The 144,179-nt window shown below is 38.8% G+C and overlaps 3 protein-coding genes and 1 long non-coding RNA gene across 11 annotated transcripts in view; 3 read left to right on the top strand and 1 right to left on the bottom strand.

Annotated features, from left to right (window-relative positions):
- The window catches only part of LOC118173371, a 76,424-nt gene extending 58,593 nt beyond the window's left edge, over positions 1–17,831 (bottom strand). For all 3 annotated transcript variants that reach the window (XR_004754160.1, XR_004754161.1, XR_004754162.1), the window contains exon 1: positions 17,693–17,831. This is a non-coding gene — a long non-coding RNA (uncharacterized LOC118173371). The remainder of the gene's footprint in view (positions 1–17,692) is intronic.
- Positions 17,832–47,214: 29,383 nt separating this feature from the next.
- Positions 47,215–115,397, top strand: CFAP20DC (CFAP20 domain containing). 6 transcript variants are annotated; one of them, XM_035337827.1, is made up of 18 exons: positions 47,215–47,425; positions 47,902–47,991; positions 53,667–53,756; positions 53,881–53,974; positions 56,007–56,079; positions 64,949–65,063; positions 67,158–67,314; positions 69,992–70,156; positions 72,546–72,682; positions 73,983–74,054; positions 74,088–74,196; positions 74,765–74,911; positions 78,564–78,904; positions 80,596–81,009; positions 87,726–87,929; positions 92,823–92,884; positions 108,813–108,904; positions 114,921–115,397. In XM_035337827.1, the coding sequence occupies exons 2-18, from the start codon at positions 47,989–47,991 to the stop codon at positions 115,031–115,033; spliced, it is 2,388 nt and encodes a 795-aa protein (XP_035193718.1). In that variant the 5' UTR covers positions 47,215–47,425; positions 47,902–47,988; the 3' UTR covers positions 115,034–115,397. The 6 variants fall into 6 exon arrangements, with proteins under 6 accessions (XP_035193718.1, XP_035193716.1, XP_035193714.1 ...); XM_035337825.1 differs by adding an exon at positions 51,535–51,562 and having other exon boundaries at positions 73,983–74,196; XM_035337823.1 differs by adding an exon at positions 51,476–51,562 and having other exon boundaries at positions 73,983–74,196.
- Positions 115,398–132,121: 16,724 nt separating this feature from the next.
- Positions 132,122–137,684, top strand: FAM3D (FAM3 metabolism regulating signaling molecule D). Its single transcript, XM_035337247.1, has 10 exons — positions 132,122–132,288; positions 133,161–133,218; positions 133,956–134,063; positions 134,258–134,281; positions 134,860–134,983; positions 135,200–135,258; positions 135,469–135,519; positions 136,788–136,872; positions 137,045–137,171; positions 137,345–137,684. The coding sequence occupies exons 2-10, from the start codon at positions 133,206–133,208 to the stop codon at positions 137,432–137,434; spliced, it is 681 nt and encodes a 226-aa protein (XP_035193138.1). The 5' UTR covers positions 132,122–132,288; positions 133,161–133,205; the 3' UTR covers positions 137,435–137,684.
- Positions 137,685–139,646: 1,962 nt separating this feature from the next.
- Positions 139,647–144,179, top strand: part of FAM107A (family with sequence similarity 107 member A) — a 24,071-nt gene continuing 19,538 nt past the window's right edge. The window contains exon 1 of the mRNA XM_035337978.1: positions 139,647–140,010. Coding sequence (XP_035193869.1) covers positions 139,867–140,010 — 144 coding nt within the window. The 5' untranslated portion in view covers positions 139,647–139,866. The remainder of the gene's footprint in view (positions 140,011–144,179) is intronic.

Below are 144,179 nucleotides of genomic sequence, written 5' to 3'. Positions count from 1 at the left end.
TACATCTAAGGCCAGTGATTAGTAATAGATAGGTTCCGTTTGGAAAGGAAAGGAGGAAGTGACTTGCATTGCAATTTGGCTTTGTGCAGAACCCAATTAACAAAGAGCGCACAGCTATGTACCTGCGTAGCTGGATCTTTCATATCAAACTGCCACCTCTTCCTGCAGGACCAGACATCCATCAAGTTACCCACAGAACCTTTAAGCTTGCAGCTGGATTCACCACACAAGGCACAGGGATAATGGCAGAAACTTGTTTTATGTCCCTTGCCCCATGTTCACCTCAAACTACAATAGAAACAGAAGTGCCATGAATACAAAGGACTCTCTTGTGAAAAGATATGTGCTGCCATAAACATGTTTTGGTGTGACTGTTGCTATTCTGATATTAGGTGAAGGCTCACATTCCCAAATACACACCTGGTTATAATCCCATTGAAATTGCGGAACCTGGGACAAACCTGCTACCATCACATTAATGCCAGAAGAGATCACATTTGATAATTTAGAGACACTTTCTGCAACATTTAAGTCATTCAAATTACCTCCAGTCTACTCCCAGTACACTTCAATTTTCTCTTGCATGATAAAAAAAAAAAAAATTGCATAGGTCTTGGGACTGTATTTTGAAAGGTAGCTGCATTTACACAAACATCTGTGGCCTGAACTTTCTGTTGCCTAGATGGGGAGAAACATTTCACAAAGGGATGCAGAGCTGCCAGTATGCTCAGCAGGAAACTGTATGCACCAGCCCATAAAGCAGCACTGACAGAACTTAATGAAGAGGCATGACTTAATCCTCCACCTCCTGAGGGATTAGGCACACCATTCTGGATTGCCAGAAGCACTTACGATACCTTGGATTTCACTACCATGAACCCACACCACAGTTTTGACATCTAAATTGCCCCTCTCAGAAGGAAACTGGTATCAGCCTCAAATCACTGTGGAGGTGGTGGTTATAGACAGTCTCCACTAAATACACCAGCTGAGATGATCAGAGCAATAGGAGACTTTTGTCCCAAAAATTTCCACTGCTGCAGCAAATCCATGGATCAGAATATGCCGCACCTTAATGACCATCTGGAATTTCTTTAAACTAATATTCTAATTCAGCTTTACAGTGTTGTGATCTAGAAGAGCAAGACTAGAGAAAGAACCGGACTTTCAGCACAGAATTTTGGCTTTGACTGTTGCTTTTTAGAGGGAATTTATCTGTATTAAATTCCCTTAGGGCCTTTATGTCTGGGGGACTGTCACAGGAAAGTTTTGGTGCTAGATTGACCTGCTCTATTTTCCAGTGTTGAAAGCTAAAGATTTATGCACATTAGTAAAAAGTCAAAATCTCTTTCACAAGAAGGCAGCAGTGCAATGTGTTGCCAAAAGAGCAGAGCTACTTTCTGCCATGGCTGGAATGTGTTTCTGTGAAGGACCGAGCACCACTTTGATTTAATGGAAGAGCAGTACTACATTTCTGTATATCAGCCAGGGTAAGATTAATGCCTTCTGATGTGAGACTACTGCACACCAGAGAGAACTGACTGACAGAAGCATTAACTAATGTTCATAACATGATGGTTTTACAATCAGTATCCTCATATCTTTTTAACCAAGTGCTCCTATAAAGCAGTAGGCAAGAATACATGTCACTTCAATAAGCCTCTAAAACCTAACCTCAAAATCTAGCTGTTTGTGCACAAATATACATGTGTTTGTGTACATAAACATACATTCTCTGCATGTACAGACATACATTCTCTGCATGTACTGTCTTCTAAGAGGACTACTTTTAATTACTGGTACAGAATTGCACAAAGTGAGAAGAATTATCACTTTTTTTATTTGAACGGAAAATACATTATGGATTTAGGTGTTTTCCAAAATTTAGAGAGATTATTTGTGACACTAAAGGTACTCCTCCAAGGACCCAATGGAGTATTTATGTCATTTTATACCAGGGCACATATTTAAGTTGGTACAAAAGCCTATGTCACTGCCAACCAGTAGTCATGTTGATTTACAACATACTCCAATTTGTAAGCCATATTTGAAGCCTAAATTCCAGCTTTGATTTGTCTTTTACTACAAAACTGAAATTGAGCCATTTTCAAGTTAAAGATGGAAGAAAACAATATGCTTGTAAACTCAGGCTCAGTTCTGGGCAAAAGGAGAGTGAAGAACAGCCAAATCAGCATTCTGAAGCATGTGTTGAACTCTGCTGAGCTTGAGCCTTCTCATTTATCCGTTGATGGTCTGCAAAATTCAAGCATGTGCCCAGCTTCACCAAGACTAAAATCAAAACTATTTCTACTTTCCCTCATCAACAATGTAGATTAATTCATTAAGAACTAAGCAAAGACCATCAATCTAGTTTCTAAGTAATCAATAACCAAGTCCTACAGGTTAAGATTGACCCAATCTCTATTCTCAGTGGAAAACAATTAGTGGGTCGACTGCTATTAGAGTATATTGGACCAGTTCTAATAGAGATGTAATGAATAGAATTAAAATGGTTTAATTAACGCCTGCATATTGAAAGACATACAGAATGGGCCTGTCCAGAAATCCACAAGAATTTTGATCCCAGTTTGAACCTGCTCTTCAAGCTGCTTTTCGGAGAGAGGGAAAAAAAAAAAAAAAAAAAAATCCAGTCTCTTGACTCTAGTCTCTGTCACACTATTTTGCTCTGCAGATCCCCCCTGCTCAGGGCAGCCTTGGAGGTTTTGCAGAGGCATTACCACAAGGAAGTACCCCTCTGCTGTGCCCTCTCATTTCCAAGAGGGCAGTTAAATGAAGCAGAGGTGAAGTTATACTGAAACAGCCAGTCAGATCAATCTTGCATGAAAACATGCAACCTTGATACAGTCTGGTCTACTATACAGGCTTTGTAGGGTGTAGTCAGTGTTTGAAGAAGCATTTTTCTTTTTTTTTAATCCTTTCCTCTCTCAATTTATTCATTTAAATAAAGAGCAACGGTAGATAATCACTAAATTCAGTTGTAGTTCTATTTTGTACCCAACATTATAGCAACCTAAACCCTGGAGGAGCTGCAAGCCCCAATACAAGCCATACAAAGTTTTTCTCTGCCCTTTTTTCTAATAGAAAGAAGTAAGAATAAAAGATCTCAAGCCATCAAGCCCACATATTCTCTCAGCTGATACTGGTCTTAATTTTTTTTAAAGTGTCATCTCCCCATCTCTGTTCATGTTTTTGTAGGTATGTTCTTTGCATTTTAGGCAGGTGATTCTGCTTTGGAGTTCATTTCTCATTTACATCCAGTTGTCGTCTTTGTTTGAACATTAATAATAAAAAGAGGTTTAAAAGAAGATTCATTAGACAGCAATGCATTCATTCTTTTTAAACTGAAAACACTGACACAGCTCAAGGAGCTACCTCATATCTCCAGGTTCCAGCAGACTACATGGCAGGTCTGATAACCAGCCTGCAAATCATTTCTGTGCCTGTGAACATGTTAAATATGGGGTGTTTTTCTCTTCAGTGCAAAAGAATCCTGTTTTTCCTTAAGACTTTGCTGCTGCTGCTTTTATGCTTCACTAAGGGTGGGGAGACAAAATTAACAGATTTCTGTTCATCTTTTTCTCCATAGCCACAGTTCAGAAGTGGCACTGGAGCAGATAATGTGTTTGACCTTGTGGGAGTGGTGGGGGCCTGAGGGCACCATGCTCTCGTGCTCTCTCCCTTTCTTTGGGACCCTGCAAGTGATGGACAGAGGATTACGAAAAGATGAAAAGATTCCTTTTAAGCTGCTGTTGAAATTAACTGATCAGACTCTGTCATCTGTAGGGTCCTGCTCTTCCTTTTCTTGCATTCTCCCTGCTGTGGGAATGAAACTCTGCAAAGAGAACAAAAGTGCCACTCAATTCAACTAAAAGAAGTTCTCTGAAATGGCAAGCTGTTAATGTACATACTAAAGATCATCTCCCATTGTGCTTGTCAACGAGTTTGCCAATCATTTAAGCTAACATTATCTTTTTGCTTTACCTTAAGTCTGTGAGTTGCCATGACAAAACTGAAAAAAAAATCTTCAACACTTCTTCATCTGGAGGAAGATAATTGATGACACATTAAACCTGGGTCTTTAAAGGCTAAGTACCAATCCCTGTCCAACTCAAGTCAGCAAGGTACGGCTACTTGGGGGAAAAAGAGCTCTGCAGAATTCAGACGAAATCCAGCTGCAAAAGAACAGTTAAGGAAGTCTTCAGAAGTATGTATCAGGGATACTCCAATCAGAAAGCAATACTTACAGTACTATTGCAGTACATGAATCAAAGGACATAATTCCTAAATAACTCATATGGATGGGTAGGGAAGGAAAAGAAAAAGGACAGAACTTATGTTGCAACCAGTGCAGAAAGAGGTCATGCAAGAGGGATGGAGTAGTTCTGTGGTATGAGAAGGAAAAGGACAAACACTTCAAAACAAGATTGTCAATATTCTTTGTGGGGGCTCTCATCTTTAGGCAAAACTCCTGAAATAATGGATTCCTGTACTTGTATTAGGCATGCACGCAAGACTCAACACATCACCACTCATACTAGTTAGATGTTGGCATTGAAAGTCTTTTGGTTGAGTCAGTATTGACTCAATGAGATGATTATGATAGAAAAGATTCATGGTTGAAAATAAGTGTGGTTTTCCGCAGGAACGGATGCATGGCTGGGGGTAAACAAGAAAAAAATAGCTGATGAGTGAGGTATCTCTGTGGAAAAGAGATTCATTGCTACAATTGTTTTTTTCATCTCAAGATAGCCATTAGAAATTCAAGCTTCCCATGCAAAGGTGCAACCCAGCATAAATTTGTTGAGGACTATGCTCAAATCAATATTCATTTAGATTGTACAAAGATGTCATGGCTTAGAAGGCTCTAAAATTATAACTGCTGTCAATAAGGGAATGCTCATTTGCAGACTCTCATAGATTACATTACCTGATAGCAAATATGTATGTAAGAGCAATCTAGAATATCTGGGAACTTCTGCTATCTTTATATTAAATTTGGCTTATGAGCAGCAACACTTGAGTTGTGAACTCATGTGCACACATTGGATATGCAAGGGGCTTATCCAATGATAATATGCAAGGAAGTTTAGGACGCTGAAAATTTCTTCTCTTTCCTTCTTCATATGTACATACACTAAACTACCAGGATATACACATACACTGTAGCTTCGAAAATGTTGGGACAGACTTGTAAGGAACACAGAAGTTTTCTAGTCAGAGTTACTGGCTCTTTAGAGGAAGCTCTTTACTTTTAATTATCTCTTCTTCCTTTCATCAAGATCATTAATTGGATGTGTATTTGCAGTGCTATCTGGGACAGGTGTCGTCACATATCTTTGCCCAACTCATTTGATTAATTGCCTCTAAAGCGTGCCTCTGGCTAGGGGGCACGTCACCTTTTAGTACAATCCCTGCCAGTCAGCAGTAATTTATTTGTCATGTGTACATACACAGCCCTAGCTAAGAAAGGCATGGTAACATGCATCCTTGCTGAGCTCATTCAATTAATTGCTTCAGTGGCAAGCCCCTGGCCAGGACAATTTTGGGTAACTGTGGAGTTAAATGACCCAAGCAAACATTTTTCATATACATACCAAATCCATTTACTGGATTTACCACTCACCCATTTTCTGTCACCATATACCCCAGTCCTTGCCACTCAAGCTTGGCTCCAGCTGCTGATCTCTGAGACACTGCCTGCCCTTTTGCCCCACATTCTGAGGCGAGAATATGCTAGGTGAAACACTGCTCTGTTTATATTAAAGTGTAAACTCAAATCTGATTATATTTCATTAAGTGGAGAGTGCCAGCGTTAAGAAGCTAAATGTAAACTTTACAGCATCATGTTGAATTTGTGGAATTTACCTGAATCCAATGTTGTTTCATAATGCTCAGCAAGCTGCACATTACACCAAGTATACAATTACAAAGATATTATACTTGCACACCTGAAAGATTATGTGAAAGTCAGGATGGACAGCAAGAGAGTTGCAGAAGTCCCCAGCTCAATAAGCTACAGATGTCATTCAGGCCAAGAGAAGCGTTAGGTCAGAATTGCAAGCGTACATCTCTACTGATTGTCATAAAAAGCTTAAAACCATAACCGCAGATGTGACTGATGCCTATGGAATAACAACCAGGCACACGTATGAGGGCAAGTGTAGAACATGCTGCTTGCAAGCTCACAGACAGAATATTGGATGGGATCCCTTCAGCAGAGCCCATTCCTCACAAACTCAGTGGGAGATCTGCAGTTGTCCTTAACTGCAACAGGACTCCGCCTTAATCTAGCGCTCTTAACTGATTTTACAAAGTCAGAATTGCAACTAGTACACATCACTTTAATTTCCTCCATAATAATGATTAATCACTAAGCTCACCCTCCTTCAGAAGTTACCCAGTAATGAAAAAAAGTCATGTGAGCAGGATTATAAATGTGTCTGATAAACAATTCAGCCTGACTGCCAGTGATTATAAGTTCATGACACATTATTTCACTTCAGTCTCTACATTACAGTCAGTCAAAATCATCCAAAGTAATAGTGCAAGTCATTTATGTGGCAGGAAATAAAAACATCTCAGAAAAGAAACAATATTGGGAAAGTCCTGCTGGTCAAGCTGCGGCGCCTTGGTGATGTAACACACAGAAGGAGCTGCTGTGTAAGAGCCCTTCATGTGACAGTCTCTGGCATTCCACATCTCATCAGTCACAGGAGCACGCCTGTCATCCTCAGTCTGACTACGACAGAAGCTACACGGTGACCAGGTATCCTCCAGGTTCACAAAACTGCACAAAAACTCAACTATATCCTGATTATTCTTTGGTTAAGTCACCCACACAGTCACGCATGCACAGCAGATTTATACACCAGTTTAGCAAGTGCTGTTCATTCTGGATGCAGGACCACGCTCAGACTAACTACTGCAGTGTAGCTGTATGCATTGGGAATGATACTATGATTTCTCTGGATATCAGCCACATTTATGGAGCCTTATTTATTGATCTACCAAAGGTTTCTGATACAGTTGACCGCACATTTTTGTTACAGCAATTTAAGCGTGACACAGATTTTACTGTAGCTTGGTTTAGCAGCAATATAATTGGTCACTGGGTATTATGGGGAAGCTGGCATTGCAACAGCACTGCTGTATCTGTGCTGCAAAGAAGGATGGCCTAACACCCCCAGACACACACACACTGTTGGACTAGCATCTTTTTCAGGTATAGTATATTCACTGGCAACAATTCGTGTGATTCCCCTGAGAAGTCTGTGATAAATACTGCCACTTGTGTTCTGCAATGGAAGACGTCCACAGATGGTAGCCTGGACAAGCAATGGACAACAGCAGTTTTAAATACCCTCTCTGCTCCTCTGATTCTGAACAATCTCAGTACTCAGGTCTCCAGCATAATCTTTCAGACTTTCTCTGAATGTGGCAACATTGCCCAGAAGTTAGAGTTGCTGTGTCTCTAACCCTCAGGGCTAGCGCAGCAATGAACAAAAACCCCCTAGAACTTCAATAAGTTATCTTACTCTAAAGGACACCAGTCTATATCAACATGCATGTTTTAAAAGTACACATACAAGCAAAAGAGATAGTCTTTTAGATTAAGATAAAGTGCCCTCATCACACCTTTAAACCTATGATGCCACTATCTTAATTAGTACGCATAGCAGATTAAATTTGAAGCTCAGCAATATCATGGGATCTCTAAACTGAGTAGTTGACTCAGTTTTTCCAGCAGAATATAAAATTGGATTTTGAAAGCTGTATAGCAATTGGCTATAGCTGAAACAATGGCTCAGATCACCTCCCTCAAAATTACTTCACAGAAATCATGAATGGTCCAAAAAGCCCCTTGCTGGAGGGAAGAAGATAGAAAGCATTCCTCCATAAAGCCAAGACGAAAAAGAGGTGACTTCTTTCATCCCAAAAGATCCTGGAATCTGTAGTATAGTTCCTTGATGTAATTTCAGACATGGATATTTGTAGGAGTTACAATGTTAGTACACATGACCAGACAATTTTAGTATTTTTCCCCCATTAAAACTGTTGCTTAAATGATTCTGTACCCTCAAAGAAAATCACTGTGTTTTCCATTCTTTTGTGTCTATTCCATTTCATTTGGGATGATATGTCCATATGTTATGTAAACAGTGAAGCTGATCTCCCTTTTACACATTTTGGTTAAAGATACTGGAACACGTTCCCTACACATTTACACACACACACAAAAGTGGCTTATGCCCTATTCCAAATTATATGTACTTACTAAAACAGGATCTGAAAATGGATAGAACTTGAGATCACACATTTATATTAAAATTAATGTTCTCAAGATTAGTCGGATTTTTTTTAAGTAAATCATTCATTTACTTGGATCCTTGCTTCACATTAGAGAAGATGATTGTACAGAGATTTTAAATCAATTTTTGAGTCTTTTTCTACTGAGGATTAAGCTTGATGATTAAAGGGACTTTATGTTAATTTCAATAAAATTTTGCTTCCCTTTTCACTTTCTATTTTATCAATTTAGTATGAGAATTTTGCACAGTCTGAGAGCTCAGCTCTTGAGGACTAAGATGACAATTTCTTGGTAAACTGCTTTCTCTCTTCTACACTGACTATGATAGAGGACTTTAGCACTGGTCTCTCTCCCCTTTGACACTAACCTGCTGGAAGATTCCTAATGTCCTCCTCCCACCCCACTGTTCTCACTAAATATATTTTGACAAAAGATCAGAAAGGTGAATGACCAGCACATCCCTATGGCTACTGTGGGTTACCCTCATTGCTGCTAAAGAGAACAAATACAAATCACAGTCTGAGAGCAAAAGCCAAGAATAACTCACAGGCAGCACCGCTGGTGCCTTTAGAAAGCTTTTCACACAATAATGAAAATCCTAGATACTGCTAGACAACATAAGAGAACAACAAACCAACTGTAAATCTCAGTCTCAAGCTACAGTGACTGTTATCAGAGTCTGCATTATGATAGGCCTGGAAGACCCAACCTTAAAAACCACAGAAGAAAGGGCAGGAAAAGACTCCAGGGTCATCAAGCCTATTTCCTACCCCAAGGCAACAACAACAGGCCTAGCACTACTAAGTGGTTGTCTTAGCTGGTCAATAACTCTGCGCTTTGTACAGGCATAAAGAACAAGTCCCTGCACCAGAACAGTTCATAACTGAGAACAAGACCAGAAGGCAGGCAGAATTCATTCTTCCTGCATTACTAATAGGCAACACAGGGCCCTATCCAAAGTCTGTCTCCAAATTCTTGAGCAAAACAGAAAAAGAAAGCTATCTTTCTTCCAGTCAGATGATAACCCAAAACACAGCCCTGCACACCACACCTATACACTCTGTGTATATTCAACAGCCTCCAGCTTCAGTGATGTTCTTGCAAGAGGCTGGCTGGGATCTGGGCTCAGTTCGTAAGGCACTGCATCTCCAAGTGCTTTACTGAGTTTAGTGCACAGCTAGTGCACTGAGTTTAGTGCACAGTTTTAAATGCACAGCAGAGACTGATGAAGCAACATGTAAGCAGACCTCGGAAGTCCCAGGGCAAGACTAGGTAATAAAACTGGTCCAGAGTACAAAAGCAACAAAGGAGGCTCTTCATCCAGCCAGGAGAGAAGAACTGAGAGTAGAGAGATTGGCATCAACACAGAAGAGTAAAGCAGTTTGGTATTTTACACAGAAGGATGAGCTAACAGCCTTTAAAAACCAAGAGCCTCCATTTCTTCCTAACTGTAACACTGATCATCTCTGTGATAAACAGCCAGCCACCTTTCTAGCCAGTGCCCTTGCTTTCCCCACTCCCTGCTGGCTTCATCAGGAATTCTTCCGTGCAGGAACAGTCTCTTACTACATAATTCCCCAATACTCTGTCCCGGGGGGGTCATGAGCTCAGCTGGATCCTCTGTTCCCTATTCTCATGCAATCAGTCAAAACAAAAATCAAGAGGAGCAGCAATTGTTTTTAACAGAATGGAGGGTTTTTGCATTTATTTTCTTGGCAATTTGCTTAAAGATTAGATTTTACTAATTATAAGTATCCACAAACACACAAAATTTCACTTTCCTTTCCTAAAAAAAAAAATCTTTTAAATGAAAACGGATTTGCCAGCCTTTGTCACTGGAATTTCCATTTTCACCAAGTACACCTTGGAAGTGCTTAAAATTTTGTCCAGTTCTAAGCACAATACCAACTTTAAAGACAAAATAACAAAGGCCAAGCCAGAGGCCACATAGCTCAGCAAATGGTGAGGGCTGAAAATACTCTCCAAGCCTCATGATCCCCACTACAGGAACTTGCTCCTTAGGCACCTCAACCCACTTTGCTCCGTACCTGCATTGAGAAAAGGTACATAAAAATATCAATGAACAGAATGTAGGAGATGTCAGTTAACACCTCTGAGATGTTGCAAGTCTCTCCCTTATCCTTTTTAAGGTGAATTTATTTTTATTATGAATTTATTTTTAAGGTGAATTTATAAAACAGGCCCTCCTCACCATAGACTGTGGAATTTTTGCCCTTAGGAAAATGAGTAGATTTAAAACCCAACACCTAATGATTTAGCAGAGCCAGAAGCAGGAGCTATTCAGTGACAAAAATGGAAGAATTTCAACATTTAATTCTGAGAAACTTAACATTTTCATCTTCCATAAGCATCCCCAAGAAAAGTATGCCTAAAAAAAAAAAAAAAAAAAAAAGATATTTTAAGTCATTTTTTAAAGGGCTTTACAATCCTGCTGAGGCCTGTGCCTTTGGACTCACGCCAGCACAACTGAAGGATTACTCTGGATTCCAGCCATTCATTCTTCACCATGCAGATTTCAAATTCAGAAAATATACATATTCAGAACAGAACAAGAGGGCCATCCCTTCTCTCTTGCAGAATACCCTGGTCTCTCTCTCTGTCTGAGGGAACTACCAACCACACAGCAGTACAATGCCATATGCATCAACGTACCCTAATACAATTTGTCTCCTCACAATAAAAAATAGAGGATCATATGCTAATCTACTGCTCAGTACTATTCTTCAGTTCTCACATAGGTTATTCTGTAATGGTAAAAAATGGCATAGAGGCTGCATTGTCCTATTCTTTAGGTAAGCAAGGATCCTTGTATTTCTTTCAGCAGTTTGATTATCACTGTTACTGTTCACTGTGTACTCCTACGCTTTTTTTGGGAGATGTGTAGGTGAAAAGGCTTGTCTGAGGAACCCTCCAAAATCAGTCTGGATCAAAAAATATATATATATTCTCATGTACTAACATGACTGTTAAATGCACAGAAGCTTGTAGCTTCATAGCAGTTTTGAATGCAGAGATGCTACAAAGTCTTTTTTTTCTAATAAAGATCGAAAATCCTTTGTGTTCATCTAGGGTTTTGAGCTGAGCCTAGAGTTGAAGCCAATGGTATCTTTTTCATAGTATAGGGTTCTTAAGATGCCTCTGAAGCTTTTATCAGATATTTCAGCACACAGTTATTGAGCACAGGTGCCAAAATACAAGAGTACTTCCATCTCTGTCTGCACTCTTCGATGGAAGAAAACAGGTTCTCTGTTCTGTGCCACTGCTGCCATCCAGAGCCGGTATGAATGGATGTTTTTTGAAAGTCTGACTCCAGCAGTAGGATATCTGCTAGAATTTCATGCTGTAGCATTGCTAGATTTTATTTGCTGCATTTGAAATGCCATCCTTTTTCCCTTCAAACAAATTGACCATTAGAGAACATCCTCTGTGAAAACAGCTCAGAGAATGCTGGCACTTTGAATGTTATGCTGGAGGATGGGGAATTTGTATCTTTTGATGGAACAAAGTCACTGGCTTTACTTTGCTGTCACTTTTTGTTAAGCATGTGTCCAGCTTCATTTACATGCCTGTCAACATCCCTTTTCCCTTGCTCGGGAACACTGAGGCCAATACCACAGAGCTCACACTGTAAATGGAAACAAGAATGCATCTCTGTATATTTATACACTCACAGCCCTGATGTCATTGCCAGGGGGCAACCAGAAGGAAAACACCCATGCATTTTAACTATGACAGGCACTTAAAACCAGCTTTTCTAAATGTGGTCCCAGGAATATGCAGATTTAGCTTCCTAAATAACCAAATCAGTCTTTGCATGCACCAAGAGCTTCTTGTTGTTGTTTAGAAGGATAAAAAGAGGAAAAGAGGCACACATCCAGCAGCAAAATGCAGGATCTGTTACATGAGTACTATTGACATTGTTTTGTTCTCTTCTATTTTCCTAATAAAGACAGCTTCACAGCAAGCCGCCTTTTTTATAAAACTTCCTTCCAACTAGTTTCAGAATTGCAAAGTCAGTCAGAGTTTTACAGGTTGGATTTAGTTCCCAAAGAAATCAGAGCTGTACTTGTTGAGAGCCTAGGCCTGGGTCCACTCTGGTCACATCTGTAAAACGGCACACGTACCAGAGGATGGTTACCTGAAGAGGGGGGGGGGGGGGGGCCAAAAAATCATCCTTTCAGAGTAACGCTGCACCAGGTAGAAAATGGGTAAGGCAAGAACATGGGTAGGATTTAAAAACAACTAAAAATATCTTTTCATATATAGTATGATGCAAAAAAAAACATTTCTAGAATGTGCAAGGGATGCAGGACTGCATATACCAGCCTTACCCCTGTGGTGTTACTGAGGTTACCCAATCCACCAGTACCTGCCATACACAGGATGGTCCTTGGGAGTCAGAGCCTGATTCAACTGCAAATACTCTCAGTAGCACTGTCCTGCAATGCTGTTGTGTTAAAATAAACAGAACCAGTTAAAGCTAGAAATAAGTATAAATAAGAGAGGCTGAATTCAGCCCATAATGGCTTCAAAAATATGGTTAGTATTTTTAGGCAGCATGGGGGCTGTTGTATCAAACTGCTGAACGCAGTAAAGGCATTCATTCACTTCCACAAAATGCCTGCCTCATGACAGCCTGTCTCAGTCACTTTAGACTTATTTGACAGTATTCTTGATAGAATCAAATTTTTCTAAATTCACAAATTCAGCAGGGAATCTCGCTTTGTTTGCGACTTTAGAACATTACCACTTTCTAGACAAGTTACTTACTACTAGAACTACAATTCCAATTTATTTTTGTACACCTCACTGTTAATAATAGTGGAAAATGCATCAAGCTTATTTAACAGCATATAAAATAATTTTTCATGTGATTTCTAAGGACTGTATTTTACATTTGAGTGATGACAAATTTAATCAAATCAATCTTATGCTCTGAAGACAAGTATTTAGTTTAGTATTTTAAACTACATTGTAGCATTCTGTATACAGGAATAGCCAGGGCCTATCTCTGCACCTGAATCAAGACCAACTCCACTTCATTCATATGCGTATCACCTTTGAGAAGAAAGGTGTTAGGATGGGATTCAGCAGGTGGCACTGTTACACATAACTTATCAGTGTTTTTTTGTTTGTTTTTAAACAAATAGGTGCACTTTTTGATTTGCATGTGGATTATGCCTTTGTCAGTTTTTTCCAGTGAAGTTCCTTTCTGGAGGACAGGAAAAAGAGAAGTACAGCTCTTCCAAACTGAATGGAGGTCCTCTCTCTGCTTTAATCCGTCTCACAAGTCTGCAGTTGAAGCAGATGTTGAGGTTTGCATTGGAAACACTGGCAAACATAACGCATTCAACTTTAAGACCATTTCTGCTTCAAGAACAAGGTGTATGTTTAAATAAAGCTCACACCTCTGTTAATACAGCAATTATCTGTATTACTCAGCTTCCAGCAGGGTGTCAGCTTCCAAAACTTTCTGAGAGGGAATGCCTTCAAATTAACATGTTCACAATATTCAGTAGCAGTTAAAAAAAAAAAAAAAAAAAAAAAAAAAAAAAAACGTTGAGGACCTACCTAACCCTATTTCTTATGTTGACATGACTTTATTGTACTGAAATTAGCATGTTTCTCTACATGAGCACGAGCAGGTCTGTTGGGGTTAACAACGTAAGAAATCTGGGGCTACTACTTGGACTCTAGACTTTTCTCTTGCCTTTGTGTTTTTTCTGGGTCAACTGCACTCCAGCCTGAACAGATATGAGAAAGGACTTCCTTTCAGTATTGATGCTTCTTGGCTCGGCACCCTCTGTCATCCCCCAAGAGGAGATGCACTGATCTGCATGCAGTTCCAACCAACGAAGAGTAAGAAATTAGGAGAAGCCTTCTAACCACAAGGAAAAAGAGATATCTACAGCTTTGGCATATCCATCGGTCTCTAGTCTACTTTTTAAAGCTGCCAAGCACCTCCCAGCAACGTGCACAGCAGCATATGAATTAGTGTTGAGGATGGAAAGCTGGTCTCTGTGTTCCAGCTTTGTTTTCCTAGATTTCTCTCATTCATCAGCTCCCACTATCAGTCGTGGCAGAATTATTTACTGAGCTGCTTCCACTCCACTTTCCACCAGTATGCTCTATTTCCAGAGTATCTGGATCCACTACTGACTGCCCATCAAATCTTCCCAGTAATTTTTAAAACATCACCTCAATTATAAGGAATTGTTTCTTTATCACTGCTACAAGTACTGCCAGGAATAAGATTTTGAATCCATGCACAACCAATAACAGTAGATAATGCTTCTGAATGAGATCCAGGATTTATTTTTTCTATCTACTTGCATAAAACTCACCAAACATGACACACAGTAGTTCCCCCACCCCAGCCCCACAAGGTGTTCAGACTGAATTGTTCCAGCATCAAAAGCTCTGAACTCCTGTCTAGGAGGTTGAGCTGAGCAAATAACAGGCAATGCTGCCTAAGCTTTTGAGGGAAAGGCAAGGATGTGGAAGCATCAGGAAAGATTTATGAGGGAGAAGAGTCTTGTCTATTTTGAGACAAACCTATGCTGAGATTAAAATAGATGATTAGTGAGATTTAAAACAGATGTTTGAACCAGGGAACCACAGACGGGAAGAGTCAGGTGACATCTTTCTACAAAGGCTAAGGAAAATAGGAGGTATAAAAGGAAGATTGCTATCTGTTGCAGACACTGAAGTAAGGGGTCTCCACAGCAGGTATCCTGTGAGAAGAATTTGAGAAAGTTTTTAAAAAAGGAATCAGACTGTTCCATTTTGTTTGGTGTGTTTATTAATTTTCATGAAAAAAAAATAAATAGAACTGAGAGGAACTCAGGCCTCTGCGTACGAGCTTGAGAGAGAGCTTTGCAACCTATAGTGGGAACAATTTAGATATAATTTGTTCCTGGATACTAGACAAGGAGATTGCTCTTCCAAAGATATGCCTATTGCTGTGAGTTAGCACTTGCTTTTTGAGCTCATGTTCATTCGTAAAGTGAAGCCTTAGACACCAAGATTAGCATCAATGTTATACATAAGCTGCTTATTTGGGAATGAATTCTCCATCACCAAGATTCCAGTGACCTTCATGGGACACGGCTGATTTCCATGCCTGTGAGTTACTCTGATAGGGAACTAATATATGCAATTTGAAGGCTGTACGTAAGCAAAGGATGCCAGCAGAGACAACTCAGAGACCAGTATCAGATGGGCTCAAAGAGACTTTTAGTATTGCAGGACATGCTGGGCTATTCTCTCTGTAAAACAATACCATCTGCCTTCCCCCTTTAAAAATTAAAATTCAAATGAAAGCATAATTCTGACTGTTTCAGCCTTTATCAAACAACTGTTCAGCACAGCATTAAATAGTATGAAATAAGGACTCTTGGAGGACTGTGCATACTGCATGAAAGCATTCATTAAGTCTAAGTTATGGTTACTTCTGCTGTCAAGTCAACAATGCACAATCAGTGGTGGCTAAAATTTTAGCCTGGTGTGTTAGACTAACAAATAGCTTTCGAGCCTGTATAAATCCTGTTTCCTGCTAATGAGGACAAATTATATGTCACCATGGGATTAATTTCTTTCTTTCCACTAAACAAAACAAAAAAAAAAAAAAAGGAAGAAAAAAAATAAGGAAGAAACTTCTTGCAGATACAACTTAAAAACTTATCATGATTTTTGCTAGAAAGAGCACTTCTGTTTACAGTTCAGTGCTCTGGTTTAGCATAAGATCACAGAGATGGGAAAAAGGGAACGACTAGCAGTTTGGGACTGAAACACATCCAGATTCTGAGATTTTGAAAACGAAGAATAAAATAATTTGATATTCATGCTTATGCATGATCCTGTAAGTGCTCCATGTTGCCATAAATGTATGGACTCACATGAAAATGAGGCATCTCTGAAGCTCGGGTGCATTGAATCTAGATACAGGTTTAACAACCAGGATCATCACTAGTTTGGATAGTCATCTTACAGTAGCCCAGACTATCAGCTTGAGCTATTAGGTTTTACTGAATACTCTTCCTGAAGTCCATAGGCTGCTCTTTGCTGGCTTGACAAATGCCAACTCAGTCATTCAAAGCAACACTGCAAAACAATGTCCCTGTTTTATTTCTCTTACTGTACCATCACCCCCTGTGATCTGCTTTCTATAAGGTGCAAAACCTTGTCTCTCCCACTGGACACCCATGGTGTCTGTAATAATGCTACTGATGCCTGTTCATGCAGCAACACTTGTTCACGTCACCTCAGAACATTTTTTTTTAATTATTATTTCCTACCTCACAGTCCCATACAGCTCAGACATTCCCAGCAATGAGCCCCCCTTCCCTTTGCTGTGACACATACAAAGTATTTAACAATGAGCAGCCTACTAGCACTATCTGATGGCTGCCTGACACACTAACCAGGGCTGTCTTATTAATCTCAGGTGCTCCCCATCTGCCTGCACCCAGTTGTGTTCCTACTACTTTCCACACTATTTCCTTCACATTTCAATTCCTACCACTGTAGGACTCTGGCCCACTATGGACATACTTAGGTGTTACTATAGCGTAACAACACGTCATTACATATATTACTTTGCCATTAATGTTAATATAAGAAAAGGAAATTCTCTGTGCTCCAGTGAAAGAGCAGACTACAGAATTAGCCATAGATCCACAAAAGAATCAACTGAAACAGAACTACATGGCAAAGCTGTATTAACAGATCCTAGATGCAAATTAAAACTTAACACATATCCCAAGGCTACAGTGATGCAACTTTTGATTTCTCTAATATAAATTATACAATCACTTTAATACCACCTATGTTATTAACATATCATATTTATATTGCACTCTGTGCCTTGCAGGCAGAATTCCTAGCAGTAAGAGCTAAATTTCCACACATTTTAGAAGTTTATCTAGAAAGCGTTAGGCATACGGTGTTTAGAGTAGGAATTGGGCATGACACCACTGGTCACATCACCACAGATTACACAAACAGCATACAACTCTTCACAGAAGAGGAGGTTCATGTATCAGGAACAAAATGGGAATCACACCAGGATTCTACAACTAGCATGCTTCCTCAAGATCACTAAAACAAACAAACAAAAATACATAGTTTGCAGTCCAGACCATAGAGTTGGATCAAGACAAAGCAGCCCATGCTTCTGCAAAGCTGTACTTTTCTGGTGGGTCAAGAACCCCAAAGTCCAAGCTCTACATGTGAATTGCAAGGTGCATGAGTTGACTTACGTAGGGAAAAAAGGATTGCTTTTCTGTGCGCAAGAAGGTAAAGCTTGTCAAGAAGAAAATTAAAATGAAATGATAGTCCTACCTTAACCTTATGGTGCAGCAGAATCAAGGTGAAAGCTTCCCTAAAACAACCCAACAATAACTTCAAACTTTGCCCTCTCATGTAAACACCTCTTTCTAAATTGAAGAACAGCTGAAGGCTTTAGGTTGATAAATGGAGTTTACCCTCTGATCCTAAGCCCACATGCTCCTGGGAGGTGTCTTTTTAAGTACTTAAGTGGAAACGTCTGTCAATCAGAGTGAATTACAGAATGTGATTGCAAAGGATTACATATTTCTAGGCAAGAGAAGTCACGAATTACTTGATAGGTTGTGTTATAGGAGATTAAATCATTTTTTTCAGGTGAAAAGACTTAAATCTTTGGGTTACTACAAGACGTTACATTTCTCCCTCAAAGTGGAATTAACCAGTTTGAGTCAGCTCTAGTAAGGAAGTTGATATAGAGTTATCTAGCAAAGGGCTCTATAAACTTCGACATGGTTATTGTTATATTTGATAGTAAGTTCTACAGACTAAGCTATGTAGGCTTAAATATTTTATATTAAGTCTTCTAATATTTTTAACTAGAACAGATATTTTTACCCATCTTTCTCATTTCTCTGTGAGAGAGCCTGCCAGTCAAAGTTGATTCCTGATTTCCCAGTCTCACAAGGATATCATCCCTTTCTCACAAGGATATCATCCCCTTCATTCCAAGCCAAATCCCTTCTAACATTTCAGAAGGCAGAAATAAAATAATTGATTCACAATTTTAGCTATAATACTTCTGAATAATTTATAGGTAGGAAGAAATAAAGAAAGATGTATAGCATATGACCGATCATATTAGCATAGGACAGACAGATAAAATGTTTCCCAGAAGAAACGCAGTTTAGTTGCATCTTTGTAGATTACACTCTGAAAACTAAACAAGCAATCACTTTCAGAAAGTAAATATTTCTAATGAAAGAACTGTGTATCAGAGTAGCTTCTCCTATCTTGTTGAATGAAACAGATAATGATTATTTTCCTTGGAAAAGTGGAAGCTCCTGTTAGCTTAGGGGAAGATGCACTGAGATAGAGCCTGAGAAGCAGGAATTCAGGCCTCATCTATCCAGCTTGCTGCTCTTTCAGAGGCAGTGATGGATGGAGCATCATGGTGGAAGCCAGAAGACAAGCTCAGTTCCCAGCTCTGCTAAGTGATCCCCTTCAAGACAGTTGGCCTGTCAAAATATTATGGTCTTCACCAGGTCACAGTAGAATTCCGTCATTTTAAAATCTACAAGACATGATAATTCTGCTTAGTATAGTGAGATCACAAAATAAAAGGAACCTGGTACTTATTCTAGATTAAAATAACATACAACTGCCCAAAGAATTACATATAATTACCCACTCTGGTTTAAATAAATAAATAAATAAATATGCACGACTCACTCCATATTTGTCTATTCTCTATGTGCCTTTGTAGCCTAGCATTCCTACTAGTAGAAATTTCCCAATATATGCTTACCATAGACCTTACTGAGAGGTGAGTAGCTAACTGGGGGTGGAAACAGTCCTTTTGTCTTCCAGCACAGCCATGCAGATTTAATGAGTGGGGCCTTTAAAGCTTAACAGGCTCAGCAGATGAGGCACATTTCACCTATTGTCTCTAGAGTATTCCCTGACTGTATCATCAGTGGAACATCCATTGTGGCAGAAGGAAAAGTGGGTTTGAGTATGAAAGACTGCACATACTACATACACACGGTAAACTTCAAGGAAAAAAAGACTATGTGAAAAATATGAGTGAAATGATTGAAACAAGACAAGGAGTGCACTATCATTCATATGTTACTGTGTGCTCCTCTGCTCCCTAATAGCATCAATCATGATGGTCACTGGAATGCACACAGTGGAAACAATACCATTGGATATTACAAAATGGTTTCTACCATTGGGTCAGACACCCGAGAGAGAAAATAGCATCAAGAGCCACTTGGCTGATTCCCTAGGAAGGGTAAAAGCATTGCCTTTAAAATTTAGTCCAAAGTGACTGCTCTTCCTTTTCTGCCTTTCCTTTCTGAAGTTGCTTGCAGGGAAGTGACAGATTCCCCATGCTGAGCCCCACTTGCAAAGCGGATTCAGGCAGGAAATAAAGGTGCTCAGTTCCTATTTGGACAAGGCTGCTATGTATTAGTCACCCCACAGAGCAGCCAAAGCAGGCTCTATCAAAGTGTCACATCTTACCCAGTCCCTGCTTAGCACACTGGCTCACCGGGAAACAGTCGGTGAAACGCTCTGCTTTCTCTTGTGTCTCTGTAAAAGCAAAAAACAAAAGTCAAACTTAGTAAGTCCTCAGGAAAAGTGAATCCAAACTTGAGATTCAACTTTTCTAAGGCTTTTTGCATGTAAGGAGGTCTCTTCTAATCACCTCTGATACTTCTTATTTTCCAGACATCCTAGATACCGCCATGAGGAAGTAGGTGATTGACTGGGGCCTCAAGATTTAATGTATTCACTGAACCTTGGTCTACTAACAGCTCATATTCATCTCAATAAGAACTGAATCAGCAGGTCACACCATGCCACCAGGATAATTACAGACAGAATGTATGAGATTTTTAAAATCCACTATTTTTTGTGTACTTTTAGTTTATATCAAGCATGAATGACAAGGAAGGTCCAAAAGGTTATAGCAGATGCTTAGCACAATAAATAGGCAGCAGAAAAATATGATAATCAGACCCACCCCTGCCATCTTTAGGGAGTCAAAACACAATTATTTTCAGTTGGAAGATTGATTTTTTTAAGTGTTTTCTGTTTGTCCAAATAACAACTCCAAGATTTGGCCCCGTTCACATCTGAACTTAGAGGTACTTCATTACAATTTATAGTGAAACTCAAAGAACAAATACACATTTAAAGCTATTTTTAAAAGTAATCACTTCTATGGTCCACAATTTCCACACTTCCATTTGGATCTTATTTCTCTGCATTTTGTTATTTACTCTGTAATTTCTGTTTATCCAAGAGTGCAGCTGTTCAGATGTAATATGTCACTTGCAGCAAGGCCCTACTTCTTACCCAGTTTTTCACAGCTAAATTCACAGGAGCAGAAGAAAGTAAGTTACTCTCTCAGTAGTCTAAATACATAATTCAATTATTATTTGTATTTTGTTACTTGAGGTTGTGAGTGGTTGATAATACCAGAGCCAGAGACACACCCTGCAAACAGACATTGGAGGCAAACTCTTCTGACTCCCAGGTCTCCAGGCCATTTGACCACTAGCCAAATTATAGGACTTTTTTTCATCAACGTGAAGAGCAAGTACTTTAGAAAACATTTACACCCACTAAGATACAGGTCTAACCTAATGACAGATCTGTTCATGTCAGAGCTAGGTGTCTACATGACTTCGCTGAATCCTGACCAGGAACAACTTTGCAGTACCTCTTTTTGAGTTGCTGGTAAGTGCTGACATTTCAGTTGTGCATATTGTTAGCATACTGCCAGAGTACTAGGAGCCAGGCACAGGTTCCTAATATTACCAGGTACTCTTGGGTATCAAGTTTTCTTCCATGAAAAAAAAAAAAAAAAATAGTCCTGAAGAACAATGTTTAATATAATTTTAATGTAGGCAGACAAAATTGTGTTTAACAATGGGCCACCTGGTGACAGGTAAATCCTGAAAGAATCAGAGCTCTGTTGACTATCTTACTTTCACAAAAGGCTCATCCCATGAAGCCACATTTATTAAACTTAGTTTAATTATTCCTTGCAGTTGTGTTATGATATGGTCTAGTGTACTACTGAAGATTAGTATGGATGGAATTATGCTGGTGAAAAGTGACAAAGTAAGGACAACATTGACAGTAAATCAGAACATGAAAATCACTTCTCAGCTGGTAACTTGTGTTAAGTTGTGTCCATTCCTACCAAGCAAAATCAGAATACCCCGGTAACCTTTTTTTCATCCAGAAAAATCTCTGCTTTTGCAGTTTTTGTTCATACTGAAGGAAAAATAGTCTTTTGCACATAAAATCTACAGAAAACATAGTCAACACTGACGTGTATAGGGCCATGATCTAGGCAATTATTATGATTTTCCCTGATTTTTTTGTGCAGATGAAGACTCAGGTTCAAAAAAAAAAAAAAATCCTATACATTTCTTTTCTAACATAAAGATTTTTCAAGGTCCTTCCACTATGCAGTTATAGCACTTCTTTTGATTTACACTGTCTGGTCAAAGAAATAGAATGATGCCCAGATTTAGAAGATTAAAGGTAGGACTTTGATGTAACTATTATAGATTTAATGGAGCTAGGGGAATACTATGCAGAACTCCAGCTTGCTACTCTTTTTCCTACAGCTGAATGGCCTTTCTCCTGAGGAACACAACAGAGTTCATTCTATTTCGGGACTTTAAACAGAAATCCATGAATCAAACTTCCAAGAGACCAAGTGCCATACAACAGCAACTCCGTATATATATTTAAAGCCAGCTTCTGAAAAACTTATGAATGCATTTCTTAGACATCACTATTATGTGGTCACTCTGCTGATATTTCCTAAAGAATTTTTCCTATCACATAAACAGGAGGCAGACACGGGGTGGCAGACATTGGCAGCACTGAAGTGGTGTCACCGAAGGATCTATTTGGGGCTACATCTTACTGGTGCACACATGGGCCGTCTCTGCTCCTGCAGAAACGATATCCCGGTCCCTGCAATGGAGCATCACAGAAGTATGTACCTGAAAGTCACAGCCACAACATGAGCATGCCACAATCCCCTTTAGGAGGGGTATGGAATATTTGGCTGGTGTCTTGATTTGGGAAAGCACAGAGTAATACAAAAACCTACCTAACTTGATTACATTGTAAGGACCAGAGGAATTCCTAATAAGGCCAGGCCAGGCCAGTCCGATTTTTTCCTAAGTAGTGTGTCTGAATTATTACAGTCAGTCATTTGTTCATAGTTAAACCAGAATAGCTGGATCTCCTTTGAATATTCCTTCTGTCAAAAAAAATCCTACCAATATTTTTACTAAGTCTTAATTAGGGCCCAAAGCCATGCTTACTCTCCATATGTGTGCAGAGATGATGAAGATTCATTATCATTTCATATCACCCCTTGACTGTTTATCATTTATTATACAAAAAATCCAATTCTGTGATGCAATTGCATATACAGTAACAGCTGACAAGAATTCAGTACTCCACTATTTTACCTGTGTCTGCAGCACGTGAGTGACAAAAAATAACTCTTGTTCCTCTAAATGGAGTGACAGTCATATAAGCCTCTTGCTATGCCTGGAAAAACAAAAACAATTAATTATGTTGAGCTTTCACTACAAGTTAATGTATAATTTAAGTGAAAAGGTCTCTAGAGAATATATATATATATATACACATTACAGCTTTTTTGAATGCTTAATTTGAATGTCTCCTGAAGTCATTAACTAGCTGGCAATATAGTTGACAATATCTGTAGAAATTACAATGTGTGGGGAACTTCACCTTTAATGGAGATTTGGTCATCAAGCAAACTGCACCCTTTATACACCTTGAAAGTTCACAAACTAAGAAGCTGTCCTCCTGAATAGACTACATATAACCAAAAATAAGGTCTAGATGCAATTTCTCTAAAACTCTTCAGGGCTGTCATATAATAGCTGAAAAGGAATTTCCTGTGTTGTCCCAGTATCATAAAAGACTCCAGTGAGAGAGACAATTAACCAGATTCTCTCTTGGTTTAACAATCAAAACAAGAAGTTTGCTGTTCACATTTAATTAAACTATACATTAAATGCTGGGAAATTATTTTCATACGGGGAAATTCCCGGCCTTTATGTTACACCTTGCTGTTTGAAAGATTGATGAATATGCTGCAATCACTGGCATGTGCCCTTGGCTGCCCCGACAAGTGAGTTAGGTCATGATTATTTGTTATGATTTCTTTTTCTGAGACATTTAAAACAGTTTTTAATACTAAAACTTGTCAATTCCCTCCTTACATTGCAATATTGGGGTGCCTACCCTGCAAAATTGCCATGCAGTGGAATACTACTGTGCACGTTGGTGATTAAAGATAAACAAACGCCTTGTGTAGTTCAAAAGTTCAGCTACAATTTTGAATGCTTTGGAGTAGAAAGCGATAAAAGAGCAGAGGAAAAAAAAAAAAAAAAAAAAAAAGTTGAAAAATATAGGATGAAAAATGCAGTTGAGAGGAGGAAAGAGAAAGTTGTAAATGAGCATAGAAGCAATTTAATTACCATATACAGCACACTTGTCAAATGCTACATTTCCCTGCTTTGATGTCTGATCCACAGGGGAAAGCTGTTTGCTGTTCCTTCAGAAGCAGTTTGGTTTTGCTTTAGTGATTCAGCAGATACCATTGGATCCTCTGCTCTGGACTTCTGCCAGACATAGTCCAGAGAATTTCACCAGTTGATTCCTGCACTGAGCTCAATAACTTCTTGTTGAACTGGGGCATGTCTTTTAGGAAGACAGCTGTTCCTCACTAGATCCATAGGTGAGTTGTTTCAATTATTAATTTCCCTTGCTGTTAAAAAATTTGCACTTTATTTCCCATTTGAATTTGCCAACCTTTGTTCTAACAGTCACAGGTTTGTACCCTGATGACAGCTCATCTATCAGTTCAGCATTAGACAATTCATATGTGCCAATGCAGTTACTGGGAAGGAAACAATTCTGTCTTTGGAAAGACTTTCCTTTAGATGGGGCAAGAAAAACAACCTTTAATAAAAACTCCTTGGCAAGAAAAAACGCCTTTAATAAAATCTCCTCTGTAACTAAAGAGGGAGAAACGATACAAGGAGAAACGATACAGGGAGCAATCAGTAATAGCACTAGAAACTAGAGTGACAAGCTTGAATGTATGCAGCCTGAAAGGCAGCTGCTGATGCAAAACCAGGAGGTTCAATGATTTTGAGTGACTTGGCAGTCCCGTAGTAACAGCAAAAGCAAGTTTTTAGAGTTGATCACTCTTGCTGCTTTTAATTCCTATCCAATATTTGCTGCTATTTGCAAATATCCAAGTTTCACAATATCATCAAAGCCAGTCACCCAGAGCAAAGAATAGAGCTAGAAGCAGGGAAGAGACTACCTCAGCATAGCACCAGTGAGGGAAAATCAAATGGCTGAGGAATACTGTGTGACCTTTTTGTAGGGTTGACCTACCTACGGCAAAGGGCTTGGTTGAGGAACACATTGTTAAAGCTAGTTTTGTAAAACAAAGGGGACACAGAAGATCATATAATGCATATGCACAATCTGAATCCATGAGGACAAAATGTAATCATGGGAAATATTAATGCTCCAAATCTGCCACAAGCCAAAGAGGAAAAAAAAAAGAAAAACTACTCAGGGAAAAAAATCAAAATTTTTATCAGTAAGATTAAGTATGCAGGGACACGCTAATAGGAACTAGAAGGAAGTTTGCATCAGGGGAGCAGAATCTTGTCTATACCTTCCAAGTTCTCGCTATCTTGATTTTCCAAGTTCTCTGTTAGTATTCATGCTGTGTGCTTTAGTAAAACCCAACCATAAATCCATCCATTCATCCATTTACTCACTTGAAAGCCCCTTATTTTAATTCTCCTTATTACTATACATACATATGTATATACTACACATGCATATGTATGCATGCATGGGTATACATGTTGACTAGTTTAATTGTAGTCAGCACAGCATTTATTTTTCTTTACATTATTGCTTGCACTCCTTTCCATGCATTCCATCAGTTGCTCTCCATTTGAGTTTCAAATCAAATCCACTTCCTTTTCTAGTTACCATATTTTTCTATTGCATGGATAAAAATGTTTGAAGCAAATAGAAGAGCTAGTTTGTTGTTAGAATTGTGAAGCAAGCTGACACAATGTGAACCAACATTCCCTAGATAATCCCCAGTTCTGACATCCTTAGTCTGAGAGACATAAGCACACACATGAGATGGAGCAGTACTTTTTGGCCTCACGTGGAAAGCAGACAGAGAAGTGATTCTCAGCCAAAACAGCTCACTTTTTAGTCTGTGTATTAAGCATGAAATTAAAAATCGCTAGAGCCACATCTCAAGAACTAAATTAATGTTCTCTTGCACACATCTACAATCCCATCTATGACAGACTGGCAGGTGCCAGTGAGCACTGGAAGGTCTTTAATCAATATTTACTTCTCACTAATAAATGTCCAGCAACATACTTTGTGAAAACTATTCCACAAAGAGCATCCCAGATGTTGTACCAGAACAGCTAGGCAGTGGATAATGTAGAGGAACAAAATGGAAAAGCCAAATATGAAAAGCTGTGTGTGATCTGGTTACTGCTCTCTCTGCTGCTGAAATCCTCTGCGGAAAGTATGGTAGACCATATATGACATGTCAGATTGCAAGCAAACTGTTGACTTTCTATGTGTGGATTATCAAAACAGGATGAGTGTCTATCATACAGCAATTCAGCTTCTGCTCAGACAGAAATAGAGTGCATGTCAGATTGTTCTGGCTCACGCAGCTCCAATTACGAACAAGCTGGCTTCCAGGAAGATTCACCATGAAGTCCAAATCGGTTACGTCACATGAAGGGTCACTGGTGGAAAGCCAAGGCTGATGAATGGCAGGAAAATGCTGACAAGCACCATATGTGCTTGCTTTATAAGGGACTCAAGGGGGATTACGGACCAAGTCAGAACATGACAATCCTGATTATAACCAGGGGGAAAAATGCAATGATCACAGATTGCCAAGGCTCAAGGAAGTGCTGGGACCAACACTTCTAGTATTTGTTGAGCAACAGCACAACCACCAGTGCAAATGTGTTGGACTCCCTATTAAGAAGGTTTGGTTGAGTTACCAGTCATAGCCAAATTAACAAGGCACTAGCAGCAGTGCAAGATTGTAAAATACATCAATTCCTGAAACACAGTGTGAGTTGCTAGGTTCTGCCTAAATGATTGCACCATCTGCTTGTTTGTTTGTTTTTGTAGTTCTTGTTTTGTTACTGTTGTTGTTTTTTAATCAGATTTGGGATATGGGAGTGACTCCACAATATTTCAATGTTGTATACATCTTCTAGAGATGGAAGAAGATAAAGATGGAAGAAGATAAACTTCACTGCAACTGTAGAGAGCAACCTTATCACTGGCCTTCACTTGCCAGAATCTTTCTCAGATTCTCCCCAGTCATTTGGCCTTCCATCTGGTCAAAGGAAAGCTCTGGACCACAGTGTAGCTCTAAGGAAACCACAAGACATTTTACATATATTTTCCAGCTCAGTAAGTGCAGAAATGTTCATGCTTTAACTAATCTGAAATGGGGAGCTGAACTGAACTTCAAAGATTCCTAGAAAGACATGGCTGTGCAAGAAAATTTCAACTACCTTTAAGAAAAGCCTGGCAATTAAATGTACTGCACAGCAAAATCTCGCTCCCAACTTCTCCCTGTGACAAACAAGGTTAACAAGGATGTATCACAGGCCCTATCTTATTTGTATTGTTTCATGCACCAGAGCTTGATCAAAGGGACCTAAACTTTATTATGTATACTAGGATGTGCTTTTGAACTGCCATAAATCTGTCTAATCTATCTGGTTAACACAATGCTCAGCAGATGGAGAGCTGATGTCTGGTACTCACCACATACAAATCCTCCTTCCCACCATTCCCATACACAGGTCTAAACATCTGCCTGCTTATCTGTTCAGTCTTCTTGAGTGTGCATAGAATGTCCGTGCCAATTCTGAAAGTCTGTTGCATCCAGATCAAGTTTTCCATTAGACTGAAAGTGTACAAAACCATTTTGCCTACCACATTGCAAGCTATAATGTTGTATTAGAGCCAAATTAATCAGCTTGGGAATTTCTACTTCAGGTAAAGGAATATTCAGGTACTTTTCTGAACACAGCAGTAAGACCAAGTGATGATTTCTTGCAATATTCTGGTTCTATGCTCACAAAAAGTATTAATAATGAAGATGCAACTGATGGGTCAGGCACACTGTCCAGATGTAAATACCCTACTACTTCTTTTATAGAGAATATTTAGCATGGAAAGAGGAAGCATGTTTGCCTAAGAAAGTGCAAAAAGACACACAAAATGAATGCTCATGCAAGTACATTCTCATTAACAAGCTTTTGTTTTTCCCAAGCGCACACTGACCTGACATCCCAAACCATAGAAGAAAATTCTTAGATACACTATGTACTACTGTGTACCTACATTTATTTATTTATTTATTTATTTATTTAGGAATTGTAAACTTGATTTAAGAAAAACAATTGGTTTGAAAAATCTATAATTTAGCCATCACACACCAAAACAAAGATAAAGAAATTAATGGGGGGGATGCATTGTCAGCTGAGGAATCAGCTGTCAGTTCTGTTAAGCAACAGAAGCTGGGTACACACTTTTCATACATATCATACATATATTTTTTTTCTCTTCTACACAAACTTCACACTGGACTGCAGATTCCATTATTGTTCTTCCAATATTACGAAAATATTAATCAAAATGTATTTGGTAAGTAGCATTATATTTCTTAGAATCTGGTCTTTGTGTGGCTGTACTTGTGAGTGTCTTTGTACATTCACATTTTTGACAATAGCTGATTACAATTTAAAAGAAGAGGCACAGCTGGGATAAAGTAATCATATAAAGATGATATTATAAACTCTTAACATTGTGCCTACAGCAGGTCTAGGATAGGAATCCTCTCAAGTATTTCTGAATTTTGTGGGAAAAGGAATTTCATTAAAGCCAATTGGCAATTGTCCTATTTCCATAGACACTTTTCAAAGCAATGCTGATTACTTTGTCAGGGCCCCCAGTTCCCTTTCACTGACCTGTTCATCTGTCCAAGAACTGCACGCACCAGTGGGAGAAACAAGGATTCTGGTATTTATATGGAGTACTCCAGCACCATGAATTGCATTTATTGGCTACTGAATCAAATAGAAAATCATCTCTTAGATATCACTTGCCCTAATCAGCATAATGAATCTGATATGACTGTAACTACCAGCAATGTAAGGAAGAGTTATTCAATGATGCTGAAAGCCTAGAAAGCAAAGAAACCAATTTTATGTGAAAACTAGCAGAAGAGAAATTCAACAAGAAATAAGTGAAATCAGCCTTTCAGATAAGAACAAATCTGAAATTCAAACTATTTCTCTTAGTGGCCAGTTTTGAATTTGGTATGCTTCTTCAAATGTAGCTTTTAATTTTTATATCTATTGCCATGGTATATTCAAGAGAAGTAAAAGAAGGAAGGAAGTTCTATGGCAAATCTTAATTTTATAGCTTTTCTACAAAATAATTTTAGGTTTATGGACAACAGGTGACTCTCAAATTTTGTGCAGTCACATCCACGCACATAAAACAATTCCTAAGGTACAAGATCACCGACAGTCAAGCTTGGCAAGTTATGTAGCTTACCTAATTCTTAATTAAGCTTCATATGATTGTTTTTAATTATTATTATTGCCTATCACAATTAAATTCTGATGCCAATGTAATATTTACAGGCTATATTCAAACTGAGCTGTCCTGTGCAACCCTCTATACACACCTGTAAGCAGCTCACCCTGCCCCAAAGGACATGAAACCAGAACTCTGGAACTTTCAAGGTTTGTCTGTCTCCTTGAAACCTTGGTTTCACATTTCACTTTGCATTGGCTATTCCATCATTTTTAAACATTTCTGGTTATTCTACCTGTCAAGGAAATGTGCATTAGCCTCCAACAGGAAAAGGCCGTGTACCTGTAAGTGAAAAGCAATTAAGTTAATAATGAAAACAGTCAAGGTTTGTGTAGCTCTGTCAGAAAAATCAGAGATTTATTAATGGCACATTGGTTGGGGAAGAGAAATGTTAACTCCTGTTCAGTTAACTTGTATATGCTTTGTATGCATTTTGCTTTTATAAGAACCAGGGAATTAAACTGTATTAATAAATGCCTATCAAGGGGGCGAGTTTGTGTTCACAAGACCTCTGACCCACCAATCAATATTCACTAGTTCCAACCACACATTGATATAAATGAAGTGCAAGCTTTTCCTTTTGCAGTGAGAGACTGCTTACATTTCTGAGCTGTGAAGTAAAGGGGTTTATGAGGGACGGGCGAGAGACTATGAACAAGTTCATTTACAAGCAGCAGAAGTAATGCTTGAACTTTGTGGATTTGTGTCAAATAGGTTACAAAATATTCCTACTTTGGACAAACTGAATGCTTCAAGATACTGGAAATTCGGACTAACTTCTTAGGAACTGACTTGTCATTGCCATTCACAAACTCTTTTGCCCAGCCTCCTTACGCCATAGGAACCTTATATCACATTCTCTCCCGTTACCCTAGGTATAGGTCTTTGCTAACAAAGTTATACATCTTTTAGCTCTGAAAGGTAGTCTGCATCCTTACACTGCTGCAGTGACTCACAGGCTTCCGAGACACATTTTCATAACAAGAAACTTCTTTTGACTAGCAAAGGAAGTGACAGATCCATTGCTTGTCTCTTTCCTAGCTTTCTTTCAGGTTCTGGCACAGGGCAATGGCAAAGGCTTGTCAGACACAGGGAAGACAAAACAGAGGTGCACCACTCGCTGCATTTTTTACCACTGGAAGATCACATGGAAGTTACAGGAATCCTGAATGCAAGCCAGAGCAATCTTGAAATCTCTCTGACTCACTGCAAGTCTCGTAGGGATCTATCTTTCTCAGTAAAAACAGTGTGAATATGGCCTAGAGCCACTTCTCCCTTTCCGCACTTTATTTCCTTTCCAACTTCATTCTTGCACTGGCACAAAGAAAGAGGACCATGTTGCTGAAGTATTTATTACAATCCATGACCACTTGAAATTAGAACTGACTCATAAATAAAGCAGCACAGGCAGATTTGGGGTAAGCTTATCTGATTTACAGACTGCAACACTTTGCGCAGAAATACCTTTGATTAGTAGCCATCTCCATTTAGTAGCTGCCTATTTACAGCACAGTTTATAACAGACATTGCCTTCATTCATTAGCTGTTCTTGTTTAGTACAATATTTGCTCCTTTATCACATACACCTTCAAGCAAAGCTGCAGGGGAAAGCAATTAAAAGCAATCAAAGGAATGCCTTCTAAACAAAGATATACAGGATGTTCCCTCTGCTAACGTTGCTGAAGGCCATGATTATAATTTATAACTAAACAAATGCCCATATGTATGACATTACAAGCTCTGAACCATGATGTGCAGGTAATGAAACCGTACAATCCTTATTTATGCCATGAAACAAGCTGTTACTTTTATTGCAGATAGGGAGGTGCTTATTCCGTTGCTGCATGCAGGTGCAGCTCACAGTGAGTCAAGAGGACTGGCAAACGAACTGCTGAGGCAGGTAAGGCCAGCTGATTTAAGTATACACTTGCTTTTTAAGACCCCCTACTCACAGAAGATACCTGATTGTCCTAAATGCTTATAAGCAAACCAGGTGAACTGTTTTGAAAACATTATATAAGCAAATTAGCTTTACTATCCACATTTTTAACCTCATTTTGCCCACTCATAAAACGTGAAAGAAAATGCTCAGTCCCCATTGTAGAACCCTTTGCATTCAAGGGATACCAGGTGCTAAGTAATGCAATATTAACAAGCAGTTGCATTACTATAAATTCATTGTCATTAATAATCAAGACAATTATTATTATGAAAAAAGTGGCAGTAGAGCTGAGAGTTGGGTGCAGCCTATCCTTGCCCCAATACCTCCTGATGATTGCTACCAAAGACAAGGGAAGTTCTCTAGAAGGCCACCCCAGCTACTAAATTTGAGAAAATGCAGATTTTCTTCTCCATATTGTAACAATAAAATGTGACTAGAAGAAAAGAGGAAAGGTGCCTGTGCAGTTGAATTTTCTCACCCACTTGGGAGCAACTGCATGTTGGAAGAGCCCCTTGGTCTCCCTGCAGCACATGGGCTCTCTGTGTGCTGACCAGGGCTGCTAAATAAACAACTTCACGCTCTTCTGGAATTCGGCCAGAACCATCTGCTTCACCACATCAGCTAAGAATGTCATCTTGTGTTACTGTCCTTCAGTTTTGGTTCCACACCCTCTAATTACTCACACCCCCATCTCTGTTTCTATGTCTGGCACTTTAATAACAATTAAACCTACTAACACTTTTCTGATGTTAACTTTAATCTCAGTTTTTGCAGAACAGCTGTCATAAGGAATTAATACCAACGCATTTAGCGATTAAATTAATAAAAGAATGTTAACATTACAGTATTAATGAATAAAAAACTATTTAAAGCCTTAGCAGTGTCAGAACTCCTGAAATTCAACAAAATATATGCAACACAAATGAATTAATATAAACTCTGGGGCCTGAAAACAAAATTTGAATACTTTGCCATTCAACCACAATTATGCTCTCAGCCTACAATAATTTCTCTGATGGTGATGAGGACTATTTTGTAATTTTTTTTCATCGGGTTCTAGTGGAGCAAAGAGGACATACAGTTTGGTTCTATTTTCTATCTCTAAAGACATCAGTAAATTATCTGCGGATGCAGAATTTCAACTTATGACATCTACATAAATCATTTCCCCCTGTAGAAGTAATGGTGAACAAATATCAAACTGTTACTGATCTTCCCCTCCCACTCACCACACTGGATCATGGAACTGGCACCCACAATTCTCAAATACAGGACCATAGATGTGCATGCTTTGGAGTCAGTAAGAAAGAATAAGAATGGAGAACACACCCTGCTAGGAGAACAATTTAAGACAGTAAAACATTATTGAATGGCTGATGCCTAATGTAGGACTGCCTGCTGCAGATTTGATTCCATTTTGCCACAGAGCCTTCACTAAATTTAGCAGCTGCGCCTGAACAGATTACAGGATCAGAACACTTTATGTATTAAGATTTTTAAAAGCATAGGTAAACACACACTGAGTAAAAACGACAAAGTATAACCCATTACAAAGTTCTAGTAGTGGTAAATGCAAGTGGTGGAAAGTGTGTTTTGGAAGATTTCTCACATGCTCATATTTATTTGGACTAAGCATAGCAAAAATGTGTTTGGCACAAGACCAAATTAACAGGGAAAAAAAAATAGGATTTGCAAAAATACTTCCCATTAAAGCTCAGACAGTTCCAGAGTAGAGGAGAGGTTTTCTATAAAATCATCTAGACTCCTTTCAGCAGCAAATTTCCTATTGACAGTCATGGAAGCAAAACCAGATCCTGAACTATACAGAACATTTGCATTCTTCATTTTAGCAATTGTGCAAAGTTCATCTGTTTGGCTATGTGCCAACAACCAACCACGTGCTTGTAGTGACCAGAAAGCACAGATGCCAGGGAAGACTGGCACACTCACAAGATTAACATTACTATAATACCCAGCCAGCAAAACTGCCAGTTATTTCAGACTCTGTCCCATTCTCCCCAAAAGGAAAAAAATCTTATTAAATACTCAGGAATTAAAAGCAGCCAGATGAGCCAAGCCACTTGAATAAAAGATCTCTGGAACTCGATTTTTAGCTACATAAAAGAGCTGTCATGCATCAAAGTCAAGATGTATTGAGGCAAGAACCACCCAAAGGGATGGTGTTTCAAGTACTCAGAAATGAAGGGTCCATAGGCAGCTGCATGTGCCTTGTGCGTAATAGCATTCCTGAGCTGGGGGAATTGGGTTCACGGACATGTAATTCATCAACCTAAAGCATGAACAACACTTTGCCCACCATCTCAAGCATCGTACTTTTACGGAGCTTATCTTCTGTAAATATCCTGGACCTTCAGTGAGATTTCCAGGACCCTCTGTCCCTCAAAACTGATCAGCACTTTACACATCACACATGGAATTCATTTTCTTAAGCAGCTTAATGATGACAGGTGCCATCACCTTATTCCAGTGAAAATAATTCTATAGCCCTTTTAACTTAATCAAAAAAAAAAAAAAATACATATCCCAATGTGAACTCACAGATTATTTTAATATATATATTTATGCTGGTATAATTAGTTATTAATACAAATTAAATAAGTGAGAGCCTCACCATTTATTTTACATGTAATAATGATAGAATAATTAAAGCCAGTGAGTATTAGACCTGTACAAAATACCTTTGAACATTAAACCTTATGTAGGTCACAATTGTTTAAAAATTATATGACCATGGATACTTTGCTGGAAAAAAAAATCTTTTTGTATCATTTTATATAATTATTTTTTTTAATTTCCAAAAGCTTACATACATATGTAGAAAGTGATTTATAAAATATCCCATTGTTAAATCCTCCCAATGAAAATGAAAATCCTTAGCAAAAGACCTAAGTTTCACTCACATAACCTACTTATATACCCATATGTCTCCACTTAGTCACTACCTTTTCTGATAGAGACTAGTATATACTTCTCTACTACGATGGAGACGTTCAGGGAATCGCTGTACCTCTATGTCACTAGAAACATCAAAGTATGGTAAGATGTTTCTGCTGTGTCCTGTATTTAATACCTACTCAATTCACGGATTGAGTTCATTTTCAGCTCTACCCATCTTCTCTTCAGAAGCTGCATGTCACTTTTCCAGTGCCTCCATTATCACAAGCCTACAAAAAACAACTATTCTGATCTGGATTTTCATTTTTTTCCTCATTTCAAGAGACAATCATGCCTTCTTCAGCTGACCTTCAAATTACCACTTATCATATAGATCCATCCTTCTCCAAAGGCCAGCTGATGGACACTTCTTACATCAGTGCTACCAAGAGTAGTAACTGGCAGCAGCCATAAGGAAAGATGAAGCTTCTTTATAGCACAAAATAACAACCTCAGCCACTTTCAACTTCAGCAAGCACAAGAACAATGTGGGAAAATGCATTTATTCTAAATAAAAAATCAAATGTATCCAAGAAGTAATACTTCACTTTAAGTGGCTTGAGAAATTCAAAGTGTTATGTCAAAAAGTCTAAAACTGGGCACTAAATTTTACTCAAAACCTGTTTTCATTTCATGTTAAATCCTAAAATGGGTTCAGGATAAATGATCACACTGATAATTTATCAGTGTGATATTAACCCTTTAATGGGTTTTCAGATAAATTATCACACTCAAAGGTTTATTGCACTTTAAAGTTAAAATAAAGGCTGAATTCTTCATCTAAACTCAAAGCATGGACCCTAACTATTAAATCGCAACTAGTGCTTCCAGAAATTCATATAGACAGATTTTCTTGTGTGGAAAAACATTTACTATTACACTGAAATTAACAGGACCAAGAAAATTGTTACATACTTGAAACAGCTTTCTGCATAAAGTGCAGCATCTTTGTAAGAGGAAGAGCTAGAATAGCCCTTTATTTTGAAACTTCTGCTGAGAGAAAGGAAGATTGGGAAGTATGATCTCTTTAAACCAAAAGGTAAATTTAAATACCTAATACGTGATATAAAGTACATATGTGATAAGAAAGAGGATTTCCTCGTCAATTACTGTCCAAAACTTTAGCTTTTTATCATATTAGGGACCAATACCTCTCAGCAAAAGACGGAGCATTTGATTACATTTAGAAAGCATTCATCTGTCAGATTAATTATTTTGAAGCAACAGCAGCAATGCGCTGATTAAAACATAAAGCTTTCTATCTCTATGCTTCTATAACGGTCACATTAAGTAAATTCCATTTCCCTGAAAAGATTCAGACTTACTGAAAGGTCTTTATGTACTTATAAATGTGTCAACAAGAGACAAGGAGGTAAGGGTTTCTGAGAGGTATTACTGCAATGTATATTTGATAATGAAATTTGCTGGTTAAATTAGCCAGAGAAAAGGTATAAAGGTCTAATGGGCTTAGTCTACCATTCAAAAGAGCATATATTTCCAGTTGCAGCAAAGATATGATGGATGCTTACTACAAAAGAGTATCACAACCAGCAAGGACAGAGATGAATTTACCTGTTTGTAAGGGAGGTTGTTACAAAAATTTTTGCCAAGAGAATGAACTCTTCTCTATGAGAAAGCAGTCCTGATTACCAAAACCATACTCTCCAGTCACAAAAATAAATAAATAAATAAATAAATAAATAAATAAATAAATAAATAAAAATAAATCTTATCACTCTTTTGTCTGGATCATTGCAATTTTTCTACTTTAGGACTCCTGTGCTGGATATTCACAGTGGGTCACTGATCACTTACATCACAAGGCATTGCTCTTGTTAATAACCATAGTATTGAAACTAGAAAGTGATAAATATCAAAAATGTCCATTCAGAACATTTGAATACTTTCAATTTGTACTGAAATTAATTACGTTTTGAGATTTGCAATTAGTGTGGGGATTCATAGACTTCTGGGAACTGTTCAGAGTGCACACATTGGGAATTTTATGTCCCCAGATTTAATACAAATCAAACTCAATGCTTATTCTTACCAAAATAACCTCAAATCAATCCTGTTAATATTTGATTAGCCATACTAGCTAGTTGCAACTCATTGCTACTTATTACCCTGGGGAGCAGAGCTGCCTAAAAGTGGCATTCAAAATCTCTAGGATTTAAAGATGCATTACACTTGGGAAGCCATTTAACCAGCACTCATTTATACAGTCAGATTATATGACTGGTGGCATATAAGGAACATTGCAAGTGCCAGAAATGTGTCATATGCTATCATGTGCTATTTAATATGTACATCACTTTTGTTACCTCACAGCTCATTGTTTAAGAAAAAAACATTGTGATGTAGTAAAGTGGTAGAAGTAGAGTTATGCGAATACATCCTTCTCATCAAACTTTAAGATGAATTACAGTTCATTCTCAACTGGAAACAAATGATAAAATATCAGAATGCTTTGCAGTTGTGCAATCATTTTCACCTGGAAGAACTGACTCTAAAGGGATAGTATGGAGTAGTGGAGGGCTCAGGGTCAGGATTTCTTTAACTAAATGCACCCCATATTTCTGTGGAGAATTACCTCACATTTCAGAGTTCTACACTCATATAGAATCATGAAAAAAAATGTAAAACTTTACTGATATATTAATGGACTTCATCTTCCAAATAGGCACCAGATTTATATTTCTTCCTATGAAATGCAACAAGTCCCTTCAGATTCCATCTGAGGTGAAAAGAATTAATGTTCATTTCTTGAAGTGTGAAAAATTATGCTTTATCTGTAAATATAATATCTTTACAGACTCTAGTGTGAAATTAATACATCACCACTACATAAAATGTATAATTCATGAACTGATACCAGTCAGATGTAGCAGCCATGACAACCGAGGCATCTGCAAATCATCAGCATACATCTGGAAAACAAGTGATGTCAACAATGCCAATAAGAGTGGAACGTGGATTTAAAAACATAAAAAACTTTTCTCTGCATCTACCTGCTTAACTTTGCAATGTAAGATTTAAAAATTGAGACAATACTTAGAAAATAAGCTGTACATTTTTTGAGATCAGCCAACAAATTCATTTCCATGTGTGAATAGAAGTAAATGAATTGTTACAAATTCTAGAAAACAAACATCATTAATAGAATTATGATACCATCTCTTGCAGAAACATAGGGGCATGCATCGAAACAGTGACATGGGTTGTAAATGTTGCTGAGAGCACAATTTGTGAAATCTATGTTGAACAAATTAGGTGCTAGTAAAACACTACATAGGCAGACCATAGGCAGACCTTCACAAATCCACATTTACTTTGAGTCCTCTCTTGTTGTGGACCAGCATGCAGAGGGTGAAGGAGCCTTGCCCTGCACAACAGGGAGGTGATGGATCGTAGACTGGCCTCCAAGGGCAGGTTGCAGGGGTGGCAGAGGAGTGATCTGCTGGACAGACCCAAAGCTGCAGCAGGAGCAGCAATATCAGCCTTGCACTTTTTTCCTCTTAAGTTCTTTAGATTTGACCTACACTGACAATTTCAAGGGGAAGAGTTGGGGAGCACTTAAGCCTTGCTGCCAGCTTAGATCCTCGGCTTCTTTCTCAAACTGCTGAAGGATGGTTCTTTAGTGACACAGAGGATGAGGATTACTGTGCTGTGGGCACCTGCCAGGTAGAAATTTGAGTAAGATTGCTACCACACTCCAAACATATGCATGTCAATCACCCCTGTACATTTACCATATGTCCTTGTAAGAACACCTGAATTTTCATCCAATTATCCATTATTCTAATTATTGTTCTGTACCAGGAATACTAAATTATGCAACATGAATATTAGTAGGTTAAAAAAAAAATAAACAGAAAAGAATCTTGTATTATATACCCTAGTGACTGCTGATGCTAAAGAATGCTACTGTTTTAGAAAGTGTCAAAAAAATAAGATCCCTGGAAAATTCCACTTGTTGGGTAAGGTTACTCAGTAATCTGAGCACAATCTTGATGTGAGGGTGGCTGAATCCAAGGAACATCTGATATGCACCAGAAAAGCAAAGTAACAAATAAATCTGTGGATTAGCTTAATTGTCAGTAACTTAAACAACGCAAAGTTAGATATCCTGAATATAGTTTTATAAAAAAAAAAAAAAAAAAAAAAAAAAAAAAAAAAAAAAAAAAAAAAAGAAAAAAAAATAAATCCCAAACAAGACAGAATCCACGCCACATATTTACTTGGAGAAGGAACTGAATGGATCTGAGAGAGTGTTTAATAGGTGTTCAGTGTCTGATGTAATGGATATCACAGCCACAGACTGAAAATAAGGGGACAAAAACACCTTGCATCAGCCATGGCTGGAGTGCCAGCGGATAGAGATCACAGCAGGAGAGGCAGGGAAAGCCAGTGCAAAACGCCTCTTGTTTTTTTAGCGCTTTACAGAAATCTCTTTCATGTTTCAGCTCAGTGCCAATGGCCCTGCATAACCGTTCAAAATATGGCCTGAAAGGCAATTGACTTTGTTGACTGACCCTCAGAGTAATCCCCCAAAACGTCCCTACTCATCCTTAGAGGAAAATGCTGACATGAGTTGCAGCATCTCGCACTGAAGCCAAGGAAGACAGAGAGGCCTCATTCTCCTCTCAATCACCTACGGCAATATCCAGAAAACCCCTTCTCATGCCCATTGAGCCTGATCCCAATCCCAATTTGTATGCCAGCTGCTATCCACTATTCTAATGGCTTCAAGCAGCCCTAAAGCCTGTTAGTCAGTCACTGGCAATCAGCCTTCCTTGCAGATTTTACACTACCCCAGGATACAGGACATTTCCAGTGCACCCTGAATGCTCTGCAGTCCCGAGCTGTCAGAACAGCCTCCGTGGGCACGGTCGGACAAAACAGAGGAGGTGAGATTTCTCTGGGAATTGCAGCAGAAGCTGAACAGCTTCAGGGTACTTTTGGCATAAAAGGCAGCCTTTATGCCACCTTCACATGCATCCGCAAATGAGGATCTGGCTCTTTACATGGGAATGAAGCATAAAAAGAACATTTTAAAGGATACAAGAGCAAAAAAGCATTTAGTACTGGTCTGTCCTTTTCTCCCCACTGTGATCTCTTCACATTGGCATGCTGGCCTTGAAAGATGCAAAGTGGTTTTTGTTCCTTCACTCTCATTTTGCGGTAGTGGCACACGCTACAAGAAACACTGTGTATGTATTAATCAGTTACTCTCCAATATCCCAACTCCTCCTCAGAGCAAACAGATGTCCCACAAACTTGTCACTGCATGTGGCAGGATGTCTTTATAATGAATGTTGTTTAGTTGCTTTCAGTTACAGTATATAAAGAATTAGCAGTAGAAGCTACATGTAATGTTTGAGGGATAATCAGAGCTTGGCATCTTTTGGTAAAAATCATTTATTTTCAGTCATCTTTAATCTTTAATAAAGAAATTTATATATGGTTTAATACTTCCCCCATTTTTAATAGTTATCCAAGTTCAGGTCTTAGGCTCTTGTCTCCAAGAAAGGAAGAGACAAATATGCAAGACATTGAATTGATATATGGCTTTACTCCTAAGAAAAAAAAAGTGAGAGGACCTCCTGGAGTCTGGTCTGCTGGTCATTCAAGCCATCATGTCTTAACAACCCCTTTACATAGCTTTGTCTTAAAAATAATTAGTTATTTTTGCCCCCTTACATCTCAGTGGAAAGTTGTTCCAGAATTTTACTTCATTGACAACTAAAAACATCCTTCTAGTTTCCAAATTTAATTGTATTCATGATTGCTTTATACTCATTTGTCCTTTTGCCAACATTGCTCTTTAGCTTCAGCACTTTTTTTCTTCCTCAGTCATTTCCGATACATGAGCTTGAAACTTGTTAGTCTCCAAATGCATGACCTTGCACTGCATACCAGTGAATTTCATCTGATTTTGACTCTTCCAGGCCTCGATTTCATATAGTTCTTCCTATCTGACAAGCTGCTCCTATTCAGAGTTATGCCATCTGTGTATGTTATGAATGTCTCTTTTTAAGACAATACTAACCAAAATACTGAATAAATTATTCACAAGACCAGCTCTTAAAAATTGTACTCCCCCTTCAACTAAAACTTTCTAGCATTTCCTGTAGTTCCAAGACCTTTACATCCTTCTTTGCTCACTTTGCAACTTTCTTTTTGATGAGCATTATCTTTAATTTCTGTAAGAGATGCCAAATCACATACACTACTACAGTCCAACTAGAGGTGTTCAATTGCATTTTGTTATACAGAAAATGAGTTATCTTATCAAAGCTGTCCCTGTGGATTTCTCCTAAATGTATTCCATTAAATCAGTGCTGAGCAGTGGCCAAAAAGACAAGTTGCTGAAAGCAAAAATGCCAGGTGCCATATTTTTTATCCAGCCTAGTTCACCTTCATGGCTGCCAATCCAAATCTCTATTAGTGGCAAATTTGACATCAGTGCCAATGTCTGCCACTGCTAAGGTAAAACAAATTCCATCATCACTTGGACCTGAGTAACCCTATTTATCTCAGCAGCCACCCAGCGGCAGAGAGTCTCCCATCTTCCCTAGATTCAAGGTGCAGCATATTCTGTCTTAGTCAGAAAATGAGATATTTAGCAGTGAGATCCAAAAAGAACGAAAAGTTCAGTCAGAGAAGGGACACAATAAAGAAGTGATCTCTTTTCCCAGGTTCATGACACTGATGAAGAATAGAGCCCATAAACAGTTTCACATCACCAAGGTGTCTCTGGTGCGTGGGTCCCCTCGGGCACTGTAATCTCCTGAATCATGTCAATCTGATTTCTCCTACGAACAGTTGCTTCTTTCAGATATTTATTCTTGGGAAGAATAGGAAATACTGAGTAAGGAGGTGACACTGAAATGCAGCATTACTTTATACAGTGACTGACATTTCAAACTTTACTCTGTGGCACAGACCCTGAGTTGAGAAGTTGTTCCGTCTCAAATCACTCTGTTCTGTACCCCAAGCTTCTGCACTAGCCAGAAGCACAACAGAGGTTGAACAGACTAGAAAACCTTTCCTATTTTAGAAATTCCCTAGAGACTATTTGTCTGCAGTTACCATGCTTTTGGCTTTCTTCCTAACACCTAATGATGAAAGCATACAAACAGTATCAGCAGAGTTCTGTGAAAACTCTGGGAAAGTTCAGATCATTAGTGCACACAAAAGCATTGTGTACTTTCACCTTAGCAATGCACACTGGTACGAATAAACGTACCTCTTCATGCACTATCTTGTATGCGTATAGCTGCTCTTACAGTAGCCCACAGCACTTACTTCATTAATTTAAAATGAACCTTAGAGTAATTCGCATTGCACTGCTTTTTCCTATGAGAGGAATCAGTTAAAGTCATACAGAATTCATAGTTTGGAAGTGAGCAATGTATTTCTGTCAACCTGCCTACTACAAAGAAGACTCTGTCAGCAAGCACTTATAAAAGGCAGATCACAGTCATATCACTGGCTTTGGTTTTGTTCATTTTTTCCTCATAAAAAAAAAAAAAAAAAAAAAAAAAAAAAGGCAAATCCCTCTTAGAAATGTATAGAAACATTTGTTTGAACACTTGTTGAACAAATATTGTAAGAAATTACATAAAACTTCCACTGTTCTTTCCACTCAGCTTCCATAGCGCTAACTGTATCTGAAAGAGGAACACAAACTTTAATCTTAACACATCTTGATGCTTTGGATAGCCAACTACTCAGCCATAACACAGTAAATATTGATTTGTATTTTGGGTCAAATATACAAACAAAAGGCCAGTCAGCCAACTCCCAGAATATACCACATTGCATAGAAATGTAAGACATCAAGTACACTATGCAAGTAATCAAAATCTTTCTTTCAAAATCTGAGACATTTTTTAGCCTTATTTCAAGTGGAATATCGTAAGATATTAGGTCCCTTCAAGTTTCCTGCGAATCAACAGCTGAGAAGAGATTTTATTAATTCTGCCATCCGTGAAAGGCTGGAAGAGTTAAGCCACTATTCATTTTCTTTGGCAGTGGCCAGGCAAACAGACACTTACTGGCTACCCACTCAGCACATAAACTGCAGTGGACAAATCACAGCAGATACTTTCTTGTCTGGCTGCCGAGCAGAAGCACAGAGGACTTAGAATATTTGGTAGTTCTGCATCAGGGGATGAAGAGTTTTAGGAAAACAGAAAATGGCCAAGGCAGAGGATAAGTGACAGGAGATGTAGGAATGTGAAAATATTATGGGAGAAAAAGACAAGTGGGGTTGTTTTTTTAAGAGAGTCACAAGAGACAGCAGAAGTTGAGGTTATTAGATGAGAGGAACTTAGAGGACAAATCAGCAGGAAACCTGTCTTTGTGAAGTCTTTTGTTCACAGAACCATTTCATAAAGGCAAAATGGAGAAAGTTGTATCATATCCAGTGCCTCAGCCCAAAGGAAGTCTGTGAAAATTGCAGATGCCCTTCAGTTCTCAAAATGTCTGAGTTTGCATGTTTATCTGTATTCCAAATGTGCAGAAAGTTTTATTTAAAAGTACTTGTATTTATGCAAAACCCTACATTAATTCAAAAGGATTAATTTCAGAGATATCACAGTAGAGACATTTATATTGGTGCATACTGTGAGAAACCTTAAACCCTAGCAATGTGAACAATAAATAAATGAAAACACAGTATCAAAACGTTAAAAAAATCTGACATGTTGGATGAGAAATGTCAAAATACATATTGACTTCTTTTTCCATCTTGCCAGAAAAAATAAAAATTGGAAAGAAAGCAAAAGAAAAAAAAATAGTAATCAGAATGAATAAAGGCTCTGTTTATCCTGTCTCAGCACAAAAGAACACAGGAAATGTCAAAATAGAATAGACCATTTTGACCCATCACAACTAATATTTTGCCTTCTAACACTTCGTGGTACTTAAGAATAAATACTCTGTGGTATTCTCCTTCACTGTACAATCTGTGTACAATCTGAGATATGAAGAAATTCCTCTGTGAGTCTAGATAGCTGTCCATTTTAACCCTGGATCATGAGGCTTTTTGTGAAATTGCAATTTTTCTTCTTGTCTACACAAGTCACTAACACTTTTTGATAAACTATCTGCCTTAAGAATGTCCCAATAACAGCAAATTACAGTGCTTAAATTTTTTATTGTATATATACACATCACAATCAAACAGATAAAGGTTATCAGTTCAATTTAGCATGAAATCCTCTGCAGCGCTGAGACTAGCATGGAGATGGTTTCATTCTGAGAGTAGCATGAATACAGTTTCATTTCAGACTGAGAACACTACCTAATCTGACTTACAACAGACAATGTGCTGAGTGCATAATACAGAAAATGTAAAATTATTTCTTAAGAAAACATTGGCAAATTAATTGTATTATAAAAATCAATAGTTTATCATTTAATGGCTTTACTGAACAGAGAAAACTGGCTATGCTATCTGAAGTTTCCACCGGTCATCCAAAGGCGGTTTGAAGAACTCTCTGAACCAAAGAAGCATGAACAAAATATAGAAGATATTAGACAAAATCTCCTTCTACACTGTAAAGCTGAAACAAAACAACCAATAGATCAGCATAGTTTGGAATGTTTAAAGACTGTAAATACTATAAAGCACCTTAGCAAGTGCAAAGAGAACTTCTTTCACTTTAATGTAACTGCCAAACTTAAACACAGATTGCTTAAATATTATAGCAAACCATGTCAAGTCATCAGTTTCCTCTGTGCTTTCATTGCTGCTACATAACTAATGAATTGCTCTGAAGGAATCGAGGTCATTAGCACACACAGTGCACAAAGCTGATGGGTCTTTCAGTTAAAGAATTATACTGCCTTTTTTCAGATGTGATCACTTTTTTTTTTATCCATAAACAGATATCAGTTGTCCCATATAAAACCCAACAAAGCAAAAAAGAGGAACAAATCAATATTCTTTTCAGCTCTGTGATGGTCTTTCTACATCCAAGAACACTAGCTACCTAGTTAGGCATTCTCATTAAATACATCTCCATGGTTTCGGGGTTAAATGTCTGCATTGAACTGAAATTTGGCCAACTGATCACATGGGTGGATTCCAATAAAGCCTGACAAGACATAAGTAGCCTATTTTCCAGCTTCAAGTATTATTGTCTGAGCACTCTGCTTTCTGGAGTGGTGCAATGCATTTATTTCACAGAAAGAATATGATTTTTATACGCTTCATGAACAGAATTAATCTGGTGATAGTGGGATACTGAAGTCTTCGCTCTCACCTCAGCACTATCCACTGTGATGTAACGAAAAGACACGCAGAAGAAATGCCTCCACAGCTTTCAACCACTACTGCAGCAGCATCTGGTCCCCCAACAGGTCCCTTCATTGTGGCCCTCCCTGGAATACCCTTCCAAGCCTGAGCACCAAGACCTGAAGAGTGGTGACAGAATTCTAATCCTGGAAGTACACACCAAAAATTAGGCCAGACAAGTCTTTTCATAACTATTTCCCAGTTCTCAAATAGGGATTCTACAGAACCTCTGTTGATGAAGTATTTGCGGGGCTTAGGAAAAAAGCTTTTGAACCAGCTGTCAATTTGTAACATACCCAACAACTGTCTTCTTCAAACTGCTGTGTATTCTGAATTGAAGGCATTACTCCATACTTCTGAAAGAAAAGCCTTACTTGTATTATGCATCTCTTGCAGAAAAATTATTCTGTTATAGAAGCTCAAATTGAGACAGCCAGTATAACTAATGAATTCCACCTTTTTTTCTTCTTTTCTTTTTTTTAACAGTATTTGTATCAGAAGACCAAGGAACAAACAAAAATTAGACACAAGTAAAGACTACATGTACATTCTGCTGGAAAATTTTCCGAGACCAATAAACAGTGTGGATACAATGGTGTCTATGTAGTTAAATTACTGTATGGCATAATCTTGGCAAACATATATAAGGAAGGTCACTAGCAGAGGAGCAATGCTCAAGGGAAATAAAGATAGGCCTGGCACTGGGGCAAATATGCCTCAGCTCCATGGCAGCTGTTACCAAGTGAAGGCTAAGCAGGCAGCAAAGCATATCGTGTCTCTCTTCACTGTAAGTCAAGAAAGGCAGGAAGGGTTTACAGAAAATTTCAGAGAATGCCCAGGTGTCTTCTTTCTCAGCTTTACTTTTACGTATGTTATAAACCTTCCAAAACATAACAAGGCATTTCACAGAATACAGTATGAACTAGAAAGACAAGGGACTTCCAGACTACATGAACTGACAGTCTAAAAAGGCATAAAACAAAACAATTCAGAACAACAGAATACAGATCAGACTGGCAAATGGTCATTAGAGCTGAAATGGAGCTTTACACAGGAGGGAAGGGAGGCCACCTGGCATGTATCAGCTGGCAGGCTGCTCCAACTGTGAGCAATGGTATGCCATAAGGAAAAGTCAGGAACGGATGAAGGAAATTATAGTACTATTCCTATCAATACAAAGCCAACCTATGCCAGTGGGGGTCCTTTAAAAATGTCTGGGTTTAATATCATACATCAAATATCTAGTGCATGTTGAACACTATCATAAATTAAATCAATTCTGTTCCCAGCATGACACTACTAACACCTTGGAATTTTAATTTAAGACAGAGATCTAACCACACCTTGTGGTTTTAGCATTTACATGAAGAAGAGATGTCTGTATGTTCCAATTTCCTGCTCGAAGACACAGTAAAAATTCATTCACTGAAACGTTGTCATGTATGTGGGTTTCAGTTCAGAACGTGGAAGGGTTGTATTTGAAGGTAAATGTGTATGAATTCTCACAGTTTTCCCCAAATTATTACCCAAGCACTTGCAGAACATTTATCATACTTTTCCAGGGCTCTTCAGTAAATATCCTCTGCACAGAGGCCTAAAACATATTGTCAAAGAAAAATACAAAACCCAGCAGCTCAGGTAGCAACAGCAGCTGACCTAAAGATACAACCATAGAGAAGCCAGTGTAATAAACAACTTGGTTTTCTAATAATTATTTTCACAATATTCCCACATTACCATACTTCCAAATCGGACCTTGGAGTATGCAGGGACCAGGTCAAAGAGGGGCCAAGTTTAATGACACATGGTTCCTTGTTAGTTTTACACTACCTGCCATTTCTGAGAGATAGGGTCTTCAAAAAATACATGGTTTCTACTGTAAAACTATGAAAAAAAAAAATTCTTTCACGCTACCTCTGAAACCTGTTTTCTCCAGCCACTGGCAAAAGGGCCTTGTGCAGCCCAAAGCTGCCCTATATAGACAGACATCTACTTCCACATCTGCTCACAGCTGGCTGCTTTATACACCTTTATTACCTCAGGCTCTTCAGTCTGAAACTTGATATTTAACCAGAATTTCTTAGCTCCTCAGGCCATAGACCTGTCGCAAAGTTTTCAGCCTTTTTAAATACAGACTTGTGTCAATGAACCTCAGGATGACTTCTCGTTAAACCATATCTAATGAACAATGTAGTTTCTTTTGTATACAGAACTCCCCAACAGGTTTTTAACCTGTCTTTTGATACCACCATCTCTCTTTTGCCCTTGTTCTATCAACTCTTTTTATTTAATTTTTACTGAGCTACTAAAACCGTTGCTCGGTTTAGTATTACTGTTTTCTTTATCTCTAATACCCAAGAACTCTAATAAGTGTAATCCACATATGATAAAACTACACTGAATGTGATTTCTTTGAAAATCCTAAGGTAAAATGAGAAAGCTAAATAAATCTTATAATTGATTTAACTCATTCCCCTCCTTGACAAGACCAGGAGAGTACCTTTCAGGAGCAAAGGAAAGGAAGATGATGAACAGGGTGAGGATGGGCTGAAACATTTCCAGACCCATTGTTGGCTCAGCATCTTCAGTTCATGGATTTCATCGTGGTGTGATGGGTTACAGGGTCCTTAATTCTTAGTAGAAATGTTAAGACACACTTTGAGAGAGAAAGGGGTATTCAATTATTTATTTGCGTGTTATGAAGTTTCAAAAGGAAATGCCATGATAAAAAGAGCAGTGATTTCAAGGAGTGATCTTCTGTGAGTGCTATTCCAAAACCCTGGATCACATTGGTTCCCTGCAACCTCCTCCCAGAGGCTTCTGAAGCCTTCAAAAGGCGTTCACTTATTCCTGACAACATTAAACTAATGGTGCTAGCAGCCCGGCCATCGCCGGGAGACCCCCAGTCCCTTCACCCGAGCTCGCGGCCGAGGGCACCCGACGCCCGGCTGCCACCACCCAGCGATCGGGCCGCTTCCCGCGCGCCGCCATTTCCAACGGCTGCCTCCCCGCTCCCCCCCGCCTCTCGGCGAGCCCTGGGCCCGCCCCCGCTGTAGGTGCGGCCTCGTCCCCAGCCACCCTCGGCCAGGTGAGACCCGGCGGGGCCTGAGGTCCACGGGCAGAGCGACCCCGGTCCTCCGCGGCCAGCGGTGGGGCTGTGCCGGAGCGGGAAGGCCGTGCCGGCCGTTGTCCAGGCCGGCCCCGGCGGCGGAGGGACGGGGGAGCCCGACTGTGCGCTGGGGGGACGCGGCCTTGTTGTGGCGCAGGGAAACTGATTTGCGGGGATGCCGGTGCTGGAATCACCCCGCGTCAAAATGCTTTGCGGTCGCATCTTTCCAAAAATGAAAAGTTTGATTCTGTTTTGTGTTTTTTTTAAACTTATTTCTGCAAGTTGCATGTAAAGGCTGCCTCCGCCACTTTGGGCATAGGAACGCTGGCAGTCTTAGTATAGTTTATTAACGGTCTTTTTGCCCATTTATTATGTTAACTTGTGTTTTGAGAAAATATATAGCCGTGTTACAAACCCAGCTTTAAATATTCAATATGTGGAATTCATTTGTCTAGAAGATGCTAAAACCCTTCATCAGTGATGAACTGCTTTCCCTGGTGTGTCCCAGCCTACCATAAATCAGCATTGGCTTTGGGCCCGTGATGGTGAGTTATACGTATTAACAGTCTTGGGTCTAAGCCTTCGTTCCCTGCCAAAAATAGTGTGTTTGTGTCATTTTTCAATGCGAATTAGTAGTAGGTGCGCATGCACTTTACTTTCCTTCACACTTTTGTCTCTGGAATAGAAAAATAAAGAAACACAGCTTTTTCAACACTTGGACATGGATCAGAAAAATATACTCATATACTTGTGTAAATAGTCCCTTTTAAGTCAAGGGACTAGCCATGACTACAGAGGAGTTTAGGAGTGCATGAGTCTGTCTCTCCCTTTCTCCCATGGGGTATAATAGTATTAGGTAATTTAAAGAAGGTATGTTTGTGTTTACTGTTTGTGAAATACTGTTTTGCTTGTAACTTACAAGGGCACAATTCTTACAATTGTAAGAATTGTAAGGGGCTACATGTACACAAAATACCACTGAAATGTGCAATATCACAGCATGAAACGTTCTAGTTGGAAGAACAAAGCACACATAAGAAGATGTCATAGGATAGGGGTAATTTTGCAGGGTCCTGAGTGGTTTGTGAGAAAGAAGGTTAAAGGGCCCTTTGGACTGCTGCTACTTCATTTTTGGTGCGGGAAGCATTATAAAACTAATGATCACTCAATGTACAATTCAAGACATCTCAAGGTAAATTCTGAAAGGAATTTGTTCTTCCAAACATAAATATCTTTCATTGTCTAGTTGGGCAGAGGTACTAAAGTACATGGTTCAGAGAAAAAAAAAAAAAAAAACATCTGTGAAAAGAAAAATGAGATAACTACTTAACTACTATACAGCACTCTATTAAGATGTCATAAAAAAGATTTATTTAAAAAATATGCAAAAAAAAAAGTGGAGGGCTTATATTTCAAGATGTTGTTGATTTTTTTCTAAAATAGCCCCTCTTTTTTCAAATATTTTTTCCTCTGGATTTTAAGCCCTTTTTAGATTTTATGGAGGGGATAGGAATAGGAGAGATGAAAATTGAAAAATATTGCAATTATCAATTTGCTAGTCTTTTTCACGTGTTTCCCTTATCCATTTACAGTAATCATCTTCATAGTATGAATTATCCCAACGCAAATGGCAACAAACTTTGAATCTAGTTCACTTTTAGCTAAAGTTAGAAAGAGCCATCTCATTATGAATTTGATAGTTAGGAGTCTCTTCAGTTTTCTGAATGTATATAAAATGTGTTCTGCAAATTAATAATTGACATAGCCTGTATGTATGTCAGTTTCAAAAACAACTGCATTGGTGACAAATACTAAGCCACATTTTAAGTACTAACCCACATTTTAAGCTGTGAACTCTATTTGATGATTTGAAAATTAAAGATTTCTAGTGATCATATGAGATTTCTAGTCCTTCAACAAGTGTTCTTCACCTCAGAGTTTTTTTTTTTTCGTTTTAATACCATGCACTTACTAGATGTTACCTCTTCATATATATTCATATATAATATATATATGAATATATATTTCTGTGATCCATTGAAAGTCTTTAATTATTTTATCATGCTTTCTACTTAAACATATCATCATATCATTGCTTAAACATATCATCATCATATCATGCTTTCTCCACTTCAATTTAAGGATTTATTATTAGCAGAAGGTTTTTTTCTGTGAAATATGTGTGTGTACGTGGTGTTTTACCAGCACACATGTTTTTTCCATGCTCAGCATCAACCAGGTGAGAGCTGTTTCAATACAATACAATGCGGAGATAAATTAATGTGATGTCAAGCCAAAGCTAATAAGCACTGCTGAAAGGCAAAGTGTATTAGCCCAGCATTGAGCCCAAGTTAATATATCAACGTGGCTTACACTCACTTTGCACTTACACAGAGCTATTTGCATCTTCTTTCAAAGCAATGCATGATGTATTTGTTAGTGGACTGGGTCTATGAAAGCCAGGTACACTTTATGAGAAAATAGTGAAGAAAATGAAGTATTACTTTCCATGTCTTCTGTGTAATTCTAACTACAGCAGTGTTTGCAGATACTGTAGCTGTCCACCTTGCTAAGTAGCTTTAGCCTGATAAGCTTGTTACCAATGATATGGTTTCTAAATTTCATTTTCTTCCTAATCAAATGAAAATGAACTAATGTTTCTGGCAATAGCATGCTATATGTATCTGATTTCTGTGTGTTTATATTTTTCCATTTTTATTTCATTTACAGTCAACTTGGAGGTTTACAATAATTGTTCCTTGTTAAAATAGAATGCTGTTTAACATCAACTGGTTTCATCACATTTTCCTAAATGAATGGTGATACATTTTTTAAAATAGAATGATGTTCTAATCTTTCAACTGTGTAAATTGTTTATGAAGTCATGCAATTTGTCTGTTTGAATTTCTAGCTCATTTGCAGTTGTGTATCATCTTATAATATTTTAAACTTTTTGTTGCTCTCTGGTTGTGAGAGGCCAGTATTACATCTAAACTTTTCTTCATGTGAAGCTATACTTATATTCTCCTGGTCAGCATTTTCTTCTGGTCTGTTTAAAAAAACAATTTCAGGCTCCAAAAAATCCCAGAAATTAAAACTAATTTAATTTTGCAAGTACTCTATACTGGGCTGAAGCAATGTACATACACAAGATATAACAAATAAATTAGAAGCACAGTCTTTTGAAATGTTTTCTTTGAGTTGATGAGCACTATCAGTTTCCACAGTGAAGGTGCATGTTGTCTTTTGTGACTGGTTCTACTCGCTGTTTAAGACTGACAACTGCTTTTTATGTTCAGGGGCCCTTCACATTCTGCTGACTTCAGATGAAATTGCAAATATTCTGCACGATCAAAAAGAGAAGTGGGAGGCTTCCATATCAATCCCTTCACTTTCTACTGTTCTGATTCTCCAACTGCAGAAATCCCTTAACTCACATTGACTTTAGCAGCCCTCAAAATAACTTAAGTGTTTGGTTTGAGTCTTAGAGTAATCATCCTCAAAGGAGACTGCTGAATTTGAAAGAAGATAATTTGTCTAAGAAGTCTCTGCCGAATATCTCTAGATGGAGTGGTTTCTATTGCAGCTGTTCCACATGATTCTCTTTTTTTTATATTAAATGTTAAGCCCCTCTTTAAAGGAATTCTGATGTTTTCCAGTGAGTACTTGATAAAAAGAATAAAAAAATGTGTGTTAAAGATGATTTTCACTCGTTTTTAAACCATGAGAAATCCTTCGTTGTTAAAAATAAGGGGTGATGATAAAATTACAGTTTTAACTTGGAATGTGAGGAACGGCAGCATTGAGCACTTGATGCATAAAAAAACATTTTCCAAAATAGCATCAATATTAATAGCTTTTGGAACTTGATTCTCTTGTGGTAGCCATCTGATGCAGTTGATATACATTCTCTTATGAAGGCTATTTAAGAATAGTATTTGTATCTTTTAAAATATTGTACGAGTTTCAATATAGGAATTTTTTCATGTCAAATCCTATATAAAGTTTGTTGTTGTTGTTGTTTTGCAGGGTAGTGTATAAGTGTCTCTACTGATTGAAAACCTGAAATATATTTTTTGCTGTGAAAGCTGGAAAATGTTCAAAAATCAGTATCAGGTAAAACAGAAATAGTTTTAATTTTACCCTCTTCCATTTCACCTTTGAGAGAACTCAATTAAAATGGCTTATCTGGGGGGAACAAAAAGTCCAGATACAGAAATGTTTTAGAAAGTGTAATTATTCAGTATTTTTATTAAAATGTTATGAAATAGTGGGTAGCTACAGATGCTGTGAGGTCTGGAATGGATAACAACATGGTGATATGAGTGACTTTTTTTCTTCCTGTTGCCTTGTGAGACAGGGAAGGCACCCCGTCTGCTCCCATCCAGTCATGGAAGCAGGCCCAGCTCTTAAGGTATAGTCGGAACAGGGCGGTTGGTTTCTCCTCCTGGTCCAGCACGGGTTACCTGTCAAGTACCACCAGCCAGCACCAGTCATATTGTTTGCAAATTTCACTATTCCATTTTTTGTTTCTTGCCCTTCATTTTAACTATACCTCCCTTTCTCTATACTAGTCCCCTCCCAAGAAAGCAACCCACCCCGATTTACTTTTTCCCAGTGGCGCCAGATGTTCCACATCTGTACCTGAAACATATTTCTGGTGCTGTTACCTAGGCTATCGCAGCTTTATATGGTAATAATGATATGGGCACTTCAGTGCTGTTGGCCTTGTAGGAGTGCAATCCCAAAAAAAAAATTCATACTGCCCTCCAACTCCATTGTTCATGGAGTTTGACAGTTTCTTGTATAACTCCTCCTCAACCACCCATGAGATCCATCCATCCATCACGACACTGTCAGTAACTTCTGTCAGCTTATCACATCGGTGCTTGTTATGTTGAGCATTTTCTCATGTTGCGTCCAGTAGTAGTTTTCCATGTCCTCTTCAGTTATTTTAACATCAAGCCAAGGCCTACTCAAGGGCTGCAGCTTTAAAAAAAAATGTACCTGTTTATATTTTGGAGAAAATTCCAATTGTTTGGAAAGATTTGTTACAAAGATATACACATTGGCAGTTAAGAATATTTTTCAGCTTTCTGACAGCTTGGTCCTATAGTCCTTAAATATTTCTGGTAACTTTTTAAATCAATAGTACAACATATTTTTAAAATTCTTTTTCATCCATTATGAATTAAAAATATATTTTATGGAAGCTGTTTATAGAATGCCATTTTTAATCTCCTTAGAATTTAGGAAGTGTAGTCACCGGAGTTATTGTCAGGCATGGGGGGGGGGGGAATAATTTATATATGGTACAGAGTTGATGTTCTCTGAAAGCATAATTTGAAGCATTTATTTTGCTGGCACGACTGCTCACCCCTCTTGCTCATACTGACTTCTGTACAATTGTTTGGGCAGCTGAGCATAAAGAGAATTGGGAAGTGCATACAACTAGAAGTGAGAAGGGAGAGACAAAGTTGTAGTGATTGATTAGGTTGACCATAATGCTGAAGAAATGCTGATCAAACCATAGCCTGAGTACATCAGAATACATTTTCTGTGACATCAATTGTGAAAAACACTGAAGCAGATAATTCCATAAGAACAGCTGATAAAGCCTGCTTCCCTAAATGCTTATGGTTAAATTCTTTGATGTCTTTATATGTTTCATGAAGTGTTCTGTCAAATCAGGCTGGAATTTGGTAACTAGTAGAAAAGTTACAGGGAAATGTCTTTAACATACTCACACATGTAAACAGAACCAGCATGACTCTGTAAACATAATTTCCTTACGATGTTAGACAAAACATCAAACATGCAACAATTTTAGCAGTATGTTTTAAATCTCACATTTTTGGGTGAGTTGTAGAAATAAAGCATATCTAAGCATATCTAAGTATAAATTGGTAATCTCCAGCATATTTTTAGAATTTTTACAGTACCTTTGCTTTTCAGAGAATGAAAATATATATATGTATTTCATGATATTGCTTCAAATTTATGTTCTGATCTTTTAATAAAGATAAATATTGACTATATGCATTACTATATTGTAGTAGTCTAGAGGCTGTTATTAAGAAGCTATTTTCTGACTGATCAGTACTGCTGACTCTCATGTCGGGTGGGATTGCATTTGGTACATCACTGGTACTCTTGACCAGTGATGATTCTGTGCTGAATATTTGGTTGTTTGATGCATCCCTAAACCATTTTATCATAGGGTGGTCCATTTGTAGAAATATTCAGCGCTCAAGGCAAGAACCCAGGAGCAAAATGGAAGATTTTTGGCAATCCTTCCGCTATATGGAAAGTAAGTTTTTAAGAAACTTATAAAACCTAGAGTATAAAACTTAGAAAAATGTGAATGAAACTTCTTTTTAAGATGAAGTATTATATTAGGACGCTTATGTTTGTTTGTTCATTTGTTTTTGTAGGAATATGATAAAGAAATTAAGGGCTTTGTTTTTGTACTTGACGGAAGCAGTCAAATCAATAGAATGCAGCTACCAAAGGAAGCTAAACAAGCTCGTAAGTGTCAAAGAACTAAATGTCTGTGATGCTGTTCTGATTATTAAAGCAGTCTTATACTGGAATGTCAAACTTGTATTATTCTCTCTTAATTTGGGCTTAGTTCAGCATTAGCAAAGTGTTTTTTCATTAATTTTTTATCAGGTCAGCACAAATAAGTAAAAGGTATAAAAATGCTGTGTTAATGTTATTAAGGGAAGATCCTAGGTTGCTGCATATTGTCCTTATTCTGCTGGTTCACTTCTTTATCTGATCCTACTACAGACTGATGTCTGGCAAACAACTTCTGATTCTATCAGAATAACTGGTGCAGTTGGAAAAAGTAGATGAGCTTTAGGGACGTGTGTTAGAGCACTTGTCTCTTCTTATTTCTACTTCATCAATTTGTGTAATAAAAGATATTATCACTATCCATGAATTTTGTATTAACTGAAAGCACTTTGGTATGGTGACTTTTCACTCAAAAAAAATCCCCAAAAGTGGTGTGAATAATGCTATATTTTTACATTTTTTACTCAAGTATGTCTTTGTTATTGAGTCAAAGATCTTAGCACACATTATTGTAGTCAAGTATGTTGTATAAGAGCTAGATCTTCCACTTGTTTAAATCAAAATCATAACATTTATTGGAAGGAATTAAGCCCCATCATTTGCACCGAAGCAAAGCCCCCAAATCAAAGCAGTTTGTGTTGCAGAGGACATAGAGCAATCATCTTAATTCATGCCTTAAATTCCACTGCAGGGTATTTTATACTATAGGGCTTGTAGTAATGAACCAAGCTGTTTTAGGTTTAACCACATGCTTTTGAAGAAAAATTGAGATGGTGATTTTAATTGATTAAAGTAGGAATTATCTGATATACTTTTCATGCATGATATGTAATTACCAATTAATACAATTTTTCTCAAACATACATAAAAAATAATAAATGAGAAGTTGTTTGGTCTGGTTATGCACTAAGGCCTTGAAAAGTAATCTGATTTTCATAAAAGAAGTTTAGTATTATATTCAGTATTGTAAATATTAGACTAATGTATCTTTCTGAGAAATCCAACCTTAATTTGTTTATTGCCAATCCTACAATAAACTATTACAGCCTAAAATGAGGCTTGGGAATTACTGCTGTGCATTATTACTGCTAAAAATAGTTTGGTTTTAAGTCAACTTTAGCTAGTGCTGCAATACTGTAGCCAAATTCCCATCTCTCACCGTTCTGTCTCTCTGTCTCATTCTGTCTTCAGGCCTTAAGTATTTAATTTCTGTCAAAATATACAATGTCCCAGTAAATTTGGAATGCTCTTCCAGAATAAAAGACATTATGTACACAAATATAATTTGAAATCCTAAAATGTTATCTGACCCACAAAAGAAGGAAGTTTTGAATTGGCATTTTTCAGAAGAAGAAATAATGTTGCTGTTGAATCTTGCTAAGTCAATGCAGACAAGCCCATTTCCTCATGGGTGGAATAGCTAACAAAAACATAGAACATTCAATTCACACAGCTTTGTACTATCTGTTTTTCTTCAAATTCCAGGATTCTCTGGATCCCAAAAGTTTTCTTGTGTTTATTGCCTCAGTTAAGCGTGACTGTTATAAAAATCAGAATACACCATTGAGCATTGTTGCAGTAATCTGGATTGCATTTTTACATTGTCACAAATGTAAAAGGAAGCTTCATAGAATTTTAAGATAATCTTGATATGAATGTATTACTTTATAATTGTTACAGGATGTTTGGTTCACATGCTCTTGGAACACAATATAAGTACATGTAAAAAATCGGTTCCTTTTATTTTCATGAGAACTCCTTTAACAATTTCCTCTAACACTTTCTCTAACTGATGAAACCTCTAAAACAACACTTTCACTGCAGTTTGATTTTTATTTTTATTTTTTTCATGTTCATGTGTTTCGTGAACCTTGGGAAATAGTATTGCGAGAGCAAAACTGTATAGTACAACATTGAAATGCGTGATGGTGAAAGGTGTATTTGTAAGCACACAGCATATTTAATTTCTTTCTGTTTCTAGTGGGACTGATCCAGCAGTTTCTGACACTTCAGATTTTTGTGCCATTGGGACAAGACTTCTCCACTGAGTTACTGTAAGATGCATAAAATTTCCTTGAATGCTTAATGTAAAGTGGATGCCTGATTGCAACCATTAATTGTAATGGCAGATTTTCCATTAAAGCACAATGACTTACCAAGTCAATAAGAAGTAATTAAGCTAATGAGATCATTATTTCTTGGATATTTTAACTACTGACATTCCTCTGAAGATTAAAAAGATTCTTAAAATCGTGAATGAAGATGGTAAGACTGAAGAAATGGGACGTGAATTTATCAAACAAAGTATTGGCTCACAGGGGTCTCCCAAAAATTCATAAAAAGTTTATCAATCACTATTCCATGGTCCTTTGCTTTAGGGGAAAAAGAAATATTCTAATAATTAGATTAACAAAAGAAATATTATGTCATTAGAAGCCCTGCAAGAATAGATGAGTTAAATGATATGTAATTAAACTGGGTAAACTCAGTGCTGAATTTTATTTTTGTTTGTCTTTCTGTAACTTCTCTGTTCTTTGATGAATTTCCTGAGTGAAGGTCTGCTTACACTTTCTGCTCCTATGGTTTTAATTGCTGTATTACTTCTAAAAGTGTTTAGCAAAAGGGACTAAATAAACAAGATAAGTCACGCAGTAAGCAGAAACCAAGTACACAGATTTGCTTCTCATAGGCATTCTGTAGACAGATGGCAGAGGCTTAGTGCTAGGTTCAGGAACATATCTTCAGATTGCTTATGGTTTAGTACTGGGTTTGGTTCTTCAGGGTACTTCTGGCCATTCATCTATACCTCTTACCAAGAACTTCTCTGCAATTCTTCCTCTTTCATTTTCCATTTTTTATCACTTGGTTTTATTTCTTCTTTTTTTTAATAACCATGAGAACTCTAATTTTATACTGCCTCTTGCCTCTTCCTTTGCACTTTCTCTTTTGAGCTTATATCTAGGCTTTACATTTTCTCATTGTCTTTCTTGTTACCTCCCATTGCATTTGTGTTTGCTACATTACTGTATTTGACTATATTTATTATATAAATTTAATATATTCAAATAGTTGTAACTTTTATGTTTTATTTATTTATTCTGTTAACCTTCCAGATTCTAAATCAGTATTACCAGACAGGCTGATACAAATCATAATTCTGTCTCCTCTTACATACAGTGGTTTCATTGTCTATGTTGATAATCTGTCTTAATACATTTCCACTGAATTTTTATGAAAGAATAAATGTTTAATTCAGTGTAACTGTTTCACTACTTAATTATGTTATATTAAAATTGTGCTTATGCATTTGAAGTAACCAAAGCTACCTAAAGGTGTATATACAGAAGACGATAGAAACTTATTTCAAAAAATTAATGTTTTGTATTAGAAATCAGCTGTAATTTATTGATGTTCCAATAAACTCTGTGCAAATACTTGCAAAATAGACACTGTATTTTATTTTAGCAGACTCCTGATAATCCAGTAATTAATGAAGGCAAGTCCTTCTTACTTCTTGTTGCTTATACATACTAGTAATAAGTGACTGCCATTCAGTTCTTTTTATTTCAAATGTTTTGAAAGGAATCTATTGCTTGTTTGTGGACAGAATATTGATTGTGCTGGTGCTTCCTGGAGTTAAATGGCCCAAGACAGTTTTTTACATAGTCTGGCTATGTACTTATAGTATAGTCTTACTACTGAATCTTTGAGTAGCTTCATGTGAAAATTCATAGCATACCAAGCCATCATACCTGCAAATTTACTTTTAAGTAAAAAACACTTTGACAAGTTTTATAACAGCAGCAAACAATGCTTTATGGTACATTTCTTACCCTCCCATTCTGCGTAAATAGAAATAGTATGAATATAGTTTGAGCTTCATCCTCTCTTCTGCATTTTATTCACTGACTTATCTGATCAGCAAACAAGAATTTTTCAAGGCCATCCATCACTGCTGTCATCAGCTGAGCTGAACCTTCAGTCTTGCTCCTATCAACCAGTCATGTAAGATTCCTGTCAGAAATACTGAATGTGCAAACAACTGTTTAAATTATCTGTCTTGCCTTTTCTTTGGAAAAAAAAATAAGTAGAAATGTAGATACTTTGTTAGAGGGCATGAATAGATGACTATCACCACATTAACAATCAATGTATTGATCTGCCTAACAAATGTATAAAATAAATTGTGGATGAAGAATTTGGTGAAGCATAATAAAATCTGAAATAAGGTAGAGAGCGTGTAATTTATGCAGCCTTTTTGAAGCAAATAATAGCAAAGCTGTTAGTAATACTGGATATAGCCATCTGTTGTAAATGTAGTAGCTGGTTGCTAAATCCTCAGTATTATGGATTTTGCTACCTTTCTGAAAAAGCAAAAGTAGCTCAATGTTTGGAAAATATTTGTGTATAAAAGAAAACAGCATCTGGCTTGTGTTGGCATTCTTGGTTTAGTTCCCAATATATGGACATGTGCAGGTGCTAGCACTTCTGCTTGGCATCTTGTCAAGCACACATACATTCATTCTTCTTAAAATACTGTAATGCCAGTCATTTGTCATACTTTATTTCTGATGTGTTTTTATTAGATGTTAGGTATCATGGGAAATTAGTAAGTCTTATAATAAGTTTCACAGCAAACAAGTAGAGTTGTTGATGTGAGAAAACAGACCTTTAAATTGTAACATAGATTTCCACCCTCCCAACAGAGAAAAGTATAGAGCTATCTGAGGCACGAACAAGAGTTAAGAGTTCTGTTTCTGGTTAAATACTGAAATGCCATGTGGCCTTGTATATGTCCTTGGAATTCGATCTGCCTTTTTTCTTCCCCCAAGTTCTTTCATACAAGTTGTGGGAGTAATATTTATCAAGTTATTTTGAAAGTACATTACAGAGTGTTAACTAACTCATTGTTGAATGATACTTTTAAACATCCAAAACACTGAAAATGAGTGGTTATAAATTTGTCCCACTTGTCAGATATAAAAAAGGATTCATGCAATTAGTATAGAACTGAAAACAAAATCCACAGGCCTGGTTTAAAAATAAGTCACATTGGGATTTGTTCTGAAAGAAGATAGGTATTTTTCCTCCCCCTGGTCAGGATAAATCTGTTGGCTTTATTCTGCAGATATGTCTAATTTCTCACATTTGATGACTTTCACTGCTTCTGCAGCTGTAAACCTATTCTAAGTCTTCTTATATCAAGAGTTCCATTGTTCATTCAAATAATCAGTATAAAACATGAGGCACGGAGAAAGACTTTTTTCATTGTTGAAGGTTTTGAGCCTTTTTATAGAGTATTGTCAGGTATTTTGCAGCTGTAGAACAAGAGTATTCTCAAGTGGGTAATTTCTTGTTTCTTCAGTTATTGAAGGGGAGAAATCAGAATAGTTTTCTCATGTTTTTATAACAAACAAAAAAATAATAAAAACTGTAGGTTCAAAATTTGTTGGTAAATGTACACATTTTCCAAGGTTGGAAAGAAAGAAATGAGGATGGTGTTGCTGAATACACATCCTGAAACACTGCCAAAATTATTCACACCTGGAGGCCCAGGTGTCTAAAAAGTTGAGTGTTATCATCTTCAGTTATTTTGATGATAATCTTTTTAAAGTAACTTAAGAAAAATTAAAAAATAAAAAATAAAAAAGCCATCACATGCTGGCAGAATTAAAGCAGAGAAGATATGACATCTGATTCTGACTAATACATAAACTCTGAGGTTCTGAATAGCTGATGTCCTGGTGATATTACAGAATAAATAGCTGTGCTCTAATACTTTATAAAGTAAAGAAAAATAATGATTATGTGTGTTTGGGCTGGTGCATCACTTTAAATAACTTGGAGTAAATTGAATTGTGTATGTTTGGTTGGTAGGGTTTGTTGTTCAGGATGTTCATATGTCAAGTAAGGTAAATGTAGGAACAAGTGTTAGCAAGAAAACTTAGTTGTGTCGTTTTAAAGGCAAAATTCTTAGCAATTCACATAATTCAGTAGTTAGAATAAAAGGTTTAAGTGTGAGAAATATGTCTGTACTTAAGAGGTCTATTACATATAGCAGGTGTGAACATAACCTTTTCTTTGTCTTTGGAAACATGAAAAGACTGATTGTCTCTCTTCAGTAGATAAATTCATGGAATGAAAAATAAAGTGAATAGAATAACAGCCAATAAACTAAAGAAAAGACACAACAGAATTAGTTACAGACATAAATAACTGCATTATAAGGATAATTTGATTCTGGAAAAGATATATGCACTAAACTTTCCACATATTAATACTCATTAGAGTACTTTGTCTATACTGAACAAATCAAAACCTATTTTCTAGAATTACAGTTTTCTAAATGATTTGACACAGCTGGCTATGCTTCAGAGGAACATACCACCATGCCATAAAAAAGAATTTACTAAATACTTGAAAATGAGAGAAAGAGCCACATGAATGAGCAGGTATCAAAACCAAGATGCTAAAATATTTATAGAAAATTCCAGAACACGTAAGAAAATATCAGTGACCATTTCCACGGTGTTTTTTGGGGGGAGGAGGTTGGGGAAATCTGTGAAGTTCTATGTGTAATGAAGCTTTTACAACAAATTATTCTTGATCATTGAAAATATCAGATCATTCAGTTAGAGAATTGATTGCAAATATGTCAATATCTTGCAGAGGGAGCTCAGGAGTCACCATTTCTTCATAATTGCTAGCATTTGGACAGCTTTTCTATTCTAGCAATCAGATTTCATGATTCTTTTTCTGAACCGGCCACCTGTAGTACTGCCTTTTTATGGATACTGTTTAAGGGGACTTGTGTGGGTTGTTGTTGTTGTTGTTGTTTTGGTTTGTCGTTGTGTTGTTTTTTACTTAATTGTCTCCAGAAAAAGACTATCAACATAGAAAATTCCAGTATATAAAAAGAAAGATAGTTCTTTGCATCTAGGCTTATGTGACATATAAATCTTCTTGATCTTTTGTTTTGTAGAGATTTGATTGATTATCAACATAACTAAGTCTGTTTTAATGAGGGCAGAATACAGTGCTCTGGATTTCAGAAGATCAGACAGACAGTTCAATAAGATAGTATCTCCTACAAGACCAATTTACAAGTAGCGAGTAAAATAAAACATGAATGAAATACAGACCATTCCTGAAAAAAGCAAATTTAAGAATCTGTGACCATGGCAAATCACTTAACCATTACTATTACTTTGTTTTTCTATCTTTAAAGTGGGGCTGATGATGGTACTGTACCGACATTTGTGAATCACATAGCATTTATGGAGAAAAAGGCCCTATGATAACTAAGACCTAATATGCTAACATAGTAATAGTTAAACTTTAGCAGAGGATTCTGCCTGGATTTCAACCAGGATATATAGAAATTTCCATGAATAATAAATTGTATGACAGTTGCTCTTTGCATAGCAACATTAATGAAATATCTGCTTTCATGTTTGGTAAACTTCCAGGTTAAGTCATTTATTAGGAGAAAAACACTTTCATTTTAAGAACAAGTGAGCCTGATAAATGAAGCATCCCTTCAACAGTCCGACGTCATTTTTTCTAAGTTCATTTTAAGCCTTGAATTGAACATTAACAAATGGTTATAAATTATTACACATACAGCAAAGTGAATAGGTAATCTGAGAAGACGAGTTTATCTATACTCTTGGGTAGTTGCTACTATTTACTTGCAATCTCACTATAGTTACCATTGTGAGGAGAATAGTCAATCAAAGTAGACTATATAAGATAAAATTGAAAATTGAATTGGAACGTAATTTTACTTTCAAATATTTTGCAAATGTAGATGTTAAGTGCGAAATGAATGCAGTTAATGGCCATAACTGGGAGAGTTATGCACCTGCTGATCACAGGAATATTATTATAAATGAGGTTGATTTTCCTGTTGACTACCTCATTTTTCTCAACATGGTCTCATTACTTTTCTATCACATGTCTGACCCTTAGATATAAATACTCAAACACAGATGTAATAAAAATACATTAACTCTTATATAGATTTTTTTAAATACATCTTTGAAAATCAAGAAGTGTAGTACAGATGTTTCTTCTTTTTAGGTTTAACATAGGTGATGCTTTTTGATAACAGAAAAAAAAGGTTGAGTTTCAACACAAGTACTCTTGAATCGTTTTACAAGTGAGAATTCTAAAGTTCTAACTCCCATTGTCTGAATTATTTCAGATAAGAGTTTCATCAGACATTTGCTTCACTTTATTTTCCAAGAAGCAATGTAACTGAAGAGTCTGAAAGTTTCACCAATTCCTGAATAATTCTCTTCTGCAAGGACATAAATTATTTTATAGAATTTTAAGACCATCTTCTTTCTCTGATTTTGCCCCTTCTTCAAATGTTTGCCTCATTTCTACTGTAGAATATAAATATTTTTATTGTTCTAAATTTATCTGCTGAAATAAGTATTAAACTTCTTGAGGTGTGATTATAACTATATATCTATGGTTTGCTTCTTCTTTATAGCATACTTGCCATCACAAAAAAAGTATTTTATTTTAGACATATATTTCTGATATAAATGTGTATATTTTAATCTAAATGACTGTTTTGTATTGCACTCCAGAATGCAAATGAGCTGTACGTTTAGTAATGTCCTTTTTATTACAGTTGATATTTTTCAGGAGGGAGAAAGATAGAAATATTCATACAAAAATAAATATGTCATTTCAATATATTTCTTGAACTAATGTTATAAAATGAAATTAAGATTTTATTGCCAGTTATTTGGAGATATGCATGGTTTAAGTTCAGGATCCTACTGTCTTGTCATGGCATCATTTAAAGCAAAATTCTCCATTGAGAATAACACTGAGTTTCAGCGGGAATAGTATTTTTATTTGTTTTTCAGCACACGGGTTACTGCAACTACCTGGTTCTTCAGCATACTTGCTCAACTACATAACTAGGACATACACATAACTAGGACATGTAGGGGAGTTTCAAACAACCACTACTTCAGTTCTTTAAAATTCTTTGGTACCATAGTTTCATAGCACTTCTGAACAGCAAGATTTAGAGCAGAGAGTTTCTGAGAAAGTGCAGCCGTGGGTTTTTCATCAATGGGTATATAAGAATTTCATATATCATATGAAATATGATGGATGGAACTGAGCCTGGACCTGGGGCACAGGTTTAGCTATGTGGCCAACTTGCTGATGATATTAGGTGAATTATTTCACATTTTACCCCAATTTCTTCAAAAGCAAAATCAAGCCCAGAATGCTATCATTGTAAGACACTTTAAGGTCCTATGGTGCTATGGTGAAAGCACTTTTCAGGGGGTTGGTGGTATTACTCATCCATTCATAAATATATGTGCAGCTGATACTGAATTCTACTCTCAATAGCAGTGCTGAGGATGTAATGCTTTACCCTGATACACAAGTGAAATTCCTGCCTTTGAGGAGCACACAATTTATTTGAGGAACTGCTGGTCTCTGCAAAGAAACTGCTAGTAGACTCTTTCCACTCCACTTTGATTTGCCCACCAATGTTATGGGGATGGATAGATTAAAGATCAGGCAGCAAAGATCTGCAAGGGAGAGCAAAGAAGCAGCAAGATCTGTAAGGCCTATGAATTTCGTTTCTTTGCCTGATCCTCATAACAACTTGGGGAAACAACCTGTTTTTATCAGCCTTACTAGTAGAGCCCTTTAATATTCACATACTTGCAGTGTTTCTTGAACTGAATGCTGTCCTGGGTTGAAATCTTTAATTCACAACAATAGATGAAATGTGTAATTTGCTCCAGAGTTAATGCCTTTCTAAGTTGACCCAAATAATCCTAAGAACATTTCAGGATGTTTATCAGCAAATTTGGGGTGACAGCATTTCAATAGTTCAGCTACAGGTAGTCCTTGCTAATTAAAAAGTGTTTCCATTTAAAAAATGTGTAACCTACAAGGTAGTCTCACAATTTTAAAGTAGAACTCAGCATTTAAATCATTTATTTATGAGTAATTACTTTTTTTAAGAAATGAAAACTGACAGAAAGTTGTCTATTGTAATTATTTGTCCTCTTGTCAGAGGGACTGCTAATTATAGAGAAATACCCATCTGTTAAAAACGGGCTTGTTCAAAAATAATAGGTAAATTAATCATCATTTCTGCATAGAGACTGCAACCTTTAAAGTCTGTTCTCCAGTATCACAGGGTGGTATTGCTGGGCAATATCAACATTTTGCTGCTCACAAAACTTGAAGAAAGCAGAGCATAAACAGTCTCTTTATCAGTTTAAAGCAAACCTAATCTTTGTGATCACAGCTGTGGTCTAAATCTATTAGAAATGTTCGAATTCAGTGTCCTTGGTGTCACTGTGAGATGACCTGAATAGTGAGCAATAAACTTCTGTATTTTGTTTCCCATTTGAAGGTATGTGCTCAGAAAGTGAAACGATCAGACAATGTCTTATTTTTAAGCCAACAAAGAGTCTATATAAAATGACAGAGGCATTTTTAGGAAAAGAAAGCAAATAATGTTTTTCTAGTTAGCAGGTGACAGTGTGTCCCAAGATAACACAAGCTTAAGGGGCAGAAACAAGTGTGATTATTAAAGGCTACTGGGTTCTCACTTCAAACAAATTGAATTCTTTCATAGTCTGAAGGGCTATGGAAATCTAGGAAAGAGTGTAGACTGTTGAAATAAAATTAGCATGTAAAGTGATTTGATATATGCAGGAATATAGCCACCAAGGTTGAATTTGAGAAAGAAATCTCATTACTCATCTTGTAAAAGAAGTAATTCTTAAATTCTCTATTGCTATCACTGACATAAAGGTTCTGCATATGAATAACAGTTGTTGGTTTTTTTTTTTTGTGATTGCCAAAGATACTAGATTATTGAACTGACAAAGATCCATTCTGTTCTCTCCTGCTTTTATTTTGCAGGATAACTGATTTAGGAAATATTAAAAGAAGATTGTATTTATCAACGGTCCACAAGGAGTTGTCTGTAACCCCTCTGCATGCAAAAATTCCTCTACATATGATCAAGCGCAAAATAGTAGGTACTTTGGGAACATTCCGTGAACTGTGGTTGAGCAGACTTCTTTAGCAGAAGGATTTCATTTAATTCTGCAGATCTGCTGAAATTACTCTTTGTTTTAGAATGCAGTTCCTGTCAATTCACAGTAAGTCTATGTCCCACCTACTGGATGGTATCAGAACTACTTCATACTTCTACTCTTCCACCCTTCTTCTACCGTGAAGAATTTATTCCCATTTTCCAAGATCAATACTGATTGTGATGTGTTTATCTGTCACTTTTACTGTCTGTTCAGCCTGTGTACAAGTTCTCTATGTCCCTAATTCTTCCCTTCAGTGCTTCTGTTCACACGTACCTTCTCCTCTAGTGACCTTTTATAACGTTTGCTGGAGCTGCGGCTTCCAATTGTAGCTGATGGCTACTTTCATATGCTTCAGGATACTCCAGATTCTAGAATATATAAAACACTGTATATTTCAAACTGAAGAAAATAAAACAATGGCCGTCACCTTCTCCCCCGTGTTCTTCTCTCCCATACCCCAGCAGGTGTTAATACCTGTCAAGACGGAAAACCTGAGAGGTTACCATATAACCTTCTAAAGACTCAAATGTCAAATACTACTTTAGAAAGTACTTTGAATATGTGAATAGTTAGATTTCAACTAGATAACAATTACTACATTAAAGTGTTGTGGATCTGAGGCTAGACATGGGAGAGAGTATTTTACAGAAGCCACTGAAGTTATGACTTATTTTAAGGTTGTTTAGCTGAAGGCTGCCATGATAATTTTAGATTTCAGGAGTTTTATACTTTCTGGAAAGATCTGATTTTTTAAAAAAATTAATATGCATCAGATCATACCCATGAAGTTGCCATTATTTGAGCATCCACTGAAATGAAATTATTTTTCTTCAGAATTATTTCAGTTAGTTGCTCTTGGTCTCAGGCTAGCAGAAATGTTTCAAGATTAAAGTATGCATTAATGTATATTAAATTAAATTAAATCAGAATATGAACTTCAGTTATGTATTTTAATTTAAATAATCAAAGATTCGTCAGAGACCTAAATGCTCTGTTCAATTATAATGACAAAATATTTTAATCTTAACCCTTTACCTTAAAAGGCCCTAACTCTTAAAGAGTAGGTTTGTATTTCTTGGAGTACATGGATACAAAATAATCTATCTTCTTTTAGGTGGTTATCTCCCTTTTTAGTTTACAGCTTTTACTTAAAGGAGGAGGCATATTACTTTCAGTGGCTAAGTAGGTCTTTTACAAGACTAAGGTAGTTTAACTTATTTTATACCTTAGCTGGTTAGCTACTTGTTCTGTATTATAAAAAACAGCAATATGCAATGTTCAAATGGAAAAAGAAAAGAAACAGGAATAGTGCAGGAGAGTGTAAGACACTGATGTTAGTGTTCTAACAGTGTTTCCTAAAACAAACAGAACAATTACCTGATGAGAATTAAGATACATATTTAAGTGGGATTGTCAGCAACCTAGTTAGTTGTCATTATTTACTTTGTCTTCCTGAAATGTCTTAAAGGAGTGGGTAACATTTATTATAAATGAGAAGTAATTTTAAGATCTTGTGGTACACTGGGGTCTTGTCCATACTGGAAATTTGCCTGAGTGTTTAAGGGACACAAGCTTGGGAGAGGTAATTTCTTATGAATCTCAATAAATAAATAAATAAATAAATCTCCAAGTACAAGTATAACCTTTGGAGCATTGAAGGGTTTAAGTACATAAGTAACTTACGAAGTAATGTTGAGTATTTTTTTTCCAGAAAACCTTCAATAAATACATTTTGTCACAAGTTGCTTACTTTGAAATAGCTAAAAACATATTATGGATATGCTAGGGAACTGAATTCACTTGGACTGGCAGTCAGTAGGTCATATGTAGTGATTTGTTCATATAAATAATTGTCATAAAAGTAAATACAGAAATACCTTTTTTAATATCAAAATGTTATGCATTATGGATCACAGCCTGTGAAATCTAATACTCTGCAGAGGCTTCATTTATTGATAACTGTACACTATTACTCTTCTGCAATGATTAGTGTTTAGGTTTTATTAAAGAATATTGTTTCTTTTTTCTAGTGGTGCAATATGTGTATTGACTTGGTAGCATTCACCAGTGAAATATTCAGAGGAGCTGTCTTCCAGTCTTTGGATGGAATTATTATTTCAGCTAACTGTAAGCTGAGAAAGATCTTCACTTTAAAATCTAAGCCTCAAGATACAGCCGAGGAAGATGGTGTGTTATAATTACTTTGTAGCCTTAATCATAACTGTTCGTATTATAAAATCAAAAGCTTCTTGGTCATCAGATCTGCAGTTCAAAAGATTACACTATTTTGTGAAAATTAAAGTGACAGTGCAGCATATTAAATCTGTTGGTTTTCAGGTGACAAATAAATGTGTACTCATCTGCTTAAGCATTGAATACATTAAAAGTATTTTATTGAAGAAATTCTGGTAAAATTTATCAAGTAGGCAACTTGTTTTAATGACGGTATCTTACACTGATAGAAGGCTTTGGCCAAGAAGAGGGTTTCTGAAAAGAGAGAGCATTTGACTGGTACTTACTTTGTTTTGGAGTTCAGGAGCAGATGGAGGATTTCTTTTTAAATAATCCAAAAAAAAACTTTATCAAAACAGTATTGTATGAAGCTATCATAAATACCTCTCTGTGATCTCTAGTCCATTTATCCTATGGTGTCCTTTTTTATCAGGAAAGTAATTTTGGTGGTGGACTGAAAAATTAGAGATTATAATAGAGCAGGATATTGGTCAAAGCCTACCCATCACCAGACCAGGATCAAAATCCTGAATCATTATTTTCCAAGGGAGAGAACTTCATTCCTCACGGGTATTTACAGTAACAGAGGAGGAATTGAAAAAAAACACAAATGACACTTTCTTATTTAGAAGAAGCCCAGGTCAAATTCAGCTTCAATTTCATTCAGATTTTCATTTTGTGGCTTTCAAAGGACACACCAGAAAAAAAGGGTTCTGTTTTCTGAAGGAGGGATGTTTAGCAGATGGGTAGAAGTATTGTAAGTGTAACAAAATTTATCTACCATTTGGAAAACCTAAACCAATATGGGAGAGTAATCATTATGATTCCTCTGGTGAGCTTGGAAAAAAATATATATATATTAATTCACTAAGTGACTACAGAGAGAATCCAGTAAATTCTCAGTGGAATGTGCAGTTAGAGACATCACTGGCTTTAATTTAATTCAATTCCATCAATGCATTATTTTCTCTCTTCCATTCTAAACAGTTTTTGAAATGCACATAAATGGTCTAAATGAGTTCCAGAATTCAAAAATGTAGTTAACATAATGAGTAGACAGCTTTAATGAACTGTAGGCATGGTAAAATGCAGCACTTTTAATTACTGGATTATCAATTCTATGATTATTACACAGCTGGTGGGCATTACTATTTTCTGTGTGATTATGAATTTCCTTATCTAGGCAAGTTTTAAAATTAGGTTACAGCTCAAGGTTTTGGCTGCATTAAAATAGCTGTATACTTCGGTACCCAATTACAGAAAAACAATAGACATTTTTTGTTATTAATTAATTTTCAGTTAACAATCATGATTTGATAAACCTTTTTTCTCTCAGATGACTGAGACTTGATCAGTTCAGCTCCATTTAGTGCAGTGACATCGTAACTTTTAATGAGGGTCAAGTTCTTTGCTTAAACCTCCTCAGTGGTGGGAGCGGAGATTTCAGATTGTAATGTGTTATTCTTTTGTAGTAGCTTATATATATTATGTTTTGTAATCTTAAAATGATTGCAAATGGAGAGGAAAAACCACATATACTAGGAAATTATTTCTAAATGAAATCATTGAGATGGAACAGGAAAGAAAAAATACCTTTGCCCTGTGATATTGAGGCGTATACACTTGATAATATACATAGATTCCAGTTTCCATATAATCCTAAGGTTACATTATGTGTTGTTGTTTTTTCTAACAAAGTATAGTCTTACTCTGGTAAATAAATAATATACAGGCTTGGTGAAAAACAAGTAGCTAGCATTTTATCTTGTTTAAATAAATGTGTCCACCGCTGAAATATGGCATGAGACGACTGAATTTTTGTTAGGTTCCTAATTCTTTATCCATTATTCATGTTTAGCTTTGGGTTTATATATTCCTCTTCTTATCTGAGGAAAATAGGCTAATAATAATAGGCTAATAAGCTCACTATAGTCTAGTATTCTAAAAATTGGTAAGAATTTACCTCAGGACTTCAGGAAGGGTTCTGACTCTGAAATAATTTCTTCATAGAAAATAACTTTCATAAACTCAGTTTATATTGGTTATCAAAGGGAAAGCAGAGACAATCAGATCATGTTCTACTAGTGCCTGCTCACGAGAACAGATAGGTCAACGGCTTTTTGTTTTAGTGTAAAAAAAGTGTAATGGTATCCAAAGTTTGGAATTAAAACTTGTCAAAATCTTTATTTGCATATATGGGACTTTGCTATTTACCACTTCCATCCCACTGATACCAGTGCCATTTTCAGATGATCACTTTGTCTGAAAATCAGTATAGCTGTATTAGAATTAAAGTGTAATTGTAATAAAATATTAGCAAAATCTATTTTATGCTTATGTTTCACTTGTTCACTTGCCAAATCAAAGAATTTGTTTTACTTTGACTATTCTGTACATTAGTATGTAATTTTTTAGTTTAAATTTATTCAGATTTTTTGGCCTAAAAAACAAACAAAAAATAATCTTAAAAATTAACATTTATTGTCTTAAAATTAACAATTATAGCAAAGTTTTCAAATTACTGTCATCTATTAAAGTGTTACAATATTTGTAGTCTAATAAACTAATAGCGTAAATCCAATACCATTGAGTGATCTGTGAATGAAGTAAAGCCCATGTTTTTTGATTCTAGGTATGTGCTTTGTTCCATTTACACCATATGAGACCATAGATGTTATTCCTCGAACCTGCCAGCTAAATACAGATGTGCCACAAGTTACACAACTGCTGAACTTGGCTAAAATTCACAAGCCAGAAATAAAATGCAGGAGTTATCCAGTAACAATGCAAGAAACAGGTATTCTAATGCACTAAAATGCCATGAATATGATCAAATACAAATAACATACAAATAACAGATTTTTTTTCTGCAAAAGTGCATGTTAAAATTTTCCAATGTCTTAAAATACATCACAACCCTTGAACAACTGAAATAGCATGAGCACATAGACACACGTTTATTCTATAGTTTCAGAGATGTATGTGCAACCTGAACAATTCTTATTCAAGCATGGGATTTATAATAACAATAATTAAAGAGCTATGTCTTTCAAATGTCCACTAAAGTGAGGCTGTTCAGTTTTTACACTTCTTTGAAAAGTACAATTTATACGTGTTTGTTTACGGTAACAAAACTCATCTAAAAATATGACCAAGAATATTCTCGACTATTCTGAAATGAATAGGAAGGGTTTTAGATTTTTGCTTTGAGTAAGACCATTGATGTATTTACTTATTTAAATTAGATTCAGCTTTTTTTTATATGCAAGTACCATTATTGTGACACTAACAGGCAAATAATATTTTAAAGTGTTATTGCCCTACAAGTAGTCATGCCAAAATTGTGTTGTGAAGTTTAATTACAAGTTTGCTTTTTAAATAGCAAAAGAAACTGGAATTCAGCCACTTGGTAACAGCATTCAAAAATCATACATTTTTGGCTAGGTTGTCAAAACAAGAGGGGCTGTAAAACTTAAATGACTACAATAGTGTGAGTGATATATTTAAACAACAACAACAAAAAAGTTTGTTTGAAACATGTCTCCTAGTTAAACCTCAAGTTTTGCCATCCAGACTATGAAGATACATATCCCCTATAGAGAAATATAGTAACATAATTAACCATAACATCCCTGACCTGCATGAAAATGAAATGTTTTCAGCTTAAAGTTTAATCTTTATTTTTAATCTCATGTTATGAACATAGCATATGTTCTTCCAGACATGAATTTCAAAGTTCCGAAGTCAGGCCTTCTTGATAATGGAAGCTTTGGTATGTTTAAATACATTTCAATTGGAAAATGTTCTTTTTAGCCACTAAACTTCTCATTTATTTGATAATCAAAAGCACAAATTATTTTTAGTCTCATCCACTTTTAATTACACATATTATTTCATTATGCCATCAACACACTGTTATGTGTTGATGTAGGTAATTAATTGCAGTCAATTAATGTGTTCATAAACAGAGGTTTTCATGCAAATCAGCTTTTATAATTGGAGCTAACAACATCCCAAGGTAGTCAGCAAATTAAAGAAATTGATGGTGGGTCATCTAATCTTGTGAAATGGCAGCTGTTAGGAGGAACCAAATGTCACATCCGGAACAAAGGAAAAAGCTAATGGAAGAAAGTGCCTTCTTTTGTGCTTATTAGTACAGTAAATTACAATGTTTGGTTGCTAATGCATGATCTTTTTTTCATTTCCTTGATGACAATGGAAATAAAGCTTCTCTTAAATGAAGACTAAACAATTCTATGAAAAAATGCTTAAGAGAATGTACAAAATGTTGTTTCTACTTTTTTTTTCTATCCACTTCTCAGAAGTGATAGCAATTTAACACACAAGTTACATGAAGAAAAAAAAAAAACTGCATACATTATAAATTTTAATAATAAATTAATGTGAAGGTACCCTTATTTTTTATTAGCTCTGAAAAGGAGAATTCACTGACAATCATGAAGAATCAAGAAGAAAAGGAAAAAAGATTATTACATGCAGTTCTGGCACCCTGGTGATAAAATTACTTTAATACATAACTATTTTACTTTCCATACCTTTTAAATTTTACTCAAAATATTCACCTGCATTTCATGATTACTTTGTGTGGCGGACCATTTGGCATTTTCATTGTTTGAAAATTATTACAGAAGTATATTTAGAAGTATATCTAGATTTTAAACAGTAACAAATGCCATGAAAGTGCTAGAACATTTTAACAGGACTAGTGCACCTTTGCAATATTAGGGTTCAGCCCTGGTAATGCAATAGACTCATTAATTTCAAAAAGAAAACTGCATGGAAATTTTTCTTGTATCCTATGTGAGCTGCGTGTGATACATTGAGAATATTGCCTCAGTTCTATTTCTTATTATTATAAATAGCCTCTTTTTAAATAAATCTTTAAAGCAAGATTAGAAATATGTCTATATAATAGTCTATATAATAGACCAACATTTTCTTGCCTGTATATTGGCACACTTTTATAAAATGTGTGTTTGCTTTGAGTAAAAAGATAGTGAACTTTGACTACATATTTCTAGGGATTATGCTATAAAGGAACATAATTTTTGTGTATGTGTAGTGTTCATAATTCTTTCATTTCAGTCGATTTTTAAAGGTATTAATATTTATTCTTTATAAGTACTGTAATATATTTTTTGAAACTACTATTTTTCTTTACTTAGGACATTTGAATAATAGGGGAAAAGGCAATATACGCAGCAATAAAACTCAAGACGTATCACATATTGCATTTGGATCAAAGATCCTTGGACCACCTCCATCTTCAAACAGAAGAGTCAGTACAAGGGTATCAGGAGAGGTAAGAAGGCTTAAATTACGATGAAACCACCGCCTCTTCTACAAAGGAAGAGATTGGCAAACAAATGGGAGAGTCATACTAAAAGTTTATTTCAGAACTGATAAGCTGCCATCTGGAGTACTGTGTTCAGTTGTGGGCCTTGAATACAAGAGAGGCACTGTAACATCCAGTGGAGGGCAAATAAAATGCTTGAGTGGCTACAGTATGTGGCATGGGAAGAGAAGCTGAAGGAGCTGGGTTTATGCAGCCTGAAGAAGACCAAGCTGAAGGAGAGTCTAGTTTCTCTAGTTGTTCTCAACCATCTACTGCAAGGTTATGGAGAAGACAGGGCAAGATATTTCTAAGACTTCTATAGTGAAAGGGCAAGAAGCAGCTGGCCCAAATTGCAACAGAGAAGCTTTGACTGCAAATACAGAAAAATAAAATTCATTAAGTACTAGGACAGAATACTAGGAAGTCTGTGGAATTTCAGAACTTTCAAAGCTAGCAACACAACTGGAGCACAACCTGATCTAATTTCATCATTAGCACTCTATTGAGTGGTAGCCTACAGAGGCCTCTTACTACTGAAATTATCCTGTGTTTTCCCATCATTATTATTTTTCTGTTTGTTTGGTGGTTTGGTTGGTTTTTGGTTGATTTTTGTTTGTTTGTTTGTTCTGCTAACATTAGTGCTGTGTACGTATAAATATTTTTTTCTTATAAGCTATGATGCAGAACAGAAACCTTATCTTGGTATGCTAGATGATGGTCAGCCATACATACTATGTGTTACAAACAATGCCAGGGGAAACATAACTGGTCTCACTCCACTAACAAGCAATATTCAAGTGTTGGAAATCTGATGAAGAGTAACATTCCCAATTTAACATGGTCAAGAGGAGATCGAGCCAAATAAAGAAGTAGACTATTCTATAGGAATTCAACTGAAATCTAAGATGGAAAGCAAGATTCCTTCCTCCAAAGAAGAAAGGGCTTCTTCTGAGGTCTAGAATAGCCAGAAGTCTCACTGTCTTTTTATCCAGATGGTAATTTTTTTTAAATTTTTTTTTCCTTACTTTGCTTTGCTTTGTTTTCCTTTCATTCAGTGGAAAAAAAGAATCTGCCTGTTAGTAGACTGTAAAGGTTGAAGATACCACACAAAACTGTACCTACCATAAATTTTTCTTAAAAGATGATTTAAAAAAAAATGGGGAACATTTATTCCAAAATAAATGTAGTTCAAAATCTGTGTTTAGCTCTGAGTAGTTTGAAAGAGTTATATCTTTATCTTTCATTAAGAAAAATATTATCTTTCAAGGTAACAAAGACTGTGGGTAGCAAAAGTAATAGATCATGCCAACTTCAAAGTTCAGGAAAAGGAACTGAATCCCGACTTCAAAGTTCAGGAAAAGGAACTGAATCTCTACAAGACACCGAGAGATTGGAGCTGACGTTCTCACCATGCAATGATTCTTTAGATCAAGGAGGCAAAAGAAATACTCACCAAATAGCTAAAGATGAACATCAAAATGGTAAGAGCGTAAAGTGAAGCATATATAGAGTTCACATACTGCCAAAATTCTTGCACAATTCAGACTTAGAATGTAAAATGTAATTCTCAGTTTTTCTCATCCTTTATCTACCTTGTTAATTACTGAAGACATTTATGTTAAATAATGGCTTGTTCTCCTGCATGAGCATGAAAAATATGCTCATTTTCTCTGTAGGTATTTTAAGTATTTGAGCCAGGGACGACCACCTGCTTGCAGTAGCTACAGGGTATAAACATATTCCTCTTACCCTCATGATATGTATATAACTGGGCTAGTATAGTGGGTTTTCATTACTTTGCAGATTTTGAAAGCCTTTTTTTTAATATAATTTCTATAGTTTGTCTTCCTTCTGTACATAGTCAGTGTTAAATTTTGACTTCCTTGTATCTGTCATTATTCCTGCTGCCCCACAAGATACCCATGCTTTCTGGAAGATGTTTGTATACCAGAACAATTCACTATATGCTATTTTTCTGTGTCTCTTTTAAGAAAAGCATACAATATGAGTGTTCACAGGTATTTAATAAGTGTCTGGATTACATTTCAGACTCTGCAATTCAGATTCAGAAAATGTCTGAGAATGGAAGAGCATGTTTTCAGCTCCCTTTACCGCAAGATCTATCACCAGACAAGAACAATCATGGAAGATTATGTATAAAAAATGCAGCCCAAAACACATGGGAAATAACCAATGGTATGGTGCTAATTTTATATTATTTTACATCTCAGTTCTGTGTGGGGTAGGGGACTATTTGTTGTATATTTCAAAGGACTCAGAACCAGTTCACATGAAATATAAATTTATTTGCTGCAGGGATTATGGAAATCAAATACCCTGCAACAGAATTGCTTTTGAGCATTGATAAAGATTTGTAGGATTAAGCAAAGTGCCAGTGCAGTGAATGAATAAAAAAAAAAAAAAAAAAAACTCCATGCTCTCATGATTAAAGGGAAAGAACTAAAAATAATTTATTCTTTAAGTCGCTATTAAATTTAACACTAAAGATTCCAAACATCGAATGTATGAGAAGAGGTAAGTATTCAGGGTATCTATTATGATATCCATGTAATATCAGTTGGTTTTTTTTGGTTTTGTTTTTGAAGTTCAGTGGTGAATTTTCTTTATTTTTTTCTTATTAATTATTTCTGGATTAATAATGTTTTGAAGAACTTGCCATAGTCAACCTGTTCATCAAGAAAAATCTGCTATGCTCTGTTATGAACTTCCTCTAAAGATGGCAGTGGAAAAAACTTGATCTCAAAGAATGATAAGCATACTTTGTGGAAAAGTTCACAGGGAAGGGGGGGGCGGAATTCAAAAGCAGAAATATCAAACAAAACATAAGAAACATAATAATTTTAAATAAAGTTACACCATGCAACATATGCATAAAATATACTGACATTATCAGATGAGAGAACTCCTACTCCTTCTTACCAACCATTTAACATTGGAATTCACATTTTAAGTACTTTCCTAATAAAAGCAAAGAAAAATTATTTTCTGTGATGACTTCTCTCATAGCAGCTGTTTATGCACATTGTCAGAATTGTAAGACAGGACTGATGTTCTAGTTAGGAAACTCCAAAAACTTGATCTTGTCCCACAGGCTTGGTTCAGTGGCAGTGACTCTGCCAAAAGCATCATCCTGACACTTCTGACAATGTATTAATGTACACACCGATGACAAGTTGCTGGCGCAAAACTACTTTCCTAAGCAAGTGCAAAGCTTAAATATTTTCTGGCTCCCTTTTATATTGTAGTTGAAACAAGTTGTATCAACAAGAATCTGTTGTACACTACTCCTTTCTTATAAGCAGGAATTTAGTATTCCTGGGCCCTGTGCAGCCATCGTCATCTTGGGACTGCACGGAAATTGTTGTGCCATTAGCTTGAGCAAATATTAATTTAAGTTTCATGGGTGGAGGGGAGCTTTCATAAGTGATTTTCTTATTACTTTAGAGGTTGTTTACTGCTATTTATAATACCTTCCAGATTTATCACTGAGCTCAAATCAACATAACTTCTGTAGCAGGCGCACAGTACCTTTAGAAAGGTAAATTTTTAAGCAAGGGAAAAAATAAAATGAGGGAGTATTGTTTATAGTTTCCCAATCTTATTTATGCAATGTTGAAACCTTCATTAAAATGTTAGGCGGCAATTGGAAGCTTTACCATAAGTCTGACTGTGTAGAAGAACTAATGAGATGTTTAGGTGATCATTCTTGCATTTATCTTGTTTGCTGCAATGTTGTGATTACATAGTAATTTACATATTTTGCTAAGAAGATACTCTAAATTGTTCATTACAATTGACATGGAAATGCTGAGTTAAAAAGAAATTCCAGTATAGTTTGTGACTGAGAGATAATAGGATTTGGTTTGGTCCAAAACACTCCATATCTTTCACTTGTAGACTATTAACAATATGCTACACTGATTACAGGTTACGGAAGTTGCTGAACTCCATAGCTAGTGTAAAACATCATTTGAAAGACTTGTAGACTTAATATTTTCTCTTATGGTTTCAGTTTCATTTGCATATGACCTCTTAGATGTAATTGCAATTACCTGGCTAATGTCAGATGAGTGACACAATCTTGAGTGATCAAAGAGAGGAGAATGCTGCTGTAGTATGCTCCTTTGAAAATCTTGTAGTTATTGATCAAAACAAAAGGTCGTCAGGTTTACACAAACAAAGAGTAGTTCTTAAAAGCTTTGAATAGTGTCACTCATTTCTTGGCATAAAAAAAAAAAAAAAAAAAGTCCAAAACATTTGTGAAATAAATTGCATTGCTTATATGTTCATCTTGCAATTTTTACAGTCTCTTTCAACCTCTTACAGCTTAAAAATAAGATGAGATGTCTGTATATTTACAAAATACACCTTTCTATGTATAATATGTATGGCAATGGTATACTAGATTACTTTAAACTAGGAGGATTATCTAATATAAAAAGATTACATGAAGAGCCTTGAGGCTTCTGACTACAGATTGTCTTCATTTAGAGACTGAAAAATAGCGTCCTCTGGAACAAGTAGGTGCAAGCCGTGAATGTACAAGATGTAAGTCCCTACTTTCCACGTAGTTCCTACTACAAACTGCTGTTTAGGATGTTAACTGTAGTTCAGTAGTTTCATTAGCAACTTCCAGTAAACCAGAAGAACCAGAGCAACACTAAGACAGCTGTTTCTGCTGGCATTCTCATTCTTCTCTTCTGTTTGCCTTCATTTATGGTAGTTCAGAAACTTTTTTTTTTTTTTTTTCCCAAAGCTGCTTCATGTGTCCAGAGTGGTAAATATTTCTAACAAAACTAAGAAGGAATTGAATGCCATAGTAAATTTACTCTGTTCTGTGACAGCAAGCATTTTATTATTGCAGTGCTACTTTATTATTACATTTTTAGTATTTTTTATTGAGGCTTTTTTAATATGGTTGGTGGTAACGTTATTTTATGGAGCCAGAAAGTTTCCAGATTAGTGAATAATCCACACCACACTACCTTTAATGAAGATAAGGGAGTATTGCATACTTGAGCAATTCTTCTTTTCTCAGATGCTATTTGAGATTGGTTTTAATCAATCAAATTGACATTTTTTTCTATACTATCATTCCAAGCAGTAAAATATAATTTAACAATGGAATATAAAAATGGTCTTTTCATGTTTATCTGGTGCACTAAATCTTTAAATCCATTTCTGTAGTTTATTGTTTGTTTTAAAATTGGTAGATTAGTACAGCCTGCATTCAGGGAAACTTGGCGAAACAGATATCTTCATATGTTTTTCATGTCATGCTATTTTTCATCAGAACTATAGTATGAAATTGAGATTTAAGCCATAGGTACTAGACATAAAATAAAGTGTAGAATTTCAACAATAAAGCAGCAGGAGACTGTAATATCGTGAACTTTCCACCAAGTATTTGTGAGTTGGGGGGGGGGGGGGAATAATTCACACAAAAAAAATGCCTATTGAAGATCAATTGCCAAATTTAATACAATTTTGTTTTCCTAGAATGTAACTCAGTTGTACAGCTTCAAATTTTCATAGCTAGACAGCTTCAGATTTGGAAATGGCAGGTTTGCATGTCATATATCTTAGCTTGCAGATTTTTTAAGCTATGATCAGGAAACATTTTGATTGACCTTGCCTCTCTTAGAAAGCAGCCTGATCTCTTTCACTGCATCCTCATCACTCTTCCAAATGTATGAATTTTATACATCAGAATATTTGTGTAAAACAAAATTATTTTCTGTACAGCTTCCAGAGGAAAAAAAAAATGTAATCAGTATAAAAATACAATGTATATGTTTCACATTACAGTAAAAAATTTACATTTCAGATGAATGGGTGTTTCCAGAAAGTTTCACGGAGAGTGTTCAGTTGGATAAGAGTGGACAGTTCATAGTGGATAGTTCTACTCAAGATTCAGCCTGCCATAATTTAACCTCACCACGGAATGCCTCTGCTGAACATCAGAGCAATGAAACAGGTGATCACCATGTGAATCATAAAGAGATTTTCACATTTTCATCAAGACCTCGGTCAGCTCCTCATGGGAAATCTCCAAATAGGTCACCAGAACATTGCACTTTCCCTTTGGATTTGAAGCAAGACAGTAACCAAGTCCATGGGGAAATCCAGATTGCAGATAACTTTCAAGGAACTGACAGCAGTGAAGAGGTAAGCCACTTTGCACATGTAATTCTTGATAAAGTAGTCTACATCCTAAAACTCCTAGGATGATATTCTGTCTTCAAGGTAGACAGGAAGGATTAATCATCTTTTCCCTATATACCTACCAGTAGATTTGTCTCTGTCAGGTTGCTGTGTCTAACTGAGTACAGGGGTGAAAATGAAGGTATTCCCTCCGTAACAAGTGGACAAAAGAAACCCAACTCTCTGTCAGCCCCTATGTCAGTATGCCATCCATTGTAAGTATGCTTTGAGCATCCTTACAACAGAAAAAATCTTAGGAAAACCTGCATTATAAATTTCAGCTAGACATATGTCTGTTATGGTTGAGTGAGTGTGCAGTAAATAAGGTTTTGCTGTGCCTTTTAGAACTATAAGCACGGGCTGTCTTGCTCACTGACATTGTCAAAAGTAAATTAAGAAATTTCATCTGTTTAAAGTCACTTGATGACTGGTATTTCTTCTTTATATCCTATTTGAGCTACGTGAGCATTGCCAGCTTTAATTCTTTTGCAATGTGGAAATCTTTCAGCAATAAGATTAGTAAAAGAAATATTTTTTAATATTTTTAATGTTTCACCCTGCAAACTGCAAACTGCAAGTATTCGTAAAGTCCCTTAAGCAATTACCGATTAGTCACCGAAATAGTTAATTATTGTTATTCAATTATAAGAGTCAAATAATCAGTAAAGGATAAAACTTCCTTCTTTCTGTAGAATCATTCACCATCAAGTGGCTTATTTTGTAATTAAATAAATGTCCATGCTTTCAGCCCAAATTCCTGTCAGAGACTTTTTGTAGTGAAACTTGCCATGTCAGCATTTGTAGATTCTGACGAACCCAGAGCAAAAGCAAGAACTCTTTCTGGCCACAGGAGTCGTGTGACTGTGGCTGGTGTGCCCACATGTCAGAATGCCATCAAATATGCTGTTTTGACTGTGAAGCCAAAAGTGACACCTTCAGTGAAGAAATTTCCTATCCCTACGTAATTCAAAGAGTAAAGGAGTAAGATTAAGTAAAATAACATACTCTTACAAAGTCTGATAGGTAATTTCACTCTGATACCTCAGTATTAAAGCCCAGTATACAAAGGGACTATATCTCATCTGCTCCTCATAGCAGCCCTCAAGTCATTAGAATTATCTTCTTAAAATTACACCCCAGCAAGAGCAATCAATTTTATGTATCCAGAAATTATTGCCCAACTGCCCATCTGTACGTTCTTTCTAGGAATATAGTAGTACATCAGCAGAAGTGCTAATTCCTCAGTGAAATCATTCTCACCTTCACTACACATATGCTGTGCTATAGTTAATCAAGCAAACTTTTTTGACGTTTTTGGCACAACTTCATGATTTAATATTTATCAAATTATTCTAGAACCTACATTTATATGACTACATATATACGGTTACCAGCATTCTAAATCTGGGCCGATGTGTTGAGAACTGTAATCCTGTCTCCATCTTCCCCCACTTTGGTTCACTAGTTAAGATGTAAAAATATGTTTATGGGATACTCAGAATAGCAGTTCAGAAGAGCAGACAGCTCTCAGAATCTGCAAATTTAAAATTAAGCAATAGAAATTAAGGAGCCATTTTGGAAACTTAAGGTGAATGTTTTATGGAAAACAGTTTTGTGTGATGATGAAGAAATCCATCTTTGTTTCCTGAATTTAGGATGACAACAATAAATTTATCCAAGGTACTGGGAACCTAGAGATCAGTGTCAGCAGGCAAGGAACATCTGATTCAGCAATTTTTGAAGAGAACACATTAAAGAGGATGCCATGGAGAAATGAATACTGGAAGAATAAGGAACACAGCAAACAAAACCTCGAGGAAACCGTCTTGTCAAAACCACAGAGTTCCACTGTGAGAAAAACAGATTCTGTTATCTCTCAGAGAAGCTTAAAGCCTACCCTTTCTCTTTCTCCAACTGGAACTAAATCTGAATTCTTTAACGTCACTCCAAATGCTCCTGAAAAAACTGAAGGGCCTGAAGGAGTTTCTGGTCAAATAAAACCATCAATTGGTAAAACATCCCTCAAGAAAATCTCAAGAGAAAATTCATGTCTGACAACACAGACTTGTGTGAGTAGTTTTTACTTTGAAATTAAGTTGTTGCATTGTATACAGAAGCTGTATGAGATATGCCCATTTGCATGAAGTGAAAAACAGTGTATCTGTCATCTAGATATATTCTGGGTTCATCATAATAGCGTTTACTAAGCTCAGTCTGTTGAAAGTTGATTTTGTATTATTTATTTTTTTGCTGTGCATAAAATGGTACTCCAAATAAAACAGAAATCACAGAGGTTCATGATAGAAATAGGTGTAATTGAGCAACTCGCATTTTGGAAATATGCAAGTTAGAAATACATGAGTAGTTTTGGTCAGAAAAGCTACAAAGGAAAATTGACAGACTTTCAATTTTTATATTAATGAATGACCATAGAAAGAGCATTACTCTAGATACTTAATAGTCTCTCTGCGACAGTCCTGAGAAAAGATGAATTATGTGATTGAGGGCTAGCAGTAAGGCTGTGTCATAGGCTAAATTGCAACGCTACTAAAGGAACTGTTAGATTCACAAAAGTGCTGTTTTATCCCCAGATTTTTGTCCTGGATTCTCCTTACAGAAATATACAGTAATTTTAAGAACAAATTTGTCTGAAGATAATTATGTTCTTACATACTTCCTAATAGTTAATTATTGTCTTCTCAGCTTATATTAAATGATGTGCTTTGAATTGTGCTTTGAATGAGGAATTGGAACTTAAGAATCAAGTGTATTCTGTAAATTGCACATGAACAAATATGTTACTGTTCCATTTTTGGACAGAATTCTTTTAGTCTTAGAATTACTGCAGATCTGTATCTTTTAACATTTTCTAAATGTGTTATGACTTGATAAGATTTATTCCTGAGCACCTGAAAATGGAATAGGCCAAGTTTGTTCTTCTGACTTCAGAGATCTATTTTTTCAGATATCACCTAATACTTTATGAGACTAAAGACTTATACAGCTAACAACTTCTGTCCAGCAGTGGTCAATCATAGATGCCTAGGGAAAAGTGTAAGGACAGATGAAGCATCCAGCAATACCTCACCAGCATGCCCTGCAGGCTTCCTGCTAGCCTTCATAGTTCAACAATTTCTTGAGCAAAAGGTGTTGTATTTGTGATAAATAACTGGGGGTGGAAATTTTTTTCCACACACTTGTATAGTTTCATTCTATGTCCATGTGGACTTTGTCCTGGGACAATGAATTCAGAATTTAACTGCCATTTGTGGGGTAAAATAACTATCTCATTTTTTTTTTGTTGTTTTTAATGCACCATTGCATTCTTGGTGTTTTCTCATTCTTATGTTTGTTATAAGAAATAATGAATACTCATTAGTTCATTCTTCTTACCCATGCCACTTCCTATTGTATGGCTGTATATCATAATCCCCTGCAATTGTCTCTTCTGCAGGTCAAGGAGATCTATGGTATTTAATCCCAGGCTTGCTTGTTTATGATTTTTTTACCTTTTTTTTTTTTCCCAAGGATGTTGAATCCAGCTGATGCATGATCATTAACTTAAGTTATTTGGGGTCATAATATCTTCAACAACTGCAGACCAAATGGATAGATGCCTCTCTTTTTTGTGGCTCAATTAAACAGTTATGTATGCTTTGGGAAAAAAATAACTACAGTAACATCTTGAAACATGACATTTACCTCGTTAGCATGATGGAAATGGACGTCTTCCATCATTATTGTGTTTTATGTCCTTGCTGCTTGTCTGATCTCCTTTAGGATATCACAATCCTCATTCCAGTCAGGGGGATTTGCTGTCATTCTGCTGCTGGAATTTTAGTCCATGGTGATTCTATTACTTGTCGATGCAATTAATTTTAGTTATCAGATTTAATGGCATCCATGAAAGGGGAAGCATGAGTGACTATTTCCATGGGACAAGACTGCTACTGCTGTGACAGGGACATCTTGCAGAACGATTTTAACACCTATTTCTGGCTGCTATAGCTACATGAGGACTACACAGCAGCTAACTGTGAATATTGAATTTGGGGCATCAGAGGAGGACAAAGGTTCTAGAAATCTCTTCCCACAAAAGGGAAGGAAGGAAGAAAGGACAGGAAAGAAAATTAAAAAAAAAAAAAAGGAAAAGGAGGGGAATAGCTGGACAATTCATCAATAGTTTTTTTATAACTGCATGATCCTCAGCACCTCTAAATTGGCCATAGTGAAACAAATAATGTGAAACTTCATAGTTGATATGCACAATCCTTTTAGAGTGTGACATACAAGGTACTGGCCAATGCGCTGACTTGAAAAGTAAGATGGTTGTAATAGGATCAGAAAACTGGTGAGAAGATCTATTAGATCCTTCTTGCTCATTTCCCTATTGATGCCAAAGTAAGAATGTCAAAATAATAGGAAGTTATGTGTGACCTTGGGTACCTTTGAGACAAATGCCCAGAGAAGATGTGGATGTCCCTTTTCTGTAAGTGTTCAAGGCCAGGTTGGATGGGGCTTTGAGCATCCTGGTCTAGGATAAGGTTTCCCTGGCCATGGCCGGGGGGTTAGATTTAGATGATCTTTGGGGTCCCTTACAACCCAAACCATTCTGTGATTCTATAAAATGGATTGTAAAGTTTTTTTTTTTATATATAAAAAAAAAAAACTCCATATGTTTTCTTTCCTGACAGACAGATTTTCTTTAGTTTTTAAAGTGTTCAATATGTTTTACAACTTTTCTGTGAGGTTTTGTTTTAAAGCATGAAGGAAGAGAGCTGTCATTTTTCTCTGCTCAATAAATAGTTGATGATTAATTTAGACAGCAGAACTATTGCTATATTACACTGAGTCGTAGCTTTAAATCTGTTGCATGTCATTTGTTGCTTGCAAAAAAGCAAGAACAAAGCCTATCGTCAATGTATAGAAACTGGGGTGTGACAGATTTGCTTTATTGCTAAAAAATATAAGATGAAAGTATCTGGTGGATTTAACTCTCATACTTGATTAAATCAAGTAATATTTTTTCCTATCCAGAAGCTTTTTTTTTTGGAGTTCTTTCCTACTTCTTTTTGTACTAGGTCATCCTCCAGATTTGAAGCCAAATTTGAGTGCTACTGACTGCCCTCCAAGCAACGGTTGTTTATAGAAAGTGTGTCCAACTAGCACTTACTGAATACAGTCAAACACATACTGTTTTTAATTTTTTTATTAAAATATTTCCAATACTTAAAAAATGAATATAATAAGCTATTTGAGTATGGTCTTCTTCTGATCACATACCCATATAAGGCTTCTTTCTTTTTTTTTTTTTTTTTTTTTTTTTTCTTATCTATTGGAGCAGTTTTGGTGGGAAAAGCTAGTATTCTAGGTTCCTACAAGTTTCAGAAAAAGAAGTGCTGACATAATATTGTTAACTGCAGTAAAGCAGCACTGGAGATTTTTGTTGGCTGTGAGCATGTAATTATTTTATTTCCATTTGAAACACCGTTCATTGTTTTAAGAATTATGTATGATAGGATAGTTTTGTAATAGTATTAGAGTGAGAGTTTACACAGAAGTAGTCTTCTAATCTGCTTGTGCAGAGGACTGGTAAAGAAAAAAATGCTTAACCAGCTCTTACTGCAATCGATTTGCTAACTGCTTAACACACTTTAAGGACCTGGTTGCTTGCAATGTTTTATTCATGTTTTAATAGAGTTCTCTATTATTAAGTTCAAATATTTTTAATTAAGAAAGAAGTACAGCCCTCTGGGTAATATCGCAACCATGTAGATAGCTGGTAATTAAACTTTTCCACACATATAACTACATTCAAACAATTCTGAATAAATCATTTGAACCTAGAAGAATGCAAATGTCATTGTATGTGAAAAGAAACAAAAAAAAAATCATTTAAACAACAGGTTTTGTCAATCTAGCAAAAGTTTTCAGAGTTTAATAAAAATGCTTTTTTATAACGGGAGAATATGCAAAAAGACAAGATAAGCTTTTAATTACTAAATGAAATATTCATTTTAGACAAATTTATAAGTACTGCAAATTTACTTCTTACATCAAAAGTTTCTCCTAAATTACAAAGTGAACTTAATCTTAAATTCAATTTTCAAATTCTGTCTTTGAAAATCAGCTAAGACTATGTAAAAATCTGAAGAGGCTTTTTTTGTAGTCATCATATGAAGCTACAGTATATATAGTCCAAACTATTTCCCTTTTAAAAGAATGAATTTATTGTAAAGGATGTTAAAGGTGGAAAACTGACATTTCCTTCTCCTTTCTGAATACAGTATTTCTAGAGCAAGACCATTACTGGAAAAGAAAACAGAAAGACAATTTCAAATAAGTTGAAAAGACAATCAAATCTTTTGAGTTATTTTGTAAAAATTCCCCAAATCTATACATCTTTTTTTATAAATTTTAAAGAAAAGACTCTCAGGTTTGGGAAATGTATTGTTTTTATTAAAAAAGAAGGATGAGAAAAATGTTCTTCCAATTCTGTATGTTTTTATTCTGCACGGTGCCAGTTCATTCTGTCATTTTAATGACTGCATGCTGATAGGTTCCTATATGAGGTAAGAAAGATAAGCAAGGGCTTCTCTTACAGTGAGCAAATAAATGAAATACAGAAGGTTTCTGTATAGGAAAATTAACAGGAAATCAACAGCTTCAGTAAGATCAATGAAAATCTTAACAGTTGTAGGTCTGGTAGAATACTAATACATCAAAGCAAATCAGACTTTCCAGATAAAACATAGCAAGCTTGATGTGTAGAGAACAAAAAACTAATAGCAGCTGAACTATTAACTTACATTTAGTAAGGTATAGAGAAAATGTCATTTATTACTGTGGGATTAAAAATGGTAGTAATAATCAAATGATTCAGGAATGAAGCTTTGAGCTCAAAAGGCAGAGGTAAAAGGGGTGGTGGCTGTGCTAATCATGGTAGCTCATGCTACAGACAAAATGGCAGACTGTATTTATCTGTGTGAAAAAGTAGTTTCCAAGGGCTTTAGATGACTGTAGAAAAATCTGTAAATGACCTTTACAAAGACATCTAACTGAGAATTTGAGATACATGGTAAAAAATGCAAAATGTTTGCAGTAGGCTTTAGAATTAATGATCTTTTTCACAAAGATTTACATACTTGCACAACTGTTTCCGTTTGAGCATCCTTCAATCATAAATCCTGCTATATATATATCTGTGATATATTTACCTGCTGATTGTCATCTTGCAGGCACACTTGCCTTCAAATGTTGTTTACTTTGATATTTCAGTGCTAATTTTCTTTCTGACTATTATTTGCAATAGATAGCTTTAAGAGAAATCTGATAGACATATTTTTAGGTAATCCTGTGTCAAGGCAAGAGTTGGACTCAAAGATCCTTTTGGGTCCCTTCTAACTTGCAGTATTCTGTGATTCTATGATTCCAGTATCATGGTAGTCAGAATGAGATACTTAAAATGTCAAAAATGTATGACATAAGTGCTACTCCACAGACTTAGTCTTTGGCAGTAACATTTACTGAATTCTTACCTAGAATTAAAATAGCAAGTATTATTTTACATGCTATTTTGGTAATGATTGTTGATTTCTTTTATGGTAGCCATGAATAAATAAAATTATACTATATGCTTTCATTCTTGCAAATGCTTAGTAAAGTATTCTAGAGCTTGAGCTGAAATCAAGGTTCTTTTCATTGCATGATGTGATTACATGTATTACTAAAAGAGAAAGGTTCCTGAATCTGTCCTTGATTCGAAATTCATTTCCATTGTGCTTAGTATTATACATCCCATGCAGTTCAGTACTGTGAATGAAACTATGGCCCCAGTTAAACTTCCAATTGTAATGCAGTATCTTTCTAATCCTTCATTATCTGGTTTTGGTCTGATACTGAAGACATGCAAATAATAAATAAATAAATAAATAAATAAATAAATAAATAAATAAAAACTAACAGGAAAAGGGATCAGAGAGAAAATAATGCTTTCCTGATTACAAAAAAAAAAAAAAAAAAATGTATGTGGAACTCCCAAAAGAGAAAAAAAGTACTGTGTCACTGAAAATAACCTTCTGTTTGAAGAGTGTTATCTCATAATCTGTCTAGTGGAAGTGAGCATTTTGCATTTGATAGGCTTTTGGACTGTGGATCAAATTAGATATAACAGTTAGAGTTACATTAACAATTCAACCAGTGAGCATAAAGAAAAAAGAACATAAAGTGGCATTTATTTTCAAATATATACACTAGCAAGTTTCCAAAATAACTTTTAAAATTTAGTGCTGTCGTGTAGCATTCCAAATAAATTTTATTCTGTACTTGAGAAATAACTAAATATTATATTGATGGTGTTTATGATACTATAACTATGTTATTGGGCTTATTTCAAGATTTGCATTTAATGTTTAAGCAATTTTAACTACTGGATTTTCAAACTTCAGGGATTCTGCTTTTATATTATTATTATTAATAATAATCATCATCATCAATGTTTTTAATTACAATAGAACAGCAACTTACCAAATATTCTGGATCCAAACTGCAGTACATAATAATATTTGTACTCTTCCTCCTTCATGTAATGATATGTAAATATGCTTCATCTTCATGGCTGAACAGAAATCTATTAACTAATATTTTCTAATAAAAATCTTGTTTCTCTTTAAGTATTGTAGCTTCTTGAAGATTCCCCAAAAGATCCCCCAAGGTATCCATTTCATTCATATATTCTATTCCATCATCCGATCTATATTGTTGACTTTTCCATTTTATTTCATAGGAGTATGACTGGAAAAACTACCAGACAAGTAGACTGAGTGTATCTGAATTACAGATGCTGGCTAGCATGAAGAGGCAACAAAATGAAGAATTAAGGGATACAGAGATCTCTCATGGGCTAAGCGCATCACAGATAGACAATTGCAATGTTAGCATAAGTACAAGCAGTGATGATACAGCAACCTGGAATTCTTGTTTCCCACCAGTAAGTATAATCCTACAGTGTTTTCTGTAAAATTCTCTGAGTGTTTACACAGTTCCTATTAATTCTGAGGTTCAGGGGTCTTGAATATAATATTTCTTGGAGTAGCTTTGCAATTTAAGTTATTATTACCAAGCATTTTTTAGAACTCGACAAGTAAAACACACAAACAAAACATGCACTTCCTGCAGCTTCTATAGGACCACTACGGAAAAGGAGCAAATCTATTATATATATTCTTTCCTGCAATCCTGAATAATCATGTAGGCATTACAGCTTGTCACAATAGCATCTGACAACCTGCAGGTGTGTATGATGTAGCACTTAAAAATAGTTTCAAAATGACTTAAACCCATATATACCAGTTAGCAATTGCATTCTAGTATGAGTAATGGAAAATAATTGCTTCTTAGAATGATAAAGGCGCATTACTGAACAGGTAACTGTTTAAGGGACTGCAGGAGAGCAGGAGAATAGTGGAAAGAAGCTGCAGTAGTTCTGAACACTTAGTATGATCCTTCTGTATTTTACACCTTGTATCACTACTTGTCCTGGCACAAAATGGTGCAAAATCACGCACCTTCACTATGTGACAGAGCACTGTTATATGAAACAAGGGTGTATTTGTTGTAGATTACTGAGAGTATTGATTGTATGAAATCATAGAATAGCGTTCCAGCTATATGAAGGTATTCGCAGGCACTGCTGTAAAACTAGATAACCTCATACTCCATTTATATCACAGCAACATAGTTCTTATTTTATTATAGGTGAAACAATAATAAGCAATGAATATGGTTTAAGTAAAGCACATAACTCTCAGAGGCAGGTCCCATGTGAGAAGAGTAAATGCTGCTGTGTTGCCTCAATTAAATTATTGTAGGGTAAATGCTCTGAAATGCTCTGAAATGTCAACTGCAAATTATCTCCAGGGACCTATAGGGCCCAATAGAGGCCTGTACTAGCAATCTTTCATAATGAATGACCAACGTAGCATTGGAACTTCGTGGAGCACTGGTAAATGAAGGATTCAAATAAGAAGAGTTGTATTGATATGTGGGTAATTATACTAAGAAGAATTTGGTTTACAGAGTAATATTTTTAAGGCCATCAGAAAATTAATAATTGGCTTTAACTATTTGAGATATGTCAACATTATGCATTTAGTTGACATTGTCATACGTTTGATGCATTTACTTAGTACTCACTATGTAGAATCAAACGGTATATGTCTGCAAGACTAGACAAATGGAACTCAATTAAGTAAAGAGAATAGTTAATAAGAATATCTTATTAACTTTGGACTAGCTTAATTATAAGGAAGTTGATAAGAATATTTAGGCAAGTCAGTTTTGGCTAATACAAATTACATGACTGAAACAAAATGATCTTTTAAAATGAAACGTACTGCTCCGGTATTTAGTGAAGCCCAATGTGATTGCAACAACAGTTCTTTAATGTGACTGCCTTGATCAGTTTCTGTGTGTTTCAGACTAATAACATTAGTTTAAAAAAGTGTTTAGATAAAAGAGTTTAGTCAGTTAAATTGTAATTTGATACAGCTGTGGTTTTTTGTTGGCTTACAGATCTATAAATCTGTCAGGTAATTTCATATAGTTATTTTCAGAAAATCTCCACACTTAGCATTCACACGTGCAGTAAATGTGTGTATGCATAGGTAGTCTACATAACTAGGTTATCCAGTGTGATTAGAGCACATTCAAAGGTTGTTGCTCCTGTATTTCAGTCTTCCACCATGCAGGATCCTGCTGTAAGATCTAAAAGTTGTCATTTCTTTAGCTTCCAGTTTTTATTCAGAGGTGGTTCTTATATATGTTAAGATACTTAAATGTACAAGAAAAGCAAATTTATGTCCACTGATTTTTACTATTACCATCATGCAAGTTGACTTGAGAGAATTTGCAAATGACCAATCCCAAAATGACATGCGCAAACTGGAGAAAAGTTTGTATGTGTCTGTAGCAATCTTGCTTTTGCAACTGATTTCAGCTGTACGAAAAAGAAATAGAAGTAATCCTCATGTAGTAGCTTAAGAAATTAAGGACAGTTTGAAATTCTTGTCATGATTAACCTTTCATGCTTACATGTGTTTCAAGATAGTATCTTTTTGATTATTTAAATCAGTAATATCTACTCTGCTTTATCTTATGGACTTCAAAGATAAGAAGATAAATAAGGAGGTTTTTTATTCTAAATTTTCATTCATTTTATATAACCTTTTTGTCCCTTGTTGGAATCTATGGCAACAGCACCACCAGACGGCAGATTTTTGTGTATCATTTTGAAATGCATATGATATTTTGTAAGACAGTGCAGGATATAATCATGTTAGACAGTGAACGTACATATAAAAGTAATATTTTATATATAAAATACATTTTATTAAGATTATTTTTTCCATCACTTGCCACTGTAAGTGTGATTTCCAGATTCATTGAAAATTTTGCACTTATTAATGACTAATGAATCTCAGAAACCCTTCTGAAGTAAAGGCAGATAGATCAATCATACTGTTAAGCTGCAGTTAGAACAGATGAACAGATAGCCTTAAAAACTATAAAACCGATATACTAAAATTGTATTTTACAACCTATGATAGTTTACCAAAAACTGAGTTTATGCTATCAGGAGAAATTGTTGAAATGGAAATTGTTTAGCAGCTGCTGTAAACTATGACAGACAGAAAGAAGTAAGATAGTTTTGAATATTATACATTACCCAGCTATAAATATAAACAGCTTCTTTAAAAAAAAAAAAATAAATTACTTCATAGGAGAGCTGCAAATCCTTGGAAAAGGTGTGTGGGGCACAGGGCAAAGTTCCAGATTTATAATATATATTTGTGGGACTAAATATTTTAAAATACAGTGTTTGACGGAGTCTTACCTGAATTTTCTTAATTTTCAAGGTCTTTAAAGTTAAACACTATCTTTACTACAATATGAAAGACAATTCTGTATATTGCGGAGTATAATGTTAGTTTATATCTACACATATGCTTATTATCCAAGGAATGTTGCAAAACTTGGAAAACAATTCTGCTTTAATGTCTTGCTCTGTTCTAAAGATCCAGTAAGATCTTCCTGCCCTGTCAGGGAAATGGCACATTCAGCTTCTTGGCAAGCTGTTTCCAGACAACTTCAGACATCACTTTAAATATAACACAAGAATTTTGGACCAATATCACATATAAGAGAATTCAGGATATCTTCTTGCATATGCTCCCTGATTCTCAGTCAGAAATGCAAAGGAGAATGAAAATTCTTTTGGATTATTCACTGATGAATCCTAGAGATTGCAGTGGTAATAATGCTCTATTATCAAAATGTGCTCACCACTAAGACCTGTCTTTCAAGTAAGGAGTACTCACAGAGCAGTAAGATTACTTGTTCTGCAAGCAACTTCCTAAATGTAAATTCAATCTAATCAGGTTTGACCTGAAAAACCTTTGAGATTTCCAAGTTCACACCTAATTTGGGGAAGGTCTTCTGACCTCCATTGTGATGATTCAAAAAAGAAAGCCACTTAACACAAAAATGTTCTGGCAGAAGTGAAGTCTGACAGACAAGAGGAGTGATATTTAAACCCAGAATTATTCCAGCTGAGAGCTCGGTTTGACAACCCCTGGAGGGATCTATTCACATCAAGTCAAATTGCAAAACTAAGGCAGACTATTCCTTACTATGAAATTAGACTAAAAATTATTTAGACAGATACTCTGGTTCATAGACTAATTCACTTTCTGTCTCATCCTCAGTCTTCTACTAGCCATCATGTGGGAATTGCAGTATCCACGACCAGGCAGTGACTCATACTTGGTAGTAATTAGGATGTCATTCATCCTGAGCATGTATTTTACAACATCCCTCCTGACTTCCTGAAACCATGTGAATGTACTGATTTTTTTATTGATTTCTGTAAAAATACAGTTCCTTTCATAATACTTAGTATTTATTTTTAGTCATTGCATGTACTAATTCGTACAAGTATTTTTAAATTGTGCTTGTGTTTTCACTTATTTCTGCAATTGCTTCAGTGGTTTGTTTAGAGCTGGTTTTGATGTGGGGGATAATGTGAGGGGATCCTCTCTGGAAGCATATATATTGAGACAAAATATATTTCTGAATTTTAGAATTCTTGAATTTTTATGAGTTTATGAATATTGGTGTTTATGGCAAATAGCTGTTTTAGTGCCATAAACACCAAATAAAGTAGTTTCAAACTTTCAGATGCACATTCTTACAATAAGCAGGTAAGATTTGAAGATATTTTTTTTTAATAATCATGCTTTTTTATGAATACAGTCCACTGTTAGTAATCCATGAACAGCTTAATCCAGGTTTCAAATCAGCAGTTCTATTAAGAAGCATGTGTGCTTCAGCAGCCTTCATGTGGGACCACTAACATTCCCCCTAGTGCTTCTGAGAAGGTAAGAGCCATGCCTGCCAGCCCTATCAGCTCTGGCTCAGGTGTGTAGCCTTAAGAATGGTTGGGTGTGCACAGGTACAATGAAGTGTCCCTGCACCATGCTTCCTGTATACTTACAACCCAGACTCACCTAACAGACAAAACTTTGCCACCCTTCCCTCTCTGTTTCCTGACTGTCCCCACACTCTCACAGACAGTAGAGAAATGACTGTGTGGTCAACTCCTTAATTCATACATATTTCCACCCAGACAAGAATAATCTGTTAACTTTGCAGTTAGGATCCGAATATCCCTTTTAAATTTCACAGATAAGATGAAAGACTGTAAAATTCCAATATCAGAAGCTTCAAATGTGTATCCTTGTAAAGGATCTCTTACATACTTTTGAACATTCTGAAAGTATATTTGCAAAGTTATTTTCTCATTGTTATTTTTTGTTTTCCATAGCCCGTCAGTCAGGAGCATCACTATCAGAAAGAAATGAGCCCACTTTCTCATTCCAACTCACGGTAAGACTCTATGTATAGCCCAGGCAGTACGAATTAAAGTGGAGTGCTCTGAATACTTTTTGACTTTTTTGATTTAATCTCTTTTCAATTGCAGCCTCCTCTCAGAGGGCTTTCCTATTGCTCTTTTTAGTCATAGACTACAGGTTGCAGTATGTCTACATTGTCCCACAATGCAGAGCTGGATTCTGCATGGTTTGGATGTACCTCTGTGTATTTAAATTATCCAGCACAGGCCTGGATCCTAAACCTGCTTTGATGTGTGGTTCAGCAAATCTTCTTCAGCTGACATATATACGCTCTCACCTGTTTCTTTCTCCCTCTGTCTCTCTGCTTTGAAGGTTCTGAAGTAAAATTCTGCATGTGACTCTAGATGTCAGGGAATCCATTCATTACAAAAAATTTTAACATTCCTTTTAAAGACAAGAGGAGAGGGTGGCTAAAGAGAAGTGATGAAAGTTGAAACGACCAAAATTAATTGTTCTGTTTTAGAACTGCCTTGTACCTGTGAAGCTGCAGCATCACTTTGCTAATTTTTTAACAGCCTGAACAGGAGGAGTACTTATTTCAAAAAGTAGTCCTGCTTCACTTTCAGTTGGTGTGATTAACATGGATTTTGCATGTCCAGATTTTAGCTGGACAATGCATGGATGTTGGGAGGAATATGAGGAGAGGACATTTCAGATACGACCATGAAAGAGTTTGCTTGCTTTTTTCCAGGATATCAACAGTGTGAAATTTTATGATCATGTACTGCAAGTCAGTTGTGCAGCATAATATGTATTTCTCCTCACATAGATGTTTTCAGTCACTTGTTTCACTTCCATCCACATTTTTATTATCTTCTTGTTAGATTTTATGGAGTGAACAATATGAAACTTGCTGTGCAAGTTCACCCAGATATGTCAGTTATTGCAGCATATGTTTCTTGGTGCACATAGTATATTACTGGAGTTAAAGTGCAATCCTGGATTCCTGTTCCATTTCATATGTAAATCTACGTGCTGATGTCAGTCCAGAAAACCTCTCTAACTTGGTTGCTACTTATCAGAGGATCTGTCTCTATCACAATTGTTAAAATGGATGAAGTGGATGGAGACACTTGACTACAGCCCACAGATTAAGATATCAGATACCTTGTGACTGACAATTGGTTCAGAACTCTATTCCAGAAGTGATTTCATAATTCTGATGATATTAGAATAGCCTGTATTTTAGTACAAGCTGTGTTGTTTTTCTGCTTTTTACCCATAGGATGGTTGAGTTGGGTTTTATTACTTTTATGCATGTGTTAAAGCAATTTTATACTCAGTACATTTTATATACTGAAAAAGAGAATAAACACCATTATCTGTAAAAATAAAGCATTTCAGCATATTAAGTTAATATGGTCAACAATGAAAACTTGCATTTCCATATAATAAAATCTAAAACAAAATAATATAAATTACAACTTAGTTCTTATGCTATTTTAATCCAATACACACACTAGACTTAAATTTCTGTATTTATGTAAAGTCATTTTCGAGAAATGTGGGCAAAGTATTCATAAAATACCTGAATACTTGCTTCATAAATTCAGTAGCCCTTGTGAACTGCCAGAAAAGTATTATTGGGCTGTAAATACAGATGATGACAAAATTATGAGGTCAGTTTGCATCATGATATTAAAACCAGAGAAGATATGACTGGAATACCATCATTCAGATCATTACTTTTCATTTGTAATGGAAAACTGAGTAATGTTTTCCATATAGGGTACGTACCTAAATGAGAGAGGGATAAAATAAATGGCAATTCTGTAACTTAGTTCCTGAGCTTTTTTTAAAAGCCAATTTTCATAGGTAATGTACAGGCAAGTAAAAAATATCTAAATCTTTGTGAGCCTACTGTAGCTATGTAGAGGAACACACAGGACAATATTTGAAAAATGGGTATATTCTATGTAGATCAGTGGGTAGAAATACCATGTTATGAAGACATTTAAATGATGCTCTTGCTGAAACAACAAAGTTTGTTTTTAAAAGTGATAAAGAATTCGACAGGTCTGACATAACTTTAAAAAGTGTATTAGTGATCTTTTCTGGGAAATGAAAAGAGAGCAATGTGGCAGCTATTGTCCAGTAAATGTAGCTTCTGTCCATAATAAGATAAAAGAACAAGCCAAGAAAGAAAGCACCTGTGAAGATAATGGAAATGCAGTCAATAAAAGACCCAGCTAGACTCATTTTCCATTGGTTCCACTGGGTAAAGGTCATAAGTCTGCCAAGAATACTGCTACTGCAGTACAAATCACCCCCGCATCATGCTGCTTTGCAAGGCACAGAACCAGTTAATGAAAGGAGACAGGCTGACTGCAGAGGCTATAGAGCCAGATGAGCAAGAAGATGCACAGTGTTTCAAGCTTTAGCTATGCAGTTCCCACAGGCTGACTTGCTGTATGGTCCTAACTGAACTTCAGAATTGCTCTTTTCCCTCCAAAAAGGAGTCTAATTATCTTTGTTACTTCTTCCTCCAGTGCAGGGGCTGGAAGCTGCTATGTACTCTGCATCTACTTAGTAAGCATTTAAGCAGCACTGTCCTTCAAATATTTGTGTGTTATAGAAAGTTTGGAAGTTTCATTAGAGGAAATGCTGAAAGAAAATTAATATTGAAAAGGAATTTCAGTCATACTGAACTGCAAAATGTGGAACTATTCTATAAAAAAGATCACTTGAGCCTAATTTTATGAATACATTTTCTGAACTACAGATGCTCTTCAGAAAATTTATTTCTGATAAAAGCTGATTTTCCATCTTTGAGAAAGAGATATTTTTTTTAAGATGAAATCTTCTTTATAAGCATTGCCTCACCAGCTCCTCAGCTGGCATCCTACTCAACTCTTCCCACTCTACCAAATTAAATTTGTTCCTCTGAAGTTCAAACAGCTGTTCCCCAGAAACCACGCTACGGTAGGTCATAAATATTTCAGTACTTCATTGGGTATCCTTTCACAGGAATTATATTTTACTTCAGTAATTTCATATTAAATGTACATAGGCAAATTTTCAGTTAGGTTTCACCCAGACATTTGATTTTACGTGTTAAAAAAGAATGTATTCCCATAGTGAATTGTGGGCACAAAGATATGATGATAGTAAATATCTACCTAATTTGGACTATGTCCAAGAATGTAAGAATAGCACGTACAGCACAGGCTTCATTTTATGAGAAAGTGTATTTGTCAGTGGTCTCAAATCAAAGAATGAGTGATCAAGCTATGTTTCATTCTTTTTTTTTTTTTTTTTTTTTTTTTGTTAATCTGAACTTTAATTTGTTGTTCATATTATTGGCTGGCAGGTTTAATATGTTAACGGCTCTAAAATCAACAGCCTCCCCAAATTGCTCTATATACGTGGAGCTGATGGGTTTTCCAAAGGTGACTGGAATCTGCAGAAGTTAATTAGTGTATCAGTCAATGAAAAGTGGTATTTTGAACTACAGTCTGTACCTCTGCTGTGGGCTTGGTCATGGCTGCCTGCACAGAATTACCAGGAGTAAATAGGACTGTAGTCCCTTACCAGCTCCAGCCCAGAGCTGGGCTGCTGGAAGCTCCCGCTTGCCTGGCTAGTATATGAAAGTGTGTGTATGCATCTGAATATAGTGTACCCACCCATTCAGCCCTATGTGTTGGATCTGGCCTTGCTGTAGGACCTGCTGGGTGATCTGATTCCCTGTTAACATTGAGAGTGCATCTGCAGCTGATGATTTAGATTTTCAGCCCTGAAATCCCAGCAAGAAATTGAAGAAGCTATGTGATGTCATTTGCCAACTTCCCATTTACCCTGTCCAGTGTCTTGTTCTTCTCCATGATTCTCTGACCTGCTTTGCATATTTATCCATAAGTTTTGCTATGAGAAGTGAGCATTACGGTTGCTCTGCAGTGGTAGGATTCAGTACCCTTGTCAAGACAGTCCAGTAGCTGACTCATAAAATAAGTTCAATTTATCTTCTCCATACATGCAAGTCAGTTGCTTCTTCCGTGAAATTTTTGTGTTTAAATTAGTTTCCATCAGTGATTTTGTTACAAATAAAAAAGAAACCTCTTAAAACTAAGGAACACACTAGGTCTCTAAAATTTTAAGGAAAAACAGTATTATAAAGTGTTTACTAAAACTGCTAAATGGAAATAGATGATGCAAGTCAGGCTCACTTTTTGTCTAGATTTATGTTTTATCTATAAAAAGTGTCACACTACTGTGGTTTAAATCCCTTGTAGCTTTGCCACTGGTGGATGTGATATAAAGTTCATTGTATCTATAAGAGGCTGATAAGGGCCTGCAGTCATCGACAAATGATTAATAGTCGCCTCACCTCACATTGGCTTGGTACAATCTAACTTAAGCAAGCTGTCTTGTTACTGTAACCTACATATGTTATGTTAGACTGATCGGGATGTCATCATTCTTCCGTTGTCTACCATCTGAAAGAAAAAGGAAAAAAACAACTAATGAAGTTTTCTTCCCTTTTTTGGTAAAGGTATGTCTCCAATGGAAATAGTTCATATAACAAAAAACAAATAGTGGTTGCCTTTTGTAATTGCATTCTATTGTTTAACATTACAATAAATGTTATAGATTTGAAATTGATCATCATAAAATAAATGTTTCATTGACTTGCTGATAAACATGTTTGAAGAGGACAATAACTTTCGGTTTCTCAAAAAAGTTGTAGATGTTGCCATAAGAAGAAAAAAAAAAAAAACAGAACTCATTTTCTTAGTTACTACCTTATGACAATGTTATTTCCTTATTTTTTTAATGACGTATATGCACAGTAGTTCAGATAATGAATCATGAAATGGATAAACATGCTTCTTTAGCTAAATACATTTTTAACTTCTTTTCAAACTTGATAGCGGGTAAAATTCTAGTAAATTAATTAAATGTAACCGTCAGTTCTTTATATGCATAACTCTTTGACCACTCTCTATTAATTTTAGGAAGTAAATGACTTTACACTTTCTTTAAAATTTTCTGGTACCAGTCTTTTTCATAACCAATTGTTGTAATAAATATTGCCATGATAATGGCACCTGACATTCACATAAAGTATCGATGATGTCAGCACAAATCCACAAACCTTGCAAACACTTAAGTACAAATATTAAAGGTTTGTTCAGTTTTGGGGCTACCATTCAAGTGTTCTCAGCCATCCCAGATGGAAAGTACACATGCCAGTAGCTGATGCATATCATTGCACCTCTCAGAGATTCAGTAAGATTAAACTCACCTATAAAATGATGCAGAAGGAGAAAGATTGTAGTTATAACATTTATTTGCACTAAGCCAGAATTTCTCTAGCATGCATGCTATAAAATTCAGATGCAAAACATCTTTCTCTCCCTTACTTCCAGGCAAGGGCTTAAATAGGAGAATAACTTAAAGTTGAGAAGGAAATTTAAAGAATGAGTTTTGCAAACAAAAAAGCATATTTATTTTTATGATTCATTAGAAGATCAAAGTCATACAACTCCATTACTTCTGCAAAACAGGCAATACTACATTATGAAGTATTACAAAATTACATAACAGTTGTCAAAATAAGTGAACAAAAGCAATGTGTCACAAAAGGTACTTTGCTTTGTCATTGTACTTGTTCACTTACTTTACTCATACACAAAATAGAGTAATTTACAATAGGTCTCCCAGTCGTTAATCTGAATTAGCAAAGTGCTACTGCATTTGTCAGGTTATAATATGCATGAAAAAGAACATGACAATAGAAGCAAATGGCACAGGAAACATCTAATTGAAAAGGTTAATTTTTTTAATCATGGTGGCAAAAAGCTTAGCTTCAGAAAGATTACTGAGAACCAGGTGGCTAACACATAAAATCTTGTTAAAATAATCCAGAGATGGCTTTCTCTTGTATGGGACTCTGAAAACATAAAAAATGGCAGCATATTTACTAAGGGACTGAACATGGCAAATGCTCCTGGCCATGCTGTTGAATCTATGTTAATATAAAGTAGTTTGTCTGTTTACTTGTAGCTTCAGGAGTTATTGAGAACATTTCTTATTGTTCCACACTTTTTATGAATATTCCTGAGCCATTGAAAGGGGGTGTTCTAACTACACTTACATGCAGAGATGAAGAAAAGACCCCAAAAAAAGTCAACTATTCCCTACTATTGTTCCTAGCTTCTCAGTAAAACCAAAGTAATAACAAACGAACACTGTGCTATTTTCATTCTGTTGAGAATTGGCCATCTGCAGACCACAGGTATTTTTCCAGCAAATGGTTACCTTCACAGTGGGAGATGAGAAGGTTCGTTAAGAGATTCAATTGTAAGACTTCTCTGGGATTTTTTATTTTTTTTAAGAACCTACCAAAGCAAAGTAGAAACTCACATACTGACTTAACAGCTACTCTGGGACAGTTACCTGCATAGGGAAGGCAGTGGAATCAGGATCTGCATTTCTATGGAATCAGTCTTTGTAACATGCAGGCTCGTCAGAAATGATTATATGTGTGAAATCTTTTTCGTAATTCACAATATGCAGTAGAAGCTTGTTCTGTACAGAGAAGCAGTAGGCTCTAGGACACTGCAGGAGTGATGAGTGTGAAAGCCTTCTCTTTTAACGTAAGCCGTAGTCCCTGAGTGGGACTCTGAGGTTGTCCATGATAACAAGAGTTAGAACGCGGTGACCCCAACTGTCCATGTTGTTATCCCTCCTAACACTCAAGATAATGGGTGTTAAAACTACTTTTCTGCAAAAATATCAGTCATTGTCTTGAAGAATATAAGAAAGGAAACCATCCAAAGAATAACAACAACAACAACAAGTGTAATAGCAACAATTGTTAGTGTTCCTAGTCAAGCAGTCTCTCGGCTCCTTAGAGACTCTGAGAAAGATGTATCTGGCCCTCTGGTCTCCCTTTCTGGCCTCAAAATCTGGTTAATTTCAGGAGCTGAGAATCAAGGCCCTTATCTTATTCTGTACAGCAGCATATAGCCTTATGCATAGGGTCAGCATCTCCTCTGCTATATGCTGATGCTATACCCCTCAGTCCTATCCTACCTCTCCATCCCCCTTTAAAAGTGGAGTTATAAACACTCTTCTTTTCAAGCAGGTGCTTTTTTTCCTCAATAAAAGGAATATGCTTGTATATCTGCCTGAAGACTAACACTGTAGAATAAAATACAGGAAAATCTGGGGCTGCATACATCAGGTTAGCCTTGGTTCATGTCTTGTGTGGTCATCACCCATGTTAATGGGCATGATGTGTTACAGCAGCAAAAATATCATTTAACAGATCTATTAATGTATAATAGGGCTTTCAAAAAAAAAAAAAAAAAAAAAAAGGGACCTGGCTGTATTCACATTCTAGAAAGAGAGTGGTTACTGAATGAGGAGTACTCTAAACTGTGCAATAACATTGACACGGGGATTTGTCCAGAAACCTCTGCCTGCAGTATAAATGTCAGTACAGAATAGCGGGGTACTGCAAATGGCACTTTTTACCAAATGTATATGCTTACGATGCTGTCCTTTGCATCTTCATGACATTTGAAAGAAAAAAAGATACTAAGAGAATGGTATATGGCCCCATAGCATTTTTTGCTAGGCAAATTTCAGTCAGTCTTCCCTGAATGAAGTGTCATTGCCTACATAAGGTGAGACAAGAGATTTTATATTTATTGCTGCCCATAGAAAACAAATCAGCTGGTTCATATCTGTAGAAGCCTGTGTTCATGTGACACTGCTGCTTGGAAGCGTGTATTGATAAACTTTTCCTGTCAAAAGAGCCAACTGTTTTAGCCTTTCCCAGGATGTAATACATGCTGACTGTTTGTGTACTGACTAGCCATCCCTTGCTCCTGGCAGGGTGTCTGAAAGAGATCTTTCTTTTTTTCTTAAAAAGCAAAACTGCTGGTGTTTCCAAGGGCACAAATGCCCACACCTCCCTTCCCTGCCATCCCAGTATCATTTGTGCAATTGCTTTGATCCATCATGCAGAGTGTTGGTTTTGATTCCTTTATGTGATTTTGCTGTTGTTAGCAAAACTTGATGGTTCTGAAGAATTAGACCGAGGTACCATACCCCTCACTTTTGGTAATGATCAAATTTCTAGCTTAATGCTGTACCATTCGTGGTACTAATATACTAGAAGGTCAGCGTTTCCTAGCATTATTTTTTCACTTTCTTGAAAAAGAAAGATAATTTTCACAGACTAGGAACATTCAACTGTATCACCTTTAACAAGTCTGATAATATTAAAGTTAGTGTTCTCTTGAGTCATGTTCTCTCCATTGATTTTTAAAAGCCCTCTGGCTTCATGTCATCCATTAAAAGTTAAATGGGATGCAGTCTACATCCAGGATGCACAGAACAGTAAAGTGCCATTAGTGGCTGGCTGTGGAGGAAAGGAATTACTTTAATTGCGACAAGACTCGTTGGGTTCTAAGTCCAGGTGTTTCCTGAATAACGAAACATTAAAACATAATGTTTAAAATGCATGGTTTATTTAATTGTTAAAAATATGTGGAAGAAGAAGCAAATCTTTCCTAACAGATGCTTCATTAAATGTGGAAATCCAGTTGATTCACTGATCAATGAGTATCTGAGGTACTTTATTAGAATTCACTTTTTTAAGATTAGCTTTGTATACAGGAATTTTAACACACCTTCTCAATTCATTACTTCCAATTTATACAGCTGGTCTTCTGATAACTGAATCAAAATGAGCAAAGAAGAAAGGGCCAGTATTTTATTTAAATTAGATGATAAAACTTTGGTCTTCTCTATTAGTGTCATTTATATTGCTATTGAATATCAAGACTATAATCCAACAAGTAAACATGGTGATGAGCTAGAGGTTTAGCCTTTAAGTAAATTACAGTTAACAATTTAGATTGTGGTTTGTTTGTTTTTTAAAGTCTCTTTGTCTCCATTGGAAGTATGGTGTTTGGCAGGATGGATTTGCTGAAATGGTTTGGGGACAGGGAAAAGTCATTCCCAAAAGTAAATACACTCACGATTTTCTAAAACTTAGTGGTAGTAAAAAACAAGTTCCAGTAAGGCATACAGTAAATGAAGATATTATGTATTAGGGATGGAATGAATCTGTCACTTTGACGGATTGTGAGGCAAAAAACAGATTAACAGATTACTCATAGTCAGAATGTAGCTCACTGTGAAAAATGTGCAGGAAATGATAAGTGTTGGTTTGTGCTGATTTAATGATATTTTGAAACTACAATAACACTCCAGGAGAATAATACAATGCAGCACATCTTGCATTTTTTAATCATCAACGTATTGCTGGATTGACCTTAAATCCTTCTGATATTTCTTCTTAAAATATAGTTTTCAGTTCATGTAAAGTCATACAGATGTGTATATTTATGTCTTTTTTTTCAAATTTTTATTAAAATCTGCACTCAAAAGTCTTTGATATGTATGTATAATATACTCTGTATTCCTTTGGTAGTATATCTTGTTCTGCTGTATACTCACTCAGTTTTGCATTGTAGAGATACTATTTTTCTCATCTGGAGCTGAGTGGCACTGAAGAGTGATTTATAAATTAATATTGAATGTTGCTTGGTTTATGGCATAACTGTTTAAGAACTTGTAAGAATGTTCACAATTTAAATTACTTAAAGCATTTTATTTGCAATAATGGGCAATTTAAGGCTAAGATGATTTCGCAATTATTACAGACACATGGTAGTATGACCTGAGATTTGATTTCCTTTTTTAAAAAAAAAAAATCATAAGATTGCATATAACACAAGTGAATCTTACTGTTAATAGCTTTCAGAAGTCTTTGCTTTACTCCTGAAACTAATATTGAAGGCTTTATTTCTATAGAAATGTTTCTGTTTTTAAAAAATCTCATTAAATGTGCATACATAATATATTACAAAGCAGAACCCAAATAACTGTTTATTAAGTAATCTGATTTAAATTAATGAAGTTACACATATCCATGAAGTTCAGCAGATATGTAAAAAATTGAAAATTCAGATCAGTTGATGTTTAGGAGCCTAAAAAGTAATGGAAGCTCCAAAACCAATGTAGCAGGGAATGGGTGAGGGGTTAGGTCACAAAGCTAGGTGACTTTGTGTTGATTTATTTAAGTATTAAGTTGGTCTCTCACTACCTCTTTTAAATAGATACAATTAAAAATCCAAACAAAGTGGGAAAAAAACAAGTCTTCATCTTACTTGAATTTAATATTTAATTTATATGAGCCATACTTTAGATATGAGCTCATACTTTGCTTTCAGTGGATCATAGTGAGGCATTACTTACTTGGAGCACAAGATGTCAAGAATTGGTCCTTTTTTCTTTAAAATATTTTTGTACTCTTGATTTATACATTAGCATTCTCTGGCCCTCAACGGAGTTAATCAAATTATTCATTGTAAAAAATAATTTTGAGGCAAATGTGCTTCTCTTGTTATCACTCAGACATGAGCCAGTTCTCCTCTAGTATTCATAAAAATTTACTAAGTAGTTCATGCAGCTAAATACCATCTTTTGTGTTCTTTATTGATTGTACTCTTCAGATGCTTAATAATCTGTCAATTTGATGTGTTCTTAATAATACAAAACTGATGTTACTTTTTCATTCCCTGGTTTGATGTAATGTAGCACTTGCCTTGCATTTTTTTTAAGTGTACTGCTAGGCTGACCTAATAATATGAGTATTCCTTTCAACTCCTGTATAAACTATTAGATCAAGCTGTTGTACTGAAACTCTGAAGCATTTTAATTGTGTTAATAATATGGATTAAATGATCTCATTGATTTAAATAATACAAATTAAATAAGATCCAAAAGAAAAGTGAAGTATGCTATCTCAATTCACAGAAAAGTTAAAAATCTTTATACTAAGAAATTTGCCATTTTCTCAGTCCAGCTAGTAGGACAGCCTAAAAAGCAACTTTTAAAAAATAGGAGTATCAAAGATGTTCATCAAAATTTAAATTATAACCCTAATTCTTATTTTTTTTTTGATGATATCATTGCTCATGGCAATAGTTCTGACATGGTATTGCCATTGGTTGAATCTTTGTTTAAGTGCTGCTTACAAAATTTTCTCAACAGATTTTACTGATGGATGCCATTTTCTGGAATATTTAGTATTCTGTCATAAAACTAAAAATTGTCTTCATAAATCCAAAAAAATTATTCTGTTTTCCATCACAACTCAGCTACTATGTGATCTTTCAAAACATGACACTTACTTTGTTTTTTTGTTGGTGGTGGGTTTTTTTCTTTTTTTTAAGAAAAGACCATGGCATAATGTATGTTTTATTATATTGTGATATGAAGAATTGCATCCAGAATAATTAAGAATCTCCATGCCAGCATTAAAGATGCTTGCCACTGAATGTGTGTGGAATCTTTCTGTTCCAAGCCTTCATACAAAAAAAAAAAAAAGTCACAATGTCAAATGACATTGCTTAGCATTCAGCATTGTTATCAGAAAAGCTCTAGATAGTTTATTGCATGTTGATTGTATTGATTATAGTTTGAGGCATTGATAGCATAAATAGAGTGTCATTAATTAGTCAGAGTGCTTGATTAGCTTTTCTATTTTAAGGAGATAAACTAGCTTCTTGAAGAAGTTCATCCCAGAAATATTCTTTATTCAGTCAAAGTAAAAACACAATAGATGGGAACACAGGCCACAGTCTGCATTTCTCAAATGTTAATTGCTGGTTGCCTCCATGCTGGGCTCTCTACTTTTAGGCAAGGTCTACAAATTTTCTCCGATTACTTTTTTTCAAATTACTGTATACACTCTGTACCACACACAAATATGTTTTAGGTGCTTCCTAAACACATCTGCAGATTTCATTTTGAAAAAGTCTGTCTTGACTGCAAGACTACGTTCTGTATCAGAATTACCACTGTAAGCTCATGTTTCAGAGGTTTATCAATCAACTATAAATATTTACTCTCTGCTGCAACTTGACCAAGATTTCAGCACACATAAGCTTTCTTTTTTTAAATTTTAAATTTTACAAAGGATTGTCTTAGGCATTGCTAACTGACATGTCAAAGTGATAAGCCAGTTTTTAATATATATTGTGTAAAACCTTAAAAGTAATATTATGTCAATACTGGATCCCTAATATTGCACTGGTTTATTTACTTTTCTTGGTGGTTAAAGCTATTTATTTTTCTTGGACAGTGAGGGAAAAAAAACATGAACTGATTCCAAACTATTTTAATAGGAAATAATAAACTTACCATGCCCTCCTGTGCCTCAGTCATAAATACATACACCTCTACCTCCCTTTAGAACCATCAAAATCCCTAGCTCTTACACTCACATCTGGTAGAGGAAATAATAATTCTTCAACTGAGCCAGGTGCCTCTTAATAAATATAAAGATGAAACTGAACAACTTCTGTACAGCAGAATTAACTCAAATAATTGAATAAAAAAATAAGGGACAAAACCATACAAATAATCACAAATCATCCCATCTTTGATTTCTCAGACTTATCTTTCAGGAAGACTTTGCAGAGATGAGATTTCAAACTGAAATTTGTAAATTTCCTGAGTAGTAAGAACCATCAAATTAAGAGAGATACTGGTTTGATGGCACATGATTTCCACCTTCCCTCCATGTTCTGTAAATGAGTTATCTCTTTCTTTTCCCTTGGAAATAATTTCCTTATTGTCTTTCCTTCCTTCATACTAACATCCTCTCTGTTTTCCAGGTTTTCCAAACTGCCTTTTTTTTTTTTTAGAAATAATCTGATACATGTTTTTTTATGAAAAACATAGATCTGTAAAATCTTCTGGTTTGTGCCAGATCTGTAGAATTTCATGTATGCTCTAAAGCTTCTTTACTTTTCTAACATTTGTTAGTCTGACTGAGTTAATTCTCTTTACCAGCAAGCACTATCTTTCCTCTTTCCTCTCTCCTACTGTAGCTACAGAGGTCTTCCAAGCAGAAATACTCTAGTCCTTCTCTGTGTCTCAAACATCACCGTCTTTAAGTTGTAATGAATTGGGAGGAAAGGGTAGCTTGGGAAGCGGAGATGTAGATTAGCACTAATAGTTCTGCCTTGCCTTATCTAAAATTGTTGCAGAGTTTCCAAAGAGATTGCCTTTACTGACTTTATGTTTCAGTATAATTGTAGAGAATTGGGTAAGTGCTAAAGCTTAGTGCTCTCTCACCACTTGCTGTGAGCATGTTCAGATATTAGTGTCCGGCTTCATGTTGGCTGAGTATGAGGCAGCAAAAAAAAAAAAAAAAACACGTGCAAGTGGTAGAAATGGAAAATAAATAAATAAATTCTACCATGCTACCGAATATCATGTGCATGTACTTAACTGCTATTTCTGGCAGCTTTTGAAACTTTGCAGCAAATGAATAGTCTTTGGGTGAATTCGGGGAATGCAAAAATGGTAAGCAATGACAGAGAACACTAATAATGAGATGTCTAGGCAAGGATATTGCTGTGTGGATTAGTTGTACCAGTTCTCACTGGCATTGGCTGAACAGCAGGGAAGGATAGGTTGTGAAGTTGGCCATATATGTGGAAATAGAATGATGGTATAAAAAAAAAAAAATGAACTATGTTTTTTACATATTGAAATGATGGAAAAATCAATATCTCTTCCTTTAAATCTGCTATACTACTTGCTGGATTTCTACACCAGCAGTTCTGTTTCCTGAGGCAGAAAATTAGTTTTTTCCATTTTGACTGCAAACAGATAGGTGGTTGTCCCCTGATTCACCCCAGATTATGTGTACATGCCAGCAGGAGATGATGTGGAATCAATAACAAGTCCAGAAGTAAGAGAAAAACTAACAATAAAAAAAAAAAAAAAAAAAGCAATTGGCATATTTTAGCAATTATAGCACATGACTGAGCCTTGCCAGATTTCTCTGTCAGAAACACATCTTACATGAGATCATCAAGGCTTTTCAGATAGTAGATGTACTTTACCTGTTTACTTGGTGTTGGACAATTGATACAGTCTGGCAATGTAAAGAAATCTGTCAAGCTTTGGGAAAATTCACCCTTTCTAGAGGAATCTGCTGACACTGAAGTTACTTCGGTAGCCCTACCTAATCTTCCCAGCCTCTAGTACAAGTTTGCATGTAAAATGTTCTTGTGCCAGCTGATGGAACAACTATGGCCAGACATAAATTAAATCAATCCCAAACTATTTTACTCTGTAGAGCTGCACTGTTCCCACTAGCATGAAGCAAACACAGGGGAATTTAAAGACCTCTTTTCCCATCTACATCCCTTCCCTTGCAATGAAAAAGGTTGGTCAAAAAGGATGGATCTGCTTCTATCGATATGTTTTACTGAGGTTCTTTGAAATCTGTTCAAAATGTTAAATTTCAATCATTCCGTTCCACAGTTAGTTCTATGGAGGCTTTAATGTGTTAAAACCTCTTAGCTGTTGAACAGGAGAGATGGGAACATAATGAAACATCAGCAATGCACAGTGTACAGAGATCAGTTTCTTCTGTGACAAGAACTGTGAGACATGGTCAACTACACAAGGATTGCCTGAACTTTGTGACTTAGATGTGTCCTTCCAGGGCTGTATTTCTCTCACTGGTAGTATAATATGAATGAAATCTCATACGTATGTTTCCTATCCAATTTTTTAGGGGAAAAGTCTGCACTTCAGTTCGCAATAAAAAAGCAATAGCAATAACAAAATAACAATAAAAAGGAGTGCTCTGTTTTCCTTTCTTTGAGTCGTAGCAATCAAAGACAGTGTATCATAAAGTGGTGTATGTGAAATGAACATTGAACTTTGCATCAATGTATGATAATGGGAAAATCATTTTTAAAAGCTATCACAAAGTAGTGTTCAGCAGAGGCATAAATTGCCTATTAAATTAAATAGGTGAAGAAGTTCCATACTCCCTTCTCAGCAATAAAGGTGCCACCAAAACTTTTTTCTTCACAGAAGTATAACAGATCTGTGACAGCTGTGATGAGACGAGTCCTCTGTCTTCTGGTCAGCAAATAAAGCCATGTTGTGCTCAATAACAAATGTTTTATTTACAGCATATAACAAATTTTACAACAATAATAAATGGTTCTAAACAAATATTTATAATGTGTTTACCTAACAAAGGTTGTTTTTTTGATATCAACTATTTTTAATAATATTCTGATTCAATGCAATATTTCCTTCTTAGAAAACACTAGGAAGCTGTTAGCATGTTATTCTTAGCTTTGGTCATTAATTCCATCCCTTTGCTGAAAAAAATTAAAAGTTAAAATGAACTGCAAAGAGTAAATTATTTTATACAAATTAGCTTTCCCACAGTTCATGAGCACTGAGTTGGCATCACGCTGTTCGTGGCATGTGTCTCATGTCTACACTCAGCTCTCGCTCATGGACCACCCAGACTCTGAAAGGTATAGCACTTGTTCACCCTATAACAGGCAGCTCCAAGCAGTGGGCAAACACAGCTCTTGCAATTGTGCTCAGGGTTTTTCTCTAGGGATGATAAGGATTTTCAATCACATGGACCCCTACAGTCTCTCTTCAAACACAGGTGGCTTCTCTCAAGTCTGTTCCTCAGACAAGGACTCCCCTGAGTCCCGTAGGCTTGCAGGGCACAGCTCTGTGGATTACTGATCACACCTCGTGTACAGCATTGTCTGGCAGCGCAATACCAGCTGAAATCTGCAAAGCAAGCCTGTCTTCGAACACAGGTTTTCGGTGTGAACAGGTGAAAATGCTAAAGAAGAAAGCCTTAACTTTTTAAATTGTATTACCTATAAACTACATTTTTATAATAATAAAATTCAGCTTTGTTTTGTTTCATCACACTTGACAACCTGTGGTTCCCTTTGAAATTTTCTTAAATTATTCCAACAAATGGGAACACAAACTGTGCTTTTAGGAGTGATGTTTTGATTTGTGTTTTTCAGAGACTGGTTGAACGTGTTCAGTCCCCCCCTCACTCCTGCAAGCCAAAAACTAGACGAGCACACTAAATCCTCAACAAATCAGAGTATTCCAGGTAGGTTTATGAAGACAATCAAAAGGACCTGGATAGGAAAACATTTATAAATGCTGTTTCTATAGCACTGGTTCTGTTTTCCAGTCATTTTTTTATACTGCTACATTTTGGGTTCAGAGTTATTATTCTCAGTGCAAGCTAGCAGAGTTTTCCATGCAGTATTATTTGCCTCTGATAAAAGAATAACTTATGCAGTCACAGTTTCCTAACATTCTGGTTAGATAGAGATTAACCTCATAAAAAATGCATCTTATTTGTTTAAAATAAGGAATCGGTAATAGTGTGGATGGCAAACCTATGAAATAAAGAATGCAAAGACCAAAATTCATGTTCAGAAGAACAACTATGGTTCTGTATGTAATACTTCCATTATGAAGAAAAAATACAAATTTATCTTTAAATGAAATCTCAGCATGGTTTCCTAAATAAAGATTGCTGAGTCACCACCTCAAGTGTTACAGATTTTGTTTATAATGGCAGTTGCTTAGAGAATGGTGAAGAACTTGGCTGAAATTGGAAAGTCAACAACAATAGAATGAAACATATATCCTGTGTTTTTTTTTCAAACGCCCTTTTTTCTTCTTTGTTGTGTTAGATACCTACTTTTTTTTTTATTTTTTTTCACGTCCAGGGAATTCAATGTGAAATCTCATAAATCTGACCTGTGTATTTTGACTGCTTAAGGATGAAGATGTCTTAGTGATTTACTGCCTGAAATAGATCATGGCCCTCAAATCGGGAATCTTTTTGTAGATGTGTATTTGTAATTGTTTATGACAGCAAAACAGAATTTTGCTGTCAGGAGGGGACCTTGCTTTGAAGAATCAAATAATATGTTTTGTTAAGGGTCCTAAGTAAACCAAAGAGAATTGGACAGTAATCCTTGAGTTAAAGGTGTGTTGGATATAAATTTGTGAAAGGTCTCTGAGAATGTTTTGATGTTAGTATTATGCCAAGACTTGCTGCAATAAAGCTTGAATTCCTGTAAATTTTAAAAATTGCATGATTATCTCTAGAAGGCTAGTAAATATATATATCTGTATGTATGTATACACCTGGGAAAATGTTGGGTTTGTCCTACTAATTTACACTACCAATTCCAAATTGTTTTGTAAATTGTTCCTAAGCTCATTTTCCTTTATGCTGAAATATTTTAAATGATGCATCCGACATGGCACATTTAGAGAAAAGGAAATCTCTATATACCATAGCTTTTTATTTTGGCTTTTTATTTTTGCACCTTCATGGAATCTAATTAAATTCTGACTCATGTATATGTATGACATTTGTAGTTCTGATAACTTCACGGAGAATTTTTCTATTTTCAAATACTCAAAATACCTTCTGTAGTGGTTGAAGTGATCAAGTTTCATTTCCCCAAAAAGATGGAGGAAATAAGAGAGAACAATAAAGCAGTTCCCTGACCTTTCCTTCCCACGCAGAACAGTTTGGATTTTTTTCTGAACTACTAGAAATCCTTCCCTATTTAAGTAACAGAGAAGACCCATGAGTGATCTTAGCACCTGTGGGAAGGGGAGGTATGACTGACAAAGTAAGGGGCTTACCCATACAATATACAGCATCTTCAAAAAACTTTTCTGATCGTTTATAGTCTTAAAAATGTCCTTCTGCTGAATTGACAGCAAATTGGCATGCATTTTTTCACATAAACGATATATTCAAGTTTAACACAAACCTTTGGATGTAATATGGTGCTATGTGAAAACGTGGTGCCATGTAATACACACATATCAGATTAGATTAGACTGTGAGTTTTCCTAGATCTCTTGGTTTAAAAAAAGACTTGATGGACCATGGTAACTAGATGTTTTGCAGTATTATTTTTGAAAGAGATGCTAAAAAAGGTCTTATCTTGTTATACATCTCTAACACTTCAGAAAAAAATGTGGGGGTTTTCTTAATCACTTCACTTGAGGTTAGGTATTTGTGTGACAAAAGAACTGCTTTGTTGCTTACACTTGAGTACCAGATTAACAAACTGAATGCTCAAATTCATTCCAGGAAATTCTGATGCCCTAATTATATGTATTTTTAATATCACATTAGAAAATAGGTTACTTCTCATGTTGGCAAGTGACTTAAGTGTCACAAGATTGTGTGTGTGTGTGTGTGCAGTTTTCCAGTATACCAAGTATCACAGTATAACCCAAGTATATGATGAGTACTGAAAATCTACAGTGAGGCATAGTATATCTGAGATACCCATTTTAAAATTATCCTTAAAGAAAAGTAGCATTAGTATTTTCCAAAATTCTTTAATTCTCGTATTTTGGGGAAAAAAAAAAAAAAAATCTTTAGTTTGAGGCATAACTTTAGGGGAATAGGAAATTAATTTCTGAACAATTTTACTGAGTTCCTTTCTTAATAGTGACACCATCCATAGTTAAATGGGAAGATGTAATGAGAAGTAGTCTTGTGTTTGACATGTTTCACAAGATAATCAAGAGAAAAATTTAAACTGCTAATATGATAAATTTTAATAGATCTTTCCTTCATTGGACATTGATGTTCCCGACTCATAGAAAGTGTCATTTACCTTTAGATAACAAGTCACACAAGAAAGTTTCCACAGTAAGTGACAAAGGCAGTCATAAATTCTCTGAAATTTACCTCATTGTATTTTGTTAATTGTCTAAAGATAGTGCTGCAGGAACCACAGCACTTAACAGACTTCTTTCTGGGACTACAGCTGTTGACAATATTCATGTGGTAACCCTGCAGTACATAATTACAGTATAGATTTGAGCACTGTAGTTCAATGGTCAAGGATCGTACCAGAGAAAATATTAGCACTGTTCTCTTCAGCGTCCCTTTTCCTGACAGATGATTCCAAGCAATTGACCTACACCAGGGTGGGATTACGATCCCTGTATTTTAGAGTAAGATTTCCTACCAACCATTTTTTAATATTAAAAGCTAGCATACAAGAAAAATTGTATTTCTGTGAAACAGGTAACTATTTATTTTAGTTCTTCAGACTGGTGACTATGTAAACACTTAGTGTTAACATAGTCCAAATAACAACACATTTATCTGTTTGTTTGTTTCCATGTTCAGAAAAAAGCTGCTGCCTGCCCCAATTCTTTGATATCCAGGTTAATACAGGTAGAGAAAAATTCTTTCTCTGTAAAAACAGTAGCTCCCTGATTTCAGTGGGGCATCGTATCATTTTTTAGACGGGTTCTTACAGGTACTGTCTTCAGTCTTATTTCAGCTCAGGAGAAGAAAAAAATACCCATCCCTTTATAATGTATATCACAGACTTTGGCAAGTTTTCATTTAAAATCACGTTATTTTCTAGCCTTAACAGCTGCAGAAAATACAGTTTAATTTTACAGTTATTTAAGAACAAAAGCTTCCACTTTGCTTTCAGTATGATATTCAAATTAAACTGCCAAGAGGTTTTTTCATGCAATCCTGAGCTGCTTCAGCCCCAAAAGAATGGATGGCGGCAGAGCATCAGCAGCTAGGGAAATGTTCTTTGAAATGCATTTGTCGGTTTGGCCCTGGATTTGAGGAGAAGCATAGACAGGGAAACACAAAATAATAAAAGTAAGAATTCAGTGGAAATAACAAAATGGTTTCAGGTGAAAATGTAAAGCTCTGTGAGGGAACGATGCACGAACACCATTTGCTTGTTTACCATCATGTGAAATGTAGGAAAAGATGTTTGGTTCCCCCAAACTGTCTGCACTGAATCATTTTTCCCAAGAGCAACATCAATCAAAGTATCTCGGTTAACCTTTTTTAGCTTGCCAGGCCTGCTGACGGACCAACAGCAAGGAGGGCAACAAATGAGCTTTACCTTTTTACTTCTGGTTACAGTGAGAGCCAGTTTCTTTCTGACTGCATTTGTTCGTGCTATTGAGGAAACAATAATGAGATCTCTTCCCAGACAATAAAGCACAAACTCCTTCTGTATGCATTAAATGCACCAACCTACTTTCTGGTCTCTAGATAATGTAACTAACCCATATATCGTTGTGTGAGCCTGCCTGTAAATAGATTCTGCATGTTGTGAAACTGCCACCGTTAGCATAACAGGCCATTACTTATTATGAAGTGTTAGGGCATACAAAGCATTCAGTTTGTATTAGCAGCCTGAGAACAAGATGAACATTTATGATGAAATTCCAGATACGGATTGCATTCAGCTATGATTTCCTGTCGTATATAAAGCATCTATAATAAAAATCTGTCTGGCTTGATCAGTGTATTTTAGGCTAAGAATTCATTTCTACCTAAATCTTTTATAATCTAAAAACATTCTTGAATTCTACATAGCTTTAGATAATCAAGATCTAAAATTTTTATTGTCTAAAAAATCTTATTTCCTCTCCAATATTGCAGGCTCTTTTGTACAGATTTTTTATATCAGAAATTACACATTAAAATCCCATATGTTAAGAATTAATTTACAAACCGAGTGTAAGAAACACATGAATACACTGTCTGAAAGTTTCAGGACTGTGTTATCTGAGGTACCAAAACTTTGTTTTTTCACTGTAGTGAGCAGGTGAAGCAGAGGAGACCCAATTCTCATCTATTCCTCTATGTTAAAAATAATCAATGGAAGACTTGCAAGTTGCAAAATTTTTGTCACTGTTTTAAAAATAATGGAATGCTGAAAAATTGGGTTGTAATATAGTCAAATAGGGAGTTCATATTTTTGCCTGTAGTAAGACTGCTTTCTGCTGTTAGTAAATGCTTAAAAGGCAGTATTTCCTTTTACTGATATGAAATGCTGCTAAATTTTCATACCTGGAATTCCATCCTGTTTCTCAGTGGGTAAAAACCAACTGAGTGAAATCATGGGGAAACTTTCATCATCATAAAAAGGAATGCACTTGGTGTGTATTAACTAATTGTAACTGAGAGCAGTATGCAGTCACTATCTTGAAATGAAAATTTATTTTCACATTCTGATCTTAATTTCCAGAGACTCATCCTGGTTATGACATTCTAATGTCATTAAGCAATATGGTAAAAACACACGAGGAAATACAATACTTACAGGTTCTATAGAAGGTAGTTTTCAGCTGCACTTCTTAGAAGTTCTACAGTTGGCATGTTATGAGCCATTAGGATACTGCACTACCTTGCTCGACTTAGAGAGTTTTTCTTTATTTTAATTTTAAGACATCTTTATTTATGACTAGCAAACCTCATCTAAAGATTTGAATTGGAGTATATACCTTTACATGCATGGTTAAATGTGCTATCTCAGGATAACACTGCATATCTTCTTTTAGTCTTGCTTTGGCTTTTATTAGGCTTCCTACAATGAAAGAGCTCATTGTCAAAGAAAAGTCAATATGAGCACATTTATTGCAACAATATTGACTTTGCTGTAAGTTTGTTAGACTTATTTGTCACACGATTTCTTCCACAACCTGTTTAAGAACAATTACTCAACTACCTAAATGTAATACATGTAAAACTAGCAATAATAAATACCCTACAAATACTACACAGTATGCTAACACATTTCAACGCAGTCGCTGTGAGACCAACATGATAAGCAGGAATATTTCAAATAATTTTTTTTGTGCTGCTTAATTTTCTAGGTTTCCATATAGAATGTTCTAGTAACACTGTTTGATTCTTACAGGCCTTAAGTATAGATTGGCTGTCTTTCTTGTTCTGAAGTGAACACTGAGAAAAATATCACTTAGAAATACTTTAATGCACTATCAGTAAAGGTACTGCTGATGAACAGCTCTCTTGGACTTTGTATAGTCCAGTTGTTAAGCAAACTCTGAATGACATCATCTCATATCAACTAAAGACAAGACTTCAGAAATGTATGTTAAAAAAGAAAAAAAAAAAAAAAAAAAAAAAAGCAAATTGCAGTTATCTTGAAGGTAACAATTCAAAAGTCAAAAGATTATACAATTTAAAGAGAAATTCTGACACATTTGATAGAATGGTATTTCCATGTTATTTTCCAAAGTGAATGAAAGTAATTTATTCTTACTTTTCACACTTTACACAGGTGAAGATGACCTCAATGATGAAGAAGATGAGGAAGTCTTGACTCTTTTGTATGATCCATGTCTGAACTGTTACTTTGACCCAAATTCTGGGAAGTACTATGAATTGGCATAGTCAGATCATGAGATACGCTCTTTTATATTCAGAATAGGTTTATCTTTTAACTGTTTGTAAAGTGTGACTGAGCTGTATAATTTATCATGTAACTTAAACATGAATTATCCAATAGTTTTGCAAACAAATGAATATATTATGTAAATAGTATCTTATTTTTATAGTTTCACATTAAGTTGTAATGCAGTGGAAAATCACATAACATAAAAGTTCCTTGTGGCTAAGACATTTATTTGTTAGTCTAATTTATTTCCAATACTCAAAGGTTCTACATGTGAACAAATGAAGTTGAATCAAGAGTTTTTGTGGTGTTCATCTGTAAATTATGGTTTGACTCAAATAAAATATTTTTTTCATTAGTTGCTTACTGGATCATTTTAAATGATTCCAAGCTATCTTACCCTTTGTACTATTAGAATACAAAATGCATTGTTCAAAGGCATCTATTTTGTAAGTTCCCTCCCTCCCTTTAGTCATCAGGAAAAAAAAAAAAAAGCAGTATTTCCCTCATCTTCGAGAAATTCCCTACTATTGCGTATTACAGTAATGAGATGATGTCAAAGCTGTAGGGTGTTACAGTGTGTACAGTACAGTGCACTGTAAGGTGTGTACACAGGCAGTTTGTAAATCTAGACCACAACAGGGTAAATACAGCAGGCCCTGAGATTACCAGCTACTGTCTACTTTACTGCTGTAATTTAACATAGCCCTGAAGAAGAGCAATGAGTGACCGTTTCAACACTCACAGATTGGATCCTTGTTCCATGTTAAGTAAGAAGGTGTATATATGATTCATATGTGAAGCTGTGCTCAGCGTACAGTATTTTTTTTTCTGTTATACCTTGCAATAAAAGAAGATACTTTACTTCTCCTGTCTGTACTGGCTTTCAGTGCAGTTTTCAGTGAAGGCCCCAAACTTCAAGGCCTAAAGTTCCAATGTAGAGATTTAAATTGCCTGCATCATGGTGTGATTGTTTTCTGTTGTACATATAATATCCCTGCTGAGCATGAGGAAAGATGATAGAGATAAACCAGACCATACGTAGCCTTTGCAAGTAAAATCAGCACATGAAACTGAATAAAATACTGTGCACGCAGATGTGTTCAGCTTTGTCTGCTCAAGAAAGCAGTTAACCCGATGCTGATGTTTCAGCAGTGCCATGGCTGTTACTTGGCTCCAAGCAGTGCCCAACCCCAACGCAGGGGAGGTTCTGCAATGCTGAGCAGTGGGGCTCACTACCAGTGACCCCCCAACCAACAGGACACTTGCTCAAAGGGTAAATAAACATCAGAAAAACAGTTGGCTGGTATTGGAGTAAAGGCGCGGGGCAGGGACTGCCTATGAAACAAGAAGTCCAAGGAGAGAAGCTGTAATGGCGTTGAGCTAGTGGAGCAGCTTTGGAGTCCACCAGCTCAGTACATCACTGTTTCATAGAGACAGTTAAAGGGGATGTCAACATCACATGGCCAAAGTGATCTATAGACATTGCTTGAAGTTTCTACTTGATTATATCCAGTGCTGTTCCACAGTAATCATTTGCAAGTTGATTACGCAGTGAATTTTTAAGAATAATGTATTCGAATGTCATAAAGTGAGCTTAGTAAGCTCACTGGCAAGTGATTTAAAATGTTATGTCTGTAAATTATTTGTAATTATGGATGCCAGTTAATGAATATCCTAGAATCAATTGGAAATGTAGTTGTTAATAGTGACTTGGCATAACATCAGATTGTGTATTTGGCTTCCATGGCAGGTACAAACATATCATCACAAATTGATTCGAGTAGCACTGAAATCCACGGGAAGACAGATACTGTGTGGAGATAATTTACTTACCCTGCCTTAGTCTGCTTCTCCGAGAAAGATTTGTATCTGTTCTTGCTAACGCCATAATCAGTTTAAAAGTTCAATGAAATCATAATTTTGCCCTTCAAAAAATCAGATCCTAGCTTGTGCATGCTTGCACATATCTAACTGCTTTCTGTTTGCCATCATTTAGTGATCAGGACCATGTTCTCTGTATTTGAGGCAAGGGCTATTTAAAATGTATTGTTAATTTTCATTTCACAGCCCCATGTCTCACAGGAATGATTGGATGTGCTACAGCACTACTGTGAATCCAGGCTGGGTCACTGATGCTTCTGAGATAACAGCTCACTTTGCAAATAAATAACTCTTTCAGAGTGGCTGCAAGGTGTTGTGTGCTATGTAAGAGTCAGAAGCCTGCAAAGGGTCAGCGGCTGGTCTGCCAGTGACTTGGGGCAGACCTGCTTGCCCTGGCTTCACAGCAGGCAGTCACTGATGTGTCACATATAGCAGTCTGTAAACAGACATCCAGAGCTCAGACAGAAGAGAGCCCTCGGCAACTCCACTCTCACCCCTACCTTTAATGGGATAGGGAGGCAGGCAGGTAGCAAAACTAAGTTTGGTGCAAGCCTGTTGTTCCAGGCAAGTTCACAGGCAAGGCCAGATACGCTGTGTTTTTCTGTCATTAGCAAGGTAGCCTTTTACAGGTAAGACCTGCTTTTCAAAATCAGCAGTTTGGGATCCTTGCCCTTTGCTTTCTAGGTAGCAGCTTTATGTCTTCAACATCCATGGGGACTGATTGCCCTGACACTGGGAGCAACATCTGTGAGTAAAGCAGCACGGAAGGCTTAGCTACAAGGGCTGCAAGTTTTGCTCGCAATGTTTTTCATAATCATCATCCTGGGAACCTAGAACTAAAGCGCTGCTGGTACACACACATGCTTTTCTTCAGCCAATTTCTCAAAGACAGCATTTATGGCAAGTTACAAAGAGCACATATATTTGCTCCCAGCAGTTGTGTGCAGTGGTGTTAGTCTAAGATATCCACATTGTTCTCACTAGGGTGTGCTTTCAAACAGGTAAAAAAACATGTGCCTGGGCGAACAGTTCCAGGTTAAAAAAACTGTCTGCAGGCATTTGTGTCTACAGACCCAGCATCAGTTATGATTGTTGAAAGCAGAAAATTTGAAATGCAATAAATTTTAATAAGGTTTCATTAATGTTTCCTAGATGAGCATTGAAAGAGCTTTCAATGCTTTGAATGCATTGAAAATAGCTTGGTGTACCTGCTGGAGTCCGCAGGTCGCAGGTGAAGCAGTTGTCCCTCAGGCCTCGCTGTTCCCCATGCGTGGCAGGTGAGGCAGACAGCTCTGCTTCATTTCTAGCTGCTGCAAACAAACCTCTTTCCAGTCAACCAGCTTTCAGACAGTTCAGGAAAATGAAGAAACCTTTAAAGCACTTTCCAGTCACAGCCCAGAGCCATGTGTTTCTGTCCCTCTGGAACAACTGTCCCTTTTCCTCTCATTCTTTTTGCCTTAGGCCCATCTATGCTTTCAAGGATTTCTCCAAAGCCTGCCCAAATATCCTGGTTTCAGCCCTTAGGCCGCTGTGGGCTGCAAAGGCAATGAGGCATGGGGAACAGACAGCATGGGCCCTGTGGGATCTGGCACGTTCTCCTCCGAGCAGCTGCTACCACCTTGTAATCTTCAGTCTTGTGGAACGGTGCCCTGTTGTACCTGGGTGCTGAGTGTACACATTGGCCTCATTATGCCAAACAAAAACACACTCTGTCCTAAGGAGCTCACAGTAGGACACCAATCTTTATTTTTTTTCCCCTCTGCTGCTGTGGTTACTAGGTAATAAGACATGAAAAGTAATTCTTTACTATTCACATATCCTCCAGCCAACAAACACCCCATTTAGGAGCACATCCTCTAAACTTTGGGTCAAATGGCAAGATTGCACAGGCAAACTCCATGAAAATCATTTTGCATAATATTCACATTTCATATTCAATTTTTTTTTCCATGGTATTTCTTTATATTAGAAAAGGGCTTATTTTTAAGCAATGGACTATGGGTAAAATTAAAAGACAATCCAGTCTCTCTTTTCAGTGTAGTATTGCTGATAATCACCACTTTTCTCATGGTTACTATAGTAACTTGGCATCCTTAGCTGCCACCTTTTTTGGCACTTTGAAAAAAACTATTTAAATTCAGTTCCCTGATACACTGAAAGCTTGGCTTCGTGATACCCATGGGAGTGTGTAAGTGTAACAACAATACTTGTCATTTGTTCTTATTTGGTGTTTAACTTGCTTGTTAGCAGCTGTACAGGCAGGTCTCGCTGTGATGTTCTGGGATCCTGCTGCAGGCATTATTACCAGCAAAAATGCTAACGCCCTGGGTGAGACCCCAGAAATGGCCCTGAGCTACCACGGGGTCACAGGCTGCGGCCTGCCATGTGAAGGCCTGTGCAGGATTTTGCTCTCATCATACCACTCTAAAAGTAGTTCTGTTTCCAAGCTTGACAGCTTTCAAGTGGAAAAATTATCTGTGTTAAGGTTGTTTTCTTAGTTTTGTCCAAGTGTGGCCCAGATAGGTCCCTCTGCCCATGCAGCCCCTGTGCTGGCACCTCCAGGCCACCAGTCTGGGTGGCTGTGGAGGCACTGACCAGTTTGCTGAAGGCAGAGCAACTGGTGATCCATCGCTGCAACTGCGGCCTCTCCAGCAGATCTCGGGCTCCTTAATATATGTTATCACATTCTTCTCCTTGTTATAATGTTCTTTTCCAGGAGTTTTGAAGAGCACACAGGTTTGAAAGGCACGTGGATGCAAAACAAAAGAGGAACAATCCTAATGATCCATTAACTGAAAGCCCTCACTTCTGCAGTGTGGCTGGAGTGCCCCTGGGGACAGTCAGTGCCTTCGTCCCACTCCTCGCAGACATCCTCCCCTGCCAGAGGAAAGATCCTGGTGTGCTGATAGTGGGGCTTCTGCTCTGACCGGGGGCAGCCACAGTTTTATGTTCCTATAAATCAAACTAGCCAGGCTCCTCGTACAACTGCTACTGCATGGGTAATGCCAGTGGACTTCTAACAGCGCTTACATTACGCTGCTTAGGTTTTTTATCTATTAAAAAGTTTGTTATGGATGATTGTGCATTTTATCTGTGTGGGAGGCCAAAAAAGCTTAGGTCACAGAAATTACAAGTGTAGTCTTAGAGCACTGCATATTTATTAGGCCATCTGCTGCTGTCGTGCTAAAGGCAAAAGCCTTCGTGCAGGCAATCTATTCAGAGCTACTGTTTTACCACCTGATGTGCAAATATATATATATATATATATATGTATATATGTTGTGCTGAGTAATTTTCTAATGAGTTCATACAGTTCAGGAAGCACCCCATGCAGGAGTTTGGCGGCTGATCTCTCACAGGAGCCTGGGAGGGGTCTGCAAGGAGGAATCCTGTAGTGCTGATGGGTTTGTTGTGCTGGACACACGGTGGCACTGAGCTTTTTTATCCCAGCCCTGGTCAGATAGATTTTGCCTAGTGGGTCTGGCAGGTGTTCCACCCCAGCTCCAAGCTTCCAGCCCTGTTCTCCTGCTTTCAGCTGTAAATCCCTGTGAGCAGGGGCAGGACACAGGGCTAGGCCTTACACTGCACCCCGGGGCCTCTCCACACTACACCGCAGGAGTCCAACACTGTTTAACAGCATGGGACCATAGAGCTATTGCTACCTAAGGGTCTGTAATTAGCTGGGCTGAATGTTTGCATTGGGGGCCATCCAATTGGGGTCACCCACCACTGGGGGTCACCCCGACCACTGGCGCTGTCTGCATGTTATTTAGCATGGCCTGTAAATCCTCACGTGCCAATAGAGGGAAACGTCTGATCGGCCTGTGAGGTGTTCAGAGGACTTGTCTTTTACTGACATCTTCTGTTAACTTCCAGACTGTGTGCCAAGGCAGCAGGAGCCAGGTGCTCACAAGAGGAATATGTTGGCTCGCATCACCCCACTGCTCCCCTCCGGGGCCCCCTGCGAGCTACAGGTGCACTGACAGAGGCACTCGTACCTGCTCAGGGCTGGCTATTGCTTTGTGTGCTGAGCTTGCTGAATGTGAGAGTGGGAACACTTTGGCACTGTTAGAAGTTACTGATGCAAGAAACTTCCACAGGCAAGTTTATAGCTGGAGTCATCAAACTGAGCCATAGGAAGCAGTGTGAGGCTGCTCTGAGCACCGCTGTGGAAGTCCCAGTGCCACAAGGATGCAGGGCTGGCAGGCCTGGCCCAGCCCCATCCACATCTCCCTCGAAATTCCCGAGGAAATTTTCCAAGGAAATAAGGATGATGGTGCTGATTTATGAATTTGCTTTCCCCTGCTGGTGCCTCCAGCTCTGCAGTCCCTCTCAGATGCAAACTCAGTGCCCTGGGATTAAAACGCACAGCAGTGTGACACCTTCTAGACCGCACTGATGTGAACTGACAAGGCCCCTTAACAATGAAGAATTTCACACAAAATCTTCGGGCACTAATTCAAGATCGGGGCTCCCTTTCCATTGCAGTGGCTGTGCAATGCCACTAGGAAACCTTGGCTGAATTACAGCCTGTTACGCTTCCAAGGCATCTTTTTCTCTGCCTACAACAAGGCTTTATTTTGACTCAGTCGTGAACACAAAAAGCATAAGAGATACAATCACACTTAGTGATAGATTTGTTTTCTTTGGAAAAATGTACGACATTTGGATGCTAGGAAAATAGCTATTAATTTGGAGGTTATTTCAAAGCTAATGGATAATTATCATTCTGCGGAGATGTTTTTCCAATGAAGAGTTTCGTTTGCTGAACATTCCCTTTCCATTTGCAGTGCTGCTGTTTCCCTTCCCCTGCATTAACACGTTGCTATTCAGAATGAATGGCTGTGTTTTGGTTTGGAATTTTTCTTCCATATTTTTGACAATTGTTTTTTATGTCTCACATAAATCACTGTAACACATGATAAAGCCAAGTGCTTTCAAAGCCTGTGAATATTTAAGTTAGTTTCTCCTTCGTGCAATGGCCCATAACCATATTTTAAAGCAGTTACAGTCTTTCATCAAGCACATGTATTGGCATTTTTTTGTAACTGGATTACTGAGCACACTCTAACAACTCTTAAACAGCTCTCACGGACTATCATGTAAATCCTTCTTAATTCATGGTTTATTGACCACAGTGGTTCTGGATGAGCATCTGGTGCCACCCTCCCTCCCATGGGCACCACGCCACCTGCTACCACGTCTCCATGGAAATTCCCAAAGTTCCTCTTGCAAAACCAATGTGCATGCCACAGCCCTTCTCCGCATCTGTAGGAAAACCAAGCGTGGCGGTCACAGGGTCTGCAGAGAGCTGAGAAGCACTTCATAGGCAGCAGGCAGGGCCAGCTCATTCCAGGCAGCGCCGCAGGGCAAGGGGGCTCTGGCATTCTGTGCACAGCTTGGGGACACGGTGGTGAGACCCTTCGCATGGGTGTAACCGTGGCTGTAACCATGCCTGCAAACCCTCTGGGTGTCCCAAAGTAACAACCCAGGGCACTGCAGTCAGTGTAGGAGGCTGGGGGTTCTGCTCCTTTCCTGAACTGATTTATGACCTGTTTGCTTCGATGCCTCGCCCACGTTGCTAATGCTGTAATTAAACTTTTTTAAAGTGCTCAGGACCCCCTCGGGTGTGGGGTGTAACTACCCCCTCGCCCAAATGATGGTTATTACATATAGTTGAAAACAAAGAGTGATGAGGAAGGCTGTCAGGCAGGCTTGGCTGTGACAAATAACTACTTAGCAGGCAGAGGATGCCTAGTTCTAAATCAGATTGTGTATTAAAAGTGGAAATTGCTGAGATTGGTGTTTACCTATGAAACCAAAATTACTCCATGAAGAAAATAATTATAGACACCAAGTGTCTGAAAAACCAGTTGCGAGCCCTTACTAAACGGTTGAGCTGGAGATGCTGCTGTGACATGCAGCAGCAGCACGGGGCAGCCAGGCAGGATCCCGATGGCAGCAGCACATGGCTCCAGCCAGCCCCGATGGCAAGGCAGCAGCAGCACTGCCGTCCGTCCGCCTGCCAGGGCTGCCGGGATCCTGCCTGGCCAGGAGCTGGCATAAGCAGTGTGCAGGCTGTGAAATGTGAATTACAGCTCAAAACTGATCTGAGCCCCTTGTACAGAAACTGCAGGTGTAGCCTGCTTGCAGGTAGGCTCCTGGATTAATGGAACATTCCTCTCTCTGTTCCTTGCACTTACACATATTGAAAAAATACCTTCCTCCCATCTCAGCCTCTCAGTGGACTTTTTGGTGTCTGCACGCTGTTGAGTATTTCAAGCTGCACCCTTCATTTTTCTGGTGTATTACAACACCTTTCGAGTTTAAGAAGGCCTAGGAGATGGTAAACCCTATGAGTAATAATAAATCAGTTGAAACACAGCACAGGGGAGAAATATAATTGCCAGAAAAGGCTGATGAGTTCAGGGAATTAGTGGAGGAAAACATGAAAATTATCTTAATACCATTTTTTCATTGGCTATACCAAAGCACTGGCCACTCTAACGAAGGGGTGCAGAGGCACAGTGCTCATCTGCAGGCACCATGCTGGTTTTGCAGCAGCACCTTCCCTGGCTTTAAAGCTCAGTGCTGGCTCTGCCACACGGGGTCATATTCAGGGCTTTCATAAGGCTGTGTCCCAAGCCCTTGTCCTTCTGTGGAGAACCATCTTGGTTGGAAAAGACCTTCAGGAGAAGTCCAACTATCAGCCTGACCTACCGAGTCCCATCACTAAACCATGTCCCCAGACAAAGACCCTCCTCGCTGCAACCTCTTTTCAGGTGTGCAGCAAAACTCTTGGAAAAACACAAACTATAGAAAAAGAGCAGGCAGCAGAAAGGCTTTCCACCCTCTAAGACCATAATGCTTGAAATGTTGGTGCATTTTCTCTGTAAGGCTGGGGCTGGGGCTCTTTGGCTCCTCCATCAGAAAGAAAAGCAGCACTGGCCTCACTCATCAAATCCCTCAGCGTACTTGTCTTAGCCCAGAGTAAAGGCTAAACAAACACATCTAAACAACTGAAAAGCACGTCAACATTCAACTTCAAAATAAAATGCATTGAAGTGTGAAATTATACCTTTTATTCCATAAATCTCCAGCAACCGGCACAGCTCTATAACTTGTATCACACTTTAATACTGGCAGAGTTTAACACACCATGCAAACCCCATAAAGTAATTACATTTCATCTCAACAAAGAAACAAAATCCCGGCTCATTCATCCCCCTCCATCTGAGAAAGGATTACAGACAATTCAGTGCATGTCGATTTTTCCTGGCGATAAATCCAAAGCAGGTCACCAACGAAATGGTAATGTGGCTTCCCAAGGCAGCTGATTTACAGGGAAAAATAGAGATGTTATTTGGTGTCCTTCAAGGCAGTGTCACCCTGCCAAAGCCCCTTTGCTTTCTGAAACTTCTTGAGGTTTATCATCTACTTAAAAAAGCTTAAAAACATAAACCTTACCTTCAATCGACCACTTCCACACTTGGCAATTGCTGCTCTGTGGGCTGGTTATGTGTTTTGCACCAGGTCCTCATTCAGCTTTTAAAGAGTTGCCTCATTTTGTGATAAATGAGGCGATTTGAGGGACGATGAGAGAAAGCCAGCAGCAGACAGAGGCAGGTTCACATCCTGTGGTGCCGGCCAGCAGCCTGCCCCCAGGCCCCAGGGGCTCGGCACAGCACCCCTGGGGGGTCCAAGCGCTTGCTGCTGCCCTGCCAAAGGAGGCTCTTCCCTGCCAGGCACAAAGCACCTCGACCCCAAGGGCTTTTTGGGTGCACCAGCTCCAAATCTACAGCTGCACAAACAGCCATGAGGCTCGCTGGTGGGACAGGCACAGGGGAACCTCGTTGCTGCTCATACTGCCCGCACACAGGTGTTCTCCCTTACTCATTCCCAACCTCTGGGCATCAGTTTGTGCCTCCTACAGAGCTTAAATATGTGCATCTCAGACCCAGCCTTGCCTCTGACCCAAGCAGACCCTTCCAACATGCTAAATGATGCACAGTGATGGGAACACAGCGCAGACAAGCCCTTCCCATTCTCTGGTGCTGTCGTGTGAAACTCAAGGCAGACAATGAAGAAATAGCTTGAACAAGTGCTTCCATGCTTTTTCTTCTGCTATACCTTGAGAATATAGCTCAGGTCCCAATTCAGCCAAGAAAGCAAAGTCTTGAAATGGTGTGGGCAATTGCAATTGCCTTACTGGGGTCTTTTGAGCATGGAGAGGTGGGGGGCAAAACCATCACTGCTGCCGAGAGAGAGCAGCAAGTGGCAGTTCCAGCAGAGAGAGTTCAGACATGCTCAGCACCACCTGAGCCCAGAGGGGGCTTTGTGGAGGACACGAAATTTGATGGGGAACTTTTGTATTAGAAGTTAGCAGCCTTTTGAGGAGACCACGAGCATGAGAAAACCAAAATGAGGCAAAAAAAAAAAAAAAAAAAAAAAAAAAAAAACAGCAAGGTGGGTGCTACTCAAGTTATATAGGGCAAATAATTTGATAATATTATAATCAGTTAAGAAAAAAAAGGTCTAAGATGCCAAGAAGTGTCATTGGGGGCTGGGAGGGGAGGGCAGCAAGGAAGCTAGCAGCAAGCAAGAAAAATCAGGTTTCTATATTTAAACCCAAGCCAAGTCCCTCGTTCCAGCTCTGGTCATTTCTTCTGCCCTTTATACTTTTCAAAAAGCTAACACTGTAGCATAACATAAACAATCCCAAATCATCCTTCATTCTGGCACCTGCATTCAGATGGAGCTGGAGCAAGGGGCTGCAGTGGGCACCCAGGACATGCACAGCACCAGAGCCAGCCCAGCAGGTGCGGAGAGCAACCAGAGCTACTGCCTGCTTTCCGCCACGCAATAAAGATGCAGTTAAACCGAGTGGTAACTCTTAGCAGATGGTGACTTTTTAAAGTTGATTGCCATACAAACGAGACTTTCTGAGTTTGTTCCTTTTCCTTCCCATTCTCAGTAGCATGTTCAAATGTCAGGGAGCGTTGTATTTCTGTCTTTTATTTCCTTTGTGAGCAGAAATCTCCTCTAAGAAGTCTAAGAATTACAGCTTGGGAGAAAAGCTAGGCTCCCTTGATAAAAGTGATCTACTTTACAAATATTACAGGATACCATAAAAACAATGGATGCAAAAAGCCCCGCTGGCTTTGTTCTCAGTGGAGACTATTAATTTCTATTGCACTTTTTAAAGAGACAGCCTGTCTGCACCATGATGCTTTACTGGATTGGTGGGGTTTGCTGGCAACACAGAGGCAAGATTTCCTCTGCTGCAAGCACCTGGAGCTTCCTCCAAACCTCATACCCACGCAGGCTCCTGCATCCAAGGAGCTGGGTGTCACCGCACATCCCACCACTGTCCCCTCCCTGAGGCAGTCCCATAGTGTCTCACTGCCTAATTGCACTAAATAGCAGCAGTTTTGGAGCATTCAGGCGATTCATCCCCAAAGCCCTGCTCTGCCATAACTGATAAGCAAATCTGGCCAGCCCAGCGTGCAGGATGACCGTATGCTCACTCGAATATTGCTTTTCAACGACAGAAATAGCAGAACCAGCCACAAATAAACTCACTTCACTGAACGAGGGCCAAGAACAGCTGCCTCTGTCTAATGTGGGGCCAGTTTGGCTGTGGCTTGGTGACACCCGGGTGTCCCTCCAGGGCCATGGCTCTGCATGCAACAACATCCACCAGCATCACATCTGCACCACAACCTTTTCATTGAATAACCTGTCTGCACCTTAGGTCTTACAATAAAAGAGATTTGGGAGATTAAAACCAGCCCTGGGCTATCCAGGACTCATTGCCTAGAAGCCCTGCAGCAACCCCATTCCCTTCTTCCAGGCTCCAGTGCCCCCCAAATTGGAGCCCTCGTGACTTGCCTGGGACTTGGAAGGGTGCAGCCACAAACCTGGACCCTGCCCTGCACATCCCCTCTGCTTCTGCCTCTTTCCCCAGTTTATTTATTGCACCTCACTGGCAAAAGGGAACAACACCCCCAGCCAGAGGGAAATGTCCCAATTAAAAAGCGGCTGATGCAGTAAAACAGCAGAGCTTGCTTGAGAGCAGTGGTAAAAGCGGCCACCTCTTGTCCTCGATTTATGCTGCTCCCTTCACCCTGGGCATTATATTTGTGCTGACAAGGATCAGTTTAACCCCTGCCTGCAATCTAATAAAAAGCTGGTGTGGTAGAAGCATGCATAATCCTTCTTCAGCGTCCTAGGAACAGGCACAATAAAAAACTGCTGCTGCTGCTGCTGCTGTTTGGTGGCCGCAGCCTGGCATAAATAACACCATGCCGCACCAAGTGCGTTGGGGCAGGGGAGGCTCAGACCCTCATCCCACAGCCCAGGCTGGGCAAATCGTGTCAAAATAGAGAAAAACACCAGAACTGCTGCGTGTGTCATAAGGAAGGGTCTGCAATAACTCAGGAGACTGTGGCCTGTGGCTGGGAACCAGCGTGCTCCTCCTTTCTTCCTCTCCTTCCTCTTCTTCCTCCTCTTCCTCTTCCTTCTTATCATCATTATCATCCTCTGCCCCAGCTTCGTGCCCCAGTGCACATCTGGGAGCATGAAGTGCACCATTTGGCCAGTGGTGCTTCGCCCACCACCCGTCCGTACTTACTATAGGCAAAGCAAAATGGCAAGGCCCAGAGGCTCAGCCTTTGGCAAAGGACGTGATTTTCCCCCCTCTCGTCATTAATTGCCCAAGTCAGCGCTGCAGAGCTGGCATTATGCTCCGCTACACTTCTTAATGAAATCACTGCCTGCGCGTGAGAAACAAATTTAATGATATGATACTAATAGGGTTAGAAATTTCCCATGCAAACATTCATAATTTATACCTACAATCATTTTTTAATACCACTTGAGCTCTATAATGAGAAAATACTGAGCTCCTTCAGCCCCTCTTGCCAAGCTGCCTGGGAAGGTGCTGGCATTATGGGGCTGGAATCAGAGGCCCCATCATGATTCCACAAATTAGTCTTTGGAGATCTAGCCTATAACCATGTTTTTGGAAAAAAAAAAAAAAAAAAATGATAAATGTTTAAAACACGGTGCTGATCAGCAGCAGGGACAGCAAGCACCGGGGCATCCCCTGTTAATCTCTGCAGCAACAAAACTGGGTGAAGTGAAGCTGTGGCCCCATGGTGATGAATATCCATGGGCACCCATCTGTGTTTTGAGGCTTCTGGCAGCGAAAGGAGCAAGCCCTGGGCTGCAGAGCTGGAGGGATTTGGGGACTGCAGTGGGGGGAGTGTGGAAATGGGGAGGGATTTGTGCTCAATGGGAACAAAGTTGTGTTAAAGGAAGGGCAGGGGCTGAGGGTCTGGGCAGGTGGAAGAGAAGCTAATTTCCTTGGACAGGCGTAATTGCTGCAATTCAGAATGCTAAAAATGTGAAATTAGGAATAATCAATGGATGTTTATGATCTGTGTCTATACTGTGAATTCAGCTAATACAGAGTAATTACACCACCCTAATTCCTGGTATTTGTCATCGTTCAGTTGCAGAGGAGTCCTGCAAAACAATAAAAACAGATTGGCTGCGCTAGGACTGCAAACTGTGGGCTTAGCACTGCACGAGCTAATTTCTCTTTAATGGTAAAAGCAGTTATGATTTCCTGTATTTATTCCCCTCTCCAAGCGTCAGGGGCTGCGCTGGGGCTGCAGCGGGCAGCCGATGCGCTGCACAACAGCACCACCAATTGCCGTGCCACGAGACGCACCGGCACCGAGCGCCCACCCAATCCTTCTGGCGAGCCAGATTTCCACCTTTGTGCCCAGCACCGGCACCAGGCCTCCTCTCAAGCTTTGTGCCCTCTCAGCGTTTTGCCCAAAGGATCACCGGGATTCCGGTGAAAGCCACGGGATGCGTTATCAGTTTGCTGACGTGACTCACTCTCCGGGTAATGAGACGCTGCTGGCTATAAACCTTGTCCATGTGTGCAAAAGCGAGAGAGAGGTGAATGCCATCACACCCTGGTGTTTATTGCGGGTGAGTAACGCATCCCTAGCACACAGGAAAATGCAGGCTGGTGTTTGACCAGAGAAGTAGCCAGCTGTTTCTATTCCAGGTCCCACAGCTCCCAGCCACCCACAGGGGGCTTCCATGGGGAGGAGGAGGAGGATGTGAGCAGCTCCTCACCCACCAGCTCGCTGAGGGCGATGCCCCTGTGGCACTCACTGCAGTGCTGTGAGCTTGCATCCCAGATTATTCCTTCCCCGGCCTGGTGGCTTTTTGATATCACATCTTTTTTTTTTTCTTTTTTTTTTCTTAATTTCTCTTTTTTCATTCCATGCCAAAGCCTCCTGGTGGAGAGCCTGCAGTTGAGACTGATGTAATTTCATTGCACGGCACGAGTTAATTATTTGCTGAGTCGAGCCCAGGCTAATGCCCCACTCCTGGAGCTAGAAGCATTCCCCAGCATTACTGGTTTCCGTGCCCCTTCTGCTGTGTGCCGCAGTGTGGGGGCAAAATCAGGGACACGGGACAGGACCCAGCCTGCAAGGGCTCCCAGCACCTTGCTTTCAGGGGAACATCCTGGGACCAGCTGATGAAACAGGTTTCTTCATGTTGAAGCAGCGGGACGGAGTGGGGCCATGTGCTGCAGCGCACCAGGGCTTGTGGTGCTTGGGTACAGAGCCGAGCCAGCACTGCCAGCAGCTGAACAAAGCAATAGGAAGAATATTTCCCCGGAAAGGGAGGAGGCTGCGCTGCTTAAGCCCAGACTCACCACAGCTAATGTTTCCTTCCGAGGGCAATAATTACCCCAATGCGAACATCCCCTTTCACCCCTTTTACAGACATCAAACCCTTCCCATCCCAGCAAAGCCCCAGTGGTGTCAGACCCACCACATGTCCCATCAGCAGTGCTGCTGCTGCTGTGGGACTGTGCTGAGCATGGCTTTCAAAGCTCCACCAGAAGCTGCTGGGTTCTCCTTAGTGAAGGGAACAGCAAAGAGAAGGAAGAAGGAAATGGGAACACTTTTGTTTTCAGCTGCCAGGTAAATGTGGTGCAGCTTTGGAAAATTAATTTGTCCTCCAGTGTTAACTGCAGTGCCGGAGTCTTCAGGGAGTGATTGCTTCCTTCAGAAACATAACAATAACAATAAATGATTAAAAAGAAAAAGACCTAAATCCATACCTACAGTTAACTCGGGACTCCATCAGAGTTCAGGACTGTTTCTGGATAAATAAATGCTGATTTGAGAAGGAAGCCTGCAGCCTCTGGCACAGGAACAGCAGCCAAGCAGAGCCGGGGCTAGCAGGGTTCCTGCAGGCGCACCCTGGGGCAGGGGGGGACACTGCCGGGGGGGGGGGGTCCCAGCAGAGAGGTGAGGACCAGGGGGTGCTGCGAGGCAGGGAGGGCTGGGGTTTGATCTCTGTTTCAGGCTTACAGAGGGACCAGATCCTGCTGTTGCACGGAGTGGCCAGCACAGGACTTTGGCTGCGGTCCTGCTCCTGGGCATAGCTTGGCCCCACGGCCCCACGTCCTTCTTGGCTCCTGCAGCCAGATCAGGGCCTCACCCTGCCCAGCTGCCAACTGGCACGGGGGGGGGGCTTCAGCCATAAGGCAGCTCTCGAGTGGCTTGGCAGATGCAGCCAAGCATTTTTATGAGCTGAGGAATTTATGAGCCCTCTGGCAAGCATCCCCCTCCTGGTGAGTAACTCAGCAAAGCGCAGTCAGGTAGACTCTTTCTGAGGGTAAAAACGGCATCGTGGCATTCCCCATCCTTCTGCACCAGCCCCCATGATGTGGGCCCGCATGAAGTTTCGCAGGAAAACCCCTGTTTTTCAGAGCAGTGACGCCCAGGGTGCAGGCATGAGTGACATCTTAGAGCCGCCTTCCCTCTTGGGAGCCACAGCCCCATCCCTCTTCTCCACCCCAGGCTAAAAAGCAGGCTCCTTCTTGGTCAGGGACATGTCAGGAGAGTGGCACATATGGGGTTTGTTCACCCGCTGTGTCCCAGCAAAGGCCCCAGGCTGAGGGTGCTGGCAGGAAGCAGGCGGCACCGCAGCCTTGAGCAGGCTCTGGGTGGAGCCCAGGCCTTAAAACGTCACGGAGCTCATTAGCAATATTTGCAGGAGAACCTTTTTGTTCCCCGAATGGTTTTTAAGCAAATAGGCTTCAGGTTTATTAGACAAATAACTCTGGTTATCACCCACCTTCCTCCACGGCTCCTTCCCTTTCTCCCTCTCCTCTCTGGCAGACAGCAGAACACAGTGTTTTTTCCAGCACAAGAAGAAGAAGAAAAAAAAATCAAAATCAATCCAAACAATTAAAAGAGAACATAATAGGAATCCCAGGAGAGGGCTGCACTCTTGTAATGCAATCAGGTTCCATCAATTTCACCACCAAGGGACTTCACCCAATAAATTTTATCTGGGATTAAGGTGAAAATAAATAGCCCAAATAAATAAATGACTTCCCTAAAGTGGTAGTGTTTATCGGTTTATTTTTCCATTTCTCTCCCTCTACAATGAGATCAATACGTGCATAGCAAACTACAAGTTTGGCAAAGCGCTGTGCACCCAGCCATGTGCCCCTGCCCAAGCTAGGACACAACGGGGCCATTTTGCAAAACCGATAAAGTTTTGCCCCACCCTCTGTGTCCAAATCATGGCCCAGGTCTGAAATGGTCGCCATCTCCGGGCTTTACCCATTGCGTTTTTGGGGAGCTCAGCCAGCTCGGAGTGCAACCCAATACCAACTTCCAGAACTTGTGACTCAGAGAGGGGGATTTCAGGGACACGGAGCCATCGGGCTGGGAAGGGACAGGACAAGGTGGCGTGGGGAAGGGCTGCGGGTGAAGCTTCCCTCCTGCTACACAGATCGCTTTTGTCCTTGTTTCAGAGCCTGCCCCCAACCCCCTGTGGTGTTACTTCTACCTACCCCAGGGTGCTGGGGAGGTGAAGGGGGAGCATCCCGCCCGGGGTGCTGCATCCATCCCACCCAGGGGGACACAAGGGGACAAGGCACTGTGGGGGTGAATTGTGTGGCCATAGGCATTTTCCCTGAACACAGGCACTGGGAGGAGACGCAGAGTGGGGCTGGGCAGGAGACAAAACTCTTCTTTCCTTCCTCATGACGCAGGAACCTGAAAGCAACTTTCAGCCCAGCCCTGCTACAACCCATTGCTTTTTATTTGCCCTTCAAACAGGAAAAGCAACTCTCAGTGTAGCTCTTTTACAGATGCTCTATGCCAAGCCCCGCTAAAAGGCTGCTTCAGCTGACACCAGCCTCTTAGCTCTAAGCACACAGGTGCTAAGCACACACCAGAAGGCGAGACTTTGCCTTAGAGTACCAGGACGGTTTCCAGGACAGACGTGCACCACGCTGTGACCCAAGATTTCGAAGGTAGGAGTGGGTCCCCAGGGGTGGCAGTGCTGTCCCCTCCATGGGGGATGCAGCAGCAGAGACAAGGGTGGGCTCGGGTAGGAAATGGTTTGTGCTCCCACTGCAACTGCTCCCAATTCACGTGGGTGAGAACACTGCACTGTCTGGACAAGGGGAACCATTTCTGCTCAGTCTGGGAATTGCTCCCAAACCATGCTTCTCAGTAGAAATGCCCACAGCTGCATCACCATTGCCCCAGCACTGATTTTGTATATGTGGGGGACATAGGTGTCAGCTCATCAATGGGACAGATGTAGGCACAAAACCAGCCCTTGGTACTGTGTGTGTGTGTTTTTTTGTGTGTGTTGGTTTTTTTTATTTCCTTCACTTTCTGATTAGAAGATTTTGCTCCTGCAGGTGTCTGACCACACAGCCCCAGCCTCAGGCTGTCAGTGGCATTTTGCAGCCAGTCACCAGTATTTGAAATTTACCATGCATCATCCCAGAAGGAAATGCAGCAGGACTGTGATTGCAGATGCACTACTTGTGCTCTTGCTTTTCAGCAGAATATGAAAGAGTGAGTTAGGGAGGAAATTGCAGTTCAGGAGGCAGTAACGTTGAATGGCAGGGAATAACCCAGAGTATGCAAAACCAAGCCAGTTTATTGACACCACTTGCTCTAATGTGCTGGGACTTTGCAACATCAGGGTGGGACCACGCACGTTCCTGACAGGAATTCCTGCGTCTATGGTTTGCTTAGTTACTGATCTTAGTTACTGGTAATAATGCTTATACGTGCTAAATATTCCTGACAGAGCAATTAATTTTTCACCTAATATTGGTCTGGTTTTCGTGGATTACAGCCATGCTTCATGGTATTTCTCCTTGCTCAGGGTGAAGTGTGACCTGCGGCAGCCCCCTTGCTGCATTCTCCCACCATGAGGGTGGCAGGTAAGGATGAGGACAGACATTTGCTTTTCACAGTCCCATCTTCTATGGCTCTTTATGCTGATTTCTCATTTGCATGGCTCCTTTCAAGCCCAGCTACCCTGACCTTCCCTTCCAGTGTCACAAAAAAAGGGCCTTTGTATAAGCATCAGGTTTTTACAATATTTGTGTAGATTTCAGCCTGTTGTATTTTTCCCAGTGAAACTCTCTGAGGCTGAGATGAGATGGCTATTGAGGGGTTCCTGCTTCCATAAGAGCCATTCAGCTGCAATATAAGTGTATTTTTCTACCCTGTTTCCATGCAGGACTGGAACGTTTTGCTCCGATGAGTGTTGCTTTAAAGCCAAATGCCAATCACATTTGTATTAGCAGCTGCTCGGCTGTAGCTAGTGACTAATTGGGGGACAGCAGCTCTCCCAGCGCTGGGAACATAGGAAATATTTGGATTTACATAGCTTTCTAACTAATTATCAGATTTACTTCAATGCAGAGAGGAGCATTAACAGTGCCTCCCAGTAGAAGGGCAATGCATATCAGAGTATCGCCACTCACTCTGGAGACATTAATTAAGAGATCAGAGTCTTTACAGAGGATGAAAAAAAGAGTGTTAGCTGCCTTCCCGTGACACACAGGTCACCCCGTGCATGGGGAACCTGGGGACACATGGACCAAGTCCCCACGAGCCCCTGGGGATATTCCAGCCCTGACCCACTCTCACCATCTCGTCTCCCACCTGGCAGGCATCATCCGGTTCCTGGCACTGTTTGCCATGCTCCTGGGCTGCTGGTTCATTGTGCAGACATACTTCGAGCACAGCGGGAGGTCCATCAGCCTGCGGAGCTGGCTGGGTGAGACTGGGAGCATGCGGTTGGTCCTGGGTTGGGGCTGCATCCCCCAGCTCCAGTTATCCTGGCACAGAGGGGACAGAGCGGTGGGAAGCTGCTCTGGGGTAGCCAGCTCCAGGGATGCTCGCAGCCATGGGGAGAGGGTTTGGAGAGCCGGCAGCTCTTGGGGTGTCTGACCTCTCCTTTGGTGTCCACAGGTGCCACCAGCAAGCCCAGGAGCAGTGAGTACCACTCTTGTCATTGTCTTCATTGCACAACACTGCCCCGGGGCTAAGGGCGATAGTGGAAGCGTGATAGCTGCTCTTGAGGGTTCCTTTCTCAAGGCAAATTTCCCAGCCTCCCAATGTGGAGAAATTTCATTACTGCACATAGCAGCGATGCCTTGGGCAGGCAGAAACACCCCCGGGCCACGTGCTGTAGGAAGTGACTGAGGGCCCCACGCAGGCAGCAAGGCCCCAGGCCCCACCCCAGTTGAGAATGGGGAAAGTCAGGGCAGGAAATCCACAAGGGAAAGGCTGTGAATGGGTGCCAGTGCCGAGCGCTCCCTGGCACATGCCCTGTAGCATCTGCCTTGTGCACCCTCTGTTCACACGCAGAGCAATGCCTGACACAGGCTCACCAATCCCACCCCAAACCCCATCACTGTAAACCTCAAACACACAGCTGGCCCCAGCCCCAGGACAAGGCTGGCCCAGCCATTGCCCCCACAGCACACCCCGACAGCGGCCACCATGCCCCAGCACCAGCCCTGAGGCTGTGGCCACTGTCCCCCTGCCTGCAGCTCCTTCCTCCCTTGCAGGCCAGCAGGTGCCCCGGCACAAGTGTGGGAACCAGCGGAGCTGCCCCACCAACCATTTTGCCTTCAAGATCATCAGCGGCGCTGCGAACGTGGTGGGACCCTCCATCTGCTTCAACGATGAGGTGTAAGCAGCTCGGGATGGGGCAAAAAAGCGGCCACGGCTTGAGCAGGGCCAGCTCAGCCTCTGCGAAGCAGGCTGATGTTTATGGTCAAACAAAATACAGTTTTCTTTGCTACCAGGCCTGGGGATGTTTCAGTCTGCCACATCCCCATCACACTGCTTTACAAGCACCTCCAGGGTGTCCCTGCACTCACTGGTGGTCTCTGCTTTCCTTCCCAGCCTCATGAGCAACGTGAAAAACAACATCGGCAGGGGCCTGAACATCGCCCTGGTGAACGGTGAGTTGGGCAGGAGGCACGGCTGGGGTCCCTTCACGGCCCGGGAGGGAACAGGGAACCAGGGCTGGTGGCCTGGCAGCGTGTTGGGCTTTCTGGACAGCCAGGTTTGGGGTGTCATCAACCAACACATTAGTGCAGGGCTGGGACCCAAGTGAGCTTCTCTGGGAGACTCAGCCTCACTGTGCTCTGTTTTGAATTTCAAATATTCAGGAACAAGCGGGCAGCTCCTGAAAACAGCCTCCTTTGACATGTACTCCGGAGGTAAGCATGGTGGTTTTGGTGCCTGTCAGCTCGCACCCAAGGTTCACACAGGCACTGCAGCCACCAGCACTTCAGCGGCTCTGTTGTGTATTTAGCGATAAAGTCCGATGGACTTTGACCAGCTTGCTCTGGTGGGTGGTGTAGGCACGGCTTCGCCGAGGTCCATGGGCCTTGTAATGCACCTACGTCTGAGCTGGGCTTCTCGCTCCTTTTCCACAAACATAAAAGCCTGAAAAACAAAATTCCACTAATCCAAATAAACCAGGACTGTAGAGGCCTGAGAGAGGCTGCTTTTTGAATTCAGTTACACCTATCCCGACATGTTGTGGCTTTCACCTTCCTTTCGAGTGCTCGTGGTGGGAAAGCAGCTGCCTGTTCCCTGCCTTGCCCAGGGGGCAGCAACCAGTGTGAGGCAGGCACGATGCAGGCCCCAGCCCCAGCAAGGCTGGGCACGGGGAGCTGAGCAAAGACCTCGTCCCTGCCCTCCGGGCTTCAAACACTTTTCCTACAAGCCAAAGATGCTCTGTGCTCGGCAGCACTCACTCATGGCCTGGTTGATAATCCCACTGTTCTTGCTATTACTGAACCCCAAAGTTATGGCAGGACCTCTCAAAATCACATACTTAAGCAAACCAACAAGGTGCTTTTGATTTACCCTTTGCCTTTTGAGCCTTTCCAGGGACCTTGTGTTTTTGTCACCCCTTGTGTTTTTGGTTGTGAAACCCATACTTAGTAACCCTGGGGTTTTAAGAAGAAACACCAGCACCATGAGATTTTCAGCAGGCTTTGTGAGTGAGACCCTGCTGCGAGCAGTGCTCAGGCAGGAGGCAGCAATCGGCTCCTGTGCCACTAGATGGGGCATTGGACTCGAGCATCCCGCGCCGCAGATGCAGGATGAGGAATAATTCCTGCAATGCAGCCAAAGCTGCTACAATGAGGCAGGCAACTCTGCAGCCCTGCCTGCCCGAAACCCAGGCTCGTTCCTTGTGTTGGGAAGTTAATTCACATTTAATGAGGTCTCCCAGCTAGTGAGCAACATTTAGTACCAAATTCTTCCTGCAGTTATGTGGCAGCAGGAAAGCATCAGGTGCTTCAGGAGAGCCCAGCTCTGGCCATGAGCGCAAAAGACAGGAATGCCACATCTAACAGACCATCCCTCCCCATGCCCCCGACCCCAAACACTGACTATCCCCAGCACTATTAGGGTATTTACCACTGACCGTGCACATCTGTGCTAAACCCCTTTTCCTAATGCTCCCCTTTCCCAGATGTCACACAAGTGGAGACCTTCCTGCAAGAGATCAAGGATGGCACTGTCATACTGGTGGCTACCTACGATGATGCTGCCACAAAGTGAGTTTGTCCCTGGCAGCAATGCCTGGCTGCCCCAAAACCAGCAGCTGGGCTGGAGCTGGGGGTGCTGCTGCCTGCTCCTCTCCTGCAGCCACATGTTGCCAGCAACAGCACGGGGGCAGGAGGGAAAAGCCACCCAGCACCACTCTGATTACTTCTTCCCCTCTCTTAGGATGAATGACAAAACACGGAAGCTTTTTTCGGCATTGGGCAGCAGCTACATAAACCATCTGGGATTTCGGGACAACTGGGTCTTCTTAGGGGCAAAAGGGCTGCAAGGCAAGAGCCCCTTTGAAGAGGTATGTGGCCCCATCTGCTACCAGCTCTCACCCTCTTTGTAGCACGTCTCACCCACCTGTCTGCAGAAGATATTGGCCAGCAATGTTATCTGCAAGCTTGTCATGCTGCAAACTTGCCCCATACCATTGACTAATTTTCATCTATTAATTTTCTCTCTCATTTTCTCCTGTAGCACATCAAAAATGACCAGAAAACAAATAAATACGATGGCTGGCCTGAGCTGCTGGAGATAGAGGGCTGTGCCCCCAAGAAGCAGGATTAGCAGGGACGCACTGGTGGCACGCCTGCATGGACCCCAGCAGGGTCCCATGGGGACACCAGCTCCCTGGACTCTCTGCAGACCCCCAGCCACGCAGCCCAGCGGTGGCTGCCTACTCCCAGGGACCAGCATTTTGGCACGGGGACACGCGGTGCTTGGAGCAGCGCTGTACAAGCAGCCACAGCATGCAAGTAAGCAAACACCCAGCCAGGCTCCAGCCGAGCTACCCTAGTCCATGGTCAGTTTGGGGTATTTTATTTTTCTGTCTTCAAACCAAAAACTTTGTAAGAGGTTTTCTAGCTGTTTCTTAAATAATATATATAATTATGAAACATTACCTTCTTGCTTCTATTTTCAAGCATAATCCATCCTTTTCCGTCAAGCACAGCAGTGCCAGGCCCTCTACCACATGGCACAGGTATGCTCTGGCCCAAGTGGTTTCCACTGCCAGCCCCTTTCTGTCCCCTACAGCCACAACAAGGCCAGGCAGCCGCAGGGATGGCTTGCTGCAATGCAGGTCAATATTTGCAGACCAAAATGTTTCTCAGTCCAGCCAGGCAGAGCCCCGCGGGCCCCAGTCTGGTGCAGTTCCAGCCAGGAGGTGCTGGGGGAGCAGCTGTTCCCAACTCCTGCCTGGGTTACCCATCATCATGGATACATTTGCAGCATAAAAGGACTTTAAATTCCTTTGGTTTTATCTGTTTTTTGCCCATTCTTTAAAGCAAGCCAGTGGTAGTGCAGGCAGCATGGGGGGAACATTTCTGCTGGAGCTGTGTGGTGTGACACAGGGCTATCGGGGACAGCCTCCTCCGCCCGCAGACAGCAGGGCTTGCCCCAGCACAGCTCCTAACTCGCAGCTCGCAGCAGTTACCTGAGCCCACGGGTCACCCCAGGGGGAGCAGGCAGAAATGGGGAGCGCAGGTAGGACAAGGGATGCTGTAAGGATGAAACCTTGGATCCAAAACCCAACGCCACCATCCCAAATCAGCAAGGCAACAGGTTTTCCCTAAATAAAGAAAAATCCTGAGCAAAACTGAAACAAAACCCCTGAACAACCATCCCAGCGGAATTCCCCAATAGCTGTAGTATTTTATCCAAGCTTATCCTCCCGCACTTTTAATGTGCACCTGACCACGCTGCGGGAAGCCTCCACCATAAATCGATCCCTAAATCTGCTGCAGCAGCAGTGGTTAATCCCAGGCGCTGAATCATCCATACCCACAGCAGCAGCGAGAAATAACACAGCGTAGCAGACACAACAGCCCTCACATCACACAGCCCCGCTGCACTGCCAGCATAAATATGCCAACTATTTTAAGCCCCCTCAAAGGATCTAGATTTGCTTGTAAGCCAAGCTGAAAACAGCCTAAAACCCATAAAGGCTGCTGCAGAGGGTAAAGCAGCACCAGCATCAGCTAGAGCAGAGAAAACAAGCAGCCCCTTTCAGCTTCGGGAAACTCTGCCTGGCCCTTTGCAATGTACACTATTTTGGCTTTAAACCAGAAGCCTTTCTAAAGGAAATCTATGTTTCAGCATCCTACAGACAGTTATAAGTAGCTCTGAGTCCATTGCTGAGCAGTTACTAAGGTACACCACAATTTTGGATAAATAGGGAGAGATAAAGTGCAGCTCCTGTGTGACCTTCAGCAGCAGCCAGGGCTCTGAAGAGCCATTCCTGCCAAAGTTAGTGCACCCTGGTATATAAATCAGAGCTTTTCAAAGGCCCCAAAGATTACTGGGGGGAAGGGGCCAGTTATAAATATGACTTTAAGTGCCATAATTATTTAGCAAATTTAATTTGCTTGTTTTTTAAAAAAGATTTCAGAGGTGGTGGATGCAGGGACAGCAATCCCCAGAGGAGTTGTTTTCTCAGTGCCCCAGCATTTGGAAAGCTGCATTGCTGCAGAGTTGGGCTCAGTGCCCACCTGGACAACCACTGTGCCCCCCTCCCCCGGTGCCGCGTCCCCTAGACGTCAGCAGACCTGAGCCTGGGCTAACCCAGGCTCACCAGGGGCATCAGCAGGAGTAGGTCTGCAAAATCAGCGATGCCTCAGGAGCCAAGAGCCAGGATGCAGGTGGGCAGCACAGGGGCTGTCCTGCCTTATTTTTAGGGTACCGATTTATTTCAGCAAAGCACCAAAGAACCAGCTGGGAAGGATGCCACGGGCAAGGACCGACGGGTGCTGGGGCCCCGCGGCCGGGCGAATCCGCGTCCTGTGACATCTTGCCCTGTCAAGTGCAATTACTGTAATCTTCCACAGCCTCTCAAAATACGGATCCTGGCTTAGAAACCGGGCATCCGCAGCATGAAAGCTGCCTTTGTGCCCAGGCAGAGCCTGGGTGAGCGCCAGCCGTGAGGTGCACGAAGAAAATGAGTTCTCCACGTGCTGGGAGAAGGGAGGAAAAGCAAGCCTTCCCGCCCGGCCCCGCTGCAGATGGGCTGGAGCTCAGCTCCCCACGGTGGCAGCCGGGGCAGAAGGAGCTGCGTGGTGGTCTCCTGTCCCCCTGGGCGTAGCAGGGCCGGTGCCCGCAGGGCGCTGCCGACGTGCCGGACCATGGGAGCGACCCACGGGAAAAAGGTAATTGGGAGGTTTCATCGCGGGCTGAAGTGGCGGTGGGTTTAGGAAGAAGGCACCGTCTGCTCACGTGTGGCTTGTTTTGCCCCGTGCGTGCTAAGGCGATGACAGAAGCTGGGGATTAGGGGGAAGGGACCTGCTCTTAAGTAATTCCACCTGATGGGCTCAGCACTGGGGCCCAGCCAGGGCTTTCAGGACAGCGAGGAGAGGATCAGAGCATGGTGCTAGGATCAGAGCATGGTGCTAGGACGAAGGTTGATTTTCTGGGGAGAAATGTCTGATTGCATCCATCAGCCTGCAGGCTGCGTGCTGCAGATGCGGCACAGAGCAAGCCCCGGTGCTACACCTGCAGCCCAGCCTTGGCCCCACTCCCCATCACTGCGCTCCTGCTCCTAACTGACTCATACCAGGGGCGAGCAAACTCCCCTGCAGCATGGGGCACTCGTCTTGCTGGCACAGGCTGCATTCCTGATATCCCCGGTGAGAAACTCCCTGGAGGTCAGAGCTGTACCCAGCACCCCTGCAGCCCCCGGAGACACCCTGTGCATGTGCCTTGTGACTCCCCAAAGTATTTTTGGGGCCGTGAATGGCTGCCAGCTCCTTCCTGAGGCAGGGGTAAGCTGGGCAGGTCCTGGCAGCACCACATCCATCTGCTCTCCTCCAGATGCCCAAGGAGAGTGGCCACAGAGCTGTGAAAGGAAGCGAGGCTGTAAGGGGACACAGACATGTGGAGGTGGATGGAGATAGCCGTGCTGTAGATGTCATTAGGTGTCACTTTGCTTTCACTTCTGATGACGTCCATGCTTGGAGAAGCGTCACCACATCTCCAGGTGTCACCACCATGTGCTTGGGCTGCTCTGCTCTGGTGTCTAGCTCCTCTGCAGCTTCCCTCCCAGCTCCCTCCCAGAAATGCCCTCATACACCACACTAGGTCAGGAAAAACTGGCAGGTCTTTCTGTTTGAGTTTCTTACCCAATCTTACTCAGATTACAAGACACTGCTTTAAGAATGTGTATTCAAGTTGTCAAGAGCAATACCAGGAAGATGTTCATGCTTTCACCTTGTCCAGACTCGAGCAGCAGCCATCAGACTTATGATGTCCTACAGGCTTCAAGAAATTGAAATTTCTGCTCTCTCCGTTTACCTTATATCAGAAACTGCAAGTGAAATGTAAATGAAAATCCCTCAAAGAATAAGAATTAGGCTAGGACCCCAATTAGAGACAAGCAGCACCCAGTGGCCCAAAACTGTCACCAGCTCTTCATCCGTCTTAACCCAGATTCTCTCCCAATTGAGGGAAAATGAACCAACCCCTAGCTTGAAAGTCCATGAAATTGCATTCCCATTATCTTAGGGAAACATCTCCAGCAGTTACAGTAACTGGAGTAGAAGACTTAGTTGTACCTTTGATTTTAAGCAATGCTCAGCATTTAACAGCACACAGTCCAGCAGGGACAGCAAACCCCTCAGGGCTGGTAAACACCTGAATGTAAGATAGGAAGGAATAAAACAAAGCTGGAGTGATCTTGGCCCCTCTCACACTTCTGCAGAGCCAAGGCAGTAATAAACTTGCAGAAAAGCTTTGAGGAGTTAGCCTGCGTGCCGTGGGAAACTGCTCCAGCGCCTGATTTAGTGAGAGCTTGTGAACCAGTGAGAGAAAAAACCTCCCAGCTTGGCCTCCTCGTTGATGTTCATGGCAGACACAGTCAGTGCAGGGCAGACAATTTGGGGTGATGATCCCCAGCCACGGCGAGCCAGGACTTTGCCACAGCAGCCCTGGTCCTCCCCTGCACCTTTCAGCATCCCCAGTCCTGCCCCAGAGCTGGGGCTTCCCCCGGGGAGGGCTTTGGAAGTGGGCTCTGATCTTCCCCTGAGCAATAATTCAAGAGGGCCAGGAGCAGCAGTATGGCTCTAGCAAACACCAAGCCCATCCCTGAGGACCTTGTCTCACGTTGTCCTGGCCAGCGCTCCCAGCACCCAGAAGGAGAACCAGGGCTAGCGAGGGACCAGCAAACATCAGTCTGTTTTCCTGGACCTCAGAGAACTGCCAGCTACAGGGGGTGTCGCTCACATCCCCCCCATTTCCCCGCTGCCCATCAGAGGTGCGGATGCTTCAGCTCAGGTCTGCGGCACCCCCGGGACTCTGGATTAGGGCAGCCCCCCCAGCAGGGGCCGAGCTCAGCCTGCAGCTCATCCCCAGCCCTCTGCTCACGTGGCCGTGACCTCTGGGCCTTGGCGCGCTTGCAGGGCATTGCTGCAGCCAGGGAAATAAGCTGGTTAGGTCAGGCTTGGCTCGGAGCCACCTGCTTGGTGCTCCCAGCCCAGCCCCGCTGCACTCACGGCTATCTGTGCCATCCTCCCGATGGCTTTTGCCTGGTATTGAACAGGCTTCAAAACCTTCCCCAGAGCTCTCCCTTCTCTGGAGCAGCTTCCAGGGATGGGCAGGAAACCTCCACTTCCCCCTGAACCCCTCACAGAGGGTGCATAGAGGGGACCATGGGGACCGGGGAGCGGGACTGGGGCCAGTGCTGCCCCATTAGCAGTCTGGGCAGTGTCCCTTTGAAGCTCCAAGCACAGCAGCCATCCAAGGGGTTGGCAGCAGGGGATGTGGAGCGCAAGGCAATCCCCTGCTCCACAACAAAAGGGACCGGAAAGGTTGCCAGCAGGGCTCCAAGGACATTTGTCCTTTCAAAGGCTGCGGCTGCTCCCAAAAACCTATTCTGGCAACATCACCATTTCACAGTGCCCTGCCTGGGTGCTTCAAGGAGCCGAGGCATCTCAGGGTGCTGGTGCGTGCCCGCAGGACCCTCACTGCTCTGCACAGCACCAGCCTCTCCTCACTCCCCTCTGATCCCAACCAAACCCTCCTTGGAATACCCCGGAACCACAGCCTCCCTCAAAACAGCTCCTGGGACAGCCAGGGTTTGCACATCGGCCATTTCCCCAGGGAAAGTTTTTTTGTCCCCAAATTCCCAAGAGTGTCAGTTTACACTAATGTCAGATGAGCCGAGATTAGGAGAGCTTTACTCTGCTGCTGGTTTAAAACAACAAGAGGCAGCATGCCAGCACCAGGGAGAGCCCTGTTTGGCAAAGCAGCACCTGGCTGCCCACACTGGAAGCCGGAGCTGGGAAGCCATCCCCTAAAACCCTCCGTGTGCACTGCAGGGCTACGGGACAGCACCCCTGGGGGCTGCAGGTGCTCCCCCAGCCTGGCCTTCTGCCATCACACACCCTGCGTGAGAAGTGCACACGTAGCTGCACTTGATAGAGTTTTCTCACCAGAAATAGCACGCTATTCACGCGATACCAGAGGTGAAGGGGCTACAAAGAAAATTAAAAAAAAAAAAAAAAAAAAAAAAAAGCGCTATGTTACAACTTTAAAAGTCTGTGGTGTTAGATGAAAGCTCTGAATGGATGAAAAATCTGGTTCTCACCAGCTTGGAGACCCTTATCCCAACTACAAAAATCCTGGGCCCTTATTTTGGAAAGTGCAGAATCAAGTTGGGAAAACAAGAGGAGCTGTGTCTGTGGCTGGCAGAGGAGAGGTTTATAATGAGAAGGAAAAGGGCTGCTCCATGCCAGGTGCAGCAGAGCACGGGGAGCAAATGGCCACAAAGGGACCAGCATGGTGCCCATCCTGGCACGGTGACACTGATCACACAAGGCCAAAGCAGGCAGCCCCAGGTCCAGTTGTTTTGTGGCACTGGCCCCAGGAACAAGTCCAAAAATCGGATGGCAATTTGGATCTGTGATACCTTGGTGTCCTGCAGCATCACACTGCTCGGGGGAAGGATTTACCATGTGCTGCCTGCAGTTAGCATTGGTTCAGAGGGATGGGAGCAAGAGATGATGACTTTGTACACCAGAAAAGTTCCTAAGCACCTAACGACAGGGGGAAGATATTGATGAAAAGCCCATTTCTAGGCAAAATTAACACATTCCCAGAAAATAACAGCTGAGGCTTATCAGGTGCTTCAAACAACTTCAAGCTTCATCTTCCGTGTGATACAGCACAGGCCAGGGCAGGGGAGCTAGGGCTGGTCCCAAAAGCTCCACAACACCCCTCTCCCTTTAAGGTCTCATAGGTGGAGACAGCTGGGGGCTCTGATTAAGCACAGACACTGCTCTGGGCTTTGGTAAAGGAGAGGGAAATAAAATGATGTGATAGCAAC

Source organism: Oxyura jamaicensis, chromosome 12, assembly GCF_011077185.1.
Source record: "Oxyura jamaicensis isolate SHBP4307 breed ruddy duck chromosome 12, BPBGC_Ojam_1.0, whole genome shotgun sequence".
Classification (NCBI taxonomy): Eukaryota; Metazoa; Chordata; class Aves; order Anseriformes; family Anatidae; genus Oxyura; species Oxyura jamaicensis.
Note: the sequence above shows the minus strand (reverse complement) of the source record. Positions and strands in the feature narration are given on the sequence as shown.

Bases quoted from the DNA above. Each gene is read 5' to 3' on its own strand.
- FAM3D (XM_035337247.1), top strand. The intron at 134,984-135,199 runs GTAAGCAGCTCG...TTTCCTTCCCAG, and splicing joins ATCTGCTTCAACGATGAGGT to CCTCATGAGCAACGTGAAAA. The intron at 137,172-137,344 runs GTATGTGGCCCC...TTTCTCCTGTAG, and splicing joins GCAAGAGCCCCTTTGAAGAG to CACATCAAAAATGACCAGAA.
- CFAP20DC (XM_035337825.1), top strand. From the start codon at position 51,542: ATGTTCAAAAATCAGTATCAG. The intron at 51,563-53,666 runs GTAAAACAGAAA...ATTTTATCATAG, and splicing joins TGTTCAAAAATCAGTATCAG to GGTGGTCCATTTGTAGAAAT. The intron at 74,197-74,764 runs GTAAGAGCGTAA...ATTACATTTCAG, and splicing joins TAAAGATGAACATCAAAATG to ACTCTGCAATTCAGATTCAG.